This window comes from Hyperoodon ampullatus, assembly GCF_949752795.1.
Source record: "Hyperoodon ampullatus genome assembly, chromosome: 13".
In the NCBI taxonomy this organism is placed as follows: domain Eukaryota; kingdom Metazoa; phylum Chordata; class Mammalia; order Artiodactyla; family Ziphiidae; genus Hyperoodon; species Hyperoodon ampullatus.
This window is the reverse complement of record NC_136926.1, coordinates 29,076,254-29,197,218: the sequence shown is the minus strand read 5'-3', so window position 1 is coordinate 29,197,218 and position 120,965 is coordinate 29,076,254. Positions and strand designations below refer to the sequence as shown.

Genomic DNA, 120,965 nt, shown 5'->3' with positions numbered 1-120,965 from the left:
AATTTTTTTTCAAGAAAATCCAAGAAATGTGAGACAACTACAAAAGGTGTAATATATGCATAGTGGGAATACCAGAAAGTGAAGAAAGAGAAAAAAGGAAAAGAAGAAATATTTGAAGCAATAATGATTAAGAATTTCCCCCAAATTAATATCAGACACCAAACCACAGGTCCAGGAAGCTCAGAGAACACAAAGTATGGGAAATGCCAAAAAACTACAGCTGGGCATAACATTTTCAAGCTACACAAAATCAACGATAAATAAAAAGTTTTAAAAGAAGTCAGGAGGAAAAGTACTTTATTTATAAAAGAGGAAAGATAAAAATTACATCCAAGGCTTCCCTGGTGGCAGTGGTTAAGAATCCGCCTGCCAATGCAGGAGACACGGGTTCGAGCCCTGGTCCAGGAAGATCCCACATGCCGCGGAGGAACTACTAAGCCCGTGCGCCACAACTACTGAGCCTGAGCTCTAGAGCCCGCAAGCCACAACTACTGAGCCCACGTGCCACAACCACTGAAGCCCGTGCTCCTACACCCTGTGCTCCGCAACAAGAGAAGCCACCACAATGAGGAGCCCGCGCACCGCAATGAAGAGTAGCCCCCGCCCGCTGCAACTAGAGAAAAGCCCGCGCGCAGCAACAAAGACCCAACACAGCCAAAAATAAATAAATTTATATAAAAAAATACATCCAAATTCTCAAAAAGCATGCAAGAAAAGCGTAGAATAAAATATTTAAAGTATTGAGAGAAAAAACACCAATTTAGAATTCTGTTTCCTGTTAAACTCTTCTTCAAAAGTGAAGAAGAGGACTCTGGGAAGATGGTAGAACAGGGAGCACCAGGAATCTGTCTCCCCACCCAGACAGCACTGCACTGGCAGAACCTGCCTGATGTAACTATTCTGGAACTTGAGTCCATTGAAGGCTTCCAACTTCACCCCACACCCCCAGTTCCCCTGCCCAGAAGTGGCCACGCTTTTTGAGTTTTCCTTTTTGGTGAATCCACCAAAGACACTATCCGCTATCAGATATTAACTGAAGTTCCCTCAGATCCTCCTGCAAGTTACACGGTGACCCTGACGACCCCTTGGGTCAGACACATCCAGTGCTCTGAGAGGAAGGGAACAAGGAAGACCCAAGTTTACTGTGAGACTTAAAAGCCAGGTTTCTGAGACCCACAGCATCATCGTGAAAGCAAACATTTTTTGCTAGTAATGGTTGGGTTGTTTTTATTTAAAAAAAATGAGTAATAACATACAGATAGTAAAGTGCACAAATCTTAAATTTACAGCTTGATTTTTACTTATTTATTTATTTAAATTTATTTATTATATTTATTTATTTTGGGCTGTGTTGGGTCTTCGCTGCTGTGCACGGGCTTTTCTCTACTTGTGGTGAGCGGGGGCTACTTTTCGTTGCAGTGCGCGGGCTTCTCGTTGCGGTGGCTTCTCTTGTTGCGGAGCACAGGCTCTACATGCGTGGGCCCCAGCAGTCGTGGCACTCAGGCTCAGTAGTTGTGGCTCACGGGCTTATCTGCTCCACGGCATGTGGGATCTTCCCAGACCAGGGCTTGAACCCGTGTCCCCTGCATTGGCAGGCGGATTCTCAACCACTGTGCCACCAGGGAAGCCCCTACAGCTTGATTTTTAAATATGTGAAAACCCATGGAACCCATCCCCAGACATCCAGAAAGGAGTCAGACTTTTGAGAAAAAAATGGCGTTTTTGAATTCCAAAAGGCTAAGAACCCAAAGGAATTAAAGCACAGAGTTTATACATTAAAATGTCTTCAAAAAGAGATAAAATGTTATTACCTAGGAGAAAAAAAATTGTCTCTCAGAAGACATCCTGCTTCCCATTGAAGCCAAGAATGGGGTTGGTAGGTGTTATGGACCAAATTGTGTCCCCAGATTCATATGTTGAAGCCCTAACCTCCAACGTGACTGTTTGAGGAGACAGGGCTTTTCGGGAGGCACTTAGGTTAAATGAGGTCACTAGGGTGGCCCTGGTCTGATAGGGCTGGCATCCTCACAAGAGGCAGATGCTCTGGGCAGTCCCCTCTCTCCACACACAGGCACCAGGGAAAGGCCACGTGAGAACACGGGAGAAGGCAGCCGTCTGCAGGCCAGGAGGAGAGGCCTCGCCAAAAACCAGCCTTAGGATTTTGGAACAAAACCCATGCTATCCTCAGTCAATAACTGTTCTCCTTTGAGGAATTGCTTTGGCCAGTTGCTGAGCTCTCCTGAGTGTTTGGTCATGAACCACCAAGTTATCACGTGGCCTGAGTGTCCATCATGAACCAGGTGTGTCTGACCACTGGGCCACAAAGACCCAGCAGCCTGCATCCCTGACCGACTCCATGAGTGCAGATCTCAGCCAGCCACGGAGGAGCCAGTTAAGTGGCTGAGGACTGAGGTCTGAGTGCCTCGAATTTGCATGAATATTAAACTCACTTTGGCTGCTGGTCACCTATCATAACAGTAATTAAGTTTCAGTCCTGTTTCATAAACTGGACTCCTTTGACACAGGCCCTCCTGTTAAGGTTTTCCACAGGGTTATAAGGCTTCTCCCTCAAGAAGCACTCAGAGGCCACCGCGCTTCCTCTCTGGCTGAGCCCCGGGACCCAAATCGATCTGTGTCTCCAACCCCCATCACCACTCCCCTCACTAATCTGAGCAACAGAAAGATGTTCCTGACTGTGTTCCCCACTTCCATGGATTTGGATTTTACAGGGGGACACCCAGACACTAATCACCTTAACCCAAAGAATGGTGAGAATTTAGGCACAATAGAAACAAGGAAATTCGATTTCAGTCATTACATTTTTGCTTTTCCATTAAAAAAAAATCAACAGTCAAGCCTGGCCCTGGTTCAAATAATAAAGACGTTGGTTAAGCAAACCCCAACTATAAACTTCATAGCATCAGCCTCCTGGGTTACAGGGTTTGTCCCACAAGACTGGAGGCTCACAGGATGCCACGATGAGGCCCAGCTTCTCCAGGTGGAGGCCCAGCAGCCTCAGAAGAACATCACCAACGGAATCACCTTGGCTCCAGGTCTGCCCACACCCTCACCGTCCCAGACACGTCACTAGTCAGAGGCCTAGATGAGGTTTAGGGTTAATAACTCATGATAAGGAAACTCACAGAACACTGAGCTATGAAGTCAAACAGGCCAATTTGCTTGTTTAAAAAAAAAAAATCTGTGCATTTTTCTTAACCTGGACTGTGCATGTTTTGCCTAGAGGAAGACAGCTTATCTGAAAATTGGTTGGTAAGCAAGAAATCCAAACAAGAATTTTGGTTGTTTGATTCAAAAGCTAAACTGCATCAAGTCCTTTAGCCTGATGGATCCATGTCTGGAACAGGAATATTCCTTCCTGTGAAACGGACACTTCCCTCAGTGCTTTCTGCAGCGCTCCGTTTTCCTTGTACTCTGTGACAGACACATTCCTTTTCTAGCTGTAATGACAACTGGGTTTCACACGAGTGTTTGTTCTGCTCGGGGGCCACTTTCTGTCTGTGACACCCAATGCTCTGGCCTCACCCGTCTTGTGATTTTATGTCCAGTTGTCAGAGCTCAGCCGCATTCCCCATTCCCCCCGAGTTCTGCTCCCATGAACGACTTTCTGTTAACTGTGGTGTACTTGGCCAACTTCACGCCATCTTTCTAGTATTTGTTCTTTCCCATCACCAAATGATTTGAGAGTGTACCAAAAATGGGCAATTTGAGAGCACCAAAAAGAATAATGTTTCCCTGCATTTAAATAAAATTAAATGAACGGCAAAATTTTTTTTAATGAAAATTTCATTGGTTACTTCCAGAGTTTATTAGGGCATTAGCTCCTTGTTCTGAAAACGGGCAAATCGCAGGAAAGAATTGGGCAACAATGATCCTGACTTAACTGTACAAACTATTTCAGAGTCATGTAATAGAAGAATCACAGTTGGTAACTGCAGAAGGAGACAGAATGAGAAAATTACCACACTGCTTCCTCTGATGAAGTGACAGATATAGGGGATGATCAGTAATGGCAGCTAACACCCACCAGGTGACAGGTCCAGGGTACTTCATAAGGATGGGTCAGCCTGACTCCACCTGCACCTCCCAAGCCATCAGCTCTAAGTGCCACCGGGTGTGACACACAAGTGCACTCACCACCCATGCAGCGTCCGTGCTGAGAATGTTGCACCTGCACCCAATCCAGCTCAACAGAGTCAGGACAGAGGGGAGCCTATTAAATGACACCACAAGGATATAATCAGCTAAATCCCAGATGTGGGAAATTCTATAGGACGAAGGAGCCAGCGTTTTCTACAAATAAATGGGGTGGGGTGTGTATAAGGGGAGGGAGGGAGGCTGTTAGAGGTTATCAGAGGCCTTGGAGCATTTTAACAAGATGTAACGTGAGGACTTTAGATCCTGATTCAAACAAATTGACAGCAAAGATTGTTTCTGAGATAACTGGAAAGTCGAAGATAGACCAAGTATTAGAAGACAGTAAGTAATGAACAGTAATTTTGTTGAATGGGAAAACGATAGTGTCATATCTGTTAGTGACACAAAATTACATGCTCCAGGTGAGATGGCTTGGTGTCTGGGGATGGGTGGCAGTGAAACAAGAATGGCAGGAAGCTGAGAACTGCTGAAGCCAGACAACAAATACACAGAAGGCCACCATACCATCCTCTTTACTTCTGTGTATATTTAACAGCCCTTTCATCTAGCGCTGTGTTTAAGCAAACTCTTCCTGTAAAGGGCCAGACAGTAAATATTTTTGGCTTTGCAGGCCATACGGTCTCTGTCATAAGTCCTCAACTCCGCCACCATAGCAAAAAAGTAAACAAATGTAACACATAAACATATGGCATGGCTGTGCTCCAAGGAAACTTGATAAAACAGGCAGTGGGCGGAACTTGGCGAATCCTGAACAAGGGAAACCAAGTCACCGATGGGAAGAGAACTCGTGGCTTCAATAGAAAAGTAATAGAATAAAATCCAGCTACTGAATACTGTGCGAGAAGCACACACAGGGACTGTGCACAGGTACACAGGGAGGAGGGCGTTTCCAAATACCGGTGATACCCTGGGGGCTGGGGTTCAGAGGTCAAATGCAGACACCTGTGCTCTGGGGCTCCCCTTTCCTCCCCAGCTTTAATATTTGTTCTGCATGTACAGCGTTGGACTACATAGTACTACACGCTAAAGTCTCCCCACTTCAGCCCGCCCTTAGCTTTAGCTCACTAAGTGACTACCTGTTCCTCACCACCAGACCTTGTGTCAGCATCTTTCTAGCCATTTTTGTTGTCTGAAGCTTGTTCTCCAGAAGGTTCCTAAGGAGGAACTCATGAGAATAGTACCCTGAAATCTTTTATGTTGATAACTTTTTTTTTTGGCTGCGTCGGGCCTTAGTTGTGGCACTTGGGGTCTTTGTTGAGGCATGTGGGCTCTTCATTGTGGCACATGAGCTTTTCTCTAGTTGTGGCGTGCAGGTTTCTTTTTTCTCTCTCTAGTTGTGGCGTGCGGGCTCCAGGGCTCGTGGGCTCAGTAGCTGTGGCGCACGGGCTTAGTTGCTCCACAGCATGTGGGATCTTATTTCCCCGACCAGGGATAGAAACTGCGTCCCCTTCATTGGAAGGTGGATTCTCAACCACTGGACCACCAGGGAAGTCCTTATGTTGATAACTTTCAATGTCACTTTTACTGGATTTTATATCCTTGTCTCACATTTTCTTGACATGAGGATCTAAACATGTCTTCTGGCATGGAGTGCTGCTGGATGGCAAATAAAAAGAAAACATGTCCCTTGGGCAAGAAGAGCACATGACTTACAAAGCAAAGAAAGTCAGGTTACCATCAAAGTTAGGCATTTCACTAGAACATGACAATTGTGGCAGCTTTGGGTTGATATTCTCAGGAGTACTCTCTCAATATGAAGTTTCAAGTATTTTTATTTCTGGAAACTTTTCTTGGTTACATGTTAGTGTTCTGTTCACTCTGCGTTTCTCAGGGACCTTGTTTGGCATTTTCAATATCGTCACTTTCTCTTGAATCATTTTTAAGTCTTCCTTTATTTCTTAATAATCTTTTCAGAATAGTTTTAGATTTACAAAAAAATTACAAAGAGTACAGAGAGTTCCCATATAGCCCCCCGTTTCTCTTCCTAATAACATCTTACATTAGAATGGTAGATACAATTGTCACAATTAATGAACCAATATTAATTAATACACTATTACTAGCTAAAGTTCATACTTTATTCATATTTCCTTAGTTTTCACCTAATGTCCTTTTTCTGCTGCAGGATCCTGTCCAGGACATATTACATTTAGTCACCCTCTCTCCTTGGGCTCCTCAGGGCTGGGACAGTTTCTCAGACTTTCCTTGTTTTTGATGACCTTGACAGTTTTGAGGAGGACTGGTTTGGTATCCCCTCAACTGGGATTTGTCTGATGTTTTTCTCTTGATTAGACTGGGGTTATGTGTTTTGGGGAGGAAGACCACAGAGGAAAAGTGCCCTTCTCATCATTTGGTGCTAAGAGTATACACAATCAACACGACTTATCTCTGCTGACGTTGACCTTGATCATCTGGCTGAAGGCCTAATGCATTTTTTTATCGCAATATAAGTAACACATTCTTTAGGTAACAGTAACGTTGATATTAGTGAATATTTAAGAGCTGGCAACTGCACTAAGCATTTTAAATGCCTTTATGCCTCTCAACAACCATGAAGTACAGATACTATTATTCCCACTTCACAGATGAATAATTAGGGAGAACATTCCCACAACACAAACACACATAATTGTGCTAAAAATACATAAAATTTACCATTTTCATCTGCACAATTGTGACATTAAGCGCATTCACATTGTTATGCAGCCACTACTACCACCATCTCCAGAACTTTCCATCTTCCCAATATTATACATTTCTTACCCTTGTTGAGCATCACCAGTCTTTTGGTCTTTCAAAGGTTCAAATGGCTGCAGTTTATCAGGCCCACCTTGAACATTCCTGTGGGTGGAGAGTAGCTCATGTTGGTGCTTCCAACTTGACTTCATCTTTACTTTTTTTTTGTAGCTTTACTGAGCTATAACTGACAAATAAAATTGTAAGATATTTAGGGCTTCCCTGGTGGCACAGTGGTTGAGAGTCCACCTGCCGATGCAGGGGACATGGGTTCGTGCCCCGGTCCGGGAAGATCCCACATGCCGTGGGGAGGCTGGGCCCGTGAGCCATGGCCGCTGGGCCTGCGCGTCCGGAGCCTGTGCTCCGCAACGGGAGAGGCTACAACAGTGAGAGGCCTGCGTACCGCAAAAAAAAAAAAAAAAAAAAAAAGTAAGATATTTAAAGCGTATGCCGTGATTATCTGATGCGTGTCTATGTTGAGATCTTTACTTCTTTTTTTTTAAATTAGTTTCTGCTTTATAACAAAGTGAATCAGTCATACATATACATCTGTTCCCATATCCCTTCCCTCATGCATCTCCCTCCCTCCCACCCTCCCCATCCCACCCCTCCAGGCAGTCACAAAGCACCGAGCTGATCTCCCTGTGCTCTGCGGCTGCTTCCCACTATCTATCTACCTTACGTTTGGTAGTGTATATATGTCCATGCCTCTCTTTCGCTTTGTCACAGCTTACCCTTCCCCCTCCCCATATCCCCAAGTCCATTCTCAAGTAGGTCTGTGTCTTTATTCCCGTTTTACCCCTAGGTTCTTCATGACATTTAAAAAAAAATTCCATATATATGTGTTAGCATACGGTATTTGTCTTTCTCTTTCTGACTTACTTCACTCTGTATGACAGACTCTAGGTCTATCCACCTCATTACAAATAGCTCAGTTTCGTTTCTTTTTATGGCTGAGTAATATTCCATTGTATATATGTGCCACATCTTCTTTATCCATTTATCTGATGATGGACACTTAGGTTGTTTCCAGCTCCGGGCTATTGTGAATAGAGCTGCAATGAACATTTTGGTACATGACTCTTTTTGAATTATGGTTTTCTCAGGGTATATGCCTAGTAATGGGATTGCTGGGTCATATGGTAGTTCTATTTTTAGTTTTTTAAGGAACCTCCATACTGTTCTCCATAGTGGCTGTACCAATTCACATTCCCACCAGCAGTGCAAGAGTGTTCCCTTTTCTCCACACCCTCTCCAGTATTTATTGTTTCTAGATTTCTTGATGATGGCCATTCTGACTGGTGTGAGATGATATCTCATTGTAGTTTTGATTTGCATTTCTCTAATGATTAATGATGTTGAGCATTCTTTCATGTGTTTGTTGGCAGTCTGTATATCTTCTTTGGAGAAATGCCTATTTAAGTCTTATGCCCATTTTTGGATTGGGTTGTTTGTTTTTTTGCTATTGAGCTGCATGAGCTGTTTATAAATTTTGGAGATTAATCCTTTGTCAGTTGCTTCATTTGCAAATATTTTCTCCCATTCTGAGGGTTGTCTTTTGGTCTTGTTTATGGTTTCCTTTGCTGTGCAAAAGCTTTGAAGTTTCATTAGGTCCCATTTGTTTATCTTTGTTTTTAGTTCCATTTCTCTAGGAGGTGGGTCCAAAAGGATATTGCTGTGATTTATGTCATAGAGTGTTCTGCCTATGTTTTCCCCTAAGAGTTTGATAGTTTCTGGCCTTACATTTAGGTCTTTAATCCATTTTGAGTGTATTTTTGTGTATGGTGTTAGGGAATGATCTAATCTCATACTTTTACATGTCCCTGTCCAGTTTTCCCAGCACCACTTATTGAAGAGGCTGTCCTTTCTCCACTGTACATTACTGCCTCCTTTATCAAAGACAAGTTGACCACATGTGCATGGGTTTATCTCTGGGCTTTCTATCCTGTTCCATTGATCTATCTTTCTGTTTTTGTGCCAGTACCACACTGTCTTGATTACTGTAGCTTTGTAGTATAGTCTGAAGTCAGGGAGCCTGATTCCTCCAGCTCCGTTTTTCTTTCTCAAGATTGCTTTGGCTATTCGGGGTCTTTTGTTTTTCCAAACAAACTTTGAAATTTTTTCTAGTTCTGTGAAAAATGCCAGCGGTAGCTTGATAGGGATTGCATTGAATCTGTAGATTGCTTTGGGTAGTAGAGTCATTTTCACAATATTGATTCTTCCAATCCAGGAGCATGGTATATCTCTCCATCTATTTGTATCATCTTTAATTTCTTTCATCAGTGTCTTATAATTTTCTGCATACAGGTCTTTTGTCTCCTTAGGTAGGTTTATTCCTAGAAAATTTATTCTTTTTGTTGCAATGGTAAATGGGAGTGTTTCCTTGATTTCACTTTCAGATTTTTCACCATTAGTATATAGGAATGCCAGAGATTTCTGTGCATTAATTTTGTATCCTGCCACTTTACCAAATTCATTGATTAGCTCTAGGAGTTTTCTGGTAGCATCTTTAGGATTCTCTATGTATAGTATCATGTCATCTGCAAACAGTGACAGCTTTACTTCTTCTTTTCCAATTTGGATTCCTTTTATTTCCTTTTCTTCTCTGATTGCTGTGGCTAAAACTTCCAAAACTAGGTTGAATAAGAGTGGTGAGAGAGGGCAGCCTTGTCTTGTTCCTGATCTTAGTGGAAATGGTTTCAGTTTTTCACCATTGAGGACAATGTTGGCTGTGGGTTTGTCATATATGGCCTTTATTATGTTGAGGAAAGTTCCCTCTATGCCTACTTTCTGCAGGGTTTTTATCATAAATGGGTGTTGAATTTTGTCGAAAGCTTTCTCTGCATCTATTGAGATGATCATATGGTTTTTCTCCTTCAACTTGTTAATATGGTGTATCACATTGATTGATTTGTGTATATTGAAGAATCCTTGCATTCCTGGAATAAACCCCACTTGGAGATCTTTACTTCTTTTGCTCTGAACGCGAGCATGCTGGACTTGGTGGCACCCTGGACGTCACCCATGCGTGCTGTGCTCGGCTGCCTGCTGTGATGTGGCACCACCACCGCTCCCCTCTGAAGCCGAGAACACATTTCCCAGGACCTTCTTCCTTGGGTAGTTCCGGTTTAGGGGCTGCAAAGGAGAGAAACACGCACCGAACTTTGTTGTCTCGGCTTCCTTCCTGTGCACCAGACACTCAGAAGCACTGGGATGGAGGAGTGAGGGGCCCCTCAACCACCCTGTGTCTCAGGCCACACACTGTCCTGGCTCTATCCGGGAGGAGTCAGCTCACTCCTTGGTTTCCCAATTCTCTGTCCCAAGTCTGATCCCAGTGGAGGGGTTTTCACATCCATCCTATTTGAGAGTAGCTGCAGCATTTCAGGTGGGCTAAGAATTGTCAGAAAGAGACCCATCCAAAGACTCACAGGTTACATTAAATTCCTGATTCAACTAAGATAAACTTTTATCAAAAGTAGGTGATCACACAGGACAGTGGCAGATACAGCTTATTTCAGAGGAGCTTCCCTTGGCCTCCAGAAACCTCGGAGTGACATGCCCCTGACTGTCAGAGACCACCGGGTAGGCTCTCACCAGATCTGGAAACTTTGATCCTTGCTTTGATGCTGCCCTTTCCAAACGGGCTCACATTGGCATTCGGAAAGAACACAGGCTAGCAATCTACACACTGCGCTTTAACCCAACACCTTCAAACACTGGACTCTTCGTATCTTGAGCCAAACTTCTTGTAAGGCCACATCCTTATCCAAGTAGAGCAGCAGAGTGAGGACCCAGAGCTCCTGAACGATGTCTCTGCTTCTGCTTTCCCAAAGCCCGTTTCTTCACATCTAACGAGGTACCTTTTCACTTCCACCATAGTGCTTACCACTAGTTTTAACTGCATGTGTATTTGCTTATTTACATGTGTGCTGTTTGACTTTCCCACAAGACTGCAGAAGACCACAACCACGTTCCCCTCATCACTGAATATGCAATGCCTAGTACAGCGCCTAGCACGTGTTCAATAAACATTCATCCAACAAATGAATGAACAAGGAATATTCCACTAATTCCAAATGTTTTGGCACAGTTGCAACTTTGGCACAGTTGCAATGGGTGCCCATTAAGGAAGACAGGGCGTCACACCTAAAGCACAAGCAACAAAATAAAAAATAAACAAGTGGGACATCAAACTAAAAAACTTCTGCACAGCAAAAAAAGCCATCAACAAAGTAAAAAGACAACCTACTGAATGGGAGGAAATATTTGCAAACCATATGTCTGTCTGATAAGGGGTTAATATCCAAAATAGAGAACTCATACAACAGCAAAAAACCAAATAACCCAGTTAAAAATATGGGCAAAGAACCTGTACAGACATTTTTCCAAAGAAAACATACAGATGGCCAAGAGGTACATGAAAAGATGCTCAATATTGCTAGTCACTAGGGAAATGCAAATCAAAACCACGAGATATCACCTCACACCTGTCAGAATGGCTATTATCCAAAGGACAAGAAATAACATGTTGACAAGGAGGTGGAGAAAAGGGGACACTTGTGCACTGTTGGTGGGAATGTAAGTTGGTGTAGCTACTATGGGAAACAGCACAGAGATTCCTCAAAAAATTAAAAGTAGAACTACCATATGACCCAGCAATTCCACTTCTGGGTATTTATTTGAAGAAAATGAAAACTCTTAATTCAAAAAGATGTCTGCATTCCCATGTTTACAATAGCCAAGATACAGAAATAACCTAAGTGTTATCAATTGATAAATGGATAATGAAAATGTGGTATGCATACAATGGAATACTATTCACCGAAAAAAATGAACAAAATCTTGCCATTTGCAACAATATGGATGTATAGTGAGAGCATGATGCTGAGTGAAATAAATCAAAGAAAAAGAACATATACTCTGTGATTTCGCAAATATGTGGAATCTAAAATATCAAAACTCCAAATTCAGAGAAAAAGAGATTGGATTTGTAGATACTGGGGTGGGTGGGAGGGTGCAGTGGGTCGGGGGAGGGACCGGAGGAAGGTTGTCAAAAGGTGCAGACACCCAGTTCCAGTAAGTCCTAGGGATGTGATGTGATGTACAGCACGGTGATTGCAGCAAACACTGCCGTATGATACGCAGGAAAGTTAAGACAGCAGATCCCAAGAGTTCTCATCACAAGGACAAATTTCCTCTTTTTATTGTATCTGTGTAAGACGATGGATGTTAACCATACTTACTGGGCTAGTCATTTCACAATATGGTTGAACCTTGAAAAACACAGGGCTTATTGGTGCCCACCCTCCAAGTAGCAGAAAATCCTTGTATAACTTAGTTGGCCCTCTGTATCCACGGTTTCACATCCATGGATTCAACCAACCGTGAGTCATGTAGGACTGTAGTATTTACTACTGAAAAAATTCTGTGCCTAAGTGCACCTGCACAGTTCAAGGGTCAACCGTATAAACAAATCAAACCATCGTGTTGTACAACTTAAATACAGTGATATATGTCAATTATTTCTCAATAAAACTGGAAAAAAATAGGTATATAAATGGACACACAGCAGCCAAAAAGATGAAATGGTGCAAACAGCATGCTGGGGGCTTTGGGGTTTAAAATGGAGGCAAATTTGTCTAAGGTGGCATCAGAGAATTTTAAGGAGCGTAAAACCAGATCTTTACTTTAAATCGCTTGTGAGGCAGAGTGGAATGGCAGGAAAGCCTGCTGCCATCACCCTCACATGCAATGAAGGTGTAAGCTAAAGCGAGGCAGTGGGAGAGATTTGGTGAGCTGACTGGATGTGGAGCCTAAGTGGAGGAACTGAGAATGAACTTCAGGTTTCTGGCACATGCTACCAAATAACCAGGTAAACACGGGAGGAAGATGAGATGGGGATGAGAGAAACCACACTCAGGTTTGGAGCTTAAGGAATTAATGCAATCACCAATCATGGATCTAGATGTATGGGTACAACTCAGCGGTGATGTCTGGCCAGAGTCGAAGAAGTTGTATGTAGTCAGCACAGAGGTATTAGATAAAGACTTGGGCAAAGATGAGATCCTCCAACGCTGAAATCAAAGGCCCAAAGACGAGACCTTGGGAATTCCAATATACGAGTCAGGCAAGAGAGAAACAGAGTGAAAAGGCAACCTACTGAATGGGAGAAAATATTTGTAAGCCATGTATCTGATAAAGGGTTAGTCTCCAAATATATAAGGAACTCCTACAACTCAACAGCAAAAAAACTAACCCAGTTAAAGAGTAAAGGACTTACTTAAATAGACATTTCTCCAAAGAGGACATATAGATGGCCAACAGGTATATGAAAAAATGTTCAACATCACTAATCATCAGGGAAATGCAAATGAAAACCACAATGAGATATCACCTTACAACTGTAAGGATGCTATTATCAAAAAAAAAAAAAACAAAAGACAACAAGTGATGGGGAGGATAAGGTGAAACTGGAGCCCTCATGTACTGTTGGTGGCAGGCAAAATGGTACAGCTGCTGTGGAAAATAGTATGGAAGTTCCTCAAGAAATTAAAAATACAACCACCACATGATCCAGCAATCCAACTTCTGGGTACCTATCCAAAAGAACTGAAGTCAGGATCTTAAAGACATATTAGCACTCCCAAGTTCACTACAGCACTATTCACAATAGTCAACATGTGGAAACAACCTAAAGGTCCATTGACAGAGGAATGGATTAAAAAGTAGTATATACTTTGTCTATACTACTTTGTAGTATATACAGACAATGGAATACTGCTCAGCCTTAAAAAACACGCATGAGCCTTGAGAACATTATGCTAAGTGAAACAAGCTCGTCAGTCACAGAAAGCCAAACACTGGATACTCCTTTTAGATAAAAGTATCTAAAAGAGTCTAATTCGTAGAGTCAAAGAGTGGAATGGTGGTTGCCAGGGGCTGGTGGGAGGGGGAGTGGGTAGATACTAATCAATAGGCATAAAGTTTCGGTTAAGCAAGATGAGAACAGTCTAATGTCTGCTGGACAGCACTGTAGCTATGGTCAACAGTACCATAAACGTGTCGTATACTTAAAAAGTTAAGAGGGTAGGTCTCGTGTGGTATTCTTACCACAATAAAAAATAAAATTAAAATAAAAAAAAAAGAAAAGAGGAAGAGGAGGAGTCAGGCAGAAGGACTGAGAAAACCCAGGGAGAAGTCTTACTTGAGTCTACGGAGAAGCTTCAAAGGAGTTCATTCTGCTGTCGAGAAGTCATTCGAGGAAAGAATTGAAGAGTGTCAACTGCATTTGGTACAGCATGAGCTAAGACAACCTTTACGGGCCATTTTTGGAGTGACGCAAGAGAAAGTCACAATCTTCGGGGACAGTATCGGGAAGTCAGGAAATAGAGGTAGCTGAGTGCAGAGAACGCTTTCAAGAAGCTTTTTTGACACACTGGAGGATTATCTCGCTGTACTTTGTGGTGTAACAAACTTTCTATGCATTCTTTAGGAAAGATTTAATAGGGATTAGTAACGTTTGCTTACTCCTAAAATAGACTAAAACCCCATGGACAACAAGGCAAAAAGGAAAAGGGGAGTCATTAAATTTGTGAAAGATGATATAGATTATTCAATGAACGGCGTTACAGAACATTCACAGTTGTCAAAACAAAAACAACAGTGAGGAGTTGTCACACATTACGGTGATGCTCACATGACGCAGACGTGAGTGTCTCTGGATGAGTATCACCAGGACTGAGGACTGAGTGGGTTCAGAGCCCAAGCCCAGCACGTGGTCGGGAAATCAGACAGTCAAGAGGCCAAATGCCCCCTCAGGAAGGAACCTTTGGTCTCTTTACAACAGGAGGTGTTTGGGGAAAGCACAACCTCCAAGGAGAGAGTAACACTGTGATTTAAAAACTGCACTGAATTGCTGTACTTATCTAAAATTGATTTAATACCATTATCCATATTAATATTTTTCCAGGTAACAAAAGGGATATTATAACTTTTCTTTTGTTGCATTCACCTAACCTATATTGATAGGGTAACTAAATAAACATCTTAAAAAACCAAGGGGCCAATGTTCTGAACCAAGTTCAATTTAAATGTTAGTTGCTAGTTATAAAAACTTGAGAGCAAACCCTTAGGAAAACATTCATTATTTGAAGCAGAGCTGTCCTAAGATAATGCACACAAACCAACACAGTCTATTTAATAAAAATATTTAATGCTGCCAAAAAGTATAAAAATACAGTAGGAATGGCAGTACAATACAAAGTAGTCTTTCCTAATTTATTTCTTTTACATCTCTCTACATTTCACACACGCATTAAAAAACTTAACAATGCATCAAATGAAAGGGCTCTGCAAAGTCTTCTGCTGGTGGTGCTCTTCATTCCCTGGATGTAAGGTTTACTTTGTAAACAGACAAATGTGAGGCAATCTACAGGCTTATCAAGCCTCACTTAGTTTCCGGAGTGGGCTCCAGGTCTTGCTTTGCACAGCAATGGTTCAAAATTTATAGCTGCAGAATATTCTCAAGTCATGAATATTTAGGTGTCTGTCAATCTTGGCCTAAAACATAAAATAAGAAGTCATCTATTCAATTCATATTTACCAAACACACAGACATACACAGATACACACAAACATAAAAGGACTAACAATGAACTAAAAAGGCAACCAAAAAACATTCCAACACATCACACTCAATCACACTGAGTGCTTCGCTGTTACCTCGGTAAAACTGCTTACGTGCTTGATTTTCAAACAGAATTGGTGGTATGAGGTAGACTCATGTTAAAGCACCATAACTCTCACTCTTTTACAAGAATTAATAACTATGAATTTTTTTAGGTCATCCTGTATTACTCAAGAAATGACCTCCATGTGAGCTATACTGACAGACAGACAGTTTAAAAAAAAAAAAAAGTACCCATAACAGTTTAGCAAGATTATATGGTATGTGCTAGACTTACCAATACTTTGGAATTCAATGCAAAAGTCTAATCCAATTTGGACCTCCACTGTATCATACTGCTAAAATATTATGAATGTAATGTATGAACATAAAGTTGGCTTATATCTTTAACTCATGGACTGTTAGCAGCATGCTTTTTGTCCTGAAGGGTAATACTAATGATCACAGAAATACAGAACTGAAGTGACATGATTTAAGTATTAAAAGAAAACAAAGACATAAAATAATTGATAGATTTATTGTACTTTAATACCAAAAAGTAAAGATAAATGAGAGTTTAAACAAGTGATAGAGAGATGAAATAACAACTAATTTAAGGGCAGGTGAGTTTTTAATGTTATTTCACAATATTTGCAAATGGCTGAACTTCTGAGGTGGTAACTGGTATTTCCCCTCAACTTCCCTTGCTCTGACAAAAAAAAAAAAAACCAGATCTAAATACTTGTCATTATTGTGCCTCAACGTGTATAAATAGGAAATATAAACCACACCCACACATTTATCCAAAACATTTAGTCAAGACCCCCAATACTACGAGTTGGTTTCTTCCTGACTGCTGGCTCCTTGGTGTCTCATTTCCAGCACTGACAAAGAAATGTCCAGACACCAAGGAAGCATTCTTGTTAGGTGCCTGTGGTCACAGAAACTACCACAGGTGCTTCTTGCAGGGACCTGAGAAGCCTGAACCAAAGTGGCTGATGTGAGGAAAAGAGCTTCTGACTGACCCTGAGTGCTGCAAAATATGCATGTGTTTCCCACACCTTCAGAAGTCCCCTTGTTAAAACCAAGGAACTGATCCAGTCAGAGTGAATGAAATAACGGTTTCGTTTAGAGAGTGCTCTGATGTTCCAGTATTACTCTGGCTCAGTGGTAGTCCAAACTGTTCCACAAAATTTTTTGGAGGGGAAAACTTTGATTTGTTTCACTTAAAAAATAAAAAGAGGGTTATTTTGGATTTTAATGGGTAACAGTAGCTGTCTAATGCTTTTCCATTTAAATATTCCATAAAAACAGGTTGCGTGTGACATAATGGGAAAGCATGAGGCCTGGAGTTACTGGGATTCTACAGACTGGAGTTCAAATCTCAGCTCTCTCATGATCTAGATGTACAACCTTGGGCACGTTACTTATTCTTTGACTCAGTTTTCTCGTCTGAAAATCGGGTAACGGGATGCACCTTGGAGAGGTGTATCTACTGACTGGCAGAACCGGCAGGTGTTGCCTCCCCAGCAGTGTGTTAAAGACACACTCAGCAAGGATGAACTACCCCTTAGAACAACTAAAAGGTCTTGACAGGGGCTGGCTCCACACCGAAGTAGTTCCTGCCACCAGATATTCATCCTTGCTTTACTGAAAAGAGTCCCATACACTTCTCTGTGGTGAGCAAGGCACTCACTGCCTTACAGACAACATCAACTTACCTAGTGGGAAACTCCCGAATTCACCAAACTCAAAATAACTTCAGGTTTTTTATAGTAGTAATTTGAAATATCAACATCATCATATGTCTAAAAAATCTATGCCAAATTAGAGCAACAATAAAGAATTGATGCTTTTCTTTAAAAAATGGTCTCCATAAAGAAAAAAATTCCCATTCCATTCTCCTTATAGCTCCCCCAATATACCATGTGATGGAAAACCAGACAACAGTATTAAAGTAGACTCTGCAAGTAATATCCATCCTCCCTAAATCCTAAAATTCCCATATTCCACTCTAAATTATAAAACCCAAACAGAAAGAGTACCAATGATTGGATTTTTCATTCTCCCACTGGACTGCACAGAGACGGTCATAGCATTTGAGAATTCTCGTTGTCAGGTTGTTACTGATAAAGACAATCCCTCGACCCAACTAAAAGCCCCTCAGGCTGAGTCACTGCTTAGCCGGGGCAGTACTCTGCAACATGACATCACTCATCCACATTCAGCAGAACAAGAGGACACCTGGCATTTCTAACTTATCTGCTGTTGTAGGGGCTGTGGGTGCTGCTGTCCCAGAAACAGTGCTTTGAAGACAGATACAAGGAAAGATGGAATCAAATCCAAACCAATGAACTAGGGAAAAGATGAAAGACACAGGTCAACTCCAGAATAAATCATCCAGGGGACGACCAAGGCCTGTATTTTAAGTCAAAGAAACTTAATTTTATTATGTGAAAAAATACTGAATTTCTGTTTTTCAAAACTTTATTTATGGGCTTCCCTGGTGGCGCAGTGGTTGAGAGTCCGCCTGCCGATGCAGGGGACACGGGATCGTGCCCCGGTCCGGGAAGATCCCACATGCCGCGGAGCGGCTGGGCCCGTGAGCCATGGCTGCTGAGCCTGCGTGTCTGGAGCCTGTGCTCCGCAACGGGAGAGGCCACAACAGTGAGAGGCCCGCGTACCGCAAAAAAAAAAAAAAAAAAAAACTTTATTTATAAGATGACTACCATCTAGATAAGTCAACGCCAAATAAGGGTTTCCTGAAGTAAGAGAGACTTGAATAGCTGTGATGTAGAAATGGGAGCCCAGAACACGCCATCCCTGCCAGGCACTCAGCTCCAGCAGGGGATGGACATTGGAGTCCTAACCTCAGCCACCCCGCCCTTGTCCACGCTTTCTACCCCACCAACAAACCCACAGGGACCTGCTGGAACCAGAAATAAGTCAGTGCTGACGGAAGGTGTGACTCTTAGACTCTTGCCTGGACATAGGGAGAAACGGATGATAGACATAATGGCATTAGGCTTACAATATACTGCATTTTAAAAGTCTCTGTAAGACTCGTGTCTGAAAGTAAAAATCAAGGCAGACTAGATTTTAAAATCTGTACAATAACCAGGCAGTCACTCTGGAAATGTACTCACTAAAAGAGAGTATACAACGGTCAATAAAATATTTCTAACATAATCAGGTTCTAGCCTGTGTCTGTTCACACAGAATCTAGTCAGAGATATTTTTCTAAGAGGGAAACGACTTGCAGAAGTTGTCTTTCTTTGAGAATTTAATTCTAAAATACACTCTACATGAGAGTCTTCAATGATGGCAACAGGAGAGAAGGTAGAAAGGTCAAGTCTCAGGCTGACTCTGGCTCAGCAACACCACCACCTGCTGCACGGGCTTGTTGTGAGGTTACCAGGAGAACACGTGGGAAGCCCCAGCACCATGCCCGGCACCACGGAAATGACCTCTAAGTGGGAACAACCATCACTGTCAAGGACGCTGAAAGCAAAGACGGAACTGATACAGAAGCTGGAGGACTGCTCCATGCCAGAAACTACTTTTTAAACCAACATGTATTTTTTTTATTCAAACCATCAATTCTAGTTTATTTGAAACAAAGGGGACACGCACAAGTGTACATAAAATTAACTTAAGGTCACAATTCCTTCCTCTGATGCACCTATTAAAAAAAAAATCAACTTTTTAACTTCCTTTCTCTTTTTTTGTTCATTTCTTGGTAGAATACTAATACATAATAAAATGGACCAAAAATATAGAAGAGGATAAGGACAGAGCAAATATATAAAACATCTAAACATGGAAGTGGTCTGTACATTACCAAAGTTCTCTATGCACTTTTACATCATTTCTATGCTACACATGGATAAACTAAATATGGAGAACTGTATTTGTAGATATTCTACACATGCAAGCATAAATAAAAATCAGTAGTAGGGTGGCATAAAATGCTTGGTTGCACGTGGAAATGAGTACGGAGCCCATTGGTACAGCCAGAAAAGACGGTGCTGAATCAGGGGTGCTGTCAAGTTTATCGGCAGGAGCAGATACAAACACAAATGAACTAGGTATTAATGCAGATAGTCTTTCTTAAAAATAATAAAGCTTCTGGCTTTTTTATTAAGAAAATACCAGCACCTCATCGAAGTCAAACCGTACAACCGATTTTCAGCATCTGTTCTAATTAGAAAACATCACGAAGACCTACAGACACAAGTTCTGGGAAGATGCACACCCACCGTGGTTGCCGACTCCTCTGCTGTTCCCTGAGGGCAGGACCCCGCCTGGCCCGCCCCTCTGACTAGACGCCTTCTTTAATAAATGTCAGGCACTTGGCCATGCATTTTCAGTAACTAGTATAGGGCACCCACCAAAAACACAATCCCTGGTAAAAATTAACATGCTCTCCTCAGGGATGTGCTTGGAGGAGGAAAGATGACTAATGTTTGCAGCAGCAGAAGTTTATCAACAAGTGTCCGCTACACCAGATGTGATTTTAAAAATACATTATGGCAAACATCTCCAGAAGGATGGGAAGCAAAGAGCAAAGCTGAAGCACTGAGCCCCACGAAGCACGTCCACCCTGCCCGGGGACAAGGGTATCATTATCAGCTTGTGTTTCCCATAAAGTCTTTGCCTTTTATTGAAAGCAAGGCGACCCACAGTTGGAACTGAATAGGTCTACCTGTATTTGACTTGCACAGTAATATACTGTATTTTAGCAAAGATAAACCACAGCAAATTGGAAAGAAAGGTTTTAAACCAATAACGACCTAAAATGTAAGGGTCATGGTGCCTGAACACAGGGGTGATGCAGGCAGACACAGCAACATCCTTCTTACCTCCTTCCATGTAAAGGTTACAGGACACAGTGGTGCTGAGCGGGGCATGGGCACATGTGACACAAACTGTCCTCCACACACAGCACCACCTGCGTCCTGCTCTCAAACTCTCAGCATAACTCAACCCACTCGAGAAGGCTATTCGAACCAACTCAAAAGTCTATCTATACCGATGGTTTTCAAACTGTTTAAATGATCACTGCCCGCTGAAAATAATTAAACCTCATGCAGCAATCGTACCTAGTATGTAAAGTGGATAAAGCAGAGACAGCCTACTTTATCTGCTGGAAGTGAAAGTTGGAGGTAAAGGTTGGCAGCTTGGGGTCCTTCCTACCACCTCCTGGTGACCCCTCAGAAATCCAACAAGCAAAGTTTGAAAACCACTGAAATAATGTGATTTCATTATTTCAGCAGATAAATTTATAACAACTATTTAAAGTTTAAGTAAAACAAGTTAAACACTGAAAGGAATGTTATGATCTGAAGAAAGCTAGCACTCAAATGAGCAATTAGATTCATTAAACAATATGCCCTAAAAATACCCATTAAGAAGTTAAAGGGACAGTGTAGGTTTGAACATCATTATACTATTTATTGAAGTAGAAAGAACTTAAAAAAGTTTTTACTGCAAAACTTCAGTCTAATAAACTGAAATCATGGATGATAAAATGCTGCTCGTTATTTTTATTTCCTAAATTATGGTTTACCCCAATTATAAATTAGGGTAATTACATTGAAATTTTCCTGAAAAATAAACAGTATTAATAATGGGCTTTACAGAAACCAGTTTCTTTACAAAGTCTTGACCAACTGTTACCTGACTACGCCAGTAAGGAGAATTTTCCTTCAAAGATATTTTTAGAGAAAATTTTTGTTTCTTTTTCTTTTTAAAATTGGGAAAACTGTAAAACATAAAAGAAATGCAAATATATAGTAAAAATTGCTTATTCAGAGTTCTACCTGCTCATATCAAACTTTTCTTTAGGAAAATGTATCCAGTACAATTGAATCAACATACACTTTATTATTTTTTTTTTGTGGTAACAGATTTTTTTTCAAATTGAGCTTTTAAAAAGTACATTTAACTACAAAAGTAAGATTAAATAGGTACTTATAAAATATATTTACCCTGCAATGGTTAAGAATATAAAATGTTGATGCCCATGTGAACAGTACATTATACATTACACGCATTACTTAAAGGTCATTTTCTTTCCAGTAATAATGTCCATAAAACCACAATATTTATTGCTTATATCAAGTGCAGGTTAAAATCCAGACAGCCTCCAAAAACGAATCCTCGTGATAAAGGACTTCTCAGTCTGGTCAGGTGAAATATTACACTTAACATGTATGAATACAGTTGAAAATGTACCAGTTCTTAAGAAGCATTCAAGTCTTTATTTTAGGGAGTGGGTACAGTGTGGGCAGCGCCTTGGGGTGCTGAGGGGACTGCACACCCCAATTCTCTGTGGGTATCTAGTCAACTGCACCGTCTGGTGTCTGAGGAGTTTGCTAACAGATGAACCCCTGTGATTCACACAACACTGTCAGCTACCAGTGCTGAAGCTTGCGGGGCAAAATTAATTACTTATAGGGCATTTTGCTGAAAAAACAGTGTCCAGCCAACAAAGGCGCCAACCAAAATGACGGACACAAACCCCATCTTAGTGAGAATAGGTTGCCAATATAACCACCTTTTCCTTTTTCGTTCGGTCTCGTTCAGCCTCTGCTTCATCTGCTGCACCTTCTGAGCTGTGCTGGCTTTCCTGTCCTCCCGAAGGCGCTTGCGCAGAGCACTGTGAACAAACAAGAGCACATCAGCAGGGCTGGGCTCAACCACCAGGCAGAGCACACACACCCTGCCCACTCCACCCCACTTCTCAACTCATTCAGATGCTGGAACAAAAAGGGGAAAAGCTCCAATACTCTAAATGGTTCAGAGGTGCACTCACGTAATTCAATGACAATTGCTGGTACAGTTTTATGTAAATGAATATTTTTAGTAGGACCTGAAAAGAAGCATGGTGTCAGTATTTTTTTCTTTCTTTGCTAGCCAGCCAGCAGGAGTGGGAAGACAGAGGGTCCCCAGGCATCTGATCCCCTTTGGAGTTCATATTTGATTTTTCACAAAGGCCCCTATACTTAACATTTCCTTGAATATTCTGCTGTGCGAGTGCCTACTGCTGTCTGCCCATCCCTTTTCTAGCTCCCATTTTCCTATTCAATACAGAATTTTTGTTCCAAAGGAAGCTCTTTGACTCTGGGATCATGGTCCCGGAACAACACAAAGAATGACCGAAGGCAACATGAAAACTACTAATTTTTTCCCTTGAAAAAAGTCTCACAAGCCTAAGATGGCAGTCACCATGAAGAAGACAGCAGAAGATGTCAATGTTACTTTTGAAAATCAACAAAAGACATACAGATTTGCATGGAATACAAGCAGAATCAGAGCTGAAGGAAGAAACAGAAGTAAAAAAGAAACAACTCTCAAACTTAGAAGATGCTTGTTAGGACATCATGCTTGCAGACGAGGACTGCTTAATGACACCTCATCAGACTGGTGGTTTTCATTAGCCATTCTCAAGAAGAAACATGAGAAATGCTAGAAGAAGCAAAGAAAAACTTTCAAGAAGAAACTGACGCCTTACCATCCAGTGTGAAATCAATTCAGTGGGTGTTAGCAGATTTGAGAGTTCAGTTATATGAAAAATTTGGGAGCAACACAAACCCTGAAGCTGATGAAAGCTAAACATTTTATAACACCAAATGATATGGAAAGCAAAACTTAAAAAATTTTTTTCACTTATTTAATGGAAACTTGCCTATTTTCACATCTTGCTTATTTATGTTTTTAAAAGAAGACAGTATTCATTTATGTATTTTGCATAACAATTATATCAAGTGTAGGGGTTTTATGTCATGTTATTAAAATCAGTTAATAAAAAAAAATCTCACAAAATCCATCTCCTCTTTTCACTTACTGCTTATATTACAGCAAAAGCCTAACCAGTTTCCATGCCTTCAGAGTAAATACTACACTCCAGTAATTATTCTGAAGCACAGCTCTGATGGTATGGCTTGACTAAAAATCTTGAGTGCCTTTTCAGCGTCTACTACATTAAGAGGCAGCTTTTTTCCTGGCCCAAATGTTTAACCTGTATCTAATAGTGAAAAACAATCAGAAGAATCCAGATTGTGAGGCATCCTAAAAGGCAACTCATCTATAAGCTGCAATGTCCAGCAACGGGGGAAAACTAAAGGTGGTGGATAGTCCCAGGTTAAAGGAGACTAAAGAACCACATCAACCAAATACAATGCATGATCCTGGATCAGATCTTGAATTACTTTTTAAAATAGCTATAGAGACTGGGATCATAAAAATGTTCCAAAATTACATTATGGCGATGGCCACAAAACTCTGTACATACACTCAATCCAGTAAACTGTACGCTCTAAATTTTGTGAATTCTATGGTATGTAAATTATATCTCAGTAATTTTCTGTAAAGCTTTAAGGTGGATTTTTTTTATAATTAGAGAACTCTGAATATGGACTACATATTAGATTATTTTATCAACGTTAAATTATGTGGGAATATTGGCACCTTCAGACATTGCTGGTAGGAAGGTGAAGTGATGCAACCACTTGGAAAACTGGCCAAAAAATGCTCAACACTGAGTGGCCACGTGTGGCCCAGCAACCCCACTCCTAGTTACACACCCAAGAGACAAGAGCACGTGTTCTCCTGCCATGTACAACCTCGTTCTTGCCCAAATGTTTTTTTTATTTTTGCTGTTCTCCAAGTTTGTTTCCTTCTAAACTAAGAAACCTCTTGTCTCTGGTTCTCTCACACTCTAGAGCCCTTCTATTCTCATCCTACAGCATTTCATTTATAGTAAATAATTTATGTTGCTAGTCTGGGTTCTTGTTTTGTCCCTTAAGTGTATTAGCAACTTGGGGACTATATTTTGCTCATCTCCATATGCTTTGCAGTCTTCCTAATGTCTTTTTCACTTTAACTTATCACACACACAGGTATCTCTGGCTGTGTGAACTCTACCTGAATATTTCCTACAATGACTTGCAAAAATTATTACTCAGAATTCACTCTCTAGACTGAAAATTCACTATAACAAGTATGTATGTACCTGCCAATAAAACAAATTACACTGCAGTCAAGATCAGGCAAAACATAAATAAAATATATAAAAGGATACAGAGCTCCCAGTATTATTTCCTGACTTAAAACTAGTAAATCTAAGGTAGAAGAAGAAACAACTTTATGCTTTAACTTGTAGTCTAAACCACTGAAGCCACACATAAGGAGTAGCACTGCTAAGTCATAATAAACTCTTCAATATGATATATAGCAACTTACTATGTACTGTCATACATTACCTTTTATAAAATTTCAGGCAATTTTTATATTGGGGAAATACAGAACTGAAGCTATAATGTATAGGAGACCTTAACGATTTTCACAGCACATCCCAAGATCCCACTGTAACAAATATGACTACAGCATAAAATTTTCCACAAGAAAAAGCATATTTGACAAAAAGAAAAGAAAAAAAGTCTTCCAGAGATATTGAAGAGAGGGAGTAAAAGCGCTCATTCACTTTTCTGAGAGACTCACACCTCAGGACACCAGCTTCGTAATGTGTGAGATATTTGGAGCCCAAGAAACGTAATTTTTCAAATTTAAAAACTTGAAGAGTTTACACATTCATATGGATTAAAAACTCAAAAAGTATAGGGCATTTTATGTGATTTTTTGGGGTTTTTTTTTGTGGTACACGGGCCTCTCACTGCTGTGGCCTCTCCCGTTGCGGAGCACAGGCTCTGGACGCACAGGCTCAGCGGCCATGGCTCACGGGCCCAGCCACTCTGCGGCATGTGGGATCCTTCCGGACCGGGGCACGAACCCGTGTCCCCTGCATCGGCAGGTGGACTCTCAACCACTGTGCCACCAGGGAAGCCCCTAGGTGAATTTTTTTGAAAAATATTTTTTTCTTCCAATAACAGAATTAAGTTGAAATATTCATTTAATTATTTCATAATGGTATTAAAAGCATATTATCAATTACATTGTAACAGTAGCGTGAACACTATATAACTGTACAAACGGCAGGCATTCATACTCTGTTTTCTGCATCATACTACACATTTTAGCATCTAATTATATCAACTCTTACACTCAATAAGTATTGTGTTAAACCATTTTCCAACAGGTTTCCGTCTTTAAGTATCAGCTTCTTTGAGATCAATGATGTCATTATATACTACTTAAATGCCCTTAAGTAATAAATAGATGGTTACATTAACTCAATACACTAAAGGTCTATATTAGTTCCCATCCACAGAACTTATTAAAATAAAAGTCTCATCTTTTCAAGCATTGTTATTGCAGTAACCTTACCTCTCACTGTTTTCCTCCAGAGTATCTTGCATTTTAGAGGACAGTCCTGTACACCTGTCACTTGTCAGTTTTTCTTCTTCTAGGCCTATCCTGTTCCCGTTGTATTTTTCAGTCATTATTTTGTTTGGTGAATGATCGAAAACAGGACATACATCTTCCTTAGAAAGTTCTTTCCACCGTTTCTAAGTAGGGAAATGAGAAACAAATGCAAACACTAAAGTTTTGACTTTCCTTAAATAAAATTTATGAAACTGAAATTCTATATTTAACTTAAGAAAACCCTGTGATGCTAACATATGAATGAAAAAGAAAAACGTGTTTTGTCATACCACTTCTAGCTATGTCTATTTTAAGTTGAATATTTAATAATAATAAAGCATTTTTAATAAATCTATCTATCTTAGTTGCATTGGGTCTTCATTGCTGCGCGTGGGCTTTTTCTAGTTGCGGCAAGTGGGGACTACTCTTCGTTGTGGTGCATGGGCTTCTCATCGCGGTCGTTTCTCTTGTTGTGGAGCACAGGCTCCAGGCACACGGGTTTCAGTAGTCGTGGCACGTGGGCTCAGTAGTTGTGACTCGTGGGCTCTAGAGCACAGGTTCAGTAGTTGTGGCGCACAGGCTTAGCCGCTCTGCGGCATGTGGGATCCTCCCGGACCAGGGCTTGAACCTGTGTCCCCTGCATTGGCAGGAGGATTCTGAACCACTGCGCCACCAGGGAAGTCCCAATAATAAAGCATTTAATATTGATGCACATCAGTATGTAGTTGAATACAATAATCTTAATAAAATGTAGTGACTTTAACCTCACCAAAATACTGGTCCTAGTAAGAAGATCTTCGCCAAAGTCAGATTGTGCTGTCTCCTAATCCAGAGGCATGTGCCTCTGGAAGAGTGACCAAGATGGCCCTTGAAAGTGACCCAGTGTGCCCTGCTCATTGCCACTGTCCAGTTTAGCGGAGAACCAATGGTGAGACCTCCCAGCAGGTCCCTGCAGTGCCAGAGGCCTTCAAGTTGACTGTCCCCACCAGGTACACCAGCAGCCCAGGCAGCTGGCTGGACACTGGGTTGGGAAGACTCCTCAGCACGCCTGGACTTCAGATCAGGCAGGATTTAGACCAAGATGAAGAGACAGCCTATTTTCCTCCAATGAAACAGGACTGTCACCTGCCTTGGGACTTGTTGTGACTAATGAGATGACAGCTAACGAGTAGCAGAGTCGGAATTTGAACCCCTCACAAGGCTCTGCATCTTGGAAATAATCATCAGTGTCAGACACCAGATAGTTTAAGTATCCAACAAAAATGTTAACTGTCTCCAGAAAGCATGCTGGTCAATTCTTCACTGAGATCTAGTTACAGCAACTTGGCCTTATACTTGGACAAAACTCAACAATGTCAGTAAACAAGATGATGCCAAAAACCAAGTCTTACTGGACCACTTCCCAGAATATGCAACAAATCCAGAATCTGTCAACAAGAAGAGTCAGCAGGAGGGTGGGGGAGGAAGAGAGATTTAATGCTAGTGAATTTTAAGAAGAAAAAACAAAGGGCAATGTCATTTTGCCAGGTCTCTGGGCAGCAAACTCACTCAACTTTGCCTCCCCTGTGACACACCTGGCAAGCAGGCTCCAGGCTCACCTGCCTCGGTGGTGCTGCCAGTGCTGCCGACTGTGAGGCCAGGGACCCAGCACTACCCTCGGCTCCCATTTGGAGCAGACGGGGCTGCTCACCTCCCCCGACTGCACACTCAGCTGAACCGCACTCACGGAGCAATGCCCCCACACCATCTGCAACCCCACCCCCATTTCTCACTGAAGAAAGCCCCTCGAAGGAGTTGTAAAGTGATGTATTTAAACTCGAAACCCACTGTAATTTGTTAGAAGTATATATTTACTTATAACTTTATTAGTTGTGTATTTCATGTGATTATCATCACAAACACAGTTACTGGTTTCAGGTAACAGTCACTTTAGATGTGAATATTAACAGCTCTCCTTTGTCCTGGCAGGTTCTAAATCATTTTATATCCACATATGCCAGAAATCTTCACAGGAAAACTAACATGAAACTGGAGCCAATAATGAAAACACCACTCATATCCCGTAAATCTAGATTAAGACTGAGGTGAAGACAGAGGCTCCCTTTAGGAAAAAGAACCAGAGACGAAGCTTACACAGCATGGGTGCTTCTGGACAGATGGCGTCCCTCACCCCACTACCATCAACTCACACTCGAAAAGCTTCCTTCTTTCTTCTTACAAATATTAATTTTCCCCAAAAATCAGAGGCAAAGGGGAGGCGGCAGATGTATGGTGAGAAAGACAAGTCCATAAACTGCCTATCACATCCTTGTATGTCCTATGAGACACTTTTTGGGACATGGGACAGAGTCATGCAGTTTGGGGTAGCCACATTAACAAAGTAACTCTAGATCTTTGTAACAATAAAGTTTTATGATTTAAGATTTCAGGGAAATTTATTTCTCTGAGATTTCTGGTCTAAGCTAAGGTTCTAGTATAGCACTGTCCAATGAAATGTAATGCGAGCCACATATATAACTTTAAAAATGTCTAACAGCCACGTTTTAAAAAGAGATGAATTTTGACAAGATGTTTTATTTAATTCAACATTTAAAAATAGTGTCATTTGAACATATAATCAATATTTTTCAAATTACTGAGATATTTTACACTTTTTCTCCCTATATTTGTACATCTTATACTTTAAGCAGAACTTGATTCAGACTGGCTACATCTCAACACTCAACAGAACATGTGGCTCCAGCATTAGACAGCAGGGTTCCAGAAGGAGAAAATATCTACATAAAATAAACAAGTCCATATGCATAAACACGCAGTCCTGGATGAATACACACAGGCCTCAATGGTTACATATTTGGGGGGTGAGTTAGCGAGGACTTCTACTTTGTAAATGATATACTTTCACATTCTCTGAATTCTTTTATACTCAAATGTACTAATCAATTATCTAAAATTTTAAAAATTTCACAGCACCATATAAATTATTAAAGCCTTGCTAAGATCATTTCTGTGGAAACTGAGCCCTCTGGAAGGGTAACAGGCTTTCTGATCCTGAGCACTTGAAAAATAGAGACATTTCCAACATCCCATCTGGACGGAGGCAGAGGACGCCTGGGTCTGTCTGAATGAGGGATAAAGGTGCTGAGTCAGAGATCTGATGGCCACACCGCACCAGATAAACTGGGGTAGAAAAAGTTCTTCCAAGCCACAAACTGCACTGTCACGACAATAGGGACCACACAAAAGCCCATCCATAAAACTCATCTCTGTGGGGAAAACGATCTGCACAGGAAGCACATATATATTCTAAAACTAAAGGAACGAAACTTGAAAAAAAATTAAGGTGGAGCAAGGGATAGTATCCAAAGGACAGCACACGTTCCATAGAGTTACTCAGTCTGTAAGAACAACCAGGGAATTAGCAAGGAAGCAACAGAAGTGTGTGGGGAAAACCTCTGCATGTAAACTGGCAGACACAGCCGAGATTAAAGAGAGACCTGTTCCTAATCCTGAACATCTGAGGTAACGTCGGAGGAGGGTCTCGTGCCTCATGGGCTTAATCTTCACATACCAAGCACTTTACAGACAGGCGTTTCTCTTCATTAAAAATTATTCTTTAGAGGGCTTCCCTGGTGGCGCAGTGGTTAAGAATCCACCTGCCAATGCAGGGGACACGGGTTCAAGCCCTGGTCAGGGAAGATCCCACATGCCACAGAGCAACTAAGCCCGTGAGCCACAACTACTGAGCCTGCGTGCCACAACTACTGAAGCCCGCGCACCTAGAGCCCGTGCTCCGCAACAGAGAAGCCACCGCAATGAAAAGCCCACGCACCGCATTTAAGAGTAGCCCCGGCTTGCCACAACTAGAGAAAGCCCACGCGCAGCAAAGAAGACCCAACGCAGTCAAAAATAAATAAATAAATAATCTAATTAATTAAAAAAATTATTCTTTAATGTTAAAGATTTGGGGGGGAACCTTTTAAATAAAACTTAAAATTTTTATTGATAAATACAATAGATTGTCTTGAATAGTTAAAATAACACCAATGATCGGAACAAAAAAGTTAGCTGACAAATAAAATTTCTTGAGAATATTTAAGTGTCTGTGTAATCCATACAACACTTAACTACTTATATCTCATTCCATTTTGACAGATGGTGTGATCTCAGTTACAAAGGAGGGCTTATTCAGAATATTCCTGCTTTGGCTAGTAATCACAGAAGCTGAAGAGGAAGCAAATGGTTCATGTAAGAGAAAAATAAAGAATTCCACCTGCTTATTGCTTATGTCCAATTCCATATGATCAGCTCAGACAAGAAACGGGTGTCTGTTGTTACTTCTGTTTCTATTTCACATGTTACATTAGTACATAAACAGATTTCTGATAATCAGTCTTTGAACTTAGCTTTTACAAATGTGGACTAAAAATACCTTCATGAAAATACAGCCACCAACCAGAGAAAAATAACATTCTCCTGAAATTTCATTACGTTTGCTGCAAGTACTCAAGTTGCTTGCTCATTGTTATAAAAGATGAAATATCTATGATATAAACTAAGTGTTCTTGTATAACTCCACATCAGGTTTTTAATGGGGCAAAAGTAGCTAAATTTTCTGGTTATTTTAATGATGAAATGCTTAAACCCTCCTTTACAAGAAACCTTACTTTCTTTAATGAAATTGTGTCCCCACTCGGGCTTCTGAGTAACAGGAAGGATTTAACATGAAGCTGAGGTACACAGGAGGAGGGGGGCATACATTTTACAATCTTAGGGGCCAGCTGGATTCACCACATTAATGTAAACATGCTTTTTTGGAAGGGAGGGAGAAGACACGTGCTTAAACGGAGTGTAGCTATGTGATGCAAATCGTATTTGATACACAGTTTACCTGTATACTTGAATCTCCCTTTATAAACTTTGCTCCTTCTATTATAGTCATGTATGAAAATCTGAGTTGATCTGGTGTCTGAATCAGCCCCATTCGGTATTTTCTCATATTCAGTAACAGTTGTTTAATATTAATATTGTCTCCTTTTTCCATCTGCAAGCAAGGTAAACATTATTCAAGTCTTTTGTTGTTAAGAGTCCAGGAAAGAGAAGCAGTACAGGAAAACCGCTAAGAGCAAGTCAGCACAGGTTGCCCGTCTGCCCCGTCCAGGCAGCAGAGGGAGGACTCCTGGCCCTTCAGCTAACTCACAGCTGACTCCAACCAACAGGAATCTCATTCACTCTGGCTAGTGGTTGGTCGAAGGGAGGATTTATGGCCCATTCTGGCTTAATGTAAAGATAAATACATCGAGATTAGTGCCTTTCTTTTTTAAGAACGTCTTGGCAGGAGTAAATCTTTTCGTTCGGCGCCTTCACGTCTGTGTACGGCAGCCACCTGAGGGTGCTGGAGCAGAAAGGCGGAAACAGCCAGACCCACAAGGACACCGTGGGGCCGCTGCACCAGCTGGGGCTGGATCCACGCACCCCCACCCCAACCAGAAAAGAGAACAGCTGCTGAAGTTACATTTGGCAGGGAACAGGCAAACACGATCCAGTTTTAGTATTTACCATTAACAGAACAGATGCTTAGAGTTCTTAAACACATCAAAGTTAACACAACAAGCCGCTTTTGACTGACGTATAGGATATTAGGCAGAGTGGTAAGTTAACACAGTAGACGTGCTAAGATACCCTCCCATCAACCTAAAGGGAGGAAAGGCACAGGTCGGTACCCAGGCTGGGGCTGGGAAGGCTGGTGGAGAAAGAACACAGCCCTCAGGCACAACAGGAACCTCAGGGAATGATATTAAAACCCACACTCACCGAGGGCTTAGAAAGTGCTCTAAATGCACTCATCCACTTAATTCTTATGACAGTCCTGGGAGGAGAATACTCTCACTCTCTGCAGTTTGTAAATAAGGAAACTAAGGCAAGAAGGAATTCAGTATTACCTACCAACTGATGTTTGAAAAATAAGAAGGGCGGGGGAGAGGACCTATCATTTAGGTAACAAAAGCTACCAGGAAAAGTCTCCTTCGAGAGCTCTAGAATTATCTTGGATGCAGCCCCACCAGTCACAGCAAGAGGCAGCTGAAATGATGTGAATGAGAGTTTTTGGTTTTTCTAAAAGGAGGCAGAAGTTCAAGTTTGAAAAACACAGTTCTGGGATCCTGACAGTCGAGCTTACTTCTGCCAGTGGAAACAATAAAAAGGTACAGAAGACTGAAATGAGGTCACTTACCAGAACAAGACAAGTGTCCACCAGAGAAAAGGTGCCTGACCGCCCGATGCCGGCACTACAGTGGATCACCGCAGGCCCGTGTTCAGGATTCAAGGAGCCAGACTCTCGCACTTTAAATAAGAAATTGAGAAATGAAGCTGGTGATTCAGGGACTCCGAAATCTGGCCAGGTAGTATAATGAAAGTGAGATATTGTTCTGGTTTCACCACTCTAAAAAGTGAAAATCAAGGGGGGAAATGTTAGTTCTGAGTTTTTTCTTTTAAAAGTCTACTGCAGAAAGATGTGTTTTGTGTAATGTACCATGATTTTTCATTTGGTTTTTGATAATCACATACACAAGTGTGGGAAGATTTTCTTGAGGAGAGTTTGGAATATATTAATAATAACTAACACTTCTGTAACACTTATTATTTTGTAAGCATGTTCTAGGCTTTTTATGTATTAACTCAACCCATACAACAATCCTATTAAAACCCATTTTCCAGATGAGAAAACTGAGGTGAAGGGTTAAGTAATGCACCCAAGGTCACACATCAGAAAATGGCAGAGGCAGGATTAGAGCAGCACTTGGGTTCCCAACCACTGACCTGCACCATACATGCTGCCAGGATTTTCTTTAATTCATACATCATGATGAGTGGATTCTATTCTATTTTTAAAAATTTCTACCAGTTTAATTTTACATTCTTTTTTTTTTTTTTTTTTTTTTTTTTTTGTGGTATGCGGGCCTCTCACTGTTGTGGCCTCTCCCGTTGCGGAGCACAGGCTCCGGATGCGCAGGCTCAGCAGCCATGGCTCACGGGCCCAGCCGCTCCGCGGCATATGGGATCCTCCCAGACCGGGGCACGAACCCGTATCCCCTGCATCGGCAGGCGGACTCTCAACCACTGCGCCACCAGGGAGGCCCTACATTCTTTAATGGTTTCTTTTTTAAGAATTTCAAAGTTTTAAAAAATATAATGTTCCCCATTATATGAGTTATCTTTTAGATTCTGCTATACAGGCACAGAGGAACAACTCAAGAATTAATTTAAAACAATCTTTACATTTTTAACTGAAATTGCTCTCCTAATTGCTGCTTTTCCCCATGGTAACAATTTCCAATCCTAGAACTGTTGACATGCCTTTGCTGATGTGCTAACATGGTTTACCAACATGCTAAGTGTTTCCTGTCTTGTAAAGCCTGCCTGGCACTCACCACCACTTCCTGGATATTCTCAACGACCTTTATTTCTGACTAACTCATTATGAAAACGTTCCTTGGCTTTTGCCAAAGGCCCTCTGCCCCCAGGAGCATTTCTCTGCCTTCTGCTCTTCATTCACAGAGGGAGCAGCGACCCGCTAACACATCTTTGCACAATGTTTCAGCTTTAATTACAGGACTATTTTGGAAGAAGGAGCCACGGAAGCAGCATAAAAAACCCTGATTTTTTTAATGGTTACTTTTACAGCATCTACCTTTCAATACAAATTTAGCTTTCTGTTTTTAAAAAATAATATTTCCCTTTTTTCAGTACAAATTAAGACTCCTAAGTCCCAGACTCAGTTATATGAGGTACAGCACTGATAAAATACAGTGCAGAAGTTAAAAAAATTTTTTTAATTATACGCATTTAGTGACTAATTTTTCTTGACATCCAGCTTTTATAATTCCAAGTACACTGTGATCCATAGGTTCTCAGTACACTGAAGGTACTAGAAGATTTCCTATTACTAATTAAAATGCTCATTGTAATTATTAAAATTCAAAACATTTCCTTTTAAATTCCAAATTAATTATGCTAAGTGAAAGCAACAGACTCTAAAGGCTGTATACTGTACGATTCCATTTACATGACAGCATGGAAAAGACAAAATTATAGAAATTGAAACCAGCCCAGTGGTAGCCAGGAGCTGGGAGTGGGGCCGGGCTGACTGTACACAGGCAGCATGAGAAATGTGCGCACGCGCGCGCGTGCATGTGTATCTAGGGGATGGTGACAGAACTGTTCTTTATCTTGACTGGGCAGGTGGTGACACGAATGCACTGTCAAAACTCAGACCTGTACATCAAAAAGATTCTATCTTACTGTATGTAAAAACAGTGTTTAAAACATTCCAAATTAAGGAGGCTAAACTGTAGCTTCCTTCTAGAAAACCGTAAATGGCAGCCATCTGATACCCACACAGGACTGGGGTCCGAAGTCCTTTCCTCCATCAGCCCAGGCACATGGTTAACTCAACCGCATCTTCCTTTAAATGGGGCCTCAGATTCCAGTGGGTGTCTTTAACCCTCTCCCCTGACAGCTGCCCTGCTGCAGTCCTCAGCCACCATGCTGTGCTGACCATGCACAGAGGCCCAGCCCTGGTCCACATGGGCCTCAGCCAGGTCCAGGTGGACCTGCTGGAGGTCCCAGGCCTAGGACGGGTGGTGCCAGGGCCCTGCTCCCAGGAGAGTGTTCCCTAAGGTGTGGCCTATACAGTGTAGGTTCAACTATGCATCACCTCGTGACCCAAAACCTACAGTTACCCCACAATCCTGGGCAACGACTTGCTTTTTCTTTGCTTGTATGAGTTTGGCTCAAGACTAGTGGCCTCTTTATTTCTTTCAAATTCAGGTCACACTGTCTGGGATGCTCAAAGCCAGTTTCCAGAAATGCTCACCACTGTATAATACAGTCTTTCTCACTAATAGATTTTTGAAAATCCATCTTTTTCTTCCATGTAGGACCAGACTAAAGAACTTCTTAGAGGTTAATTTTGTATTAATTCACTCCTACTGAAACAAGATTCAAAAAACTTAGCTCACAAAAATCACATAATTCCCAAAGGGCCACAGAAGTAATAGGATCCATATGTTTACTACTCTGGTATAAAAAAAAGTTTATATGGGGCTTCCCTGGTGGCGCAGTGGTTGAGAGTCCGCCTGCCGATGCAGGGGACACGGGTTCATGCCCCAGTCTGGGAAGATCCCACATGCCGTGGAGCGGCTGGGACCGTGAGCCATGGCCGCTGAGCCTGCAACGTCCGGAGCCTGTGCTCCACAACGGGAGAGGCCACAACAGTGAGAGGCCCGCGTACCACACACACACACACACAAAAAGTTTATATGAATGATTGGATACCTTTTCCCTCTTTTTCATGCTGGAAAAAAAGCAAGAATGGGGGGAAAGGGTTCCAAAGCATACAGAGCTAAAACAAAATTCACCTTTATTCTGAACAGTCTCTACATTTAGACTCTACAGTTTCTGACAAAATCCTAGTTTCAAACAGCGGACTCACCCTTCCCTCCTGCTCGGTCACCAAGCCCCTCAGTCCTGCTGTGACACCCAGTCAGCTCCGTCCCTTCTCACTGCCACCCCTCACACTCCACTCCAGCCGGTCTGCACACACCTGCCCAGTTTTCTCCATAAGGCACTACATCATGGACACCACCCTCTGCACAAAGATGTCAGCAGTTCACCGTTCTTCTTAGGGCAAAATCTCATTTACATTTTTTTAAAAGAATTTTAAATGTAACGTCTTTGAATCAGATGACAAGCTCATGGTCCATGGAGGCCAGGAAGCTACACTATGAGCTGAGTAGGTACAAGAGCTGAGAGCCTGGGGGCAATTTAAGTGTGCGCTGTCTAGAGCCATTCAAATGCAAGTTAACTATAATTGTTATCAATATGAGTAAGACTATAAATGTTCTAATTATTACTTAAAAATCTATACAGTTCTACAGCCCCAGGCCCAATTTTCACACTTTAGGCACAGAAAGAAGGTAGCAAGATTGTTTCCAAGAATTTCACAAGCACCAGTTCCATCACCTGTAAATGGGGTTTTAGAAAGTACTGATCTCACAAGGCTGCTGTGAAGGGTAAACAAGGCAACACCTGCACGTGGTAGCATGTGAAGAGACGCAGTGATCTCTGACACAATGACACACTCGCTGCTGCCTTTACCGCGGCCCTTGATCCGCTCCCATCAACTGTAACCTCTCCACATTTCCAACCTCCTCACCTGTGTTTCCGCTCCACCTGGAGAGAAGCAAGCTTGTCGACCCCGCCTCCCTCGAGGTCACTGCCCTAGTTCAGTCCCTCACCAGCTCCTGCAGGATCCCGCACTGGCTGTGTTAAATACGTGGTCACCATAACTCACTCTGGAAGATGACCGGAACCCCCAGTGGGGAGGGGAGGAGAGCACCAGGGCAGGGGGCAAGGGGCCGGGTTCTAAGCAGGGGGCAGGGCAACGCCTGAGGCATGGTCGGGAGAGGCAAGGCGGGGGCCGGCCAGGGACTCCTGTACCGGCCACAGAAGGGCTTCCCAGACCCTGGTGGAAGGACCAAGCCATGTTTCAAGACAAACACTCAGGTGTGGGGTGGTGAACAGGGTACTCGGTGCAACCGCAGAGGGGGTACACGGGCAACAGGTAAGGACCCTGCCCATGGGGAGCTGAAAACCTTGTTATGGTGTCAAAATGTACACATGCGCAAGTGTTGCACAAGCTGGGAAATGGTAAAATTTAAATTATGAAGAGAAGCGTAAGAAGATCCTAGCTGTTAGGAGTGAATGCATCATAGGTACATTAAGTGACCAAAGTGAGAAATGGGCACAAGCTGGACAGAAGAGTGCACAGGACATAGACAGGAGAGGAGGAGGCCTGGGTGGCATCTAACCCTGCTCTGGGCAAATCTACAGGGGCAGAGAAACAGAACTCAGCATGACAACAGCCTTCTTGGAACTTGATACACATAAAGCTGGCCAAGGACACTACTGAAAATGGTGAAGGCCAACTAAACAGAAAAGCCCGAAAGACAAGTTCTCCAGATGACCTGGGATTTTAAAAGCCCCTCAAAACTATCTTCATAGCTTAAGCCACAAGGCCCCTTTTAAAAGCAGACATGGAATCTCTTCACGTGGGGGCAAAAGTTCAAACTCTGAGCTCTCATCACGACGCTGGAAAGGGCTGCTGGTGCTTTATTGCCCACCAGACGTGAAGTCTCTATGGAGCAGGGCCTGACAGGAGGCAGCTCTGGCCCCAGATCTGTTAAGAGGCACAGCCAGACTCCTTTAGAAGCAACCTGGTCCTCTGAACCTCAGGAACCTCCACTCAGACCTGCAGGTGAGGCCGGCTGTCCCTCCCCTACTTCATCATCACCTTCTCTCCTGCAGCGCGTCCTCCGCTGCCCTGGCTCCTGCAGCTCTTCCCAACTCCAAGGGAGCCGCTGACAACAGGAGACCCCACACTCAGTCTGAGGCACTGTCAGAGCATTAATTCACTCGATCATTGTAACAACCCTACAAGGCAGGTGCATCATCATCCTCGTTTTGCAGATGAGAAAACGGAGGCACAGAGGTAAAATAATGGGACCAGTCACACAGCCAGGAGTGGTAGAGCTGGGATTTAAACTCAGGCCACATGGTTCCTGAGTCTAAATATTTAACCAAATGCAATTCTGTCTCTCCTACTGAAATGCTACTTTATTCTTCTAACACAACCAAATGCAATTCTGTCCTCCTACTGAAACGTTACTTTATTCTTCTAACACTCCTAGCTCTTACTAAAGATTGTAAAATAGAACATAAACTGTTGCTATTTAATTACGGTGTACTCTGAACCCAGGGCAGTAAGAAATCACACAATTGCCAGCAATTAAAGCGTAGTGGTTGGCCTGCTCCCAGGGTGGCCTCAACTTCAGAAACTTTAGAACCAAGGATTTTCCTTTACAACAAACAGCATCTTTTTCAAAAGACTTGGTCCCATCTCATTAGAAGTTAGGAGATCTGGATTTGAGTTCTGGTCTGTCACTTATTAACTGAGTAATCTATTTATGGAAAAAAATCCATTAACCCCATGGATTTTCAGGTTATTTTTTTTTAAGTATGAAAAACAGGGATATTAAGAATATTTACTCTGTCCACATTTTAGGAAGACTGTAGGACAAATGATACATATGTGAAAATACTTTGCAAAGTGATAAAGAAAATACAAAAGTTATTCTATCTTATTATTATTTGAGGTGTAATCAATGCTCAGGACAGAGAAAAACACCTATGCCCACCTCCTTCTAAATCAATTTTAATGCCAAAAGCAGACGAGGTACCTGGGATCAGTAAACACCATGAGAAGATGATTCCAAGACCCATGAGAACTTCATGGAAACGCAGCTCTGTTTCTGGGAATGAGCACTGGACAACCCAGGACCAAGTAGTAGCTGATGTATTTCAATGCAGCTTAAGATACATGCAAATGTATGTATGTTTGTATGTATGTTTGGAATCACTGGTGCAAAACAAATACAGTGAGGAGATTCATAAAGAAGCCTCCTCCCTGGATGACCTAAGAGATCCCATAATAAGCTTAGCTATGAAAGTCATGGAACCTGGACCTGGCCCAAAGCACTCGGCACACATCTGTACTTATAGTATGTAATAAGAAACAGAGAGGTGTTTCAGGAGATCAACCATAAAAGGTACTTCTGCATATCTAAAAAGTGTATATATCTCCCTTCACTGCAAAGCTTATTTTTTTGGTTAATGATCACACGTTAATCACTCAATTCACTTAATAGTTAACTAAAACAGTATCTCGCTTTAGACTAGATACATTCCCGAAGCCATTTTTGGGCAAACAATTTCCTATTTTGTAGTTTTTCTAGTTTCTGAGAGCATCTCAGAATCACTCTTATTTCATATTTTCTAGTTATTCTAATTATGACCCAAAGAAAGCAAAGAGGTAAGTGGGAAGAGGGGAGAAGTATCTCAATCTTCAGCCTGACAACAGCAGGCTCACAACCCACCCTGTACCTGTATCTCAACCAAGTACCAGGAACAAGTCTTATATTTCTGGAAAAAAATCCAAGTAAATGTTCTTGAGACCATATGGTAAATTTACTTCACCATTTTCACCAGTGCAATAAAGACAAATTTCTGTGTGACTAATCCCTTGAATTTAACAACACTCTCAACAGTAGTAAGTATCAGAGCTGGCGTTTACAGGGTACCTGGTCTGTGTTAGTGCCTCTGCACACACACCCTCACCCGACCCCACAACGGCCCTGAGAGGGAGGCACCACCATCTCCATCCCACAGATGAGGACAGATTTCAGGAGGTCTGGGAGCAGGTACACTAAGTAGCAGAGCTGGATGTGAATCCAGGTTGGCCTGATTCTAAAGCTCTCTCTCTTAATCCCTGACTAATTTTAGTAAGTTATTCTGAATCCTCAAATATTTACCTGAACTTTAAAATTCTTAGTTTCTAGGGTTTCTTGAGAGTCCTCAGAGAGCTACCACATATAGGAACAAAATCTATAAGGAAAAGGTTATGGCTGTACACTATTATAGGTATTATTGAAATGAATGGGCTGCCCCAAACTTCATATCTAAGAACAAAGAATAATTCTTAAAATCATCATATAAAGCCCCATTGTTTGGGCCTGAAAAGTCTTACATTGATGTTTCCTAACTGCAGCAGATGGACTGTATAATAGGACTTCACGTCTTCCGACAGGAACTTCACACTGAAGCCTGTTTCCTTAAACAGCATCTCTCGGTCATCCTTTGTCGGCCAGTACTGTGCACATTTAACCTAAATTTAAGAATATGCATACGACTTTTTTTAGTTTATAGACATAATGAAACCATAAAAAGCTGGAAAGGAAAACAAACCACGCACATGCTATATATTTTTCAAGTACCCAATTCTGAGAACAGTCGTACTACGTTTGATGTTTAATGTATTTTAATAAGATTGACATCTTACAAAAGCAGGTTTGTAAAATGTTCCTCTAACTTATAAACTAAAAAAACCCCTATAAACAGATATCATGTTCATAAAATGAAAATCAATTTGTCATTTCTAAAGCAGGATAATGTATATTTTAACATCATACTGGCATTCACACTATTTTTCTATAAATATCAAACTCTTACAAGAATCTTATCTTCAAACAGTATTGAAATGGCTTTATTTTACAAGTATTTTCCATAAATACCCGTTAATCTGCTACTAAATACTACTACATATCTAGAAATAACACTGCATACCTACTTACTAAAATTAAGTCGGGGAAAGAATTAGAAGATAAGCTCCCTTTACCTAGAGTTGTTACATTTTGGCAGAACTATTGACATGGAATTTGTATTTGTGACAATAAAAACATCTTCCCGAAAGCCAAATTATGAGGCCAGCAGGCTGAGGTAAGGTGAGCTAGAGTCATTTCATTAGGAGAAAACACCAGAAAAACATCCTTGTAAAATATGGTCATTTCTCCTTTTCCAAATCACAAATAGCTACAAATAACAAACAATAAAAATGCTTCCAAAACAAATGAATACTATGAGCTGACACTTCTTCAGAAGGTCAGCTTAAAGACATTTAAAAAATGACACAAGAAGTGAAAGAGCATAAATTAGAATTCGAACAACTCAGAAATGCGGTGACAGAAAAGAAAAAAGATTCAGAAATAACAGAACACATTTCATCAACAAAGACTAATTAATTAAACTAGGGAAAAGAGATGTGACTAAACACAACAGATGATGCCTTAAGAGAAAAGGGAGGACATTTTTAAAACAAAAAGAAACGAAGAGAGAGACAAACAGGATTAGAGAAAATGTGACAAACATAAAAAATAAGCAAAGAAAATCTAACACATGTATAATAGGAGGACCCAAGAGAAGAACACCAAAGCAAGCAAGGGAACAGAATATATGTCAACAAGTATAATTCAATAAATTTTTCTTTAAAGAAAGAAAAAATGTCTGAAATCACATACTGAAAAAGCACTCTACGCCCCTGGACAAACTGACCCAGAATGACCAACACAGAAATGTTTTGGTAAAATTATTGGGATATGAAGGAAAAAAATCCTTTGGGTAACCTAGGTAAAAAGAATAAGTGACTAATAAAGGAAATAGAGATGTCCATTTGACTTTGACAGTAATTTGTAATGCCAGAAGAAAATGGAGTAATACATTTAAGTTGTTCAAAGAAAAGCAAATATGAGCCAAAGATTTTATATTCTGCCAAACTGACTGTTAAGCACTGAGTCAGCAGATGAACTGTCATTGGCACGTAAGACATCAGGGACTATGGTGCCCATGAGTCCTTCCTCAGGATCCTCTGGAGTATAAGCTACAGACAGAATGACTGGAGAGACACCTCAACATATACAGACTTACACAAAAAGAGCATAAGGGACAGAGTATAATGTGCTATAAACTCTGACAATGTACATAAAGTACAACTTAAAAAAAAACAGAGAATGGGAAAAACAAAACATTTAAAACTTTTTTTCAGTAGTTATTTTGGTGATGGAGTTGATTTTGTTATTATGAGTATTTTCTGTGTGCAATATCAGACAAAGTAAAAGAGTCACTATAAGATATTTGACATCACTAGTGTCTCTGAGAACCAGAATTCATGGTATGGAAAACACTGTAACAGATAAAGGATAGAAAGGGTTGAGCCAACCCCTATAGGCCTAAATTTGAATCAGAAATATCAGTATGAACACTAGCGCTATGTTATCTTGACACACAAACATATTTTTCCTTAGCTCTGTTCACTGAAAAGACCAACCCAGTGGCAACAAACATCCCTATTTTTGTTGTGACCCTGAAATACCACTGCCCACTGAAAGAAATTAAGGCCCCTTAAAGAAATGGCTGATTCTTACACAAGAGTTTAAGATGAGCCCGCAATATGGAGTCATTCCAGACAGCAAGTAGCTATGAAGACTCTTGGGTCTGTGTAAAAGAACTCAGGGCCCAACCTGAAAAGCTTCCTGCTGGCCAGTGAAGGGACAATCTGACTACAAATAAGGATAATAACTGCCATGGAGTGAAATGAATCAAGGATGTTTGAATCCATGACTTCACAGTACCTGATGCCCTCCTGCCCTGCCCCCACACCAAGAAAACCTAAGTGGTCACATGTTGAGGACACTAGGGAATCAACTTCTTTTGAAAACTGCTTTTCCTATTTAAAAGTGGCCAAGGGGCTTCCCCAGTGGCACAGTGGCTGGGAGTCCGCCTGCCAACGCAGGGGACGCGGGTTCGAGCCCTGGTTCGGGAGGATCCCACGTGCCGTGGAGCAACTAGGCCTGTGCGCCACAGCTGCTGAGCCTGCGCTCTGGAGCCTGCAAGCTACAACTACTGAGCCCATGTGCCACAACTGCTGAAGCCCGCGTGCCTGGAGCCCGTGCTCTGCAGTGAGAAGCCTGCACACCGCAAAGAAGCATAGCCCCCACTCGCTGCAACTAAAGCCTGCGCACAGCAATGAAGACCCAACGCATCCATAAATAAATAAATAAATAAACAAACAAATAAAAATTTTTAAAAAAATAAAAAAAATAAAAGTGGCCAAGTAACAAGAGTGGGAGGTTTTTTTTTTTAATAGAAGTATTCCAACAAGAGCTCCTGGAATATCACTATTTTATATCCCCTAATTAATTAAGGAGCTAAACACCGACCAGCAACAGCTGCCACCATCATTACGCTGACAAACATTATGCCCCCACCCACAAGGTGACCTTCCCCTAGACAATTAAACCTGACTCTAGATGCAACCACCGTAAATACGATTTCTGATTTCTGGTGGCAGTCTTATCTTTTTTTTTTTTTTTTTTTGCGGTACGCGCGCCTCTCACTGTTGTGGCCTCTCCCATTGCGGAGCACAGGCTCCGGATGCACAGGCTCAGCGGCCATGGCTCATGGGCCTAGCAGCTCCGCGGTATGTGGGATCTTCCCGGACAGAGGCACAAACCCGTGTCCCCCTGCATCGGCAGGCGGACTCTCAACCACTGCCCACCAGGGAAGCCCTGTCTTATCTTTTTATTATACTAATTATACTGCAGAATGAGGGATGAAACTTATAATCCTCTAGTTGGCAACGCTGCTCAACATGTCCCAACTGATAGAGCCCCCATCACTTGAAGCATGAAAACCACTGTAAACGACTATGCTGACACTGCTGGACACTCTGGTATGTTAACACCACTTCACATCTAAAACAGACTAGAAAAACCTTCACCACCACTGAAAACTGGCAACTATTAATTTAGAAAAAAGGAAGAGGGACTTCTCTGGTGGTGCAGTGGATAGGAATCCACCCACCAATGCAGGGGACACGGGTTCGAACCCTGGTCCGGGAAGATCCCGCATGCTGCGGAGTAACTAGGCCCATGCGCCACGACTACTAAGCCTGCGTTCTAGAGCCCACGTGCCACAACTACTGAGCCCGCAGGGCTAGAGCCCATGCTCCACAACAAGAGAAGCCCCCACTCGACTAGAGAAAGCTCGTGCACAGCAACGAAGACTCAACGCAGCCAAAAATAAATTAAATCTTTTTTTTTTTTTTAAAAAAGGAAGAATCAGGAACCTGAAGAAGCAGAGCAGTCTAAGACCTCAGGGCTGAAAGAGACCTAACAGACAATACTTTCCAATTTGCATGTTTGACAGAAGAGGACCCTAAAGCCACAGAAGCTGAAAGACTTACCCAGCGTCACACCACTAATTAGCACTGGGTTTAGACTGCACTTCAAATGTCAATAAATTTATACATTTCTATACTTACTGCCTTGTGACCTAAGAGCCAACAGTAATTTATAAAGGTTTTAGAAACCTGTCACTTTAATCTTTTATAAAATTTTCAGGATTTTGATAATAATAAGTTGTGAAGATTGTGATAAAGCCTACAGATTCCAAAGATCTAAATACCACTACTAGCCAATACTGGCTCCATTATACTTATATTTTGGAGGTAGTGGTCCGCAATTGTTATTTAAATATTTAAGGTAAAAAAGGAAAAGGATACATTAGCTCTTCTGGTCAGAATCACCCTGACCACTAGTCTTTAGCAATTAAAGGCCAAAACTAATGAATGAATATCCCAAAAGAAATAAGAAAATATTTATAAGTTAACAATCACAGGCAGTACACTAAGTTGTAAATATCAAGTATTACTCACCGATTCTTTCTCCACAATTCGGTTTAGCATGACAACTGCTTTGGTCTTTTGCTGCCAAATCATGAGCCAGAAATGACAACCTGTATTAGGAAGTGGACCCTGTAAGAACAGAGAAGGAAAAGTAGGTAAGAGAAAGGGGACAGAGTAAGGCTCCGAGGAAACTCCTTCAGGGAAGCTTCTCTTCTGAGAACAGTGTAACGGATCATAAAGAGTAAATCGAGACTTTAAATCCACTTGAACTAAAAACAGGTCTGTGCTAGTTAGGATTACTGATTATCAATGATCAAAAGTGACTTTTATTTACTTAGGCAGAAAAGGAAAATTTTTAGGCTCTCAGGTGACTTTCAGAGTTGAGAGCTGGAGAACCAGGCTTGGGTAGGAACAAACGTCAAGACAAGATTTGTCCAAGAGGAGTGGGCTTGGGACAGTACTCCCAACTTGTCACTAACATCACCTGCTTTGCTGGTACTGCCATCCTAAGGTGGCTGTATTACTCATGCACAACCTGTAAGCAAACCAGGGTCAAAATCGCAGGCGCCAAGATCTACGGGTTGTATTCTAGCTGCAAAGGAGGCAGGCAAAGGCGATTTCTGTCCCCCTCCGGTCTCTGCCGCAGAAAGAGAGGCCCTGCCTTCCATGATGAGGGCAGCCCTGCAAAGGAGGAAGTCTGTGCCAGCACTGGCTTGCAACCAACCCAAGTTAGCTACAAAGAGAATTCCAGAAAAAGCGGAAATTGCAAAGCACCTGAACCACTATGAAACTGTTAATCTACAAAACCAGAGAATGTGTAACCTCAAGAGCAGAGTTAAAAGGGGTAACAGTGCATATCACAATACTGCCATGGGGGGAAAAAATCAAATAATATTATGAATTTCCAATTACCTTCACATTTTGATTAATGCGTACCACAGGGCAGAATAAAGGGCAAAGAAGAGATGAGAAGGCCATGCCCAAACTTTAACTACTTTAAGTGAGTAAAGATTAACATGAACGAGGTTTGACTGTACCTCCAGTAACTCAACAAGCATTCACCTCGCAGGACGCTGGGAGGCCAGGTCTGACTAAAGCTTCAGCTCCACATGGAAAACAAGGCAATTCAAGTGGTGCTACACTGAAAGCAGCTTTAGGGCAGTTGTATCCCTGGTGTATAGTGGGTGTTAGGTAAATATTATTTGAACTAATAAACTCTAAGCTCTAAGTTATACAAATGCTAGAAGGGGATTGGGAATCCTGAGGAGCTGCACCCTCGGGTTTGAGGGACTGTTCCCCTCCTTCGGTGCATGTTATCCAATGCTTGAGTTACTTCCAAAACCAAACAGTGTGAAGATAAAAACAACGAGAAGATCCCCAGTAAAATGAATGCCGTTTCTTTCGTCTAAAAAAATGGACAGATCAGTTCACCAATGAAGTCGCTCCTTAGCGTGTTCACACACACACACGCGCATGTGCACACACAGACACACACACACACACACACACGCACATTCTGTTAGTGGTTCTGAAATGGGAGAGGGTTTCTCAGCCCTTCCACTTACCAGCAATACTACCTATTTTTCTTGTGCAAAATGGAGATCTATACCAAGGGACTGATATATACGGGACTGATTTTTAATTTTCATAAAACTCAGAGGGAAAAGATGACAAAAATAATAAGCAACAAAGGACAATGAGAACAACTGCAGTTTTAATAAACACTTAGCATCTCTGGTTTTTTCTATCCTTTGAAATATTTTCTGTGCGTCTTCTCTGTTCCAATGTACTAGATACAAAGGAAAAAGCAGTCTCAGATGTCAAAGAGCTTACGACAGAGGCAAGGAACGGAAACACATCGAGCACCACAAGAGTAAGGGGTAAACCATCAGGTTTGCAGGAGTAGGAAGGATACTGGCGCAGAGCCTTAAAAATGAGGAGGGCACTGACATGGGGGAAGGAAAGGTAGGGAATCAGGATCCATTTCCAGCATAAGGCAAGGCATGTGCAAGTTTAGGGGACATCTGGGAAAAGACAGCTAGATTGCTGAGGGCAACATGGAGGTACATGGTAGGAAACTGCACCTGCAGAGTGGGAGGGTCTTGAATGCAAGAAATAGTCACCGAACTCTTCTTTAAGGAGTAAAGGGATATGACCAGATTCGTATGTAACAAAAAATAATTCTGGTGGAATTGTTAAAGATGGATTAGGGAGGACGGACTGGTGGCAAGGAAAGAAGTCAAGAAGCTACCACTTTGGTGCAGATAAAATTCAAGAGAGCTCTGAAGAAGGGCAGGGCAGCAGAACAAAGGAAAGTATTAGACACATGAGGAGGATAGCTTTAACCCATATGGGAGAAATAGGAAGGGGGCTGGCATGGTTTAAAAAAAAAGAAATAGTTCGACATAGAAAATGCAGAATTTGTGACATCAATTGGTCACGTGGGTAAAAACACCCATATGGACGTTGAAAAATATAAGCCGGGGGTGGAGGCAGGGGTGGGACTCAGGAAATAAGAAAAAGCTGAAGACGGGCTTCTGAGTCCCATTTAGAATGAGTGGGGAGGGACTCTGTCAGGACACAAAGACGCTGTCCAACATGGACAGGAGGTTTAAATGAGATCACTAGGGTATGAGTCAGGCATTTTCTTTTTCGTGATGAGATTTATAATGTTTTATAAAAGGGTTATTACTATCATTACTACTAATAATAAAAAGCAGTAACAAATGCCACAATAAATACTCCATGGAGTACTCACCATAGTACCAGGCACTATATAAGTTTTTATCAGCATTGTTCTATAGATAATAGAGATATATATCGATAACATAGGTACACACTTGACTCTTGAACAACATGGGTTTGAACTGCGGGGGTCCACATATAGGCAGATTTTTTTCAATAAATATACAGCTGGCCCTCTTATCCATGGGTTCCGCATCTGCCGAATCAACCAACCTCAGATGGCAAACCTAATACATGATCCATGATTGGTGGAATCTGTATATGTGGAATCTCAAGGACAGAGAAGGACAACTATGCACTTGAGCACCCATGGGTTCTGGCATCTCCAAAGGATCCTAGAAGCAAACCCCCACAGATACCAAGGGACAACAGTACAGGCTTGGGGAATAAATAATGTGCCCAAGGTCACACAGTAGTTTCAAGGCAGCAGATCTGAATAATTAAGAGCAGAACCATGCAATCTATGGAGACCGTGTAGCTTCACATCCTGGCCTTATCCCACTTGTTGTATGAGCTTGGTAAAGTTATTTGAAGTTCCTTTGTCTTTTTAGGTGATTCCTCATGTTAACATAAGGATAACAATAGTATTTACCACAGAGGGTTATCCTGAGGCTTAAATTATACAAAACAAAAAATATAGAACAGTGTTCAAAACTGCTAGCTGTTACTATTTACAACAGCCAAGACATGGAAGACATCTAAGTGTCCATCTATAGATGAACAGATAAAGAAGATGTGGTACATATATACAATGGAATACTGCTCAGCCATAAAAAATAATGAAATAATGCTATTTGCAGCAACATGGATGGACCTAGAGATTATCATTCTAAGTAATTCAGACAAAGACAAATACTATATGATATCACCTACATGTGGAATCTAAAATATGATACAAAAGAAATTATTAACAAAACAGAAACAGACTCACAGAAAACATACTTACGGTTACCAAAGGGGAAAGGGGAGAAGGGATAAATTAGGAGTTTGGGATTCACAAATACACACTACCATCTATAAAATAACAGGATTTACTGTGTAACTCAGGGAACTATATTCAGTAACTTGTAATAACCTACAACAGCAAAGAATCTGAAAAAGAACAGATATAGATGTATGTGTCTGTATATAACTGAATCACTTTTTGTACACCTGAAACTAACACACTACGGTAAATCAACTATAGTTCAATAAAATAATAAATAAAAGATTGCTAGCTCGGGGACTTCCCTGGTGGCACAGTAATTAAGAATCCGCCTGCCAATGCAGGGAACATGGGTTCGAGCCCTGGTCCGGGAAGATTCCACATGCTGTGAAGCAACTAAGCTCGTGCACCACAACTACTGAGCCTGCACTCTAGAGCCCGTGAGCCACAACTACTGAGCCCATGTGCCAAAACTACTGAAGCCCGCGCGCCTAGAGCCCATGCTCAGCAACAAGAGAAGCCACCACAATGAGAAGCCTGCTCACTGCAACAAAGAGTAGCCCCTGCTCCCTGCAACTAGAGAAAGCCCATGTGCAGCAACAAAGACCCAACACAGCCAAAAATAAATAAAAAAAAATATATAAATAAATTAATTAAAAAAAGATTGCTAGCTGCTAGCTGTTAATTTTACTTCCCACTAGGATGTGAAGTTCATAATGGCAGTTTTATGAATGGCTGTTTTATGCAAACAATGCTGCCACAAAGTAGGTACTCAAAGCTTTGCTGGATGAATGAACATCCAATGAAGCAGCCAGACTGGGATTCAAATACAGATACCATGAGCCCAGAGTCTACCCTCTTTCTTAAGATACAAAGGTTCAAAATGTGGTCCCAGGGAGTTGAAGTGATGAGTGTAAACTGGACGGGGGAAAAAACCTAAGTCAGAATCTTGAGAAACAAGTGCATTTTTAGAGACTAAAGATGAGAAAGAGGAATGGATAAAAAAGACTTGAAAAAAAGAGAGAAAGAAAGGGTGTGATAAGGAATCTAGGGTAATTATTCTTTTCTGTTTTTTATTATTATGGTTTTTTCAAATAGAAAGTAAATTTTTTTAACTCTAAAAATGAGTTCATTAAAAACATGAATGTCCATAATACTTCAAATATTACAGAAAATGGCAAATTAAAGTCTTTTTTCCTAATTCCCAGAAATAATCAGTAAGAACAGCAGGTGTATAATTTATTTAGCCAGCCCTTGCAGACTGTTTCAGTTCTACTATTTCTGGCCCTATGCTATTAAAATGAAGTTGTAACAAACACCCTCACATGTATCTTTATGTCTTTACGTATTAGACCCCTGAGTATTATAAACTTTTAAATCTCTGCTGATCTGACAGGAGAGAAGTGGTAACCGATTGCTGGTTTAAATTTATATTCCCTAATTACTAGAAAAGTTGAGCATCTCTTCATATGTATATTGTCTATCTTTATTTCTTTTCTTTGAACTGTGAATTTATGTTCTTTGCCAGTTTTTTTCATGGATTGTTTCTTTTTTTTCTTTTTGATTTACAGGAGCTGCTTTACTTCAAGTAAAAAAGAGTAATTAATTCTTGTTTCCTGTGAATTAGAGATAGTCTAACAGTTCATAGTTACATTAATTTGAATATCTTCTTACCATTTTGAAAGGTTTTCACTTTCAGTAACAGGTTATTCTGATCTGAAATGGGTTCTTTAAAAATCTCAAACATTATAAATATACAGCTTATCTTTTTAAAAATTTAAGTATAGTTGATTTACAATACTGTGTTAGTTACAGGTGTACAGCAAAGTGATTCAGTTACATACATATATTTTTTCAGATTACGCTCCATTATAGGTGACTGCAAGATACTGAATAATACAGCTTATCTTTTGAATATTTAAAAATCATTAACTGAGGGAAATGAGAGCACTGTTAATTAAATCTATTATTTGATAAACAAAGGGTAGCTGGTGTGGATAAATCAAAATCATTTCTGCTATCTCAGAGTGGAAGAAAAGTGCTGCTGAAACATGGGTGTGGCCGGTGTGCTGAGAAGCGATCAGGCAGGAGGCCAAAGGGGCAGCAGGCTCTTGGGCCTCCCTGTTGGTTGTCTGGGCACCTGGCTCACACCCTCACCTGTCCTGACATCCAAGGCCTGTCCACACTCTGAAAATACATGCCAGGGCGGGGCAGAGAAGAGCTTTCAAAGGGCCTCTCATTCTGATTCAAGTGATGTAAAGAGAAGCAGAAGGTAACAAAGCATCAGCAAACCAAGGCTTTGTACCAAATATTCAATATAAAGCAAGGAGGACAACTGGCCAGAAAAGAACCGGCCTAGCCAAATTTCATGAACAACTTTCTTTCAGAGAACGTGTAACACTGAAGATTACTTTTATCTGAAATATACACAGCTGCAAAACATTATAACACCATTCATTACATAACAACAGAAAAAACTGAAATAGCATTTCATCTCCAAAAGAAGTCAGGACACACTTTTCGCTGTGTTTTAAAGAAGACCAATCACAAGAATGGCGGCCAGGCATCGGCTGCACATCACACCACTTGCCTGTGTTAAGATGTAACTCCTCTGCGCCTCTTCTATGTCAACTAAGCTGGCATTAATATAATCATTTTCAGCATTTTGCAGTTTAACACGACTGTGATCATCTGAAACAGAGCATGAACAAATCATACCGTCATTTCAAGCTTGCATTTCTTTTTTATTTTAATATTAATTTTCTGGATATTTATAAAACGAGAGAAGAGACAAAGAAAAATAAATTGGCACCCCAGTAGAGTCAAATCCCAAATTACTCCCCTTTTTACTATTTTTAAAAAAGATTATTTATTATTTTTGGCTGCGTCAGGTCTTAGCTGCGGCACACGGGATCTTTGTTGAGGCAGGCAGGATCTTTCATTGCGGTACACGGGCTTCTCTCTAGTTGTGGCATGCAGGCTCCAGGGCACATGGGCTCTGTAGTTTGCGGCACACAGGCTCTCTAGTTTTCGCACGTGAGCTCAGTAGTTGCGGTGCATGGGCTTAGTTGCCCTGCAGCATGTAGGATCTTAGTTCCTTGACCAGGGATCGAACCTGCGTGCCCTGCATTGTAAAGCGGATTCTTTACCACTGGACCCCCAGGGAAGTCCCCCAAGTTATTCCCTTTTTTAAAAGGAAGTACAAAGATGAAATCCTTTTGTTTGTTACTGTGTGTTAGAAGGAAGTGCTTCTGTTAATGGTAGTTTAGCTGTTGTTTAACTAGAAAAATTGACCAAAGAGTAAAACATAGTAAAAGAAATAAAGCATCTATCTTCCTAAAAGTAAAAGGATGGTTAAGATTCTTTATGCCTAAGAACTAATAAGTCTACCTACAAAAAACAATGGCCTTGGGCTTCCCTGGTGGCGCAGTGGTCGCGAGTGCACCTGCCGATGCAGGGGACATGGGTTCGTGCCCTGGTCCGGGAAGATCCCACATGCCGCAGAGCGGCTGGGCCCGTGAGCCATGGCCGCTGAGCCTGCGCATCCGGAGCCTGTGCTCCGCAGTGGGAGAGGCCACAACAGTGAGAGGCCCACGTACTGCAAAAAACAACAACAACAATGGCCTCAAATAAATAAGATCAGATCCCCACAGTAACTACATTTCATTTTCTTCATTCAACAGATGTGCATACAACTATATATAAATAATTTTTAGCACTTAATTATATAATTAGATCAAGTGCTAAACTATATTTAACACACTTGGAATATTCCAATTCTTTAAAGGACAACTAAAGACACTTCATTACTTAGATTGTGTTATAACAGTTTAGATATACTCGTTTTTAAAAGTGGAAACCTCACAGATTTAGAATTGATGCTAATTTAAATACGTGGAGCACAAAACTTTACCTATATCATTTTGGAGAGAAGGGAAGAGAAATAAGACACTGCAAGAGGAAGCACACGTGTAATAACAGAACTAGTGTTAACTCAGAATTCTAAATATATGACAGGCAGAGGCATATGACTGAATTATAACCTACATGCATGTTTGATGTCTAACTAGAGAAAACGTTCTATTGTAAACTGCTCCCCTCAAGGCAATACCAAACAACCATTCTCTCTCCCACTTTTAAACTATAAAAACTGTTCACATTACCTCCATGTGAAAGAAAATGTTAAATGGCTTTAGTTCCACACATCAATTTATGTGAGATGTTTCTGCTGGACTGAATCCAAGACCTCTGTAAATATTACACGTCATGTGCAAACAGGAAAAGCGAAGGTCTTGTTATAGTAAATCACTTATACTAGCGTTCTCGGAAAGATGATGTCAACAGTCACTTTTTTTTTTTAACAGTCATTTTTTTTTTAACAGTTTGATCACTCTTTAACTGTTATGTGAGAGAGTAAAAAAGTCAGCTATATAATTAACAAAATAAAGACCATACACCTCCTAGATAACACGTATCAGAAGAATAATGCATGCTTTTAAAATTCTACACAATCCCTAAAATTCAAGTTCTGCCAAAATATAATACCAAAGGAACGTATTTCCTCATGCTGTAATCACAGAAAGAACAGAAACCCCGGAGACTAATCATATCTATTGCACAAGTGAAAAAAGCAATTTGGCAAAAGAAGCAAGAATCCATAGGCACTGGGAAGGTTCCCCTACAGGGCACTGGGAATTCAGTTATCCGGCAAGTCATCCAGACCCTTCCATAAGCCTGGAAAGACCAGAGGGGTGTTTTAAAGGTATCTGACACCCTGCCTTCAGGACTTTGAACTGGGTTCACTGTTATTTTCTCTCCAGTGTTAACATCTACACCTGGTGTCACTCCAGCTCATTAAAAACATGAATCACACACCCCCAGATCCGTTCCCTGGAGCCCGAGTACTGACCAGTAGGGGAGCAGGGCATTACCTGAAAGGCACCTCCCAAAAGGAAGGTAATCCTTGGGAAAAGTCTAGCTATTTAGAACTGGCTACAAATGTTGGCTGAACCTATGTTTTCTCCTCAGGACTGATTTTTTTAAACTTTCAGCTACATCTAACATCATTTTAATTCTTCTGTTCCATTAAGAAGATTAATAAAAAATGCAAAGCATGTAACTTTTTGATTCAGAAGAGAATCTGTGTACAGAAAAAAATGTAAGAGCTTCTTGTGTTAAATAAAACATATAACTTTAACACTATCTACCAAGTAAGTATAAACATTTCAGGAAGTGAAACTATCAAAGCCTTTTTATGAGGAATTGTGACTTGATGATTTATATTCTCTGGCAATGATAACAAAGAGAGACAAAGCCTCTTTTCCCACCAAGAACCACTTACTGTCTGGTCTGAAATATCTGTGAGGGTGACATGGGTCCCCTTAACACTTGAGGTCAAGTGTCTCCTCTCCCTGCCCGTCACGACTGGTCAGCCCCAAACCTGTGAACGGTTCACTCCAAATCAAACTTCTGACTTCTGAGTTAGAAGAAAACCCAGGAAGTTACATGCTTTCTCCTCTCCCCAAAGTAGTTGATCCTGCCTAAGAATCTCTGAAATGAGACTACCAGATCAGAGTCCCACAACCTCAGGGCCATCAGCACTTTATCATCATTCTAAGTGTATGGTTATCCCCCACTTCCTTATCTTTTAAAGGATCCAGCAAAGGGAGAAAATGAAGATGATTCAAACTGTATTGCAGGAGAGGCCACAAAAGCAACCAAACCACACCTCACAGGAAATCTGATTTCTCAACATCTAATAACACCACCAGCAGGACGATCAAGAATGCATACTTTTCTCCACAGCGGCATCATCGGGGAGAGGGAAGAAATGCACACCCCGTGGACTGCGGCAATGAGCTGGATTAGGCAAACTTCCAACCACGGGTCCCCGCACCTCCCACCCGCAAACAGCCTGTTTTCTGAGAAATGGCTTCATCTGTCAAGAAATGACTGGCTCTAGCTGTGGCCTGAGCTGACAACACAGATTAGCTTCCTCTTTCAATACTGTCACAATGAGCTTTTTTCCCCCACCCCACCCCCCGTTACATGTTTTTTCATTATCGTAGACATCTCCTTGTGGAAAGTCTTCCAGATCAAACAAGAAGGGCTCACATTTATGCCGAGGCAGAGATTAAGAACAATGAACAGAAACTGGGCAGAAGACTGACTATCAGCACAGCTTTAACAGACTTCCCGCTTCAGGCTCCTTTCTCAATGGGGGACAGTAAGCGTTCGGCACTGATTTCCACACCATGTGGCACTTCCCAGTCAAGAATGTAAGCATCTGACAGATGTGTCAACTCTCTTCAATCCTACAAGTAGATACTGGAGGCACAAATAACATGAATTTTCTCTCATAAATCAAGCAATGAGCCAAAAGCAAAGCTAGAGCTAAACCCCCATCAGCATCGGTGTGGCCATGTTAGTGGAGAAGAAACAAGCCATCGTGCAGAGGGTCAGCATCTCAGCTGTCTCCACAGCAAAGTAAAACCATACGAGCTGAACAGTTCCTTTTCTGACGACATAACCAACCACAACAGCTGTGCACGACTTTTCACTCCTGGGATGTGTCAGGTGCTCGCTGCTCTCCACCCTCACCCCTCACACCCTGAGTCGTGTTGTGCGCGTTTTGCTGACACTCGGGCCAGTCAAGTCATCAGCCTCGATCGCACCCTAGAGAAGCAGCAGCAGAGGCCCAGAGACGCCCCAGATCCTCCCCAGCATCGCCGCCCACCCTGCTCTTTGCCTCAGGGATGACTTCCGCCTCCATCTCTGCACACACACCTCACCTCTGAAGGCCTGGCCCAGGACTTCCCTTCTCTGATGGAAGCCCCCCTCCTGCACATCCCGCCCACCAGACGATGTGCTCTTTAAATTGACCACCTTCCACACCTGGTCAACACATACATGCCAGGAGCCAGGCAACCAGGACAGAGAGATAAGACATTATTTGTTTCAAGCTTTTTAAAAGAAAAAAAACCCTATCGGGAAATAAGTCCTAGTGCCATACTGTGCTGCACTGAGTATAGTGGGAGCAGGCCAGGGTAAGAGGAGGGGAGGGGGCTTCCAGCAGGAGGAGCAGCAGGAAGAGGAGCACAGGGGCCGCCGAGAAGGACTGGGAGGAGGAGAGGCCCTGGCAACTCCGCACGAGCACCTGAACTTCGAGGAAAGAACGAACAGCGGACAGAGGACGGGCTGGAACGAGGAGGACGGCCTGACACTCGGGCAGTCCCATCCATCGGGGCCTGTGGCGCAGCCGCATGGACTGGCCACCAGTGATGCTGTGTGGAGCACACAGAGGGCTTGGCCTCCTCCAAATGAGGGGCCAGCTGCTGCACATGTCCACCTCTCTCAATCCATCATGATTCCAAGTTCCTAAACTTGACAGGACAGTGTTAACTGGTTAAATTCTGCCTCCGCATATCCCCAAACTGAAAAGGGCCCCTTGAATCCACCCCAGAGTCTCTGAGATGGAAAGAAGACTGGGAGGTGTCCTTACAAAACAGGTAAAAGTTACCAGTGTCACTTGAACACGGACACCTTTCCTCTTCGACAGCATCTATAAAACAAGACATGGGACTTCCCTGGTGGCGCAGTGGTTAAGAATCTGCCTGTCAATGCAGGGGACAAGAGTTCAAGCCCTGGTCCGGAAAGATCCCACATGCCGCGGAGCAACTAAGCCAGTGCACCACAACTACTGAGCCCGTGCTCTAGAGCCCGCGAGCCACAACTACTGAAGGCCGTGCACGTAGAGCCTGTGCTCTGCAATAAGAGAAGCCACCGCAATGAGAAGCCCACGCACCACAACAAAGAGTAGCCCCTGATCGCCGCAACTAGAGAAAGCCCACTTGCAGCAACAAAGACCCAATGCAGCCAAAAATAAATAAATAAATTAATTAATTAAAAAACAAGACACACCACGCTTTGGTCTCACACAATCAGTGAGCAGCTCACCACTTTCCTTGAAGCTCAGATCTCTCCTTCTAGGAGAAAGGAAGGGAGAGGGGGTTGGGCGACAAATGGTATTTCCCTTTCATCCACAAACCCAGGCCCCTGGAACCCATCCACACTCCTGGGGAGCTTACCTTCTCGCAAAGGGAGACAGCAATAAGCAAAATAATTAAGTATTTTTATTACATGTTATACAGTAATAAACCCTATGAGAAAAAAGAGCAGAGTAAAGGGCAGCTGTGCTGGGAAGGGAGGCAGGTTGCAATTCTAAACAGGTGGTCAGCCTGGGCCTCACTGTGACAGTGACACTGAAGCAAAGACTTAGAGGAGGTCAGCCACATGAATATTTGGGTCAAGAGTGTGCCACGCACAGAGAAGAGTGAAGGCTTTGTGATAGGTACATGCCTCACGTCTGGGGATGGCAACTGCGGCACAAGCCCCGTGAACAAAGGGAAGAGAAGTGCCTGAAACTTAGGTTCAGAGTTGAGAGATCCTGTACTAATTCATTAGTCTCAACTCCTAAATCCAACTATCAGAGAATAGGGGCTTCTACTTCTGTTTTCTCGTAGCACCTACGAGCACGGTGTCAACAATTTAGGCTAGCAAGTGGTCAAGCATTGCTTATACAATGAATTCCAGAAAATGTTCATATTCAAACTGTTAAGCTGTGGTAGAATTTTTTTAGAATGACATGTCACTATAAAAACACTCTAGGGCTTCCCTGGTGGCGCAGTGGTTGAGAGTCCGCCTGCCGATGCAGGGGACATGGGTTCGTGCCCCGGTCCGGGAAGATCCCACATGCCGCGGAGCGGATGGGCCCGTGACCCATGGCCGCTGAGCCTGCGCGTCCGGAGCCTGTGCTCCACAACGGGAGAGGCCACAACAGTGAGAGGCCCGCGTACAGCCAAAAAAAAAAAAACACTCTAAACGTCAGCAGGAGATGAAACTACAACTGACTTGAGTAAAGTAATTCAGCAAAAAACAAGAGCTCAGAAAGCTTCAGGACATTTTAGTAGAGGCAACTGGAATCATGTGGCCAGATGAGACAGAACAGTGAGGGAGGCGAAGGGGCATGGGTGTGGCCCCAGGGTCTGCTCTGGCTCCATTGGCCCCCATGGGCCAATGACCTGCACAGAGCAGGGCGGCCCCCGGAGGTGCGGGCCCAGGACCCAAAACCCAGCACTGGTCTCCTGGGCCTCTTTCTCATCCGTTAAGAGGAAACGGCCAGATTACACTTGTCCTTCTCCACTATTTCTACTGACTGACCCTCATTTATACCCTAAACGTGTCAAGTATAGAACTCCTCAAAAAGTCTTATTTTATCTTAAAACTTTACAGAAACTTAAAAATTCTACTTTGCTATTGTATCTGTATTTTAATATATCAACCACTCCTTCCCCCAATGCCCGTTCTGAGTATAATGGATGGTCCTGGAGGATGTGCCCGGCTTCCTCACTGACTTAAGGGCTCTCCCTGAAGCCCTGGCACAGCTCCAACACCAGAGCTGTCCACGTGACGTGGTGGCTACAGGCGGGGCCTGCCGTGACGAGGCTCCAGCCCGCTCAGCGCCCAGGCCTCAGCCATCGGCGTGGCCAGGGACCCTGACAAGTTCACCACATCCCACCACCACCTCGCACAGTGTCCTACCCAGGACCCGATTCAGGAAGGTCGTGAAATCCAGGAACCTGGAAAGACACTGGAATAACCCTCAGACCTGATCCCCGTCTCCTGTTTTGCAGGCATCACTCGTGTGGAGCGGTTTTATGGCGTGTGCAAACTCATGCACCCGCCAGCACAAGCTCCTCTGTGCCCCCTTCAGAGTCTCTCTTCCCCAACCCCGTCCTGACCCAGTGATCTACCCTCTCCCGTAACGGCGGCACCATTCCCAGAATGCTGTATAAATGGAATCATGCAGGAGGTAACCTTGAGACTGGACTCTGCTCAGTGGGAGTCCTCTGGGGCCCACCCAAGCTGCTGCAGGGCACGGGGAGCTTCCCACGGCAGGAACAAAAGAACCACGGTGTGTTGACCACTTACCCACTGATGGACACTTGGGTCGTTTCCAATTTGGACCTCTTACAAACAAAGCTGCTCTGAACACCCACTTTCACATTTCTGTGTGGGCATAAGTTTGCAATTCTCGGAGATAAATGTCCAGTAGTGCGGCGGCTGCGTCATATAAGGAAATCAAGAAGCTACTACACCACGTTCCAGAGCGGCCGCACCGTCCACCGTCCTCGGTCCTCCCGGCCGCGTAGGAGATCCAGCTTCTCCGCATCCTTGGAATCCGCGGCCCTGTCATTTCAGCTCCTCTAGTACGTGTCTCACAATCACTCACCACCATGGTTTTAATTTGCTTTTCCCTAATGGTTAGTGATGTTTTTCGTGTGCTTATGTGCCATCTACGTTCATCATCTTCTGTCCATTTCTGAACTGGACTGTTTGGGATTTTTACTGCTATATTTTCAAAGTTCTGTATATACTCTAGATATGAGTTCTTTGTGGTTTATAAATATTTTCTCCCACTCTGTCCTCGTCTCTCTATCCTACTTCCATCCTACTAACGGGGTCTTTCACAAAGCAAAAGTCTTAAATTTTGGTTTAGTCCAATTTGTTGATTTTTTTTCTTTTATGGATTGTGCTTTTGATATCATGTTAAGAACTCTTCACCAAAAACCAAAAACGGAGATAGAACCAAAGGTCAAAATCCTAACAGTTAATGAGAAAACTTTTAAGTAAAAGAGCTGTCTACACAATGGATTTTGAGAATAAGTGCATTTAGTCTTTATTTTTATTTTTTTAATGATCTTTTTAAATTTAATTAATTAATTAATTAGTTTATTTATTTATTTATTTATTTATGGCTGCGTTGGGTCTTCATTGCTACGCAAGGACCTTCTCTAGTTGCGGTAAGCCGGGGCTATTCTTCCTTGCAGTGCATGGGCTTCTCATTGCAGTGGCTTCTCTTGTTGTAGAGCACGGGCTCTAGGCACGCAGGCTCCAGGAGTTGTGGCACGTGGGCTCCAATAGTTGTGGCACACGGGCTCAGTAGTTGTGGCGCACGAACTTAGCTGCTCTGTGGCATGTGGGATCTTCGCGAACCAGGGCTCGAACCCATGTTCCCTGCACTGGCAGGCACCAGGGAAGTCCCAGTCTTTATTTTTAAACTTTAGATGTGATGAGGAAGAATGTTAGCAAATATTTACAGAACAGTTAACATAACATTTAAGTTATATCTATACTTATTCTGATTACTATTATACAATAGTTTTTATCTAAGTGTGCTTAGCAAGAAAGATGACAAGCACATTCTTGTTATGTATAAAAATCTGTTTTCATAAATTGAAAGTCTATTGTCTCATAATTCTGAGACTATCAAAATGTTTATTAATTACCTGATTTGTCTGTGAATTTTCTGGATTATCTATGAAGAAAAAAACCATATAATTCGTAACTGTAGTGGTTTTGAAACATGCTCACAGTTCTTTGTGACAACTCTCTCCTCTTGAATCCGGATGACGTGGTACCTCGCCCTAATGAACAGAATGTGGTGCAGGTGATGTGTGACTTCAAAGGAGAGGTGACACAGGCAGTGCAGCTCCCGGCTAGACTCCAAGGATGCTCACTCCTGCAACTCAGGGGCTACTGGTGAGGAAGTCCAGGTCACGTGGAGATGCCATGTGCAGGTGTTGCAGCTGACGGTTTACCACTGGGTGAGGTTCCAGGCGACCCAGCCCAGCCACCACCTGAGCTATGCTGCCTGGGAGATGGTGAGCAAGACCCGCCTGCATCCAGTCAACCTCCCGATTCCAGACGTGGCGAGTGACTGTTAGGGTCTGAGCGGGTTAGTTAGACAGCAGCAGTTCCCAATCCTTTTGCCTTCGTTTCTTATTCTTCTCTTACTGTAGTGTCTGGGACCCAAAGTACAATGTCAAGTGGAAGTGGTACTTGTGGGCATCCTTGTCTTCTCCTCGAGTTTTAAGAATGTAACACATTATCATTAAGAGTAATATAACTGTAGGTGTCCTCTCATGTTAGTTACAGAAGTTTCCTTCTGTTTCTAGTTTGATACGTTGTTTTTAATCAGGAGCAAGAACTGACTTTAAATAATCTTTTTGCATCTGAGATATCCATATGGCTTTTTCTCCTTTGCCTTGTTACTAAGGTTAATTACATTTATAAGACTGTCTAATTCTAAGCCATCCTTACATTGCTAAAATAAACTTAATACAGACACTGCTGTATTCAGTTTTCTAACCTTTCTTTAGGATTTTTCCATCTACATTCATGAGGTAGACACGCCTGTAACTTTTATTCCTCTCACTAAACTTTTCTGGTTTGGACATCCAAATTATCTAATAGCCTCACAAAAGGAATTGAGGAGTATTCTCTTTTTCTGTTCTCAGGGAGAGTTTTTATTATTATTAAGACATGCCTGTTGGGACTTCCCTGATGGTGCAGTGGTTAAGAATCTGCCTGCCAGTGCAGGGGACACGGGTTCGAGCCCTGGTCCAGGAAGATCCCACATGCTGCGGAGCAACTAAGCCCGTGCACCACAACTACTGAAGCCTGCACGCCTAAGAGCCTGTGCTCTGCAACAAGAGAAGCCACTGCAATGAGAAGCCCGCGCATCACAATGAAGAGCAGACCCCGCTTGCCGCAACGCAACTTAGAGAAAGCCCCGCGCAGCAACGAAGACCCAATGCAGTCAAAATTAATAAAATAAATAAATAGATTTATGAAAAAGACACACCTGTTAAAGCATCTAGTCCCAGTGTTTTCTTAGTGGAAACGTTTTTTTAATTAATTTAATTTATTTAGCTGTCACAGGTCGACTTAGACTCTACTTCTCCTTTAATCTGTGTTGGTAAATTCTATTCTTCCAGGAGTCTGTTCCATTTCTTCTAACTGATCACATTTATTGCCATAATTGTTTGCAGTACTCTAGCTTTTTAATTCCTTTTACATCTGTATTGATGTTCCCCTTTTTTCTCCTAATACTGTTTATACGCACCTGTCTCTGTCTTTCTGGGGTTTCTGTTTCGTTTTTAAATATTTACCGTATGTATGTATGTATGTGTTTATTTATTTATTTATTTAGCTGCGCTGGGTCTTAGTTGTGGCATGCATGATCTTTGTTGCAGAATGTGGGATTTTTTAGTTGAGGCATGCGGGATCTAGTTCTCTGACCAGGGATTGAACCCGGGCCCCCTGCATTGGGAGCATGGAGTCTTAGTCACTGGACCACCAGGGAAGTCCCTGTCTCTCTGGTTTCTATGTTTGTTTTATTTTTCTTGCTCAATCTTGCCAGTTTATTAGTCTTATCAAGGAACTAATAATTTGGTTTTGTTTGGTCCTTTGATTTCTATTCTTCTTTTATTTTTGTATTATTTCCTTTCTGCTTTTGGGGGGGGTTATTCTGTTACTTTTACTCTAAATTAGATTAGACACTTAGCACTTTAATTTTCAGCCTTTTGTTTTAATACAAACATTTAAGACAGTGTATTTTTTTTGCAGTACTCTTTTTGCTGCTTTATGAAAGTTCTGATAAGTAGAATTTTACCTATTTGTTCACTTTTAAGTTTCCATTATGATTTCTTCTTAACCCACGAATCATTTAGAAATCTTTAAATCTCCAAATTTATAGGAATTTTTATCTTTTTATTAATAATCTATAATTTAATTGCATTACAGTCAAAGAACATGGCCTGTAAGACAGTAATTCTTAAACTGTTTTAAGAGTTACTTTCACAGCCTAGTCAATTACAAATATTCCATGTAAGTCCTAGAAGAATGTGAATTCTCTAATTGCTGGAGAATAGGTTCTATATATAACGTTTTATATATTTATCTTATTAAATAAAGCTTAACTGTGTGGTCCAAATCTTCTACTTCTTTACTAATATTTTGCCTTAAGAAGTCTGTGAACGGGCTTCCCTGGTGGCGCCGTGGTTAAGAAACCACCTGCCAACGTAGGGGACTCAGTTTCGAGCCCTGGTCCAGGAAGATCCCACATGCTGCGGAGAAACTAAGCCCGTGCGCCCCAACTACTGAACCTGCGCTCTAGAGCCCGCGAGCCACAACTACTGAGCCCACGCACCACAACTACTGAAGCCCGCGCGCCTAGAGCCTGTGCTCTGCAACAAGAGAAGCCACCACGTTGAGAAGCCTGCGCACTGCAACGAAGAGTAGCCCCTGCTCGCCGCATCTAGAGAAAGTCCACGCAGAGCAACGAAGACACAACACAGCCAAAAATAAAAATAAATTAAATAAATGAAAAAAAGTCTGTGAATATAGAATTGTCAATTTCTTTCTGTAATTCTATTCATTTTTGCCTTAAATACCTTGAGACTATTTTATTAGGTGTATACTAATGTCACAGCTGATACTGCCATGTGCATTCAGAGTAGCTCTGCCATTTGCTGAGATCTTTTTTTAGGAGGTGGGGAGCACAGAAAGCCTGGATGTCTTCCTTACTTCCTCCCCACCTAGCAATTTATTTAAAAAGTGTGTTTATTGAGAGTCTTCTTGTTTTGCGGCAGTAAGAAACTATGGACTATCTAACCTGCCACATTACTGAAATCAGAAGTCCACATGTTACTTTAAACACTGATGGATGAACCTTGAGGACATTATGCTATGTGAAGTAAGCCAATCACAAAAGAAACACTATATGATTCCATTTCTATGAGGCACCCGAAGTGATCAGACTCTGAGAAAGAGGAAGTAGAATGGTGACTGCCAGGGGCTGGGGGAGGGGGTAGGGTTTCAGTCACACAAGATGACAAGAGCTGTCATACAACAATTGTGCATACAGCCAACAACACCGTGATGGACACCTAAAAACTGTTAAAAGGGTAAATTTATGGTATGTGTTTTTACCACAAAAAACAAAACAAAACAAAAACTACTCTTTCACCTCCTTTTAGATCAAATAGTAAACTGGGATCTCTATGTGCAAAGCAAATATAGTAACGAATATTTCAAAATCTGGCAGCTGTCTCTAACAGTACAAATACAATTCTCAAAGTGATGACTACAACCTTTCTTTTCTCAACCAACCACCTTCTGGCCAATCTCTTCTACAATTACCTCATGGTTAAGTGAGACAAATAAGGCATCTTTTCAGTCATGGCAATTATACAAAGACTGTAGACTTCTTAAAATTCTTTCTATTTCAAAATACCCCTCTTTGGGACCTGCCTGGCTATCCAGAGGGTAAGACTCCGAGCTCCCAATGCAGGGGGCCCGGGTTCAATCCCTGGTCAGGGAACTAGATCCTGCATGCATGCCACAGCTAAGAAGCCCCCACACCACAACGAAGATCCCGTGAACGGCAACTAAGACCCGGCACAGCCAAAATAAATAAATAAATAAATATTAGAGGAAAAAAAACACCCCACAAAATACCCCTCTTTGAATATGTACCTCATATTCATACCTCCAAATGTAGTTTCAAGCTGGGCATATAAGAATCACGTAAGGAGTCTGTTTAAAAATACATTTCCAGACTTGATGAATCAAAATCTAGAAAGATCTGTGATTCTGAATTAAAAACAAACAAAAAACAATTCCTTTTGATTGCTTGCAAACATGTCATTGTCTGCTTTGCGCTCAGTATTATCTATGTTTATTTCCTGTATGGATGTTTAGAAATTCTTTATATGAAAAATAATTACTGGTTTAAAATAGACTATTTTAATAAAGTAAAAAAAAAAAATTATCTTAAAAGCCGCCCCTAACTCCTTAAGCAGAGCTGAGTGCCTCTTCTCGGCTCCAACAGCACTGCGCCATCTCCTGACACACAAAGCACAGCAGGCACGTACACACACACCCTCCCCGCCCCCCACTGCATGTATGTTGTTGGCAGGCAGGACGTGTGGACTCATGGTCCTCTCAGGCACAGCACAATGGCGGACATGCAGCTGGTTTTCAATACATGTTTTCTGAACCAAGCCAACAACTGTATGGGACTCTGTATGGAAATGATGCAACGACTCTCAATCAAGAAAGGTATACCAGCATCACCTCAGGAACTTTGAAAAAATACCTATTCCCAGGTCCACCTGGATTTAGTGGGAGTCACCAGCTCCATGACCTCCTCTCCTGTGTGAGGATAACACCCCTGGGAAGTGGTTGTTTAGATGGTATTTGGGGGAAGAGGACTTTGAGTGAAGTCGGTCAAAGAGAGAGGAAGCCTATTCCAAATGGGAATGACATTCGAAAACTGTTAAAAACAGGGCATGTTGGTGCCAAGTGAGTCACCAAAACAAACAATTTGTAGGAAAATGGCTACAAAAGGTCTTGTATGGTAATACTAAAGCACTTTAACTTTTCATAAAACTGAGGAGCACTACTGAAGACAGGAGTGGAGGACAGACTTGCATCACACAGAGATTGCTCTGGATACCGTGTGGGGGTCGGACTGAGGTGGGAAAAGAATAGAGACTAGTTAAGAGGCTGCTGTAATAACCCAGGCCTGAACCAAGCCAGTATGAACAGAGAACAGATTTGAAATATACTGTGGAAATGGAATTATAATTACTTAGTCACCAACCAGATGTGGGAGCTGAATGAGGGAAGAGAGGTCTGAGTTTCTAGCTGCGGCAAGTGTGCGGCTAGTGGCAGCCCTTATGAACATGGGGATAAAGCAGAAAGAACAGATTAGGGCTGGGACTGAGGGACTGTGGGGAAGGAATTCTGAGCCTGAGGTGGCTACAGCCACCTGTAGCCACCTTGATGGCTACATCAAGACAGAGAAGTGCGTAAGTGGGTCTGTAGCCGAGAATAGAGACGTAGGCTGCAGATGAGATCTGGGGTCAGAAGCAGAGAGATGGCAACTGAACTCACAGAAAGTGAGGCCATTCACACAAGTAGAAGAGGGGGAGACAGAGGCAGAGACAGAGCCCTGAAGACAAAGACAACTAAGGAAGAGAAGTTCTGAAAAGGTGTGATCAGCCAGAGAAAGAACAGCAAAATCAAGAAAAATATGGACTTAGGGAAGGAAGGCACGGTTGACAACGTCGAAAGTCACAGAGGGATAAGAAAAGACACCGATGGAAAGTCCCTCATTGCATTAGAAAACTAGAAAGCGCACAGTACTTTAGAATAAAAGTTTTAGTGGGGAGGCTGGGGTAGAACCATGGCTGAAGAATGCATGGGTGATGAGAGTGGAGAGACAGACAGGGTGGTGCACGCTTCTAAGATCCTGTGTGTGTGTGTGTGTGTGTGTGCACATGCCTGTGTCTGTGTAGGTAACAAAGCGATAGCTGGAGTGCAATATGGGGGTTGAGGTTGGAAAAGACTGGAGCACATCTGAATAATAAGGGAAGAGAGTTATTAGAAAGAGGTTGAAGCTATGAAGAAGAGAGGTGATGGTGGAGCGTGAGGCCCATGAGGAGGCACCTGGCATCGAACACAAATGCAGCACACTAGCAGCCCTATAGAGGATGCCTACACTCCCCCACTGAAACCAAACATGGGAATCCTCTGAGCAGTAAGGCAGCCTAATTCAATATCTGGAGGTGGGATCAATCAGAACAAAAATAAAATCACTTGATGAACACATTTTTAAAGCCCTGGTGTTACAACTGTTCACAAAACCCTGTGTGTGTGTGTGTGTGCATGTGTGCGCACGCACCCGTGTGTGCACATACATGCACATGCACGGCAGAATCTAAGTCCAACCACAGCGAACTGTTACATAAAGATTGACCTGCCCAAAGCCACTGTGGAAGCCACTAAAAGACTGTGTTCAGGACAGGAAACGTCTACAACATGCGGCCACACGGGAGAAAAGCTGCAGGTCAGTGCATGCAGGATTTCAGCTGAATTTAAAAGAATGTACATACACATTTACACAGACAAATACCAAAAGAATATAAACCCAATAGTATTTGCTTGTTTTTAAATGATGAGAGTTTTTCCTTTACACATTTCTATGTTTTAAAACTTTTAAAACTTTTCAAGTAGTAGTGAATACACACTACTTTTGTAATTCAGGGGAAAAAACATATTACACCAATAAATATTTTAAGTAATACTTATAAAAGCTATGGAATAATATGAAAAATAGATATATGTGACTACACATACACATATATGATTACAATTATTTTGAAAAGAGAAAAGTCATGTGTAAGAAAAAAGGTTGGTAAGAAACACATCAATTAATGGTGGCTGTGTTGGAGGAGGAAATAATTATGGGCAATTTTCCTTCCTTCTACTATTTTATGCCTTGAAAATTTTCTTTAAAGAACATATATTACGTTAGTATAAAAAGAAAATCACCATACTTACACCAACCCCGACCCCAACCTTTTCCACCATGTCCTGCCTCCTATGACACACAAACCCACACCCCCCACAAGTACTTACATGGGCTTACATCTCTGTATCTGTTTCGATTTCTGTTTTCTGGAAACTTGGCCACTCTATGAGGATAGTCATGGGACTCACTGCGAATTTCCTTAAAATAACAAAAATATATTTTAACATTTCTCTTAAATTTTATATAGCAAAACAGATACTTTCCCAGCCAGTATAAAATAACTTTCGGGCTTCCCTGGTGGCGCAGTGGTTGAGAGTCCGCCTGCCGATGCAGGGGACACAGGTTCATGCCCTGGTCCGGGAGGATCCCACATGCCGCGGAGCGGCTGGGCCCGTGAGCTGTGGCCGCTGAGCCTGCGCGTCCGGAGCCTGTGCTCCACAGCGGGAGAGGCCACAGCATTGAGAGGCCCGCATACCGCAAAATAAAAATAAATAAATAAATAAATAAATAAATAAAACTTTCACTGAGCACTTAGTATAGATCAAGTACTATGCAAAGCACATCATCGACGTGATCTCATTCAATTCTCATAACACCAGTGGGAAAGATTATCTTCCCCATTTTGTATGTCAGGGGTGACAGGCTTTCAGGGGTTAAATGATCTACCAAAGGTCCCAGAGCTAGTGAGCGTGAGACCCCAGGACTGAACCAAGGTCCTCAAGCAGAAGGCTCTGCTCTCATACACATTCACTGCCCTGCCATGTTCAACACCTACAGCAACGTTAACAGTTCATGTGACAACTGATGCAAAGGAGGAATCTAAGGTTACCACATCATACTCAAATTTCCAACTAAACTCTCTGAATATTATCTACCTATATTTCAGAGCTTCTATCTTAAAATTTTAATCTATTTATCTTCATGCTATATAACTGTTACTTTATTCTGAGCCCAGGTGTTCTCAAATTTTATTTCTAGAGCTACAAATGCTCATTTTAGGACCCTTATGGTTCTTGGTATTCCACTACAGAAGAAATTCTATGCCAGTATGCCTTCACTAGGCACTCAGCTACTTGGTATATCCATCATGACCAGCTTTTTCTCCCAAATGGAACATTATTCTAAGAATTCAGGTAAAAACAGAAACATACCAAAAAAACCCCCAAAGAGTATGCATTAACAGCAAAAATTAATCTGGGTTTTTGATCACACTACCATGTCTGGAGAAACAGTATTTTAAAAGTTAGGCATCAAGACTTCCCTGGTGGCGCAGTGGTTAAGAATCCATCTGCCAATGCAGGGGACACAGGTTCAAGCCCTGGTCCAGGAAGATCCCACATGCCGCGGAGCAATGAAACCTGTGTGTCACAACTACTGAGCCTGCACTCTAGAGCCCACGAGCCACAACTACTGAGCCCACGTGCTACAACTACTGAAGCCTGCGTGCCTAGAGCCCGTGCTCTGCAACAAGAGAAGCCGCCGCAATGAGAAGTCTGTGCACCGCAATGAAGAGTAGCCCCTGCTCGCTGCAACTAGAGAAAGCCCGCACACGGCAACGAAGAGCCAACTCAGCCAAAAATAAAATAAATAAATAAATAAATAAGTCCATTAAAAAAAAAAAGTTAGGCACCAGGTAATTTTATAAATTAAGCATAAATAAGTTATTCAGGTAATTTTCCTACTGTCCTGCCTGCCACCACCCAACAGCCCTAGGACAGGTAACTTTCTAGCTCATATTTTTACCCAATGGGCCTTCCAATACCCAAGAGTAGGGAACAGAGACCACCTCTCGGCGCAAGAAATCACAGCCTCTTTGTGCAAAGAGCATGGGGGTTCAACATATGTTAGTGCAGTCCTTTTGGAAAATGCAATCTGCCACACACACAGGAACAGAAACACACACATACACGTTACAGTTGTTGCTACTGACTTTTTTTTTTTTTTTTTTGCAGTACACAGGCCTCACTGTTGTGGCTTCTCCTGCTGCGGAGCACAGGCTCTGGACACGCAGGCCCAGCGGCCATGGTTCACAGGCCCAGCCGCTCCGCAGCATGTGGGATCCTCCCGGACCAGGGCACAAACGCGCGTCCCCTGCATCGGCAGGTGGACTCTCAACCACTGCGCCACCAGGGAAGCCCGCTACTGACTTTTTAATGCTACTCTCACACCCAGCAATCTTGCTAAGCTCTCTAACATTTGGTAGCTGGTTCTGAATCTCTCAATACCAGGGAACAGTGATAATTCTGTCTCCGTTATACTTCATATTTCTCATTCATACCTCTTATTTCTTTTTCTTATCTAATTGCATTGGCTAGGACCGCTTATTCAATGTCAAATAGAAATATTTTTCCCCTAATTTTGAAAGAACTGCTTCTAAGGTTTAACCACTAAGTGTAATATTTGCTTTAGGTTTCTGGTGGATACCCTTTTCAGGTTAAGAAGGTTCCCCTCGGGAGGTGGAGGAGGAGGTGGCTCGGGGAGATTGAGCAGCAAGCTGGAGTGCGGAGCGTGAGTGAGGGAGCAGAACCGCCTGCCCGCCCGCCGCTGCCTCCCCTCTGTAAGCAGGAGCCCGGGCTGGGGCCCGGCACACAGCCCCAGCCCCTCCCTCGTTGTCAGGCTGCAAGGGCAGCGTGCACGAGCCAGGGGGAGGGAAAGCGAGCGAGCAAGCGCCAGAAGGAGGCGGCAGGACCGAGGGAGCGCCCGCGCGTGTGGCGTGAGGTGAAGCCGCTGCCTGCCCCCTTCGCCTTCCTTTCTCTCCCCTTCCCCGATTCCCCCCCCACCCCCGACCGTGGAGCAGCACCATGTCGGCACCGGCAGCTAAAGTCAGTAAAATGGAGCTCAACTCCAAACACAACAGGGCCGACGAGACCTCAGAAAAAGAACAGCAAGAAGCAATTGAACATATTTTTTTTTTTTTTTAATTTTTTTTTTTTTAATTTTTTTTTTTATTAGTTTCTGCTTTATAACAAAGTGAATCAGTCATACATATACATCCGTTCCCACATCCCCTCCCTCATGCATCTCCCTCCCTCCCACCCTCCCCATCCCACCCCTCCAGGCGGTCACAAAGCACCGAGCTGATCAATTGAACATATTGATGAAGTACAAAATGAAATAGACAGACTTAATGAACAAGCCAGTGAGGAGATTTTGAAAGTAGAACAGAAATATAACAAACCCCGCCAACCATTTTTTCAGAAGAGGTCGGAATTGATCGCCAAAATCCCAAATTTTTGGGTAACATTTGTTAACCATCCACAAGTGTCTGCACTGTTTGGGGAGGAGGATGAAGAGGCGCTGCATTATTTGACAAGAGTCGAAGTGACAGAATTTGAAGATATTAAATCAGGTTACAGAATAGAGTTTTATTTTGATGAAAACCCTTACTTTGAAAATAAAGTTCTCTCCAAAGAATTTCATCTGAATGAGAGTGGTGATCCATCTTCAAAGTCCACTGAAATCAAATGGAAATCCGGAAAGGATTTGACAAAACGTTCAAGTCAAACTCAGAATAAAGCCAGCAGGAAGAGACAGCATGAGGAACCAGAAAGCTTCTTCACCTGGTTTACTGATCATTCTGATGCAGGTGCAGATGAGTTAGGAGAGGTCATCAAAGCTGATATTTGGCCAAATCCATTACAGTACTACTTGGTTTCGGACATGGATGATGAGGAAGGGGAAGGAGAAGAAGATGATGATGAAGAGGAAGAAGAATTGGAAGATACTGATGAAGAAGGGGATGAGGATGAAGGTGAAGAAGATGAAGATGAAGATGAGGGGGAGGAAGGAGAGGAAGATGAAGCAGAAGATGACTAATGGAACACTGATGGATTCCAACCTTCCTTTTTTAATTTTCTCCAGTCCCTGGGAACAAGTTGCAGTCCTTTTTTTTTTTTTTCCTCCTCCTCTTGTGCTCAGTTGCCCTGTTTTTGAGGTCTCTTTTCTCCTTTATACCATGACTCACAACTTATTTTGGGGGGAAATACCTTGAGCAGAATTCAGTGGGAAAAGAATCTCTACCGCTTTCTGTTCCAAATTCATTTTTATCCCTTCCTGTCTCAACAAAAACTTTATGGAATCAACACCACCATGCTCTGTGGGAAAAAAGAAAAACCTTCTGCTCCCTTAGCTCTGCTGGAAGCTGGAGGGTGCTAGGCCCCTGTGCAGTAGTGCATAGAATTCTAGCTTTTTCCCTCTTTTCTCTGTATATTGGGCTCAGAGATTACACTGTGTCTCTATGTGAACATGGACAGTTAACATTTACCAACATGTATCTGTCTACTTTCTCTTGTTTAAAAAAAGAAAAAAAAAACTTTAAAAAAATGGGGTTATAGAAGGTCAGCAAAGGGTGGGTTTGAGATGTTTGGGTGGGTTAAGTGGGCATTTTGACAACATGGTTTCTCCTTTGGCATGTTTAATTGTGATTTTAACGGACATCCTTGCAGTTTAAGATGACACGTTTAAAATAAAATTCTCTCCTAATGATGACTTGAGCCCTGCCACTCGATGGGAGAATCAGCAGAACCTGTAGGATCTTATTTGCAATTGACATTCTCTATTATAATTTTGTTCCTGCTTGTTTTTACATTTTTCTTTTTGTTTCACTGGAAAGGAAAGATGATGCTCAGTTTTAAACGTTGAAAGTGTACAAGTTGCTTTGTTACAATAAAACTAAATGTGTACACAAAGGATTTGATGCTTTTCTCTCAGAACAGATATACTTAATATGACTTTCCAAGTTTGACTTGTATAATGTTACTGTCAAACTTTGTCACCTTAACTTCGTATTTTTTGATATGCACTTTGCAAGATGACCTCAGGGCTATGTTGATTGAGTAAAGGGATTTGAATCAATGTATTAATGTCTCCATAGCTGGGAACCCATCATGGGTACAATTTGACATCAGTTTCTGAAATTCTTCATATCATTTAGGATACCAGATTGCTGAAATCTCAATTCTGAATATGCTGTACCCTTGATCTGTATCTCAAATTGGCATTTCAAAATATGGGCTTTTATTTACCTGGATATAATAGTGCCTGCCACGACCATCAGACAGACCTGGTGCTCTACTGCCAAGTTAATACACAGGACAATTGTTGGCGTGTCTTCGCTGGCACTGTAAAATGTGGCCGAAAAGACAGGCTTTCAGAGTAAGAAGTCCGTATTAGTGGTGAGAAACTCAGGTTAGGAGTACTTTTGTCTCAAAGTTCCAGCTCTTTTAGCATATAGCTCTCAAATGAGACCTGTCTGTGTGAATCTGGGGGAGATGATGCAGTCTGCTCTGTCTGCTAAATGCCATTGTGCCTAAGTCACATTTTGAGAAGCTACCTAATGCATAAGCTTTTTGATGCTGTAAAATATAGTAGCTAAAATTAAATGCCACTTAGCTTTTTCAGAGATGAATTAATGGACCGCCTGGTCAAATTCAAAGCTTTTTGATGTATAAAAACTTTATAAATGGAACTATTCCATCAATAGGCAAAGTGTAACGAAAACATGTCTAGATTGATAGTATGTAATTTCTGCACAAGTCTCTGTAGCAAATACATCACTGTATACTGGTCAGGAATCTTGCTCCAATAAAGAAACATAAAGATTAAAAAAAAAAAAAAAAAAAAAGAAGATTCCCCTCAGTAATTTCTAGTTTACTAAATGTTTCTTTCATCATGCATGGGTGTTGAATTTTACTCAATGTTTACCCTGCATTCATAGATATTTAACTTTTCTCCTTTAATCTGGTAATGTATTGAATTACAATAATAGATTTTCATTTAGATATGCATTTAAGGTTCCTCCATGTCTTTTCACGGCTTGATAGCTCATTTCTTTTTAGTGTTGAATGATATTCTATTGTTTGGGTGTACCACCATTATTTTAAGATGTATGCATCTACATTTTTAAGTTGAATTGACCTCTAATTTTCTTGTCCCATACAATTTATTCAGTTTCAGTATCAAAGCTCTACTAGCCTCATACAATAAGTTGGACAGAAATATTACCTTTTAGCTTCAAATACTTTTCCATGAAAGCATATCATAACAAATTACTGTGACTGGATGAAAAAAGAAATAAAGCTTCATTTCCACTGATTAATTATAGAAGTTTTTAAGTGTCAAATAATAAGTTTTATATGTAAAGTTAAACACATTCAGGTCTTGGCTTTTATCTGTATAATCTCAAACACGTCAGAGTTGAAACACTACAGAGTACAAGTAATTTTATATTCCAAATTAATAATTGATATAAAAGAAAAACATTAATTTAAAATACTAAAACATGCATGTTGAGAGATCTTCTGCATCAAATGCAAAGAAAATAATTGACAAGAATAAGAAATTCTAAGAACATCAGGCAGGTGAGGAGAGTGAAGAAGTGCTCCAACACTTTGCTGCAGAGAGTATACTGCTGTAATGTTTCTGTGAGAACAATTTGATAAGGTTATAAGTTTGAGCCACCAATTTTGCCTCCAGGAATTTATATCACATACAGCCATATACCTGTGTGTAGCAGGATGTTCACTGTACGTAACAGTGGAAAACTGGCAGCAACCTCAGTGCCCTGCGGGAGTAAAGTAGAGGTGAGGGGAAGCGGGGGGACAGGAGGGAACCAGGAAAGGGACACAGGTGCTGTAAACACTTGCGTGGTATGGTCTCAAGGACACACTGTGAAAAAGGTATGAAAGACGTTGAGTAGCTCCCACCTCCATCCACTCAAACATAACTATGCCTGAGAACACAATGAATAATTCTAGGAGTCAAAATACTAGTAACTTGTGGGGCAGAAGACTGGGGGACCGAACATCTAGGGGAGGGTAGAAATTTATATAACTAAAAATTTGCTTTAATTATAAAATATTTCAAACAAAAAATATAGATAACAGGACACCCCATGTTCCCACCAGTGAGATTAAACATCTGTTACCACTTATGCCATATTTGTTTCAAATCTCTTCTCTTAGAAAAGGTATAAAGTACATCAGACACAGCTTTTCTCTACCCTGCTCCTCTCTCCTTTCCAAAGTAACCTTCTGTCATTCTAACTGCTTTTTACTGGAAACCTTTTGTGTCATTTAAATTTTAAACCATACGTTCACATATTCTTTAGTTTATATACTACTTAAAAATAAACTAGCTAAAATAGTAATAAATACTAGCGTAATATCAGTCTTAATGCTAATAAGTAGTTTTAAAATCACATCAAAAAGTTGTTGCAACACACAGATTGTGAGAAAACAGTTGCAAATCATATATCTGATAAGGGATTAATATCCAGAATATGTTTTTTAAAAAAATTCCTACAACTAAAATATAAAACAATTTTTAAAAGGGCATTACACAAGCTCTTCTTCAATACTCCTGTTATGCTTATACACCCATTTCCCACAGTTAAGTCCATCTGTTGGTTGCTGTTTCCAGTTTTTAGCCTAAAAAACATTTTTTTATGTACAATATAACTAATCATTACTGATATTGCAAAAAAAAGAATAGGGCAGGGCCCCAAGTATTGGGGTAGGGAAAAGATCTTAATTTACAACACCATAAAACAGATACATTTTCTCGGCTACTTTTTTTTAAAAGAGAGAATTCTTACAGAGTTCATTTTCTCAAATTTCTAATGTTATCATTATTATTTGTTCTCCTTTACCTTTCTTTAATTTCAGTGCATTTAGGAAGAACGCCAGTACTTTAGAAAGTGGCTCCAGAGGTACGTACTAGTTGCCTATTCCAACATCGATTCTTTCTTACTAAAGGTTTCTGAATGTATTTTCTGACTTACAAAGAGCCCAACTAAGAGCCTGTATTTCCCAGCCTCTCGTACAACTAAGAATAGTCATGGGACACAGTTTTGGCCAATCAATGGGAATAAGCAGAAATCACTAGTTTGGGATGCAGGAGAACTTTTTTTTTTTTTTTTTTTTTTGAGGTATGCGGGCCTCTCACTGTTGTGGCCTCTCCCGTTGTGGAGCACAGGCTCCAGACGCGCAGGCTCAGCGGCCATGGCTCACGGGCCCAGCCGCTCTGCGGCATGTGGGATCTTCCCGGACCGGGGCATGAACCCGTGTCCCCTGCATCGGCAGGCAGACTCTCAACCACTGCGCCACCAGGGAAGCCCGCAGGAGAGCTTTGATCAAAAGGGCTGGCTCAGCTGAATACAGGCTCTGATGTGGGGGGCGAGGGGTGGGAAAGGGCAGGAGCTGTCTGGTGACCCCAAGGTAAAAGCACATCCTGAGGAAGGCCAAGCAGAAATAGAGTAGACTGGGTCATCTATGACTTGATGGAGCCACAGTAACAGCTCTGGACTCCTATCTCCAGAATTCTCATCACACGAGAAATGGAAGTCCCTGTTTGTTGTTGCCTGATTTTCTTTCCAAGCAGCTAAATGCAGGTCTCTAATACACACAGTAGAGCCAAATCTCAACAATAACTAGATCTGACACTGATGAAGCGTTTTCAGGACCACCCAAGACACAAAAATAAACAATTTTATAAGCACTTTATGTAAGCAATAAAATACAAGCTGTTTCTCAAAATGGGGATGGGAAAGGCAAGCGTTGAACTATTCCCTAGGTCTATCATATTTGGCAAAATAAGCCTCTACTGATGTTCTGAGGCTGAAATGTTCCCCTCCTATAGCAGAGAGAACCCATAAAAATACACAAAGGATGTCTCTGTTAGCAGTAAAACCTGTCAACCTCAGCAGTGCTGACATTTGGGCTAGATAACTAACCCTGTTGCGGGCCCTCTTGTGCCTGGCAGGACGTTTTAACAGCAGCGCCCGGTCTCTACTTGTTAGATTGGCAGTAGCAGCTCCTCTCCCAGATGTGACCACCAAAATTCTCTTCTGACATGTCCCGGACAGCAAAATCTACCACCAATACACTCCACCAACACCCAGCTGAGAACCACTGTTCTAATCTAGTGCCCACTCCCACCTTTAATTAAAGCTAAATTTAAATGGGGAAGATCTTTGTTTTAAAAAATAATTTAACCAAAATAAAAATTTAATCCTATTGATTTTTATATGATTTTTGCTCAAAAAAGCTAGGAATAATTAACTCACTACTTATTTCTTTCTTAGTGGCAATGATCCAAAATGTAGCTAACTCATGCACAAGTGTCTTTCATGGAGTTATTTATGACGTTGAAAGGCTAGAAATAACCTAAATGATCAATGTCAGGGAAAAGACTGGTTGTACAAATCATGGTGCATCCAAATGAATACTGTGCAGCCATTTAAAAGAAAGGCACTCATGCCAGTGGTCGCCTAAACTCATACAGTCTCCTGGAATGGTAATATATGACATAAACAAAGGCATTAACAAACCAATAAATGGAACTGAGCTGCTATTTGGGAGAACAATTCATTCAGCTCCTCAGCTGTATTTGAAATTTACATACATGTGTGAGCTGACTATATTAAGATTGCCCAACACCTCCTTTTCCTAAGGATCTGGAAAGGAACTCATGCAAATCTGACTTGTTCTTCCCTAAAGATAACTTCTCTTGCTTTTTCTTTACCCTGAATACTTAGAAAACTCATCAGAACGCATCCTGGTTTTTATGCTTTTCAAATATATTCCTGGTGGAGACTCTGACCTTGAGACTCAAGGTGTTCCTCAGCTCAGAGATGTTCTTCCACTATTACTTCAGTTATTGCTTCATCTGTCTCCTCTGCTCTCTCTTCCAGGAACTCCAATCACAGATTTGAGACCTTCCTGTGTTTTAAAAGCTCTCTTACTATTTCATTTAAAATACCTTTTTCCTAAATTCTGCAAGGTTTTTTTCCAATCTAACTTGGTATTGTGCACTATCTATTCTGCTAGTGAGTCCTGAATTTTTTAACAGTCACATTCTATAACTTCAAGAACTCTTTCCTGTTCTCAGCTTATTTTTTTACAATCTGCACTTATCATATTGGGAATCTGAATTCCACTTTTCTCTCTTTTTTTATACTATTTGGCATACTCTAAATGATACAGTCTCATTTTCTTCAAGTGCTGCGTTTTTCGTATGTCTAGCATTTGTTTGTTCATCTTTACAGAAAGGATCAGCCCTTACCCAAGGTTTTGTGGACGCTCATACTGTTTACTATCAAAATCCTCTGAGTCTCAAATATGTGGGTGGGACCCTTCTCTAATGTCAAATAATGATGTGAATTTTTTCTTATTACTCTGTTTTGGGCATTTCAGTGATCAATAAGAACAACAAAAAAGCTTCTACTGCATGGAATTAAAGACCTAGAAAATTATATCCTTTTCTCATTTTCTATTACTTTTCTTGCTGCTAATTTTTACTACTATTTGCACAATTGTCTCTAACAACTTTCTCTTTAAAATCAGACCTCAGACTTTTCCTTGGAACTATCAAGGAGCCAGTCTAATAAGTGGCATAAGAAAAGCACGCTCACATTTAAAGTAAACACAGGAAGAGAATTTATTTTTGCCTGAGGGCATAACAGTGCATGAACAGACCTGAAGGATGAGCAAGCAGATGTCAGGTCAACAAGCTGGGAAAGATGGGTCCAAGCAGAAAAAGAGCTGTGCAAAGTCAGAAAGATGTGAATGTATGTAACAAATGAATGAAAGAATGATTAACTGATATCTTGCAAGAAGTATAAGCAACACAAGACTTGTGGAACATGAGAGACGGAAATGCAAGACATGAGGATGAACAGGTGGAGAGAAATCAGATTATGCAGGCATTTGTTCATGATTCACTCACCCAACACACATACAGGGATTCTGCAAATTATGAAAATGGTGTTGCAAATGGAGGGGCAGGGGGAAGGAAAGATGGATTATTCTACAAACAGTATGATAAAAGAAAGCAGTTACTTAGGAAAAAAAATTAATTGATCAGGAACAAGACAAGGATTCCCACTTTCACCACTTCTATTCAACATAGTACTGGAAGTTCTACCTGAGCAATTAGGCAAAAAAAAACAGTAGGCATCCAAGTTGGAAAGAAAGTTGTTAAACTATCTCTATTTACAAATGATGTGATCTCATGTGTAGAAAACCCTAAAGAATCCACAAAATGACTGTTACAGCTAATAAACAAATTCAGCAAAGTTGCAAAACACAAAATCAACACACAAAAATCAGTTGTGTTTCTATACACTAGCAATGAACAATTTAAAAAATGAAATTAAGAAAGCAATCCCATTTACAATAGAATCAAGAATACTTAAAAATAAACTTAACAGGGACTTCCCTGGTGGCGCAGTGGTTAAGAATCTGCCTGCCAGTTTAGGGGACACAGGTTCCTGGGAATATCCCACATGCCACAGAGCAACTAAGCCTGTGCGCCACAACTACTAAGCCTGTGCTCTACAGTCCACAAGCCACAGCTACTAAAGCCCACGTGCCTAGAGCCTGTGCTCCACAACAAGAGAAGCCACCGCAGTCAGAAGCCTGTGCACAGCAATGAAGAGCAGCCCCCGCTCACTGCAACTAGAGAAAGCCCGCGCGCAGCAACAAAGACCTGATGCAGCAATCAATCAATCAATAAAAAATTAAAAAAAAAATAAACTGAACCAAAAAGGTGAAAGACTTGTACTCTAAAACCTATAAAACGTGGCTGAAAGAAATTAAGGACAACCTAAATAAATAGAAAGATAGGGCTTCCCTGGTGGCGCAGTGGTTGAGAGTCCGCCTGCCGATGCAGGGGACGCGGGTTCATGCCCTGGTCTGGGAGGATCCCACATGCTGCAGAGTGGCTTGGCCTGTGAGCCATGGCCATTGAGCCTGCGTGTCCGGAGCCTGTGCTCCGCAATGGGAGAGGCCACAACAGTGAGAGGCCCACATACCGCAAAAAAAAAAAAAAAAAAAAAAGAAAGATATCTCATGTTCGTGGATTGGAAGACTTAATATCAAGATGACAGAGCTACCCAAAGTGTTATACTGATTCAGTGTAATCCCTATCAAAATTCCAATGCCAATTTTACAGTAATGGAAAAACTCATCCCAAAATTCATATGAAAAGTCAAGGGACCCTGAAAAGCCAAACAATATTGAAAAAGAATAACAAAGTTGGAGGAATCACACTTCCCAATTACAAAACTTACAGAGCTAGAGTAATCAAACGCATGTGGTATGGCATAAAGATAGACAGAGATCGATGGAATACAACAGAGTTCAGAAATAAACCCTCAGAGGGACTTCCCTGGTGGCGCAGTGGCTGAGACTCCATGCTCCCAATACAGGGGGCCCAGGTTCGATCCCTGGTCAGGAAACCAGATCCCACAGACATGTCGCAACCAAGAGTTTGCATGCCACAACAAAGGAACCAGCGAGCCGCAATTAAAGAGCCTGTGAGCCACAACTAAGGAACCCGCCTGCCACAACTAAGACTGGGTGCAACCAAATAAATAAATAAATATTTTTTTAAAAAAGAAAGAAACCCTCAGATCTATGGTCAACTGATTTTCAACAAGGGGGCCAAGACCATCCAATGTGGAAAGGACAGTCTTTTCAACAAATGGTGCTAGGAAAATGAGACATCCACATGCAAAATAATGATGTTGCACTATTACCGTATACCTTCCACAAAAATTAACTAAAAATGGATCAAAGACTTAAATGTAAGAGCTAAAACTATAAAAAAGTCTTAGAAGAAAACATAGGGATTGAAAATCTTCATGATCTTGAATTTGGCAATGGTTTCTTAAATTATGATACCAAAAGCACAGGCAACAAAAGAAAAATAGATGAATTAGACTTCATCCAAATTAAAGACTTATGTGCATAAAATGACACTATCTAAAGAGTGAAAAGAAAACTCACAGATTGGGAGAAAGTATTTATATACCATGTATCTGACGAGATATTAATAACCAGGATATCTAAAGAACTGCTACAATTCAACAACAAAAGGACAATTAAAAAATAGGCAAAGACACTTGGGACTTCCCTGGTGGTCCAGCGGTTAACATTCCACACTCCCAATGCAGGGGGCCTGGATTCAATCCCTGGTCAGAATCTGCATGCCACAACTAAGAGCCCGCATGCTGCAACTAAGACCTGGCACAGCCAAAGAAATAAATATTTTTTAAAAAAAGATAGGTAAAGACACTTATTAGAATGGCCAAAATCTAAAACACTGACAACACCAAATGATAACAAGGATGTAGAGCAACGGTAACTCTCATTCTCTGCTGGTGGGAATACAAAATGGTTCAGCCATTCTGGAAGACAGTTTGGTGCTTTCTTACAAAACTGCACATACAATCCAGCAATCATGCTCCTTGGTGTTTACCCAAAGGAGTTGAAAACTTATGTCCACATAAAAATCTACACATGGATGTTTATATCAGCTTTATTCATAATTGTCAAAACTTGGAAGCAACAAATGTGTCCTTCAAGGGTTGAATGGATAAACAAATTGTGACACATCCAGACAATGGAATATTAATCAGTGTGAAAAAGAAATGAGCTATCAAGCCATGAAAAAACATGGAAGAACTTTAAATGCATATTACTAAGTAAAAGAAGCCAATCTGAAAAGGCTACATACTGTATGACTCCAACTATATAACATTCTGGAAAAAAAAAAGATGGAAACAGTAAAAGATCAGTGGTTGTCAGGAGTTGGAGGGATACAAGGTGGAGCACAGAGGATGTGTAAAAATACTCTGTATATGCCATAGTGATGGATACATATCATATAATACATCAGTCCAAACCCACTGAATATACAACACCAAGAGCGAACCTTAATGTAAACTATGGATTTTGGTGATTATTATCTGTCAGTGTAGGTTCATGGGTTGAAACAAATGTGTCACTCTGGGTGCGGGGGGGGGGATGTTGATAATAGTGTGGGGTCAGGGGGTATATAAGAAATGTGCCTCTCAATTCTGCTGTGAACCTGAAACCACTCTAGAAAAGTAATGTCTTAATTAAACGCAAACCAAAAAAAAGCAAAAGACTTGAATAGTCATTTCTCCAAAGATTCAGAACTGGTCAATAGCACATGAAAAAGATGCTCAACATTCTTAGTCATTAGGGAAATGCAAATCTAAACCACAGTGACATACCTACTACGCAGGACCATAATTTGTTTTTGTTTTTGTTTTTGTTTTTGCGGTACATGGGCCTTTCACTGTTGTGGCCTCTCCTGTTGCGGAGCACAGGCTCCGGACGCACAGGCTCAGTGGCCATGGCTCACGGGTCCAGCCGCTCCGCGGCATGTGGGATCTTCCTGGACCAGGGCACGAACCCGTGTCCCCTGCATCGGCAGGTGGACTTTCAACCACTGCGCCACCAGGGAAGCCCGACCATAATTTTTAAAATGGTAAATAACAAGTGTTAGGATGTGAGGAAAGCAGAAACTTTAAACATTGCTGGCGGTAATGTAAAATGTTGCAGCCGCTGTGGAAAACAGTTTAGCAGTTCCTCCAATGCTAAACACAGAACTACCATATTATCCAGCAATTCCACTTCTAGGTCCAAACCAAAAGAATTAAAACCAGGGACTCCAATGAACACTTGCACAGCAATGTTCATAACAGCATTATTCACAATAGCCAAAAGGTGGAAACAATCCAAACATTCATTACCAGAGAAACAAAATGTGGCATACCCATTCAAAAAAAGTATTAGTCACCCATAAAAAAGGAATAAGGTTGTTACAGACGACAACACGGTTCATCATTAAAAACGTTATGTTAGGTGAAATTATCCAGACACAAAGGAACAAATATTGTATGTTTCCACTTGTATTAAGTACCTAGAAGAGGCAAATTCATAGAGCTAGAAAGTAAAGCACAGGTTACCAGGGGCTGGGGGAGGAGGGACTAGGGAGTTATTGCTTAATGGGTACAGAGTTTCTGTTTGGGGTGCTGAAGGGGTTTGGGAAATGGTGGTGATGGTTGCATAACACTGTAAATGGAATAAATGACACTGCAGAGAGGGCAGACAGCAGAAGCAGGAAGAACTACAATTCTGCAGCTTGTGGAATGAAAACCACATTCACAGAAAGAAAGAAAGACAAAATGAAAAGGTAGAAAACTATGTACCAGATGAAGGAACAAGATAAAACCCCAGAAAAACAACTAAATGAAGTGGAGATGGGCAACCTTCCAGAAAAAGAATTCAGAATAATGATAGTGAAGATGATACAGGACCTCAGAAAAACAATACAGGCAAAGATCAAGAAAATGCAAAAAATGTTTAACAAAAACCTAGAAGAATTAAAGAACAAACACCTAGAAGACTTAAATAACAAACGAAAAGAGATGAACAATACAATAACTGAAATGAAAAATAAACTAGAAGGAATCAATAGCAGAATAATTGAGGCAGAAGAACAGATAAGTGACCTGGAAGACAGAATGGTGGAATTCACTGCCGTGGAACAAAGAAAAAAGAATGAAAAGAAATGAAGACAGCCTAGGACAACATTAAACACACCAACATTTGCATTATAGGGCGTCCCAGAAGAAGAGAGATAGAAAGAACCCAAGGAAATATCTGAAGGGATTATAGTCAAAAGCTTCCCTAACATGGGAAAGGAAATAGCCACCCAAGTCCAGGAAGTGCAGAGAGTCCCAGGCAGGATAAACCTAGTGAGAAACATACCAAGACACACAGTAATCAAATTGACAACAATTAAAGACAAAGAAAAAATTTTAAAAGCAACAAGGGATAAATGACAAATAACATACAAGGGAACTCCCATAAGGTTAACAGCTGATTTCTCAGCAGAAACTCTACATGCCAGAAGGGAGTGGCATGATATACTGAAAGTGATGAAACGGAAGAACCTGCAACCAAGATTACTCTACCCGGCAAGGACCTCATTCAGATTCGATTGAGAAATCAAAAGCTTTACAGACAAGCAGAAGCTAAGAGAATTCAGCACCATCAAACCAGCTCTACAACAAATGCTAAAGGAACTTCTCTAAGTGGAAAACACAAGACAAGAAAAGGACCTACAAAAACAAACCCAAAACAATTAAGAAAATGGTAACAGAAACATACGTATTGATAATAACCTTGAATGTGAATGGATTAAATGCTCCAACCCAAAGACACAGGCTCGCTGAATGGAAGCAAAAACAAGACCCACATACATGTTGTCTACAAGAGACCCACTTCAGACCCAGGGACACATACAGACTGAAAGTAAGGGGATGGAAAAAGATATTCCATGAAAATGGAAATCAAAAGAACGCTGGAGTACCAATACTCATATCAGATAAAACAGACTTTACAGAATGTTACAAGAAATAAGAAAGGACACTACATAATGATCAAGGGATCAATCCAAGAAGAAGAGATAACAATTATAAATATATACGCACCCAACACAGAAGTACCTCTATACATAAAGCAAATGCTAAGAGCTATAAAAGAAGAAATTGACAGTAACATAATAATAGAGGGGGACTTTAACATCTCACTTACACCAATGGACAGATCATCCAGACAGAAAATTAAGGAAACAAAACCTTTAAATGACACCGTAGACCAGAGAGATTTAATTGATATTTATAGGACTTTCCATCTGAAAACAGCAGATTACACTTTCTTCTCAAGTGCACACAGAATCTATTCTCCTGGATCTATTCTCCAAGATAGATCACAACTTGGGTCACAAATCAAGCCTCGGTAAATTTAAGAAAATTGAAATCATATAGAGCATCTTTTCCAAACACAGCGCTATGAGATTACAAATCAATTACAGGTAAAAAAATGTAAAAAACACAAACACATGGAAGCTAAACAATACATTACTAAGTAACCAAGAGACCACTGAAGAAGTCAAAGAGGAAATCAAAGAATACCTAGAGACAAATGACAATGAAAACATGATGATCCAAAACCTATGGGATGCAGCAAAAGCAGTTCTAAGAGGGAAGTTTATAGCAATACAAGCCTACCTCAAGAGACAAGAAAAATCTCAAATAAACAATGTAAACTTACACCTAAAGAAACTAGAGAAAGAAGAACAAGCAAAACCCAAAGTTAGTAAAAGAAAGAAATCATAAAGATCAGAGCAGAAATAAATGAAATAGAAACAAAGAAAACAATAGCAAAGATCAATAAAACTAAAAGCTGGTTCTTCGAGAAGATAAACAAAATTGATAAACCATTAGCCAGACTCATCAAGAAAAAGAGGGAGAGGACTCAAATCAATAAAATTAGATATGAAAAAGGAGAAGTTACAACAGACACCGCAGAAATACAAAGCATCCTAAAAGACTACTACAAGCAACTCTATGCCAATAAAATGGACAACCTGGAAGAAATGGACAAATTCTTAGAAAGGTATAACCTTCCAAGACTGAACCAGGAAGAAATAGAAAATATGAACAGACAGATCACAAGTAATGAAATTGTAACTGTGATTAAAAATCTTCCAACAAACAAAAGTCCAGGACCAGGTGGCTTCACAGGTGAATTCTATCAAACATTTAGGGAACAGCTAACACCCGTTCTTCTCAATTCTTCCAAAAAATTGCAGAGGAAGGAACACTCTCAAACTCATTCTATGAGGCCACCATCACCCTGATACCAAAACCAGACAAAGATACTACAAAAAAAAAAAGAAAATTACAGACCAATATCACTGATGAACATAGGTGCAAAAATCCTCAACAAAATACTAGCCATCAGAATCCAACAACACATTAAAAGGATCATACACCATTATCAAGTGGGATTCATCCCAGGGATGCAAGGATTCTTCAATATGCAAATCAATCAACGTGATACACCATATTAACAAATTGAAGAATAAGAACCATATGATCATCTCAATAGATGCAGAAAAAGCTTTTGACAAAATTCAACACCCATTTGTGATAAAAACTCTCCAGAAAATGGGCATAGAGGGAACCTATCTCAACATAATAAAGGCCATATACGACAAACCCAAAGCAAACATCATTCTCAATGGTGAAAAACTGAAAGCATTTCCTCTAAGATCAGGAACAAGACAAGGATGTCCACTCTCGCCACTATTACTCAACATAGTTTTGGAAGTCCTAGCCACTGCAATCAGAGCAGAAAAAGAAATAAAAGGGATACAAATTGGAAAAAAAGTAAAACAGTCACTGTCTGCAGATGACATACTATACATAGATAACCCTAAAGATGCCAACAGAAAACTACTAGACCTAATCAATGAATTTGGTAAAGTTGCAAGATACAAAATTAATTCACAGAAATCTCTTGCATTCCTATACACTAAAAACAAAAGACGAGAAAGAGAAATTAAGGGAACAATCCCATTCACCATTGCAACAAAAAGAATAAAATACCCAGGAATAAACCTACCTAAGGAGGTAAAAGACCTGTACTCAGAAAGCTGTAAGACACTGATGAAAGAAATCAAAGATGACACAAACAGATGGGAGAGATATACCATGCTCTTGGATTGTAAGAATCAATACTGTGAAAAGGACTATACTATCCAGAGCAGTCTACAGATTCAACACAATCCCTATCAAATTACCAATGTCATTTTCTACAGAACGAGAACAAAAAGTCTTAAAATTTGTATGGGGACACAAAAGACCCCGAATAGCCAAAGCAGTCTCCAGGGGAAAAAAAGGAGCTGGAGGAATCAGACTCCCTGACTTCAGACAATACTACAAAGCTACAGTAGTCAAGACAATATGGTACTGGGACAAAAACAGAAATATAGAAAAATGGAACAGGATAGAAAGCCCAGAGATAAACCCACGCACCTATGGTCAACCAATCTATGACAAAGGATGCAAGGATATACAATGGAGAAAAGATAGTGTCTTCAATAAGTGGTGCTGGGAAAACTGGACAGCTACAGGTAAAAGAATGAAATTAGAACACTACCTAACTCTATACAGAAAAACAAACGCAAAACGGATTAAAGACCTAAGTGTAAGAGTGCGCACTATAAAACTCTCAGAGGAAAACACAGGAAGAACACTCTTTGACATAAATCACAACAAGATGTTTTTTGACCCACCTCCTAGAGTAATGAAAATAAAAACAAAAATAAATGAAACCTAAAGAAATTTAAAAGCTTTTGCACAGCAAAGGAAACTATCAACAAGACAAAAAGACAACCCTCAGAATGGGAGAAAATATTTGCAAACGAATCAATGGACAAAGGATTAATCTCCAAAATATATAAACAGCTCATGCAGCTCAATATGAAAAAAACAAACAACCCAATTAAAAAATGGACAGAAGACCTAAACAGACATCTCTCCAAAGAAGACATATAGATGGCCAAGAGGCACATGAAAAGCTGCTCAACATCTCTAATTATTAGAGAAATGCAAATCAAAACTACAATGAGGTATCACCTCACACCAGTCAAAATGGCCATCATCAAAAAATCTACAAACAACAAAGGCTGGAGAGGGTGTGGAGAAAAGGGAACCCTCTTGCACTATTGGTGGGAATGTAAATTGATACAGCTACTGTGGAGAACAGTATGGAAGTTCCTTAAAAAACTAAAAATAGAATTACCATATGACCCAGCAATCCCACTACTGGGCATATACCCAGAGAAAACCGTAATTCAAAAAGATACATGCACTCCAATGTTCACTGCGGCACTATTTACAATACCCAGGTCATGGAAGCAACCTAAATGCCCATCGACAGATGAATGGATAAAGAAGATGTGGTACAGCAGAATATTACTCAGTCATAAAAAGGAACGAAATTGGGTCATTTGTAGAGACGTCATATAGAGTGAAGTAGGTCAGAAAGAGAAAAACAAATATCGTATATTAACGCAAATATGTGGAATTTAGAAAAATGGTACAGATGAACCAGTTTGAAAGGGAAAAACAGAGACAGATGTAGAGAACAAACCTATGGACACCATGGGGGAAAGCGGGGTAGGGATGGTGGTGGTGCTGGTGGTGGTGGTGGTGGTGGTGGTTGTGGGATGAACTGGGAGATTGGGATTGATGCATATACACTAATATGTATAAAATAAATAATAACCTGCTGTATGAAATAAATAAATAAAAATTTAAAAGTCATTACATTGTATAATTTAAAATGGTTGAAATGGCAAACTGTTACTCATTTTTTACCACAAAAACAATTTAATTGGGTGTCTACCTCATTCCTTATATCAAAATCAAGCCCTGGTTGAGCAACGATTTAAACAGAAATAAAACCATAAAACTGTTGAAAAACACTGGAGAAAATTTTTTGTAATCATAGAGAAGCTCTGAGCCATGGCACAAAAACTTAGAAAAGGTTGATAAATCTGCTTTCATAAATATTTAAAATTTCTACATGAAAAACTATCATAAACAAGGTCAAAAGATAATCCATAAATTGAAAAAGTATTTATAATATATGACAAACGCTTAACTTCCTTAATATGTAAAGAGCTCTTACATATCAGAAGGAGAAAGGAAATACAAATGACTCTTAAAAATAAAAACTGTTAAACTTCATTCACAGTAAGAGAATTGCAAAATATAACAAGAGTAAGACCATTTTCCACCTATCAGACAAAGATTAAAAAACTAGGTAAAGGTGTAGGGAAACAGGCACGTTCTTATACTATTTATTGATGGACAAGTACAACTTCTTTGGAAGGTTATTCACTGCAGCATTGCTTACCATAGCTAAAGACTAGAAATAACCCATATGTCCATTATAGATGAGTGCTTAAATAATGAATACCGTTCAACTGTTAAAATGAACACATGAAATCTAAAGGGAAGGATTTTCAAAATATAAGTGAAAAAAGCAAGGTGCAAAACAGTATGCTGTTTGTTTCACAGGGGTTGGATAGAGAGAGAGGGAGTGAGAAGGGAGAGAGGAGAGTGATCACCTACAGGGAAGGAATGAGGGAGCATGGGGGCAGTGACTTACTTTTCCACTACACATCCTTCTGTACTGTTCTCATTTTTGCCATGTTCATGCAATCCTAACCAAATTATTTACTTATTTATGTATTAAACCACAAGTTCTGGGAGTTCTCTGGTGGTGCAGTGGTTAAGAATCCACCTGCCAATGCTGGGGACACGGGTTCGAGCCCTGGTCCAGGAAGATCCTACATGCCGCAGAGCGACTAAGCCCGTGCACCACAACTACTGAGCCTGCGCTCTAGAGCCCGTGAGCCACAACTACTGAGCCCACGTGCCACAACTACTGAAGCCTGCGCACCTAGAGCCCGTGCTCTGCAACAAGAGAAGCCACCGCAATGAGAAGCCCACTCACCGCAACGAAGAGTAGCCCCCGCTCGCTGCAACTAGAAAAAGCCTGAGCACAGCAAGACCGAATGCAGCCAAAAATAAATAAATAAATAAATTAATTAATTAAAACAAAACAAAACAAAACACACAAGCTCTAAAATTCAGTCCTGGATTCCTATCTGTATCTACTGCTTAACTGCACTATAAATTTGGAAAAGTTGAATCTCTGTTTTCTCATTTGTAGCCACCTACAAATGAGTTACATAGCATTTGCCTGATACAAAGTAGGAGTTTAGTCAAGATATGCTATTTTATTCTTTTTTTTAAAAAATAAATTTATTTATTTATTTTTGGCTGCGTTGGGTCTTCATTGCTGCGCACGGGCCCCCTCTAGTTGTGGCGAGCGGGGGCCACTCTTTGTTGCGGTGCGCAGGCTTCTCATTGAGGTGGCCTCTCTTTGTTGCAGAGCACAGGCCCTAGAATGCGCGGGCTTCAGTAGTTGTGGCACGCGGGCTCAGTGGTTGTGGCTCGCAGGCTCTAGAGCGCAGGCTCAGTAGTTGTGGCGCACAGGCTTAGTCGCTCCGCGGCATGTGGGATCTTCCAGGTCCAGGGCTCGAACCCATGTCCCCTGCATTGGCAGGCGGATTCCCAACCACTGCACCACCAGGGAAGTTCCTATTTTATTCTTATTAAAGTCTTTTCCTCACAGAGGAGGGCCTCTCAAAAAGAAGTGTGATACATAGCAGAAATTATTCTACCAGGAATCTTATCTCCCCAACCAGCGACGGGCATAATACGAAGAACCATAACCAACTGAACACCCTGACACATGCAACATATTTAGCTTCCTACTTCACTGTGTCCATCCACAGGATCTTTATACAGAGTATATGCACAAAGATTTGACTAATAAAACAAAGTGAACACTTAACCATCATATAATTCAGGATTCACTTAGGGACCTTAAGTATAAAGAAAGAAATTTCAGTATTTCTCCCATAAGTAGAAACTATCAATTTGGGATTACCTTAAAGTCCTACTTTTTTCTTATAAAATTAATATCTCTTTTCCAATTTCCTAAATTCTTATTTGCTGTTCCATCACAACAGCTCGAGGTAGAATATTCTAAAGTACAACAAGGATATAACGTTTTCTGTGTACTATATAGAACAAAGCTATGTACCAAACACTAAAGTATTATTTAATATTATATCATAATAAAGTGTTATAACTATCTCACCCTGACAATGTTACAGTAATAGAGATTTTAAAAAATAAAAACTTAAGATTCGAAATGTGAACCTATGTTTTCACTGGTTGAGGCATAAATCAGTTCCTGCTGTCGTGGAGGACCACCTGGATGGTCTAAGGCCCCAGCCTTGACTAGGAAGAGTGGGCCACCCCTGGGAACCTTACCCTAGGCCGCCTCAAGAATTCCTGGAAGCACTACTAAGTAACCTGTCAGAGGAAATGATAGCTTTCAGAGGATAAGGTTGTTTGAATACAGTGAAAGAAGAAACAAAATAATTCAGTATGAGATTTTCTTTAGAGGAAGGAAGGCAGTTTAACACAAAGTTATCAGTGATCAGTGACATGACCCAAATGAACTAGGTGATAGAACAAAGAGCATATTAAATCAGAGTCCTGGGTTGTGAAAGGAATAGGAGCATATAAAAACAAACAAACCTCCCAAACTGAAAAAGATACCAGAAATCCACAGATACAAGTTTCCTGGAGGTCATCAACCTCAACAGTCCTTAGGGATCTATGATACCCTTGAAATCACATGCCAAATGTGGGGGAATTGTATGTATGTGGCCATGTCTCATTTTCACAGGTTTCATCCTAAAGGTGTCTACGATCTTTAAAAGCAAGGATTTCACTGTTAAGTCAAAACAGCTTCCTGAAACATTATTACTACTGTACCATAAATAGAACATTAAATTAGCACTACATTAAATATATTTAAAATAGCACTACACTTACTTCAGACAACAGCCCAGCAAGGTACAACAGCATTCCAACTAAGAATGTAACAGAAAAGTTTACTATTCCACTCAGAACAGCAGAGTCAGAACTTATGCTTTAACACTTAGCCTGCTGAACTGTATCTGTTCCTTAGTTATCAGCTGCTATGTTTTAAGTTTATATGCTAAATTGACTTAGTATACGGTTAGTCACTATTATCCAAAGTAACGAAGGGTATTATCCACAGTTCTAAATTACTAGTTGGTTTAAATATTCTCTGCCCCTAACAGTTTACCAGTAAGAAATCATTTTAATGGCACCACCAACAGGGAACAGAGCACGGAGAATCTAGATAAGAATTTCCAGGGGAAACAAACCATATGAATGCTTATCTGAGAAAGTGAATTAACACACTTATGTTAATTTTAATTCTGCTCTCCTAGATCTTATCTGTCCATATCTCTGGTTTACTCTTTGGAAGAGTGAACAGAGTAAGAAAACAAAGCAATCAGACAGGGTGTCCGGAACCGCAGGAGACTGCAAGAGCTGTGATAGTTCTCCAACTGGGAACAGGGAATTCTTGTGGATACTAATGATCTGGGAGAAGCCAAAAAGGGCTATTGGAGATTCTGGTTAAAATAAAAAAAACTGAACAAGAGACAAGCTAGAAAGAGTAGGGGACAACACAGCTATCTGAATTTCCATGATTATAGGTATCAGTAACCTACAGAACCTGTCAAAGGCAAAACAGTTTTATTTCTAGTTCTATATTCTTCACTGGAGAATCATTCCCCCAGCTGCTTTTCCTTAAAGCAGTGGTTCTTACCTTCTGAGGAATCACAGAGCTCCATTTAAGAATCTGACCAAAGTTGTACTTCCCTGGTGGCTCAGTGGTTAAGAATCCGCCTGCCAATGCAGGGGACACGGGTTCGAGCCCTGGTCCAGGAAGATTCCACATGCTGCGGAACAACTTAAGCCCGTGCGCCCCAACTACTGAACCTGTACTCTAGAGCCTACGAGCCACAACTACTAAGCCAGCATGCCACAACTACTGAAGCCCACGCACCTAGAGCCCGTGCTCTGCATCAAGAGAAGCCATCGCAATGAGAAGCCCACGCACCGCAATGAAGAGTAGCCCCCACTCGCCACAACTAGAGAAAGCCCGTGTGCAGCAATGAAGACCCAATGCAGCCAAAAATAAATAAATAAAATAAATTTTTTAAAAAAGAAAGAATCTAACCAAAGTTATGGAATCCCCCAGAAACTACATCCCCCAGGGCATTCAAACAAGTTAGCACAGTTTCAGGGGACTTGAAAATCCCTTTCCAGTCTGATCCATGGATCCCAGATGCTGTTTTAAAGGCCTCCAGTCCCAAAATGACCCGCCCTATTATAATACATTCTACTCTCTTCTTGCCGTCAAAAATGTAAATGATTCTCTCAGTACCATTAATCTCAATTAGATCATAAGAAGAAAGCAACATAGGCTGTCATGCTGGTCAAGCAGGACAGTGCTGCAGTGAAAATCACAAGGACGGGATTTAGGCCCCCGCTGTATCACTAATGGATATGGTGACCTTACAGAAGTCACAACCTCGTGCTGGACGGTGTCTCCTCAGCTGTGAGTGAGGGGCTGGAATAAACCAAGGTGCTGACATCTTACAAAGGGAGCAGTACTCTTGTTTAGAGAATACTAACTGAGCATCTAACACACTACAGGCCTACAGGCAGATGGTGGGGAAACAAAGGAAAATGAGGCAGCCCTCAAGGAGCCAGAAAGACAAGTAGACAGTTATGAAGCAATGTGACTGGACTTCCCTGGTGGCGCAGTGGTTAAGAACCTGCCTGCCAATACAGGGAACATGGGTTTGAGCACTGGTCCGGAAAGATCCCACATGCCGCGGAGCAACTAAGCCCGCCCGCCACAGCTACTGAAGCCCGTGCCTAGAGACTGTGCTCCACAACAAGAGAAGCCACCGCAATGAGAAGCCCACACACCTCAATGAAGAGTAGCCCCCACTCACCACAACTAGAGAAAACCCGCAGGCAGCAACGAAGACCCAACGTAGCCAAAAATAAATAAATAAATAAATTTATTTAAAGCATAAAAATAAAACAATGTGACTCATACTCTAATAAAAGAATATAGAGGGTTCAGAAATCAGAGAAGGAGCATACAACTAAAGTCTAGTCTTGGAGACACTTCCCAGAAAATAAGGTAGGCACAGAGTATGTCCAACATGTGCAAAGACTCCAAGGTGTGAGAAAGCAGGTGATTCTCAAGGAAATTCAAGGAGTTTAATATGGCAAGCACTGAGAACTTAAATTAAAGGCTGGCAGGAGAACATGCAACAGACACTGCAAGGGAAGTGTTTTACAATAAGATAGCTTTGATTTATCCTCCACACTGGCTGCTCACTGTGAGTACTAGAAGAATAGAGTTCATTTGATATTTAACTTCTAAAAATTAGTTGAATCACAAATGGTAAAAACTGCTCTTACTCTTGACAATATTTGAACTACGAATTTCTAATAAAGAAAAATGACCAGTCAGTTAAGAGTTCCACGAAGTCTGATTAATCAACCAAATTCCTTCTGAGCTACCACTTACTAGAAACATTATTCCATGACTTAGCTTTTGCCATTTCCCTACAGTTTTACTCTCTTACCCGAAAGGCTCACAGTACTCCATTCCTTTCCTATGCCCTCCTAATGCCCCAGCCTGATTCAGACAGCAATCATCAGCGACAAAGGAAAAGCAAAAAGCAATCATGAACATTTCTCAAAAAGCCAGAATTAACCTCAGACTACATTAATGTATTAGTCTGTCGCTCAGACAAATTAGACTTTTCCAGCAATCTCACTTCTGCCAACCATGCCCGTTCAAGACAAGTCTTCTGCCATGTGCTCCTGATCCCATCAGCTCCTGCTTCCTGAGGTTTCTGGCTCCAATAATCTTCCCTTCTCTTTCTTCAACCTCCAATCTCTTTAGGCTTCCCCCCTCCCCAATTATGTGAACACATCAAGTCACCCATCTGTGGTAGGAAGTCATGTTCAGCAAACACATATCAAGTGCCCACTAGGTGCCTGAATCTGTACAAGGCACTGGCACAGCCTGCAGGAAGGCTAATGAGGCCAAGAAAAGATAAACTAAGAGTCAGCTCCAACCCAGTCATTCATTCCCAGAAACCTCCCATTTCAAAAGTTATGTTATAAAAGCAACTGTTCAAAGCAGGTAAAAAGAGTAAGGGGCCAGGGCTTCCCTGGTGGCGCAGTGGTTAAGAATCTGCCTGCCAATGCAAGGGACAGGGGTTTGAGCCCTGGCCTGGGAAGATCCCACATGCCACGGAGCAAGTAAGCCCGTGTGCCGCAACTGCTAAGCCTGTGCTCTAGAGCCCGCGAGCCACAACTACTGAGCGCGTGTGCCACAACTACTGAAGCCCACGTGCCTAGAGCCCATGCTCTGCAACAAGAGAAGCCACGACAATGAGAAGCCTGCACACCGCAACGAAGAGTAGCCCCCGGTCACCACAACTAGAGAAAGCCCGTGCACAACAACAAAGACCCAATGCGGCCAAAAATAAAAACAAATAAATAAGAAAAAAATTTTTTAAAGGGTAAGGGGCCAGAGTATCAGTCTCAAAATAATACATTCCCTTTTCCTACAAGACTTTGAATAATAAGGTATAAAGCAAAAGTCCTCACACCACTAAGCAAGTCTAGCTCTTAGTTATATTTAGCTTTTTTGCTCAGGAGCAAAACCTTTCTTTTCCTAGTCAAATTTGTATTGCCAAAAAAAGCATAACTCTTCTCAAACGTTATCATCAATATACCCACTGCTGTGATCTACAAAGAAGAAAGCCCACTGTAACACTTTTTCCTACTCAAACGATAGTGGTTTGCTTAACAGAAACTGTGGTCTCAAAGTCCTGTGCTGCTGTATCACATCCAATGCCCTGCCTTGAAAGGGGAGGCCATGGGACACTAGGGGTACATACCAGGGGATCCCACCCTGCAAGGGAAGGCAGGGAAGCTCCTCCCACTGCCTCACCCTGAGGAAGTGAGACTCCAGGAATGAGGAGGAGGTAGTTAAGCAAAGGGGGAAAGAAAAAGGGAAAGAAAAGTTGTGCTCAGGCAAAGAGAACTATATCTACAAAGGCCTTAAGGGAAGGACAGACAGCACATTTCAAGGAACAGAAGAACCCAATGACAAAGAGGGAAGAAAGTCATATGGGGAGGCAGGACCTGTGGTCTTGTGAGCCGTGGCAGGGGTTTGAAGTCTACATGGTGAGCAATGGGAAACCACTGAAGGTTTAAAGTAGGGAAGTCACATACTCATGCTTCATTTCAGCCACAATTCCCCACTCCATCCCACATCTGACTTCTGCATTCCACTAAACTTGCTCTTTTCAAGGAATCTGTTGCTCTTTTAGCCATTAATTTAATGGGCACTTTCGGTTTTGACCTTGGTGCCCCTGCAGCACGTGCCTGCTGAGCATCAGCTCCCTCCACACCCACCACCAATTTTCCCCCCACTTCTATGGCTATTCCTCTCTAGCCTTTCTTTTTGCAAGCTCCTTTTTCTCTACCTATGCCCTTAAACATCGTTATCTGTCAAGACTCTGACCTTGGCTTTCAGCATTTCCAAACCCTCTGTTTTCCCTAAGTGATCTCACCTGCATCTAGGACCTCAAATACCATCTGCATGCTCATGATGTCCAAAATCATTTACAGCTCAGACCTCTCCTGAACTCCAAATTTATATATTAAACTATTCCCATTTTGATGTCTTACAGGAAGCAAATTGAACAGTTTCAAAACCAAACAAATCTATTCCCTTAGCATTTCAAATCTGTAACTCCCCTTCATTCTTCCTGCCACTGCCTGAGTTCAAGAGCTCAACATCTCTCCTCAGGTTGACTCCCAAAGACCCCCCTCCCTGTACCAGCTGCCCACAGTTAGCCACACCCAACCCACAGCTAGAATGGTCTTGCTAAAAAGTAAAGAGGATATGATTGTGGTACTTCCAAGCATCAAATTCCACAGTGGGTCCTATCAACTAGCTCACAGTCCTCAGACTGATCTACAAGGGCCCACGGGCTCCGTCTGAATCTCTGGCCTTGTCCCCTTGGCACCTCAACATCACACCGCACTCTGCACCAGGCTCAGCTGTTGGCAATTCTCTTGGCCTTCTATGCTCTGTGTCTCTGCACACATTTCTTCCTCCTCTGAACACTAATTCTCTCCCTCCCTCATTCTCCTCCCCTGACCGACGTGTCCTTCAAGACTCAGGCAAGGCCATACCTCCTCCAGGAAGCTGTGCCAGGACTCCCAGATGCATCCTGTGGGGGATGCACAGCACCCTGTGCTTAACACGAGCTTCTGCATTCTTACTCTCATGTTTTCATCTGCTTCCCTAGTTACCACTCCCCACTTGGCTGGATCCTGGAGAGCAGGGACTCCGTCTAACATTGGCACATGATAAGGTGTTACAAGTGAGTAAATGAAAATATGGAATTGTGATGAGGCCTTCAAGAGACCAAGTCCCAGAAGGTGAGTGCCTCAGGAGCAGGAACCTGGTCAGTGGCTCTCTGCTGAATCCCCAAGGCTCAGGGCAGGGTGCACAGCGCAATCTGCAGAATGGCTGAGTGGATGTTTAGAGTCAAAGGAAAACACTCAGAGTCAAAACTCTTTCTGGACTTGCTTTCCATTGTTCCTGGTTTGTGACCAACTTTAAACAAAATACCAGTGTATACTGCTTGATTTGTACTGACCAAACAAATGCTCTTGTTCTTCCACTAGGAAAAAAAAAAATAATAAGAGCTTTGACGAACCCACTAAAGGATTCTTAGGCAGAAGCCCATGAAAGGATTTCCTGAACTCTATGAAACTGAATGCAATTTTCAGTGAATATAAATGCATTTTTCTGGTGAGATGGATTACACTTTTCACTGAATATTCATGGATATTAATGATAACAAAAAAAGTCAAACTACTTAATCAAAATGTCAAGCTGAATTAAGCTGTAGCATGCACCGTGTCGTCTCAAACCTGTATTTTGATAAACCACTCGCAACCTGGGGACAGCAGCCTCTCCTAAAACAAATGTAACTGGAGAAGACGCAGCTGGCAGGCTCTCACATAGAGCTTCCTACGAGAATTTGCATTTAAAACTTACTATAATTGGGAAAGTCCTTAGCAGCAGTCTCTGAAGTTAGTACCCTATTCTAACACACTCTGACCCACGTGAATCAGGGTATTTATTACACGTCCTGCTAATGTGCTCAAGAAAAAAACGTTACATGACGAACATAATGACAAGAGGAACTGTCATCTAATTAAACGGGAAGGGGAAAAGCCCGGGAGCATCTAGGTTTACAGGAAAGCCCTTTTTTTGTCGTTTTACTGTACACAGAGCGACCCGACAGCGGGAGCAGCATTTAGCTCACAACCACTCACTGCAATCCTGGAAATAACATGCAATAATTAGCAGTAGGAAGCAGACAACTAAGTCACTTTAAAAGAGATAAAATGAAGTTCTGCTCGATCGAAAGGCTCCGTGGTTGACCCAGGAGACCGTCCCAGGGCGCGTCTCCACGAGGCGACCAAAAATCACGCCGGGCGCCCGCGTTCGGGGAGCTGCCTCACGACGCCCGGACACCCGAGCCCCTCAGGCCGGGCCCCGGGGCGCGGACGACCCCTCGGCGCCTACCCTGACTCACCGAGCTCCTTCCAGAAAGCTCTGAGGGGGCGACGGCGTGCCGGGGACGCTCGGGCCGCGGCTGTCCGGCCGCCCCACCTCGGCTCGGCGACCCTCCCCGGCCCCCCGACCCCCTGACCCCCTGACCCTCCAGCCGCCCCCCGTACCGTCGCGTCCACGCCCACGTCCGCCCCCCCGGCACCGCCCCCCGGAGCCCACTGCGCCTGCGCGCACGCGGCCGCCCCAACCCCGAGCGCCCGAGCGCCCGAGCGCCGAGGCCCGGGCGGCGCACGCGCGCCCTGAGGTGGCCCGCGCGCCGCCACTTCCGCCCCAGCGGGAGGCGGCGACTCCCGGTGGGCGCCGGCTTGCTCAAGCCAGGTCCTCGGAGGGGGCGGCGGCGGCTGCGCGAGCCCGCCACTCACCAGGTACAGCTGCTGCCAGCGATTCTGAGCGTCCAACTCATCAAACTCCCGCTCGATGGCGGCCGACATGGCGCCGGCCGCGAGCTGGCGCGAAGGAGCCTGCGCCGGCGGAGAGGCTCGGGCCCCACACGATCCGGGCAGCGCGCAGCCGCTGCCGCGCATGCGTGCTCCACTCCCGCCACGCCCCCACGCCGCCCCGGCCGCAGAGAAAGTACCTGGTTCGTGACGTCAGCGCGCCGGCTGCCCCGCGCGGGGCGGGGCGGCGGGTGAGGCGTGGTCCAGGCGGTGCCCAGGTGGAGGGGGCGGGGCTTGGCGCCAGAGTCGGGGCTCCGGGGAGAGCGCCCGGTTGAGTGCCTTGGGGTTTGATTTTTATTTTGAACGTCCTCTAGGTCAGTTTAGCGGCCTGTGCCCCACTTTCTCCTCTCAGAAAATGTAAACCAGGTCTGATGCCCGCTCTTAGGCGCCCGCGGGTTTTGTGCCAAATAAACCGCTGCAGCAAAAGGAGAAGCAACCTCTCCTGGAGGTTGGAGACAACAGCTTGTTAAGTAAACGTTACACAACTTAAAAGTTATTACCTGTAAAAAGAGCAAATCGTCTGTTGCCAAACAAACGTGCTGGTTATGGAAATTATCTCGCTTCACATAGGGAAACTCATATGCTTAGGACACCTTATCATCTTCAGTAAGAAATGTGAAGGGTTAGAAAAACGTTAGTGTGCTGTCCAACACTGAAATTTAAATTTTACTTCAAATTAAATGAAAGGACAAAGATTCTCTCCTTGACCAAACTCTACTCAGGATCCTCTGAGCTCTTTTTCAGCTAAGTCTCAACTTTTGGGCTGCTCTGTTTCTCTCTGCATTGTCGAATTTTAGCAAGAATCCTGGTAAGTCAGTTAACCAGAATCCCCCATTCTCAGTATCTGGTTACTCTTAATTTTTTTTTTCTTTTTTTTTTTGGCCACACCTCACGGCATGCAGAACTTCCCTGGACCAGGAATCGAACCTGCACGCCCTGCAGTGGAAGCACGGAGTCTTAACCCCTGGACCACCAGGGAAGTCCCTGATCACTCTTGATGTTTAACCAGGTTCCGCATCTTCTGCCTTCCCCCTGGGTGACATCTGATATCCGTGGCCTGCCTTCAGCTAGAATCCTATTAGGCTTACCCAGAACCCCCCTGTGCTTCTTCTATTAAAAACAAGACTACAGGCCCAAATTGAAGTCGCTTGGGAAGCCCCGTGTCACCAAACCTAAACTTGATGGTAGTTTCAGCTCTCCCAGAAATGGAACTTAAAGGAATAAATCAAGAATCACTAATTACCACTGGTTAGGTGATCTGCCTGATAGACCCCTGCCCTCGACCCTGCAGTAACCAGTTCACTTCTCTGCCTGGGATAACGCCCTTGTTCCAACTCCCTACTGCATGTAAGTCTTTCGTTTTGTGTAGCTTCTTGGGGCTCCTGTCCATCTGCCCAATACATGAATCGTTTAATAAAGCCAATAGGATCTTTAAATTTTACTCAGTTGAATTTCGTTTTTTAACACCTCTTAGTAATTTTCCATCCACTGACCCCCTCTTTCCCCCAGCTTGGCTATAAATTCCCACTTCCCATTCTGAATTTGGGGTTGAGCCCAATCTCTCCCCCACTACAAGACCTATTGCCGTTGTCCCTATACCTGTCACAGTAGTCGCCCCACACACCTTGAATAAAGTCTTCCTTACCTCATCATCTTCTACAAGTGTCAGGAATAATTTTTTTCTTTAACAGAAATTGAGAATTCAGTTCCTCAGTTTAATTAGCCACATTTCAAATGCTCAATAGCCACATGAGCTAGTGGCTAAAGTATTGCAGAGCATACAAATCATCGAAGTTCTGTGGAACAGAGCTACATGAGAGGTTTAAAATACTTGGGGAAAAAAGGGTCCTTACACACATAAAATAATGAAAACACTGATCAGAAAAACCCAGTAAGCTGTGGAAGCAAGAAGAAACTGTAATAAAGAAAATTAAGCAGCCAATCAGCCTTTCTACTTACAGAGTGTAATTGAGGAATATATAAGATCTCCCTCCAGAAGTGCCCCACAATCTAATTGTCCTGGTTTCTGAAGTTCTGTCCTTGAAACTGATTATTTAGATTAAAGGCATGGTATCCCCTGGGATACCCCATGATTCTTAGCATCAATCACCTCATCAAATCTTGATCTCAAAGCAACAGTTCTTGTCACCAGATGCACACCATCCTTCAGGAACTCACTTGTCAACCCCCAGTTGGGGGAGCAGCGCTGGCCCTCTAACGGTTTGTCCTAGTTTGCTGCGAGCAGCTAGGATTCTAAGGCAGTGGTTCTCACCCCAGCAGCATCTGCATTGACTGCAAGCCATGAAATGAACAGAGATGAACTACATTCTCCACGTGGCACCATCTACCTCATTCCATGGGGGAGATGGGTTGCCCTGGACCCTCCAGTCTCCCTAGAGAGGCTCAGCATGGCCTCCAGCGGTTGGTGCTCCTGATGGTATCTTTCAGTTGTGAGACACATGGGAGGGGCAGAGAGCAGAGGAGGAAATGAACGGAGAGAGAAGCACGGTGGTGGGAGAATTACTGCTTCGGAGACAATTAGGAGGTATTTTTATGACCACAGGAAATTTGAGAAGGAGCAATGTCTACAGAGGATTTCTGGGATGTTTCTGGGGTATATCCTGTGAAAACTCCTGGAACAAGACTTGAAGAAAACTGATAAGAAAGATCTAAAGTATTCTTCAAAGCTTGTGTAGTTGGATTTTTGTTTCTTTTGAATGAAAGTTCATGCAGACAGGAGTCCAGGAGCCTGGCTTGTATAGTCAAGTGGCATGAGGGTCCACAGACGTTAAATAATGTTGAAGCAACCGAGTAAAGCTTCTCAAACTCAACTTATTCAAATCTGGATTCAAGACCTTATTGTTGAGACCTGCTTCTTTTTCTGCATTCTCTCTCCCATCACCCATTTACCCAAGCCACGTACCTGGACGATATCCTCACTGTCTCCCCATCCTTTCTCTTCTGTGTCTAACAGGTCATTTGGTTCTGTTGATTCTTCCTTCCAAGGACTCTCTCTCTCTCTGCTCCACTCTGTCCCCCCTGCTGCTCCCCTAGTTGAGGTTTCGTCATCTTCCTGCCTTGTCTCCTGTCCCATCTAACTGTATGATATTCCATTTGGGAATCCCAAGTCCAGCATAGTGCCTGGAATACAGTAGATGAAAAACAAATGTGACTGAATGGATCTCTGTTGGACATTTAGATTGTTTCCAATTTTCGTGCCATATAAAAATGCTGGGGCTTCCCTGGTGGCGCAGTGGTTGAGAGTCCGCCTGCCGATGCAGGGGACACGGGTTCGTGCCCCGGTCTGGGAAGATCCCACATGCCGCGGAGCGGCTGGGCCCGTGAGCCATGGCCACTGAGCCTGTGCTCCGGAGCCTGTGCTCCGCAAGGGGAGAGGCCACAACAGTGAGAGGCCCGCCTACCGCAAAAAAAAAAAAAAAAAAAAAAAAAAAAAAAAAAAAAAAAAAAAAAAAATGCTGCAATATCCTTTTTGGATATAACTCCTCCCTCCTTTTTAAGGATTATTTCCTTTGGATAAATACCAGAAGTGGAATTATTGGGCAAAAAGTTATCACTGTTATCTCCACTTAGATCTTCCCAGAAGCAAGCCCTGAGAAGGAGATTTGAGTGCAAGTATGTTATGTGGGAGGTGATGCCAGGAAACCCTGGTGAAAGAGTGTGGAAGGGAGGCAGGGACAGGAAGGAAGGAAGCTGTAAAGGGTTTGTTAACAACCCATTACCGCTGTAGGCAACTGGACCTGGTTCCCCTGGAGAGCTCCAAGAGGAAGTCCAGAACTACTGCTGAGCTATCCAAACCGAAAGGCAAGGAAGCTGGGGTGTTACCACCAACTCCCCACTTGTCATGGTTTGAAGAAAGCTTCTAGAGGCTCTTGGTGCTCTGGCACTCCAGCTTGCCCTGGTGTAAGCTGAGCGTGTTCCTGCTATGGATGCATGTCTACTTCTCCCCCTGATTCACATGTTGAAATGGAGGTGGGACCTTTGGGAGGCAATTTCATCACAACGGTGGAGCCTCATTAAAAGAAACCTCAGCGAGTTCTGTTGCTCCTTTACTGCCGCACAGGGGGAAATGGCGAGAAGACAAAAGATGGCCATCTATGAGCCAGGAAGCTGGCTCTCATTAGACACTACATCTGCTGGCATTTGATCTTGGACTTCCCAGCCTCCAGAACTGTGAGAAATAAATGCTTGAGCCAGCACATCTATGGGATTTTGATTATAGCAACCCAAATGGACAGTTCCCATGGCCAGAACATCTTTAAGCAGAAAATAGCCTCTAAGAGTACAGGTGGCTGCTGAGGGGATATGGGCAGGGCACTTAGAGAATCTACTAAAGATATTTTTGTAGCTTTTGAAATGCAATACTAAATTGCTTTATGGAGGAAGAAAACCAATGTATACTACAGGTAGACATCTAAAACTATACGAGTTTACCCACATCCCTAGTAACATTAGCAATTATCATTATTCTTAAGAAACAGCATATTTGAATGCACTGCATTTTTTTCCTTTTGCTTTTTGTTTACCTACAGCTGCTCCCCACTTCCTATTATTTTATGCTTGTGTGTAAATTGGGCTGCAATTTACACTTGAATTATAACTACGTTAATAAAAAACACAAAGGAATTGTTGCAAAAAGCTTTTTCTGCCAGGTGGAACAGAGGCTCTACACAGTTTTAATTAATATTTTTTTATTAAAAATTGTTTATGAAGTATGTTTTTGCTATGGAAAACACATTCAAATCCCCAGATCTTAATCAGGTGCACTCACCGTCATAGCAGTATGAATTCTGTCTTTGAGCACCTCTCCCTTCTTGACCTGGGGTTTCTCTGATGCTGACGCATGGCACACCCTAAAGAACCCACTATTCCCGCAAACATGCCTAACTCAGAAGCTCAGGGAAGTTAGCACGGGTGGAGTAACCTTTGACCAATGACGATTTCTTCTTTCACCCCCAGGCACACGGTCCTGAGATACATTTCTTAAAGTTTCTTGTGGGACCCCAGTGGGGATGAGCACCATTTTTCCCTAGTGGTGGCCAACATGATAAGGCATCCTCCCGTCAGCGTTGTCTCCTTACCTGTTCCACACCTCCATCCTATACCATTGCCCCCTAGAAGCACTTTCCCAGATTCCTGCACATGAACCTTTGTCTCAGACTTTGCTTTCAGGGATTCCAGCTAAGATAGTCTCAGAAGTGGTCCTAGAAACAGACTTTCTGGATGGGCTTTTGGAGCCGTGGCACACAGCAATCAGGAACACATTGCTGGAGGTGAGTGGCTGGCGGTAACATCACAATTGCTAAGCATCTCACCTGTGGTGCTTGGGATGCGGTGCAGGTGGGAGGAAGAAACATGGGGCTGCATGGTGGCTCTAGCACCTAAATGGATAAAGATACTGGAGGTGGCTGGACTTTGTCAAATGCTTTGGAAGACTTGAACAAAGTCAAAGACAGGTTTTGATCGCAATCTGTGAACTCGAGTCAAGTCGTGGAGGCAGCGGAGCCCCTATGGCCATGTTCAAGGAGACAGCTCCTTAATCCCAAGAGTGGGCTGGATGAAAATCAGGCACCAAACCTGTTGTAATGAAAACAGAGATGCAAATGGGAATAAATGCATGGCCATAAAAGTTCTCATCATCAAAATCAGAGACACAAGAAATATTTGGGTGGATGACCCTGAGAATCTTGCAACTCCAGATCTTTTGGACCCTCCAGGCACACCCCCCATTCTGGCTAGATTCGCCTGAAGAGGTGTCCCAAAATGGTGCTTCTGCTTCTCCAGATTTACCCTGCACCATGTGTTGCCTCTTGACTGATAATCAGGATCCACTCTCAGTGCAGCTTGAGTTGGGAAAAACAGTTCATACTTCAGGAAGAAAGCTTATACAATCAAAAGAATTGAAAGGCCTGGCTCACATGCACCAATAGAAAGGAGAAGAAAATGGGCAATTGTAAATTTTAAGGTGTTGAATGGAGAAGGAGGGAAATATGAGGATGGATAGAGGACAATTTATTGATACAGGAACATTTTGGTGATTTCGGAGTCCTTGTGATGACACCTGCATCCACTCCTAAATCACTGCTAGAATAGCTTCTCAAAGTGCAGACAGGATGATGATCCACAGTGAATGAGGTGAAGTTTGAACTTCCTTGGCAGAGGGCTAGAAAAGCTCAGGAAGCTTGGATGTTAGAATGGCTCCTCTCTGTGGGAGCAGAGACCCCACCACCTGGCTGTGTTCCTTGGGAGACTTGAGAGGAGTTCCCTTCCTAAGCACAAGGAGTGCACTGGTGAGGGAGGCACGGTTATCTCTGAGAGGCTGGCGGGACTCGTCCTTTGTGGGCCAGAGCTGACCAGTGGAATGTGCTGCCAACGGGGCTGACAGGGTCCTGGAATAGCAGTGGAGGGAGAGATGCACCAGATGAAATGGCCAGAGTAAAAGTTCCTGGACCTGTGAAGTTGTGCCCTGGTGACCTATAGATCCAGGGGGTGAGAGACAGCAGCTGGCCAACTAGGGTCCAAGTGTTGGAAAGCTGAAGTTTGAAATTAGGCACAGCAATGGAAAATCACAATCTCTCATTCACCGTCCAAAGCCAAATCAAATCACAGACCTGAAAGCACAATGATTGAAGGGAAGGCTGCCAAGGCTTCCCCTTGATGAAGGACACTGCAACACCACTACAATGGTAAAAATGATAAACATGATCCACCCCTTCCCCAAAGGAACCTACAGCCACATGTCAAGATAATGGTGCCCAAGCAAATGCGTAGAGAATCTGGGTTGAACTGAAATACTGTTATGTTCCTGCAGTTAGAGTTGGGCTTCTGAAGGCAGGTGATGATTGGAGTTCCGATCCAAGAACACCCTGCAGCGGGTCCACTGGGTCCACTGGGGACCTGCCTGGGGTTATTTCCCAGTTCCACATGTATAGGTGGGATGATACATAGTAGTTCGCAGAATCCTTACAAGGATTTCCTGACATGTAGAATAAGAGCCATGGGGAGAAGTCACTGAAACTGCCCCCAACCCATCAAGATAAAAGTTAGGAGCAATCCTAAGAGGAATTGCTGAGAGTAACAACAAGAAGGGACGTCGAGATAGAGGATGGTGGTCTTCATCAAAAGCCAGAAGGATCGTGGAAGGTAAGGGTGGATGAGTGTAAACTGAACTAAGTAGTAACCCAATCATAGGTGCCTGGCCCAACATAGTGCTAACTGAGCAGTCAGTGGTTTCCAGCACTTATTACATGGCTGTTCTCCGTAATATCCATCAATAAAGGGGGTCAGAAGCGAGCTCTCACTATCTTTCCCAGGACTTTGACTTCCTGTCATAGTGTGGTCCTCTGGGATCGCAATCTTCTCGGCATCTGCACTGGTTCACTATTTGAGCTGCTCATCCCAAGTGAATCTACTTTTTTTTTTTTTTTTTTTTTGCGGTACGCGGGCCTCTCACTGTTGTGGCCTCTCCCGTTGCGGAGCACAGGCTCGGGACGCGCAGGCTCAGTGGCCATGGCTCACGAGCCCAGCCGCTCCGCGGCATGTGGGATCCTCCCGGACCAGGGCACGAACCCGTGTCCCCTGCATCGGCAGACGGACTCTCGACCACTGCGCCACCAGGGAAGCCCTCAAGTGAATCTACTTTGGATCCTCTTTGTGGATCCTCCTCATTGGCATAGATGGCTGACTTCGGAAAATACATATATGTGTTTTCTTGAGGCCCCACTTGAAATTAAGACTTCTGTATCACTTTTTAAATTGGTAATATTTTATTTTTAAAACTTATATTAAGTAAAATATGACATGATGTTCATATTTGTTCATTCCAGGTGGTAGCTACATGGATATTTGTCTTATTATTGTGTTGTTTTTTTATTTTTGGTATCTTTTTTAATGTGGTAAAATACAACACAAAATTTACCTTTTTAATGTGTATAATTCAGTGATGTAAAGTACATTCACCATGTCTGTCACCACCACCATTTGTAGACTTTTTCATCACCCTGGACGAAATCCCCATACCTTAAATTATTTTTATAAATAAACAAATTATAAAGGTTAATAAATAATTTTTAAATTTTTATTTATTTTTATGTTTTTTTATTGAAGTATAGTTGGATTGCAATGCTGTGTCAATTACTGCTGTACAGCAAAGTGATTCAGTTATACATTCTTTTTCATTTCTTTTCTGTTATGGTTTATCACAGGATATTGAATATAGTTCCCTGTGCTATACAGTAGGACCTTGTTGTTAAATAATTTTTTAAAATATTTATTTATTTATTTAGGCTGCCTGGTCTTAGTTGCGGCACAGGGGATCTTTGTTTCGACATGCGGCATGCGGGATCTAGCTCCCCAACCGGGGATCAAACTGGCCCCCTGCATTGGGAGCGGGGAGTCTTAACCACTGGACCACCAGGGAAGTCCCCTTAAATAATTTTTAAGAACGGAAACCGGAGCAGAGTTTTTCTTGGAGGATGTCAACCGTCGGCTCAGCAGGGAGTGGGGTGGGGCACACAGGCCGCAGTGTGGTACCCAGAAGCCTTCACCATCTGAGTCATGCTGAGACCAGAGCCCCGTGAGCTCTGTCGTCCCATCACCTGCTGCTCCCTCACCTTCAGGTCTCCTCGTTTCTCTGGGAAGTCGGTCCTGTGCTTTCAGAGTGAGCGGTACGTCCCTCCTGTGCTGTGAGCGGCCCCAGCGATGCCGCCTGGCACCTGTTACAATTTCCTGCTTGTCTCGCCTCTCAGGTGGCAGCTCCTCGGGGACGCAGCTGCAGGACTCCATCCTCCCGCTGCCACCAGCACTGGCCCAGCTCTGAGAACGCTCCTCCTTCCCTCGTTCCCATGCAATCGCAGGGACGCAGCCCTGAGTGGGCATCTCTGCGGGCAGATGGCAGGGTGGATGCTTGCGGACGCCAGAAGGAAACTTTCACACGACTGCCTACTGGAAATCACGTTGCCTTATGCTGAGTCTCATGAAAAGAAAGTAAATTCCCTTAATTTAAATTTAGAAATACAACAGCTGACCTTCAGGCTTCAGTTTAATTTTCATAGTTCCGTTGAAATGTCTCACTACAATTTGTTGAATCAGTCCTCTACTGTTGGGCATTTAGGTTGTTTCCAACTTTTCACTATTATAAATAACAGTAAAATAATGCGTGTTGCCACAATTCCCTCTAGAGACGCCATCCTAATTCCCTTCCTCTGTGTGACCAAGTCCCGGGAGCCTGGAAATACGAATTGGCCGTGAAAATCCGGGATGTGCGGTGCCCTAGACAAATGGATACAACTTGTCTTAAAACAAATGTATGCACAGCTCATTTTAAGAATATATTACAGGGGTCTTCCCTGGTGGTCCAGTGGTAAAGAATCTGCCTTCCAATGCAGGGGACACGGGTTCCATCCCTGGTCAACGAACTAAGATCCCACATGCTGCAGGGCAACTTAGCCCACGGGCCACAACTACTGAGCTCTTCACCTCAACTAGAGCCCACATGCTGCAAACTACAGAGACCATGCGCCACAGCTAGAGAGAAGCCAGCCGGCGCATAACGAAAGATCCCGCTTGCGGCAACTAAGACCAATACAGCCATAAATACATAAATAAATGATAAATAAATCTTTTCCAAAAAAAGAATATATTACAAAATTCATAGGTCTGTGTGACGTAAATGGATTTATTGATAAAGATTTAAAATAGTGGCCAGAGAAGAGACACATCCACACCTGTTTGCTGTCCATCAGGGCCTGTGAAGTTTCTCTGTGGTGTCCTGGCTTCCATTTGAGAGAAAGCAGCCACGTGGTGGCTGCTTGCAGTGCGTGGCCCTGGCACCTGTCAGTGCTGTCCAGTGGGGACCGTCCTGCCGCTGCGCACCATCGCCTCAGGGGCTGCAGCATGGGGTCCGCGCGCAGGGGTCTGTGCCCTGGCTTCCGTAGGGCCCCTGCGCTCCGCCGCCGTTCCCCCCGCCGCGGTTACCCAGAGTGAACAGGAGGATGCAGGCAAAAGTTCGTTTTCTGGGGGTGAAGTTACTGTTTGGAATCTTACGGCACAAAGTAGAACAACCGCCCAACCATGTCTTTTCTTGTCCTCTTTAAGCTATAATCACCACACCCTTAGAATGTGATCCCCTCCAGGGTCGACTCCACCCTGGCTTCCCCACCTATCACCAGCTGGGGGGGCTTGGTGTCGATAAGGAGAGGTTCATCCCGAAGGACTTGAGACTGACCAGGTAAAGCAAGACATCATCACAGTGATCGGAGGCAAGAGGCCATCAGTGGAGGTCCTGCCTGGGTTGGAGAGCAGAGGTCACACAGGCCCCCAGAGGTAGGTGTGTTGTGGCCACTTTGGGTGTCAGCCCTCTGCCCTCAGGGGCTGTGGCCAAAGCAGCATCCAACCCAGATAGGCCACGTGGAGCCGCACACATGGACCCAAGTGATGGAGAGTCGCCCAAACCTGTGTGTTAGCACCGCTGTGGACCCCATCTCTCGAGCCTCTCTGGGAAAGAAGCATTGTACCAGCAAGGGGTTATGGCCCCCTTGCCGCAACCCCCCCCCCGAATTACCCCACCCACAGAGTCCTGGGTCCCTCCCTCCTCCCCTCTACCACCGCCAGCTCATTGGGACTAGGGCAGAGAGTCCATGTGTGCCCTGAAGGAGAGGGCTGGGCTGTGAGATTCTGAGCGACCTGGCCTGGGACTAGTGTGCCCACCGAGGTGGCCCCGCCTCAGGGAGAGGCAGAAGATGTTGAGAAATGCAGGACGCAGGGAGCTTCTGGCTTCAGATCCCCCATCTAAAGGCAGAGCCCAGACTACCACCCACAGCAGTAACTGAATGATGGCTTTTGCAGTATATTCACTGAGAGGGAGGATTATTTTTATTGCCACTGTCAGTGGTGAGTCTAATACCAGCCAAGCAAATGTGGAAAGTCTCATGCCCTCCAGTCAGGGGCACCCCCGTGCTCTGTTTAGCCAGATTGTTGGAAAATGTACAGGAATAGCTTATAAAGGAAGGGAGGCAAGTATGGGGACACATAGTTCTTATCAACTAAAGATAACTTCTCATGCTGATTCTTTAGTATTCCTCTTCCAGCTACAAGTCTGCTTCATAGGCTATTGGATCCCTTACTCTCTTTAGCTAGGCTTCCAGACTAACTTTTGTTAAAGTGTCCTTGCAAGGAAGGCTAATGTTTTCACAGAGCCTGCCAAAATAGATAGGAACGACTTAAAAAAAAGAAAAAAAAAGCAGTTCCAGGAAACAAGTAATAACCTTTTTAAAACAAAGATTCGGAATCTGGATTTGTGAAAAATGCTGTTATCAACGCTCCTTTTAATATTCCGGGGATTATTTTAAAGCAAAAGTAAGGGTTTAATTAACAAAAATATGTGGCTTAAAAGACTGTGGGAGTTTTTGGAATTTTTTTAAACTAATTTTTAATCTTTTATGGGCTGGTAAGAACTTTCCTTGTATTGTGAGAGTGAATGATAATTGTTTCTTCATTGCATAGATTTTAAACTTGGTGAAACTTTTAGTCTTTAACCATCCTGCATTCTCTAGGATGTCATATTAGCTTTCAAATGAAAAATTTACAAAAGTAGTTCTGCCTTTTTGATTCTCTTCCAGGGAAGAAAGAAAAGAAGAAAGGGAGGGAGGGAGACAGGAAGGAGAGGAAAGAAGTGGGGGGAAAGAGAGGAAGAGAGAGAGAGAGAAAAGGAAAGAAGGAAGGGAGGGAGGAAGAAAGGGAGGGAGGGAGAAAGAGAGAGAGAGAGAAGATAGAAACTTCTGGGTTCACAGTTAATGGGCCATCCATCTAATGACATCCATTTGTGTCTGTGTTTGAAGGTCATTACCAGCAGACAGTCCCTTCCCCCTGAATTCTCAGTAGTGCCCCCTTGCAAAGCCAGCCTGTTGTATTTATCTCTGGTCTACATGACTAGGTTGTTTGGGGGCAGGAGTTGATTAGAATCGTTTTGGAAAACTGACTTCTCTCATTCAGATATAGCTTTTCCGGAGCAGAGTATTTTCAGAACACTTACTGGCAGCATAACATAGATGATATCACAGAAGTAATTCCCGCACTGCTGAGCTGCTCAATTCCCCAGTTAAACACTGCTCTGATGTCACCAGCCTTCCGCCAGGAGGACTGCCAAAGTCATGTACACTTAAAAAGCCTTCTCACCACCCCAGGAAAGCTGCTATTCGCTAATATTAATTGCAAATAGCAAGTAATTCTTTTTTAAAAAAATAAATTTATTTTCTTATATTTGGCTGCATTGGGTCTTCGTTGCTGTGCATGGGCTTTCTCTAGTTGTGGCAAGCGGGGGGCTATTCTTCGTTGCACTGTGAGGGCTTCTCATTGTGGTGGCTTCTCTTATTCCAGAGCAGGGGCTCTAGGCACACAGGCTTCAGTAATTGTGGCACGTGAGCTCAGTAGCTGTGGCTCCCAGGCTCCAGAGCACAGGCTCAGTAGTTGGGGCGCACGGACTAAGTTGCTCCGCGGCATGTGGGATCTTCCCAGACCAGGGCTCGAACCCGTGTCCCCTGCATTGGCAGGCGGATTCTTAACCACTGTGCCACCAGGGAAGTCAATAATTCTTTTACCTAATCAATACTTTGTGTATTTTAAGCATACAGATTTAGACATACTTAATTTGTTGTAGAGATTTGCAAATTTTAACCAAAAATTTAAAATTTCAAGTGACTGAGTCTGATCCTCACAGTACACCAGCATCACAGAGTCAGGGATATGAAAAGATGTGAAGTTGCGGTTTCTGCATGTTTGCTACACCTTTGTCCCAGGCAATAGGTGGCGTAAAAATACAGAATAACCAAGAACATTGGCATGGTGCAGGAATGCATAGTCCCTGCTCACAGAAAGACGTCTACAAAAGATGTCTAATCCTCTTGTGTTCCTGGTCCCAAGTTTGGACACCTGCAGGATGTAAAATGGCGTTTGCATGATGACCTCTCTGCCCTTTGTAGCTCTGTTATTCTAGGAACCCATCAATGTACCAATGCGGAGAATTCCTGCTTCTGCAAAGGAGGGAGGTGAGCAGCCAGGGATAGCCTCACGCCCTCACAGTCCGGCTCCTGTCCTGCTGTCACCCCTCAGAGATGGGTGAGGCTGCAGGGGCTCTGTGGTCACCGGGTTGAAGAGGACTGGCCCCGGCTCAGTTAACTCAGTTAACCAACCCCAACAAGTGTCATAGTCACATCCCCACAAATCACAAAGCAGAGGGCACAATGGCTGGAATCCCAAAGAGGTCCCCCAGGGATGCTGAGGGCCCAGGACTCGTAATAGCAGGAAGCTAAGTTGCCCGAGCCTGTGTGTGTCAGGCTGGCCACCCCCCGGCCCCAGCCCTGGCCCCAGCTCAGATCACACTGCCCACCAGGGGAGCCAGGCCACCAGCTCACCTAAGCCAGCCATGGGACTTTGCAGCCAGAGACCAAGCCAGTCATACAGAGGGAGACCCTACAGCTCTAAGACCCTGGGGAGCTGCAACCAGTTGAAGGCAGAAGCCCAGCGCATCACGGAGGAATCTGGTCTGGAGAGAGGAGGGTCCATACAGAGCCGTGGAAAGTGAAGACCTCGTGGCCCCAGAAACACAGAGAGAGGCGGCCTCTCGGATGGCTTTGAATCCCCAGTGTGGCCCAGATGCATTCTTTCCAGTCCTTAGTCATCAGGGACTTAGGGCACTTACACGGTCTGGTTACACCCGCTTAGAGAGACCAAAAGTTTCCTGAGACACCACTAAACATTCAGCTAGTTTGTGAAGGCTGCAACATGTTTCATTTTATGAATTAAACCAAGCATGGCTTATTTTTAAATCCCCCGTTGTTTCCAATATTTTGCATTAGAAGCATCCTTGTAGTTGAATCTCTGAATACATCCACATTTTTTTTCTAGAGCTGAATTCCAAGAAGTGTAATTGCTGGACTGTGTGGATATTTTAATGTGTATTGCGTATTGCCTTCAACTAACTTGTATTTGGACGAGCAGTGTATGGCAGCCCCGTTTAAATCTATCCCCCCAAAACTTACTGTTTTTTGTCATTCTTATTTTTTTTGTCTGTGCCAATATGTTAGGTTGAAAATGAGTCCTTCATTTAAAATTCTCATTTTATTGATTGAACTTTTTCTCAGATATTCATGGGCACTAATATTTGTGTGTGTGCATGTGTACATGCATATGCACGTCCCTTGAGTTCATGACCTTTGCTTATTTTCCGTTGCTGTGGTCAACATTTTCTTATTGATCTGTAAGAGATTTTCAAGTTAACCCATTATCTGTCACCATGGCTTAAATTTTTTCTGGTTTATTGTTTGATTTTAAAATTTTGTTTGTGCTTTTTTTTTTTTTTTTTTTTTTTGCGGTACACGGGCCTCTCACTGTTGTGGCCTCTCCCGTTGCGGAGCACAGGCTCCAGACGCGCAGGCTCAGCGGTCATGGCTCACGGGCCTAGCCGCTCTGCGGCATGTGGGATCTTCCCGGACCAGGGCACGAACCCGTGTCCCCTGCATCGGCAGGCGGACTCTCAACCACTGCGCCACCATGGAAGCCCTGGAAGAATACATTTTAAAAAACATAATTCTGGTTATTTCTGGAGAGCAGAAACAGAAGAAGGGAGAAAGGGCTAAAGGGGCATTTATCTTTCCCTTTGTTTTTGGAATTTTAAAATCATGACCGTTTAATACTTTTATATAATAAAAAGAGTAAACAATCTCATTTCCACATGACTTCCTTTGTGTTTATATAGCTTTTTGTCTGTGTTGCTATTTAGAGTAAATTATTTATACAAAGGTTAAACAAAATCAAAGGACAAACATGTCTGGTATTCAATTTTAAATGATATTTATATGATGTATATGTCCTCCATAACCCCAACCCTTCACTGAACTTTGCCAGTGACTTAGATACTTTGTGTGCATTTATTTTAGGGAACTTAATCAACACAGCAAAGGAACCCAGGTGTGACGGAGGTTGAGGATTCATGGCAGCCGAATTTGGAAACAAGGTGACTTGGAGGAATGTCAAGCCCCAAAGAACCACGTAGGACTTTTGAGGGGGGGCCCAGGGTAGCTGTGTCAGCCGTCCTATAGGGATCTTGGTTTGAGCCATATTTCATTTACCTTTGAAAGAAAGGCTGACCCACTGAGACTTACGTTGCAAGTTAAAGACCACAGGCTGTGAACCACGGCTTCTGGGAGCACAGAGGAGAGAGTGGCTGTCACCTGTGTCCATGTAGCTGGGAAACTTCACAAAGGACAGGATACTTAGGCTGCACTGTGAAGTGAATAGGAAAATTTGCTAGGAGGAGGGGTGGCAGAGGAGCACTTCAGGAATAGGACAAACTATCCTCCTGGCAGCCTTGCAGTTAGCCAGTGACCAGTTCTGTCTGTTGAGGAAAAATTCATCAATAGTCAATCTAAGAAAGAAATGGAGAAATTTATTCAGCTAACCTGAGGATTATAACCTGGGAGACAGTCCTTCAGAAAGCTCTGAGGACTGTTCTGCCCGTTAGAAGTCAAAGCACAGTTATACACGTTTTTGAGGCAAAGGGTTATACAACAAATGACGTATTGACAATTTACCTAGTCCAGTTCTGCACATACGAAGTGAGTAGTGAGTCACTGTGATCCCTTAAAGCATTAGGAAGGAATGTTATCTCCTAAGGAGGTCTGGTTAATGCAGGTGCACAACACACACTAAAGAGGAGGAAGGAGGCACAAACAGGCAGAGAAAATTTTTATGTTTAAATTTTTCTTGTCTTGCCATAAAATATGTATTTTACTTTATCACGTTCAATGGGTCATGAAAGAAAGTGATGCGTGTCAGTTGCAGATTGAGGCAATGAGGTGTCCTTCCAGCCCTCGAGCTCTCCCTGAGCCTCCCTGAGACAGCCTGGGAGCTGCAGGAGGTGAGTGGACTGGCGCCCCGAGTCCCTACGTGGACAGGAGCTGTCCCAGGGAGCACTGGCCTGAGGACCACTGAGGAAGCAAGAAGCGTATCCTGATCAATTGACACATGCCATCTTCTTGGTAACACGCAGCTGCCGTGTGTGCACCAAACCGTTCCTATGGCCTCAGCTTTGCTACAGTTTCTGTTGCCTCCAAAACTCCAGGTCCCGCCTATTTTCCAGGTTGGATCGTCTAGCCTCCTGTTGGTTCTGTGAGCCCCAATATCTCTCCATAAGTGTTGCTTATGTTTAAGGTGGCAACCAAGAAACCCGATGGATATACACTAAAAACCAAATTAACTTTATACCAAATGCCATTTACAGTAAACAGTACAATATTTCAGTTCCAGCATAATTATAAAGGTACAGCTTTTGAATCAGTTTGCTCATTTTCTGATATACCAAATCCCACTTCAGCCCATAAGTGGTTTAATAAAATGAGATCCTATCACTTGACATGGAACGCAGCATAGGAATTTGGACGGCTTCTGGGAGATCATGAATTTCCCACATGAACAAAGATGCACGATGGTGGCGACAGGTGAGGCGCACAAGTCTGGGCGCAGCAAGTAGGTCAGCCGAGCAGGACACAAAGAAACTGCAGAAACACAGGGGTCGAGGCGAGTGAACAGGAGCTCTCTACTGCAGGGCTCAGGACAGCATGGGGAGGAGGGAGAGCCCCGACTGTACTGAGGGGAGAACAGGTACAGCAGGAACATGACGCATTACAAAATGTTGTTGTCTAAATAACCTGTACTGAATCTTCAAAGAACCCTCTGAGGAGGGGTATTACCCCATTTTGAAAATGCGGAAACCAAGCCTCAATCAAAGGAATCCATTTTTGCCTGGAAGGCCCAGAAGGCAGAGCCTGGGGCAAAGGGTCAAGTGCTCCATTTTTCAGGGGTGCAGCTGCAGGGAGCAGAGGTCAAGGCCAAGGAACCAAACTGGAAGGAAGAAGAGCTGGCTGGAGACAGCGGTTTGGAGACAGTGGCTTAGAGTCAGCACTGCTGTGTGCAGGCGACCATCCCTGGGACAGTCCTGCAAGTGGCTGAATAACTGGACCTCAGAACAGCCGCCAGCTCCAGCATCCTGGGCAGAAGATCACCTCACGGGGAGTTAACACCCACATAGCCCATGGGCACTGAGGGTGAGTCCACTCATCCCATGCCTCTTTGTCAACTGAGAGCCTGGGCAGGAGGCCAGAGGGACAGACGGAAGCCAAGTGCCGTGAGACGGCACCTGCCTGAGGTCAGTGGGAAGCAGAGACAAGCACTTGGAGAAGACCAGAGGTGTGTCTGGCGGCTGTTGGGCTGGGCTTGGAATTTGTTCCAGGCTTTCTGTTACAGCGAGTGAGTGAGCAGAGGTAAGTGAAGGTGGGACTTAAGTTACATCTCAGGTTGTAGACAGTCCAAGACCCTAGGGGCTTATTTGGTTTATGAGAATCCCAGGAATATTTTTAGTATGATGTAGGACTTTCTGTTAGTCTTATAGGCAGAAACAGCGTAAATTGTTCATGGATATGAGTATGATTTAAAATTTTAGCATGAAAGAATATATGGAGCTAATTTCCATTTGTTTATGATTTGAAAAAATACATTTGCTCCTGCCAATGTACTAATCATTCATTCCAGGTGGACAAACCATGATCTAGGTATAGTGAGTAATGAAATACCTTGGCAGTCAGTGCTTCTTGTTTCCCAGAGATGGGAAAATTGTTTCTAGGTGAGAGTTCCTTATTCCAAACCTCTCATCTGGAAGTAAACTTCTGTGGATATAAAATTTCCCATCTCACCCCTGTCTTCCAGCCATAGTATAAATAAGGCTCCCGCATTTAAAAACACTGTGCATGTGATGTGAGAAACGGAATCAATATGATGATGGATGAATCACAAACATTTATGTAGACTGAGGTTTGTTTTTGAATTGGATTTCATTGTTACTGCAGATTATTCAACGGATACTGAGTTATTACTAGCAAGTTCTATTAGTTGCCTGGAAAGTATTTGTCACCAGGTGGTGCAGCCCTGACCAACGGGAATAGGTGCAGAAGAACCATGACGTCGTCCTCCAGCATCTGCAGAGGAAGTGTCCATCTGCTAATTCACTGAGAAGGTCTGCGCTCAACAAGGGCTTTATAAATAGCAATGTCAGCATATCCATTCATCACATACAGTGGCTAATATGTGTTTTTCATGCAGCTTTCTAAGAATTAGCATTTACTCAGATAGAAAACCGTCATTTACTCTTGTTGAAGCTCTCATCTATAATCATAAAAATCAATAATTTCATTTGAATTTGCTTGCTTTTCTTACCATCATATAAATCATTATTAAATGAAACCAAGTGATAAGCTTTTCCTCTCTAAGTGGAAGTGCACATGCAGTTTATTTTAAAACATTTTGCAAAGCAACATCACTTCCGAAGACAATAATTGCCTGGCAAGTTATTCTCTGATGGCCCAGTGTTATTCTTGTCACATTCAGAAGCTTCTTGATGCAGGAAAGCCTCGGGGGACAGAATAAGCAACATCCTTGCTGCTCTAAAGATGGGGCAAAGGGAAAGAGGCCCAGACTCCTTACTCTCTCCAAACTGAGGGGTTAAACGAGCTCAGGTCCTGGCTCTCTGAGCACATGTGTGGCACAGACACAGAAACAAGAGGCTGATGGCAGCAGAAGCCCAGGTACAGGTACGGCTCTGCCTGCAAAGCCTGTGCTGAGCTTGACCCTCCCTGGTCCCCCTTGGGAGCTGCTTGTACTTCTGCATCCCCAGGCCCAGAGGAGGCATGAGAAATGTGGAAGGGCCAGGACAGACGCCCATCCGCAGGCTGAATGGGGGCTTCCCAGCTAACCGTCTGCCCTGCTCGAACTCCCGCCCTCCTCTGGCCCCTTGATGTTTCCAGGTACAAAGGAGTAGGCAGAACATTCCAGGAGATGTGGCCTTGGGAAGGAGATGTGGGAGCTGTGTTCTGATCTGGACCAAACCAGAGTAGGAGTGTTATCGAACCCGAGTCCACGTGCCTGATGCACTGAACATTGGAGCTTGGAACAGAGAAAGGTTTATTGCAGGGCCAAGCAGGGAGAATGGGCAGCTTGTGCGCAAAAGGCCTGAACTCCCTGATGGTTTCTGGGGAAGAGCTGTTTGGTTTTTTTTTTTTAATAAATTTATTTATTTATTTATTTTTGGCTGCTTTGGGTCTTCGTTGCTACTTGCGGGCTTTCTCTAGTTGCGGCGAGCAGGGGCTACTTTTCATTGTAGAGGGGGCTACTCTTTGTTGCGGTGTGTGGGCTTCTCATTGTAGTGGCTTCCCTTGTTGCGGAGCACAGGTTCTAGGCACACGGGCTCAGTAGTTGTGGCACGCAGGCTTCAGTAGTTGTGGCTCGCAGGCTCTAGAGCACAGGCTCAGTAGCTGTGGTGCACAGGCTTAGTTGCTCCGTGGCATGTGGGATCTTCCCGGACCAGGACTCGAACCCGTGGCAATTCTTAACCACTGTGCCAAGAGGGAAGTCCCCGGGGAAGAGTTTTTATAGGCAAAATCCAGGGGGAGGTCTGCAGGGTGTGTGGCCTTCCTCTGATTGGTTGATTGGGAGGTATTGAGTGATGTTCCAGGAACTCAATCATCAGCCTTCTGGTTCCAACCAGTCTGGGGTCCACATGCCTGTGCTTGGCTTGAAGTGACCATCCTCCACCTGGGTGGGGGCCTTAGTTGCTATAGAAAGTCTCAGAGGTCTATATCAGATGGTTACATGCATCCCTTGAGGGGGAGCCAGGACCCTGCCCCTTCCTGCTCGCTGTCTGTGAGTGCTCCTCCTTTGTTTCTGCCTCCCCTCACTTCCCTAATTAGTAACTGAATCTGCCCCTTGGAACTCAGGGAAGGTCTAGGAGGCTGAAGCCTTTTTCCCACAAGTGAGAAACAGAGGACTTGGAAAGGCTTTTGTACCGGGGAGGCCCCACAGGGTCCTCTCGGTGTCAACCACCCCCCCATTTTTTTTTTTAAGAATATGTTGGGGGTAGGAGTTAATTAATTAATTTATTTATTTTTGCTGTGTTGGGTCTTCGTTTCTGTGCAAGGGCTTTCTCTAGTTGTGGCAAGCGGGGGCCACTCTTCATCGCGGTGCACGGGCCTCTCACTATCGCGGCCTCTCTTGTTGTGGAGCACAGGCTCCAGACGCACAGGCTCAGTAGTTGTGGCTCACGGTCCCAGTTGCTCCGTGGCATGTGGGATCCTCCCAGACCAGGGCTCGAACCTGTGTCCCCTGCATTAGCAGGCAGATTCTCAACCACTGCACCACCAGGGAAGCCCTCAACCCCCCCTTTTGAAACTCCTCAGTCTTGAGGGGAACAGGTGTTGGAATCATAAATTCAGCAGAAGAACTCAGTTTTAGGGAGACTGGGTTTCAGGAGGAGCCTCACGGAAAACGGCAGGAAAAAGGTGAAATGCCAAGAAAGGGGAATAAAAAAGGGACAGGGACACACACAGGCACCTGCTGGTGGGATGGCCATCAGGGACTCCTTGGATCCGGCCTAGGTCCTGCCAGGTAGTGGGACAGTGGCCGGGCAGGAAGGGCACTGGGCTTCCAGGGACCATCAGGAGCGTTCGGAGGGCATAGGCCCCTCAGGACGTCCAAACGGTCTCCCTGTGCCTGACATGCCCTCTTCTATGAGCAAGTTTTAGTGGCAGCTGCATGTCCCGGGAGGATTCAGGAGTCCTGGGACCCGCATGTCCAGCCATGGGTACAGGGGACGGAGGCCACGTTATTTCCTCCTCTGTGTCACCTTCTTGGTGTGGAAAAGCCTCTGTGTCCTTTGCTTTTAGAGAAAACTATGCCTTTTTACTTTGTTTGCATATTTTTATTAATTCCTGCCTGTTTTGACACCAACATACATCCTCACACATTCGCAGGAAGATTCCAGAACGAGAATGGTAACCTGCATCCACTTCTGGCCACACGTCACATCTTCTCTACCATTTCCCACTTCCTCCCAGACAGAGCTCCTGTGAGGAGTGAGGCCCTCTCCTGCCCCCTCTTCAGGCAGAACTCTTGGCAAAGTTTAGGGTGACACATTTGTGGCACAAGGAGCTTTTCATCGCCTGGATGTGTCCTCTTGCTATATTCCCCTAGTTCATCCCAGAAAAGGAGGAGTACAGCTAAGGTAAAACTATAGTGGTTTTGTGATTAGTGAGGCTCCCCCTTGGATGACGGTCCTGGCTGGAAGTCAACCTCCATGAGACTGCTCAGAGGGCAGCAGCATGGGACGATGGCTTCTGGACATGCTGACCCCTTGAACGGAGGGTGGTGTCATGCCTGCCAATCAAATATGGTCCGGGGGTCAGTGTCACCATCACCTGCGAGTTTATCAGAAATAAAGAACCTGGTCCCACCCAGGCCACCTGAACCAGAATCTGCAGTTCTCAGACCTCTAGGCGACGCACCTTAGAGTTTGGGAAACCCTGGTGAAGGGGGCAAGGCCCTGGGCTTGGAACTGGAAAACCCGAGCTCTGGTGCCAGGTCTGAGTTTTATCAGCTGCGTGACCTCCGAGTCCAGCTCCTTGTGTGCAGCTGCAGACAGCATGCCATTCCTTTCCATCCCTTCCACAAGAGTATCGCAGTCAGTTAACCTAACATAAAAGCAAAAGAGCATTCTCTAAAGTGTGCACACTGACTAAAGCTGCTTCGTCTGTGTGTCAAGGCTCATGCAGTGCGGGGTAGACACGAGCCTTGGTCGTGAGAGTGACCTGGTTCAGCTCTACGAATCGTTGACATGCACAGTGCCACCTTCAGTCTTGGAATTTTGCATTTAGAAAAAACCTTCAAAGCCAGACTCTGTGTGACTGTCAGCCGCTGCCTCCTCTTTTCCCGTCCACGGTCAATTGAAGAATCTGATACACAGGTGTTTGGAAACCAAATACGCAGTGGAGACATTATTTTCAAGGATTTCCTTATGTATCTAAAGCGTTATAACCGTCCTCTCCTCCCACACCAGGCTTTCACGCAGGGTGAATATTGGTGACCTGGAAATTTTGCCTAAGATAGAAGATTCTGCGTAAATATGAGAAATTCTGATCTGAAGCCCTGACACTGTCCCAAGAGCCAGTTAGCACCAAGGGTTCTGCATTCGATGGCCTTTAATTATTGCCACACTCTTCCTAGTGCTATTATTAACTCCACTGTAGGGGTGAGAAGAGGAGGTACAGAGCTATTAATTGACTGGTAGAGTAATTAAACACGGAGGCCGACAGACTGGATGGCTGCGATGCCTTGGCAGCCCGCATGAGCAAACCCACACCAAAGCCAGAGTCAGGGCATTGAATCCCAGAGGACGAAGCATCAGGACAACCACAGACAGCTCGACTCTCCCAAATAGAGCCCCTGCATAAGCTGCAGCCAAGCAAATAATTCCCTCGCTTTGTTTCTGTGTCTTCTCTGTAAAAACCTGACCTTGCTCCCGCTGTGGAGGACTCCTAACCACATTCCAACTCATGCACCCAAATAAACTCTTGAAATGTTTAATGTGCCTCATTTTATCATTTAACAGGATTCGCCGAAGTTCACGAGGCAGGCTGGGGTCGAAGCCAAGTCAACACGAGGCCTTCTGACTCCAAGCCCTGCCCCATGGATCCTGATCTCGTCCTCCAGAAAACAAAGGAAACAAGCACCAAGTGAGTGGTCTCAACCTTGGCATCACCTGGGCACCGCAGGGAGATTAAAAAGTAATAATGTCACATAGACCTGGGGGGGAGGGGTGTAAATATCCCCAGGTCATTTGTCTGAAAAGAGCCTTGCATCCAGAATATATAAGGACTTCTCACAAATGAAGAACTAAAAGACAAACAATCCAGTGTTTAAAAATAGACAAAAGACTTGAACAGATGCTTCACAAAAGTAGACTCTTGAATAGCCAATAAGCACATGAAAAGGGGCTCAACACCATCAGCAACAAAAGGACTAAAAACCAAAGGACAGTGAGTGTCCTTTCACACCCACTGGGGTGGGGTGGGGGTGGGGGCTAACAGCAGAGTGATAGCACCAAACGTTGAGCAAGGATGTGGAGCAACCTGGTGCATCACTGCTGGGTGTGTAAGTAGCCCAGTCACATTGGACAATGTTAGCAGATTCATATAAAGTCACAAACCCATCTAATCTTCAATGTAGCAATTCCACCCCGACATACTTAATGGAGAGAAATGAATGACTAGGTTCCCAAAAGAGACTTTTCCAAGAATGCTCAAAGCAGCCTTGTTCCAGTAATCCAGTGTGACTGAAAAACCACCCCCAAAGCCAGCAGCGTATAACCACCATTGCTCCTGCTCATGGATTCCATGGTCAGGAGTTGAGAGGGACACAGCTCCCCCACCACCCCCCACCCACAGCCAGGCCTGGCAGAACCACCCACATGGCTCCTCGCTCTCTCCTGGCCCTGGGGCAGGGCTGGCTGAAGTCTGGGCTCAGCCACTGTCCACGGTAGCCTTTCGGGCAGGGTGGGCCCAGCATAGCCAGACTGCTTCCATGGCAGTCTGGGCTCAGAGGCAAGTGTTCCCCGAGAAACATCCCAGCTTTGCAAAGCTGTGTGGCCTCTCATTTATAGCCTCAGAAGTAACGTAATGTCTGTGATAGTCTGCTCAGACCGCCAGAACAAAATACTGTAGGCTGGATGGCTTAAACAACAGACATTTATTTTCTCACAGTTCTGAAGGCTGGAAAGTCCAAGATCAAAGACTGGTGTTCGGTGAGGGCTCTCTTCCTGGCTTGCAGATGGCCACCTTCTCACCATGTCCTCACGAGGCCTTTCTTCTGTACACAGAGAGAGAGAACTCTGGTCTCTCTTCCTCTTTTTATAAGAATACCAGACCTAACAGATCAGGGTCCCTCCTCACGACCTCATTTAACCTTAATTACTCCCTATAGGCCCTGTCTCCAAATACAGTCACATGGAGGGGAGGTTAGGGCTTCAACATATGAATTTGGGAACACAACTCAGTCTAGAACAATCTCACTTCCACTGTCTTTATTAGTCAAAGCAGCTCCAGCAGGAGGGGATGTGAGGACCATTTTGTGACCATCCTTTAAAATCACTATGTAATTGTTCATAATAACCCCAAACCATAAACAACCCAAAAATCCATCAACATCAACATCAAAATGGATAAATTGCAAATATTCATATAATCAAATACTATTTAGCAATAAAAAGGAATGTACAACCACATAGATGAATCTCAAAAACACCGTTTTGAAAAAAAGAAGCCACACCACCAAAAAATACACACTGTGTGATTCCACTTATATGAAGTCCAAGAACAGGCAAAACTCACTATGGTGATAAAAGTCAGAAAGTGGTTGCCTCGGCGTGGAGGGTGGTCAGAATTCACTGCAGAGGGGTGATCTCACTTTCTGTTGTGATGGGAATTTTCTGTACCTTGTCTTGGGTGGTGGATACATGGGTGTGTACAACTGTGAAAATGCTTTGAGCTGAACACTTAAGATATGGACATTTTGTTGTCATGTGGACTATTTCTCTATTTAAAGAAAAAAGTGCTGCTGCTGCTGCCTGGGTGCTGGTACTGCCAGAGATTGTGGCTCAGTTAATCTGGGGCTTCAAAAGTTCCCCATGTGATTCCAGCATAAAGCAAAGATGGTGGCATCTGCACCAGGCCCAAGTCTGTCCCTGAGGGGAGGGAAAGGCTTGTGTAATTCCCTTCGATAGAACTCAGTGCTTGCTCTGTGTGTGTTTCC

General features: G+C 42.9%; 2 protein-coding genes and 1 pseudogene across 4 annotated transcripts; 2 read left to right on the top strand and 1 right to left on the bottom strand.

Moving 5' to 3' along the window:
- Positions 1–15,103: 15,103 nt before the first annotated feature.
- Positions 15,104–96,325, bottom strand: PTPN2 (protein tyrosine phosphatase non-receptor type 2). Of its 2 annotated transcripts, XM_079717201.1 has the most exons (10): positions 96,189–96,325; positions 66,040–66,130; positions 50,300–50,400; positions 44,070–44,168; positions 39,549–39,686; positions 32,136–32,345; positions 30,795–30,947; positions 25,865–26,046; positions 22,137–22,238; positions 15,104–15,471 (listed from the first exon to the last, which is right to left on the bottom strand). In XM_079717201.1, the coding sequence occupies exons 1-10, from the start codon at positions 96,255–96,257 to the stop codon at positions 15,450–15,452; spliced, it is 1,167 nt and encodes a 388-aa protein (XP_079573327.1). In that variant the 5' UTR covers positions 96,258–96,325; the 3' UTR covers positions 15,104–15,449. The 2 variants fall into 2 exon arrangements, with proteins under 2 accessions (XP_079573327.1, XP_079573326.1); XM_079717200.1 differs by lacking the exon at positions 15,104–15,471 and having other exon boundaries at positions 21,350–22,238.
- On the top strand, positions 22,797–23,194 carry LOC307061820 (prefoldin subunit 4-like; annotated as a pseudogene). Its single transcript has one exon. The product of its transcript is annotated as a prefoldin subunit 4-like (transcript).
- Positions 68,734–69,748, top strand: LOC307062201 (protein SET-like; the record flags this gene model as incomplete). The annotated part of the gene is made up of 2 exons (XM_079717745.1): positions 68,734–68,833; positions 69,024–69,748. 2 exons carry the CDS (start codon positions 68,734–68,736, stop codon positions 69,746–69,748), a joined length of 825 nt encoding a protein of 274 aa, XP_079573871.1.
- Positions 96,326–120,965: the final 24,640 nt, after the last annotated feature.

Bases quoted from the DNA above. Each gene is read 5' to 3' on its own strand.
- PTPN2 (XM_079717200.1), bottom strand. From the start codon at position 96,257: ATGTCGGCCGCCATCGAGCGGGAGTTTGATGAGTTGGACGCTCAGAAT. The intron at 50,401-66,039 runs GTAAGTACTTGT...GCTCTGTTTCAG, and splicing joins ATACAGAGATGTAAGCCCAT to ATGATCACAGTCGTGTTAAA. The intron at 22,239-25,864 runs GTAAGGTTACTG...GTTTGTTCACAG, and splicing joins CTGGAGGAAAACAGTGAGAG to TGCTCTGCGCAAGCGCCTTC.